At 42.7% G+C, this 144,179-nt stretch overlaps 1 long non-coding RNA gene, 1 other non-coding gene and 1 pseudogene across 2 annotated transcripts; all 3 read left to right on the top strand.

The window, feature by feature from the left end:
• Positions 1–3,010: 3,010 nt before the first annotated feature.
• On the top strand, positions 3,011–3,128 carry LOC128592756 (uncharacterized; annotated as a pseudogene).
• Positions 3,129–24,969: 21,841 nt separating this feature from the next.
• On the top strand, positions 24,970–25,073 carry LOC128593453 (small nucleolar RNA U13). Its single transcript, XR_008382358.1, has one exon. It is a non-coding gene; the product is annotated as a small nucleolar RNA U13 (small nucleolar RNA).
• Positions 25,074–76,215: 51,142 nt separating this feature from the next.
• LOC128588645 (uncharacterized) lies at positions 76,216–129,235 on the top strand. The gene is made up of 4 exons (XR_008380807.1): positions 76,216–76,900; positions 117,695–117,765; positions 127,997–128,070; positions 128,906–129,235. It is a non-coding gene; the product is annotated as an uncharacterized LOC128588645 (long non-coding RNA).
• The last annotated feature ends 14,944 nt before the right edge of the window (positions 129,236–144,179 follow it).

Raw genomic sequence — 144,179 nt, 5'->3', positions numbered from 1 at the left:
TAAAATAGATAAACCTAGAAACTCAGTTTCTTTCTAACCAGGAAAGAAAAAGTAAAATCTCTAATTTCATCAATTAGAAATGGTAACAATGAAATAACAACAGACCCCTCAGAAATTCAAAAAATCCTTACCAAATACTACAAGAAACTCTACTCTCAGAAATATGAAAATCTGAAAGAAATTGACCACTACCTGGAAGTACGCCACCTACCAAGACTTAGCGAGAACAAAGTGGAAATGTTGAATAGGCCTATATCAAGTTCTGAAATAGCATCAACTATACAAAATCTCCCTAAAAAGAAAAGCCCATGACCAGATGGCTTTACGTCAGAATTCTACCAAACCTTTAAAGAAGAACTAGTACCTATATTACTAAACCTCTTCCAAAATATAGAAAAAGAAGGAATATTACCCAACACATTCTACAAAGCAAACATCACCTTGATCCCCAAACCAGGGAAAGACCCAACAAGAAAAGAAAATTATAGACCAATATCACTAATGAATATTGATGCTAAAATACTCAATAAGATCCTAACAAGCAGAATCCAACAACACATCAAAAAAATTATACACCATGACCAAGTGGGATTCATCCCAGGGTCTCAAGGCTGGTTCAATATATGTAAATCTATAAATGTAATTCAGCACATAAACAAACTAAAAACTAAGGACCATATGATTCTTTCAATTGATGCAGAAAAAGCTTTTGATAATATCCAGCATCCCTTCATGATCAGAACACTTAAGAAAATTGGTATAGAAGGGACATTTCTTAAAGTAATAGAGGCCATCAACAGCAAATCAACAGCCAGTAATGCATTGAATGGAGTCAAATTCAAATCATTTCCACTTAGATCAGGAACCAGGCAAGGTTGCCCATTGTCTCCATTGCTCTTTAACATTGTAATGGAAGTTTTAGCCATTGCAATTAGGGAAGAAAAGGCAATCAAGGGTATCCACATAGGGTCAGAAGAGATCAAACTTTCACTCTTCGCAGATGATATGATCGTATATCAGGAAAACACTAGGGATTCCACTACAAAACTTTTAGAAGTGATCAAGGAATATAGCAATGTCTCAGGCTACAAAATCAACACCCATAAATCTGTAGCCTTTATATCTACCAACAATAACCAAGCCGAAAAAACAGTCAAGGACTCTATTCCTTTCACAGTAGTGCCAAAGAAGATGATATATTTAGTAGTGCTAAAGAAGATGATATATTTGGGAGTATACCTAACAAAGGACGTGAAAGATGTCTAAAAGAGAACTATGAAACTTTAAGAAAAGAAATAGCTGAAGATGTTAACAAATGGAAAAACATACCATGCTCATGGCTGAGAAGAATCAACATCGTTTAAATGTCTATACTACCCAAAACAATATATAATTTAATGGAATTCTTATTAAAGCTCTATTGTCATATTTTAAAGATCTTGAAAAAACAATACTTCCTTTTATATGGAATCAGAAAAAACCTCAAATAGCCAAGACATTATTCAGAAATAAAAACAAGCAGGAGGAATCACGCTACCAGACCTGAGACTGTACTATAAATCGATAATGATTGAAATAGCATGGTACTGGCACAAAGACAGAGAGGTAGATGTCTGGAACAGAATAGAGAACCAAGAGACAAATCCAGCTACTTACCGTTATCTGATCTTTGACAAGCCAATTAAAAACATTCAGTGGGGAAAAGATTCCCTATTTAACAAATGGTGCTGGGTGAACTGGCTGGTGACCTGTAGAAGACTGAAACTGGACCTATACCTTTCACTATTAACTAAAATAGACTCTCACTGGTTAAAAGATTTAAACTTAAGACATGAAACTATAAAAATACTTGAAGAAAGTGCAGGGAAAACTCTTGAAGGAATCAGCCTGGGTGAATATTTTATGAGGAGGACTCCCCAGGCAATTGAAGCAGTATCAAAAATACACTACTGGGACCTGATCAAACTAAAAAGCTTCTGCACAGCCAAAAACACAGTAAGTAAAGCAAGCAGACAGCCCTCAGAATGGGAGAAAATATTTGCAGGTTATACCTCCAATAAAGGTCTAATAACCAGAATCCACAGAGAACTCGAACATATTAGCAAGAAAAGAACATGTGATCCCATCTCAGGGTGGGCAAAGGACTTGAAGAGAAACTTCTCTAAAGAAGACAGATGCATGATCTACAAATACATGAAAAAAGCTCATCATCCTTAATCATCAGAGAAATGCAAATCAAAACTACTTTGAGATATCACCTAACCCCAGTAAGAGTAGCCCACATTACAAAATCCCAAGACCAGAGATGTTGGTGTGGATGTGGAGAAAAGGGCATACTTGTACACTGCTGGGGGAATGCACACTAATATGTTCCTTCTGGAAGGATGTTTGGAGAATACTTAGAGACCTAGAAATAGACCTGCCATTCGATCCTATAATTCCTTTACTAGGTTTATACCCAGAAGACCAAAAATCACAATATAACAAAAACAGCTGTACCAGAATGTTTATTGCAGCCCAATTCATAATTGCTAAGTCATGGAAGAAGCCCAAGTGCCCATCAACCCATGAATGGACTAGCAAATTGTGGTACATGTATACCATGGAATATTATGCAGCCTTAAAGAAAGATGGAGACTTTACCTCTTTCATGTTTACATGGATGGAGCTGGAACATATTCTTCTTAGCAAAGTATCTTAGGAATGGAAGAAAAAGTATCCAATGTACTCAGCCCTACTATGAAGTTAAATTATAGCTTTCACATGAAGGCTATAACCCAACTATAGCACAAACTATGAGAAAACGGCCAGGGAAGGGGATGGGAGGGGGGAGGTTAAGGTGGAGGGAGGGTAATTGTTGGGGCCACACCTATGGTGCATCTTAGAATGGGTACAAGCGAAACTTACTTAAGGCAGAATACAAATGTCTACATACAATAACTAAGAAAATGCCATGAAGGCTATGTTGAACAGTTTGATGAGAATATTTCAGATTGTATATGAAGCCAGCACATTGTACCCCTTGATTGCACTAATGTACACAGCTATGATTTAACAATAAAAAAATAATAAAAGCATGGCCCCTGCGCAAGGATAATACGCAAATTCGTGAAGCGTTCCATATTTTTTTGAAAAAAAAAATAAATAAAATAAAATAAATTTATTTAATAAATAAATGTATTGAATTTCATTTTAGTTGTTTAAAAGTCCTTTGAGCAACTCAAAAGTTAGGCTGGTATAAGGTGTAACAATAATATTAAAATCTGTCATTTGCTTTTTATAGTTTGCAAATCACTTTCATGTTACCTTTTTGGTACTTCATAGATAATTTTTAAGGTTGTATTAGGTTTTGGTTTTCTGTATTTTTCAAGGAAAAATACAAAAATATTGTCTTAAGCAAAAAAAAAAAAAAAAAATTCTCTGTCCCATGTAAGTTTAGATAAGTGGTGCAGGGTGGGTAGTTGGCTCCATGGTGTCAGAAATGTAGGCTCTGTATGTAGCCTTGACATACACATAGTGACATCTATGGTCCAGACAGCAGGATGGAGGAACAGTAATGATTAAGAAGACAAATACATATGCTTACTATCTCTTAGGTACAGTTCCAGCTGCTATCAGACCTCTCCAATTAGATCTGATTATCCAGAATTTGGCCACATGGTCACACTGAGCCGAAAGAGAGGCTAAGATTATTCCGGGTTACCACATGCCCATCTAAAATTAGAGGGGGCAAGAATTGACTTCTATAAATGCAGGAGAATGGATATGGGTTCAACGAGAAATCTCTGCCAGAAAAATAAATAGAAAAGGTATCATTATGTTTATGATAAAGGTAGGAAAAAGGTAAGACTATTTTTCTGTTCAAGATGTTTGATTGAGCACATCTTCCTCCTGACACCTCACTAAAAGAGTAGCAAAGAGGGAAAAGAGCATGAACCCATAACAGTGAAGAACATGAAGAAGAGGCTCTATGCATGGATGAGTGATTTTAGCCAATGTCTGGCAGCCAAAAAGTTCATGAGGAATTGTGATGGGGGTTGCACTAAAGGATGAACTCATCCTGCCTGGTAGAAATTGGGAGGGGTTTTTGACCTGAGTTGGCAAGTAAGGTAGAATGTAGAGCTGAGGACTGGAACTGGAAAGAGAGACTGATTTCAGGTCTGTATATGAAACAATTGTCCCCCCCCCCCCACACACAGAATACATGATAACCAGGAAATTGCTACCATTTTTAGAAAGTTCATCCTTCTCTAAAAAATTACACAAATGGTCTGGGGAAAACTTGGTCAGTTGGTATGGCTATTGGTGCTGCAGAAATAGTTCTTATACTTTCTTTTGGAAATCTCTAGAACAAGAGTCAGTTCCCTGCCTACCTCCTCTAGAGCAAGGCCTGCCAGTCAACAAACTCAATCCATGTATCAAGAGCTTCTAATTCCTAACTTTTCATTCTTAAATATCAATAGAAAATAAAAGTTAAAAAAACTAATATCACCCTGAAGAAACAGAAAAAAATTCAAGAATAGAATAGAACTTTAAAAAAAAATCACTCATCCATATCTTCAGAGTAAAGTGACTACGTAATTTATCATCTAACCTGGAACCGCTTTGAGAATGATAGGGGGAAATATTAATAATTATGCCAGGACTACAGACATAAACCATGGCTGTCCCCTACAAAGGCGAGGACAGCTACATGTGTAAGCCATATGATCACTCTGTCTCAGAAAGATTTGAATAGATATTGCTTCTTTAAATGAGAACATGATGATAACAAAAAGAAATGATTATAAGAGGTGATTTTACAGCTGATACTGCAGCAATATAAAGGATCATAAGAGACTACTATGAACAACTATACTCCAACAAATTGAATTACCTAGAAGAAATGGATAAATTCCTAGAAACATATAGCCTGCCAAGACTGAATCATGAAGAAATAGAAAACTCTGAACAGACCGATAACAAATAAGGAGATTGGATTAGTAACACAAAGTCTCCCATCAATAAAAAGCCTGGGACCTGATGGCTTCGCTGCTGAATTCTACCAGACATTTAAAGAAGAACTAATACCAGTCTTTCTTAAACTCTTCCAAAAAATTGAAGAAAAGGGGACACTTCCAAACTCTTTTTATAGAGTTTATAATGCTGGCTCTTTTTATAAGCCAGCATTACCCTGGCACAAAAGCTACACAAGGGCAATACCAGAAAAGAAAGTTACAGGCCAATATCCCCAAGGAACACAGATGCAAAAAATCTTACCAAATCATATTTAACAACACATTAAAAACGTAATTCACCATAGTCAAGTGTGATTTATTCTAAGGAAGCAAGACTGGTTCAATATACACAAATACACAAATCTATAAATGTGATATATTACATTAACAAAATGAAACACGAGAAACATTATCAGCTGAGCATGGGGGCTCACGCCTATAATCCTAGCACTCTGGGAGGCTGAGGCAGGTGGATTGCTTGACCACAGGAGTTTAAGACCAGCCTGAGCAAGAAAAGAACCCTATTTCTACTAAAAAATGAAAAACTAGCTGGGTATTGTGGTGGGCACCTATAGTCCCAGCTACTCGGGAGGCTGAGCCAGGAGGATCACTTGAGCCTAGAACTTTGAGGTTGCTGTGAGCTATAATACCATAGCACTCAACCCTGGGTGACTGAGTGAGACTCTGTCTCAGAAAAAAAAAGAGCATCTCTCAATAGATGTAGAAAAAGCAATTGACAAAATTTGAAATCCATTCATGATAAACATTATCAAAAAATTAGATATAGAAGAAATGTACCTCAACACAATAAAGGCTACATATGAGAAACCCACACCTAACATGATATTAGTGTTAAAAGTTGAAAGCTTTTCTTCTAAGATTAGAAACAAAACAAGAATGCCCATTTTTGCCCTTTCTATTCAACATAGTACTAGAAGTCCTAGCCAGAACAATTAGGCAAGAGAAAGAAATAAGAGGAATTCAAATTAGAAATAAAGAAATTAAATTGTCCTTATATATAATCCTTTATATAGAAAACCCTAAAGACTCCACTAAAAAATTGTTACAACAAATAAACAAATTTAGTAAAGTTGCATGATACAAAATCAATATATAAAAATCAGTAATGTTTTATACACCAACAATGAACTACCCAAAAAAGATATCAAGAAAACAATCCCATTTACAAGGTCTACCAAAAAAAAAAAAACCCCACTAAAATATTTATGGATAAATTTAAGCCAGGAAGTGAAAAATCTGTACACTAAAAAGTAGAAAACATTGATGAAAGAAATTGAAAAAGACACAAACAAGTAAAAAGATATCACACATTCATGGATTAGAATAATTAATATTGTTATAATATCCATATTACCCAAGAGGTCTATAAATTCAACACTATCCCTATTCCAATGACATTTTCACAGAAATAGAAAAACAATCTAAAATTCATATGGAACCACAAAAAGCCTAAAATAGCCAAAGCAATCTCAAGAAAAATATCAAAGCTGGAGGTATCACACTGACTTCAAAATATACTACTAAGTGATAGTCACCAAAACTTCTTGGTACTGGAACAGAAACTGAAACATAGACCAGAAGAACAGAATAGAGACCCTAGAAATAAGTTCACACATTTAGAGTCAATTGATTTTCAACAAAAGCACCAAGAATGTACAATGTGGTAGGGCCAATCTTTCCATTAAATAGTGTTAACTTAATATCTAAATGCAGAAGAATAAATTTAGACCTTTATCTCATACCACACATAAAAATTAATTCAAAATGGATTAAAGACTTAAATGTAAGACCTGAAGCTATGAAACTACTAGAAGAAAACATAGGATAAAATCTCCATGATATTTGTCTTGATAAGCACAGGTAACAAAACTGAAAATGGACAAAATAGGATACATCAAACTAAAAATCTTCTGCACAGTCAAGGAAACAATCGACAGAATGGAAAGACAACCAATGGAATGGGAGAAAATATTTACAAACCATACATCTGAAAAAAGAGTACCATCTAAAATATATAAAAACTCAAACAACTTAATAACAAGAAAACAAATAACTTTATTAAAAAGTGGACAAAAGGGACTTTACTTAACAATTGCAATCAGTGTAACCTGGCTTATTGTACCCTCAACGAATCCCCAACAATTAAAAAAAAAAAAGTGGACAAAAACTTGAATATACATTTCTAAAAAGAAGACATACAAATGGCCAACAGGCACATGGAAATATGCTCAACATCAGTAATCATCAGAGAAATGCAAATTAAAGCCACAACAAGATATCATCTCATACCTATTAGAACAGCTATTATCAAAAGGACAAAAGATATCACATGATCTCACTTATATGTCTAATCTAAAAAAGAAATTGAACTTATAGAAGTGAAGAGTAGAATGGTGATTACCAGGAGATAGGATGGGAGGGGTATTAGGAGAATTGGAAAGATGTTGATCAAAAATTACAAAATTTTAGTTAGATAAGAGGAATAAGTTCAAGAGATCTATTGTACAACTATAGTTAATAATAATACATTGTATTCTTAAAATCTCTAAGAGAATAGATTTTAAATGTTCTTACCACCAGAAAAAAGTATATGTGAGTTAACACATGTTTTAATTAGCTTGATTTAGCCATTCCACAATGTAAATCTATTTCAAAACATCACATTATACTCAGTAAATATATATAATTTTTACTTGTATATGTTAAATATAAGGAAAAAATACTGCTACATGAAAAACACACATATATGTATATATGTATGTTCATATACATTATATTGTCTTATTTCTAATCCCAAAGCAAACGGAAAAGTTTTAACAGAGGAAAGATAACTAGATCACATGGCCAGAGTTTTCATATCTAAAAATGGTGATAATTACCATTTAGGTTTGTTATGAGGAATAAACTAATTCATGTAAATAACCAAGTTAAAAATTGTCCCTGCCATATAGAAATAAATATTAGCTATTATACTTATTACAAATAATAGCAAGACATAGCAGACAAAAAGATATTTCTATAACACATGGGTCACTACAAAAGTTTTGAGACAGACTATGTCCTGGTCCATTTTTTCACTTCCAGGAAATCCATTCAACAGTGTCCCAATCCACCTGTGCAGGTTTCAACTTGCTCGGCTTATTGGAATTGCTGGGAGGGCTTCATTTGTTTCCCTCCATGCAGATTTTACATTTCTTGATTTTTGTGTATCTCAAAACTTTCATAATTATCCACATACATGCACTGCTTTCTCCGATTTCGTTATAATTTTATGAAGACTCACACACTACCTTTTCCTCTACTTTGTTTCTTGGAGGCTGTGTGATATCTGATTTTTACCTCTTCTGTATTTTCTGACTATGTTGTTTATATCCCTCTTTCATTTCAGTTTTGTATTTCTGGTATTTTGGTTTACAGTTGCCTATTGGTGCTAGCTCAGGTGTTATGCTCTCCTAGAGGTAAAAAGAAAAAGTATGCTATCCAACTGGGAAAAAAGTCAAAATAATTATTAATTTTTTCTTATTGACATTAACAGGTTTATCATTTGCCTTAGCATTTATGTCCAAGAAAAGGGCCGTTAAAACCTATTTTAAGCAGAGATAATATTGAAAGCACTTAGCTGGTGCAGCATCACTGACTGAGCAGAGCAGACAGAGCTGCCCCCAATGCGCACTGGCCTTAAATACCAGTAAGCGGCTGCCTTGTTTCCCAGCTGAAGATCAGTCCTGGTTTTAATGAATTTCAGAGGAGAAAAATAATGACTTTTCTTTCTTCTTAGGAGTTTTAGATAGGCTTTTAAAATTGTTTTCCTGGCCAATAAAAACTCCATTGTTAATCATTTCTTCCAAAATAGTCAACAAGAATTAGAGATGGTTAATAATGAGAAGCACTGGTTGCCACTTCTACAATGTTGAGGTAGTCTGCCTCCTGGTATTATTTGTTTTCCTGCCACATTTCCATGGGACTGAGATATAATAGAGGCAGTGGAAATACATATTTCCCAGAGAGAGGCAGAAAAAGGGGAAAGAAATCAGAAACGGAGAAAGAATTTTCAGAAATTTAAAAATATGATTGCAAAAGTTTAGTAAAAATGATATAATATAAAGTTGAGGAAAACCTTCCAGAACATAGAGGAAAAAGAGAATAAGAGGGAAAATATGAAGAAAAGAGGACTAGAAGTTCAATCCTGGCTTTGACTTTTAGGAGTTCAAAACGGAGAACAATGAAAACCAAAGAAAATCTAATCAAGGAAATAATAGAAGAAAAAGCTCTGAACTTCCAAAACATGAGGGTTACCAAATTCCCAGCAAGAAAAAAGACTTCCTCTGCTTAGACACCCTTACCAGGGATTTCAGAACTTCAGGGATCAGGAGATTCTAAGAGGTTCCAAAGAGAAAAAAATAAGTCCCCTCCAAAAGAAAGAGAAACAGACTGGTTTCGGATTTCTAATCCCCAACCACTGGTGACAAAATACAGTGGAATAAAGTCTTTAAAAGTTTTGGAAGCAAATTATCTTAAAGCTAGACTTCTGTATCAAACTAAGTAAACATGTTAGTGTGAGTGTATAATAAAATCTGTTTCAGATATTCTAGAATGAGAGGTTTACTCCTGTTTATCCTTTCTGAGAAGTTACTTGAGTGTATGGAGTTCAGTTAAACAAAAGCAAAATATCAGAAAAAGTAAGATTTTATTGCCAAAAAATAATAAATTCACCCATAGAATTCCTGGGTACCAGTTGTCAGTTGACCTAGCAAACAATTAGTATGAATTAAAACAAAATATCACCATGGAATATATGGGTATGCTTATTACAGCACCATTTGTGATATTAAAGACATGTAATCAACCTATGTGCTTATCAAACACCAATGACTGGATGAGGAAAAGGTGGTATACATGTACATACCATGGGGCATTACTCGGCCATAAAAAAGAATGAAATCATGTCTTTGTCAGCAACTCGGATGGACCTAGAGACTGTTATCCTAAGTGAAGTAACTCAGGAATGGAAAATCAAATACCAGGTGTTCTCACTTTTAAGTGGGAGCTAAACAATGGATACATATGTCCAGTCTGAGTGGAAGAATAGATATCGGAGATTCCAAAAGGTGGGAAGGTGGGAGTGGGAGGAAGGGTGAAAAATTGCCTTCTGCCCAGGCTTCACCACTATGCAATATATTCATGTAACCAAATTGTACTTGTACCCCCTAAATCTACAAACAGAAAAAATAAAATAAAATAAAAACAGAAGTGGGATGGATTCCCAAGGAATAAGCAGAATGAGTAAAAGGTGAATAAGATAATGAAGGTTTAAGTGTCCTCTATCATCAAAGAAAAAAGCAATCAGAAACTCTAGGGGGAAATAAGTTCAAATAGAAATTAAACTAAAATTGGCATTATTTTGAGCAACTGGATGAGTTGAAAAAGAAGACTCAACAGTTTATCCTTAAACAACACGGGTTTAAGCTGGGCAGGCCCATTTACATGTGGATTTTTTTTGTTCAACCAAATTGCATTGAAAAGATAGCATTTGTGGGATTTTAAAGTCCTTTATACTGAGGGCTGACTTTGTGTACACTCGGGTTCCGAATGCCTGATTGTGGGACTTCAGTATATGCAGATTTTAGCATACTCAGAAAGTCCTGAAACCAATCCCCCAGGATAGGGGAGACACGGATGATGGCATTTTTTCTGGATGGTAGGAGCGTTTTGCTCTGAGTGGCACTGGAGTCATAACATTGGAAGTAGAGAGAAGAAATGTAATCATGGCATACTACTCAGCTCTGTAATTAACAGTGTCTACAAAATCATAACTAAACTCTGTTTTCTGGTTTTCCATTTTTAGAATCAACCTATAAACAAGACAGAGAAACTTAACTGTGATTACAGAACAGATAGAATTTGGAGGTAGAAGGGAGTAGACAGGGAGAGGAAAGAGAAGTTACATTCTATCTTCATCTTACAAAATCGTAACATCTTACAGAACATCTTACAGAAGTATCGTTGACTATTGATGGAATGAGAATTGGAGGCCTGGCTACAGTTACAACCCTTAACAGAGAAACTAAAGTAGCTAAAAATTTCAAATTGGGGAGGGAATGGGGACCCAAATTAAAACTTTACCTACCCTGGAAAGAAGTGGGCAGATAATGTCTGTTAGGGTTGTTGATCAAGGCCTAGCAGTGTAAACAAAGCATTTGGGGATAGAGAAGAAACCACAAGAACTAAAAAGGGAGACTGATTAAAGGCTGTCTTCTTCAGGAAGCAGAATAAGGGCGAGGAGGCGTGGGCCAAGGAGACTGCTTCTTTATATCACAAAACTTTTAGATTATTTGATATTTTAACTGGGTACATGAATCATTCTAACAAAATTTGAAGGTAAGTCCTGAAACCCATTTCACAGCCATGTCATGAAAATACCGAAATTGATTACAAAATAAATTACATCTTTGCAATAAAATGAGAGCCAGTAGAGGCTCATACAGATGAGGCGAATTATCCAGGCTCACACTGGTCTGTGTCTGATGAATGGCACAGCTGGGATTTGAACCCATCTTTTCCAACATCGAGGGCAGTGCCTGGCTTGGGGTGAGACCAGGTGGAAAAGAGCGAGAAAGTGCTCTGTGAGCCATGTGGCACACTGCAAGCGCAGAGTGCTATTTTAAACTTTCCCCATTTGCCCATACTCACTGGTTACCTACAAGGACTTAATTTGGAATCCTGTTTGAGACTGATGGGACCTAACCTATGAGAGAGGAATGTGCACTCTGCATGTCTGAAATGTCCTCAGGTATAGCCTTTAAAAGAATACACTGTAAATGCAACAGCATCTCATGTGGAAAGGAATGGTGAAGCCAAACCTTCTGCAGGGTGAATAGTCCTTTTCCAACAGGTGCGCTCAGCTGTAGTGCATCTGGCTGCATGAGGGCTGGCACTGTGTTTTCTGAAGCTTCTGGCCTAGTGAAATGGAGCGTCTGTCCCCAGGCTTCCCTCCTGCCTCCTGCTTGACAACTCAGTTTTACCTTCCTTTGGTTCTTTACCTTCAGACTTAGGCTCCTGGTAATTTTGAGGTTTATTTTTCTGTCTACTCGTCTGGCTTAGTGACTTAGTCCTAACACCTTTCCAGAACTATTCAATCAATAAAAAACCATGATGCCTATTAGGCCACCCCTGGGGCTAGATGACAAAGACTCCATCTCTCTGTCCTTGAGGGGTTTAGGTCTTGAGTGAGGTATTACCAGTGCAGTGAGGGCCTTCCTTTCCTACACATCCAGGTCAGTAATTGAACTGTCCTCACATAGTCAGGGAGCTCACATAGACCAAATCTCCTCTTTCCCTTCTTCTAAATAGGATGGGCAGCTGCAAGTAGAATTTGAATTCTTCATCTGCCCCTAGGTCAGCAGTTCTCAACCTTGGGTTGTGACCCCTTGGGGGGTCTCCTGCATATCAGATATTTACATTACTATTCATAACAGTAGCAAAATTACAGTTACGAAGTAGTAACGAAAATAATTTTATGGTTGGGGTCACCACAACATGAGGAACTGTATTTAAGGGTGGCGCATTAGGAAGGTTGAGAACCACTGCCCTAAGTGGTTTTGCCTATTAAAGGGGATTGCTCCCATCCTGGACCCAGCTTCTTATCCAAATTCATTGCTCCCTGGTTATGCAAGAAGGATTAGAATATTGAAAACTTCTATTTCCAATGGGGGCTTGGCAGACTGCCTTAAAGACTACAATTTGGAAACACAAATCAAATATGTATAGCCATTTACATGGCTATGAGGCCATTATGGAAGAAAGACATGTTTCCTTCTGGATGTAACGTATAATCATCTGGTTGAGCACTGAGAGATAAACTATAGACTGACAATATTTAGGTTCAGGGGTGACAGGGGCAGAGCCAAAGAGGCCCCCACTGCCTCTTCTTCCTGACTATTGTGAGAGCTTGTTACACTTTTTGAATGCTGGATTTTATTTAGATCAGATTGGCCTGGAGGCAAGTCACCTCTGCTAGGTGATGGGAGTGGGACTGAACTCCTGGAGGAGCCCCATCTCTGGTCATCTGTGGATGGGGATGTTGGCTTCTGTAGGGGAGAGGGCTGACCTGGCCTTCTCTAAGTATTGATGTGATTCCTGAGCAAGAAACCACTTTCCTTCAAGATCTCTCCAGAGGAGCCCTGCAAGTTGCCATTAGAGTCAATGAGAGATGGTTCTGGTTAAGTGGTCCCCAGTACCCTTAAAGGCTACAGACTTTGCAGGATGCTGGGTGTCTTATTGTACAAAGCCTCTGCAGATTCTAGGCTGAATAACAAGCTATCTCCCACATATACAAGCTATCATTGTGTACATGTATATAGATGGACTATGATTAATAAAATGCAAATAATGTTAAAGCATGACTCAATTGACAGTAACTCTTTTTTTGTCATGTAGCTTCTCTAAGAACTTTAAAGGTACAGCGATAGGCCTAGTCTCTGCCCCTCTTCCCTATTTAGTCTCCTAGAGATCCCTGCTTTCCTTCAGAGCACTTCATTCAGTTTATGATTGTATTTCTATTTGCATGACCATTTGTTTTATGTCTGCCTCTTCCACTAGACTATAAGCTTCCCGAGGGCAAGGAGTATTCCTGTTCTTCTCACAAATAATGTCCCTAACTACTAGTAGAGTGCCTGGCACATACTAAATGCTCAGTAAGTATTTGTTAAGCAAGTCCATGAGGTGATGGGGTTGGCGAGGGTGTCTGAGAAGTTTTTTTATGGTTAAAATCCTTGAGGGAGCCAAGGAGCTGGTCATTTTATAAATATAACTGAGACCCAGAAGAACCAAGAGACTGACCAAAGAGACATGTTAGTTCATTACAAATATGGAGGCGATCCCAGCCCAGTGGTCTCTCCAGCATCATTGTCAATGTCTAATTGCATTTATTTTTGAGCCTATAATATGTGATACGGTGCTGGGATGGTCCAAAGCTGTCCAAGGACAGGCTCAGCCTCTTTGATGATTACAACCTAAAAGTGTCTGGTGGCTATTTAATGCAGCACCTTTTATGCAGACACTTTCTCTGAATGATTTACTCTAAACTATATACTTAGCTCTTTGGGGGTGTACACGTATAATGATATCAATTGCAAATAACAGGTCACTAAAAAGAAGGGAATTCCTTTTCTGTAGCCCCCTTCCCACTCGTGTGTCTGTTCCCTTCTTACACCTGAAATTGGACGGGGCTATTGATGGAATGCAACCACCAGAGAGAACAGTTCTAGGTGCTGTAGGGGAAAACTTAGAACTTAACAGGTGCAGTATCTGCTTTATAGGCAAAAACAAGTCTACATTGATTTTCCTTTGTAGCTAGGGTTCTTCTCTCCAAAGATCTGTTTTGGGCTTTTGGCAGCTATAGAATTGACCTGCAAATAAATTCAACTACATTCACAGTTCCTAAACCTGACTGACCAGCTTACTCACACAGGTGAGAAGGAAATATTTTCAGACATGGCAAGGATACAAAAGAAAAAGTTACACAAAAAAGGTAAAAATGGCTTGAGAGTGCAAAAATCTAACTCAAATTCTTGCCTTTTGGGGAGCTGCAATCATTCATTTAGGAAGGAAAATCTCAACAGGCATCCTCCAGGGACCCTGCCAGCAGCCTGTGGGGCATCCCCCCTCCCTGTCCCATTACTGATTATCTGCTGCCGTTGCTCTGCAAGGGATATTGAAAGACTCTAAACCAGGGGTGGTGAACCTGAGTCCCTGAAGCCATAGGTGGCCTTCTGGATCCTTGAGTGTGCCCTTTAGACTGAATCCAAATTTTACAGAACAAATGTTTTGAATAAAGGGATTTGTTCAGTGAAGTTTTGAGTTCAGTGAGGGGGCTGCGATTGGGGATCTGGAGGGTCACATGTGGCCTTGAGGTGGCAAGCATAGAGTCTCCTTCTGATGAGCTGGGACTTCTGATTCTGGAAGTCCTAACGGGGACATAAGGTGGTCAAATTTCCACCAAAAACAGTTTTTTTCATGTAAAATTTCATTTTCTTTTGATTATTAACAGCACTATCTAGAGATCTAAAGTGCCCTTCCTCAACTCATTTAGTTTCCTTTTGTTTTGCTTTTTGGTGTACTCAGAGAAAACCTCGGAAATGAGAGTGATATCAGTAACTGGTCTGCTCGCGAGGTGAAGGGTCCTGCAGCCTGCTGGGCTAAGACAGTTCCTCTCTCTGAAAGGCCATTCAGCCTCTCTCCCTCTGTTTCATGCCCAAAGCTGTACTGGGCACTTTACATGTAATAATCCATTTATTCTACCCAACCACCCAGTGAAGTGTTTACCATTCTCTGACTTGCTGATTTAATAATAAACAGGTTCAGAAACCCTAAGTTTCTTGTCCAGCGTCTTACAGCTAACACAGAGTGGAAGCAAGACTTGAAGCCATAATTGTTGACAATTATACAAAGCTAAGGTCTACTTACAGGCAAAAACTCACATCGATAAGAAGCCCTTCTATACACCGTGAGCAAGGTAGTATTGTTATAGATGTTATGAAGAAAGTGGGGCCCGCACTGCTGTTGGAGGAACCCCTGTTTCTTGCCTAAGGGGGAGAAGAGAACAGTACTCATCCAGGCGGAGCCCTGCTTTCATTCCTCTGCAGGAGAAAGCAGCTCCACCACAAACACAAAGTCCACCCTTCAGACCCTTCCGTGGAACTGCGGTATGTTCTGTTTCGTGTTTCCTAAATTATTTGTAACAGGCAGCTGTGCTAGGTCAGGATCTCAGAGGTGCTTCTGGGATTCCAGACAGGGTGGGGGCAGCCACCCTGCTCTCTCTGGCTGGGAATAATACAATTCACAAATGTGGAGCATCTGGAGAATTTGGGAGCTAAAAAGAGGAGCTTCTGGCTGGAAGTAGCTAAGATTCCTGGGCCTTCGTGGTGTCAGAGAACAGTTTCAAGGATGTTTTGCTTTTGCTGTTGAGCTAATAATAAAGCAGCCATCTACTGACTATGCTACAGGCACTGTACAGAGGTCCCTTTGCAGGTATTAAGTCTGCTCATTCCACCAGTTCTAATAGCATTTAATCCTCTCAACAGCTCTGAGAGGTAGGTATCAGCAAGTGCATACTACAGATGAGTCAATGAAGGCTTTAGGTAATAATAACTTGCCCAAGTTTTCACAGCTTGAAGGCCAAGTTGAGGTTCAAACCCAGGCTATTTGTAGCAAACGTTTGTGGTTTTAACAGCAGCAGTATACCGCCTCTAATGAATTTATTCTGAAGCTAATGAATCTATCGGACAGGCTTTTCTCCACCCTATACCCATCCCACCAAATGTTTGGGCAATTAAAATAGTTGAGTTCACCTAAAAGGGAATGGAAAAACAGCACTTGGGCTCGTCCCAGTTACATGAATTAATTCTGTCTTGGGGTTCTGATGGCAGCATAAACCAAAGATCCCAGAAGCCCATGATGAAATTATATTGTTAAAACCCTTGGCAGCTTAGCTATTATTTTATGCAAAATATATGCATGGCTTCTGAGAATTCCTCTCCACCAGCAAACAGAATAAAAAATATATATATTAGTAATGATAGGATTCTCGGCTATCCTGCCAGTATTTACATGACATTATCCATAGGAATGTTGCTTGTTTGAAATCTGGAAGGTAAACAGAGTTTCAAATTTCAGCCCTCTATTGTGGAAAATAATAACCTTGGCGCATGGCCATGCAAATTAAGGAACTCTGAAACCTCGAGCCTCCAATCGCAGCACCCTGGCGCACCAACATTCCGAACACGTCTCTCTCCGCAGAGAGAGCCTGACTCACGCCACGGAATCTTTTCAGAGCCAGCATCAAAGGCCGAGTGAGACTTAGTATTTGGGACTTCTCCTTGCTGCCACAGTCCTAACGTGGGGCGGGGTCAGCGAGGGCAAATAACTAAATAGTTTTCTGCAAAATGCCATAGTTGGAATTCCCTCTCCTGGCTCGGGCTCCTTGTGTCCCCCTTCCCGGCTGCCACACATTTCCCAGCCTTAGAAGTCCTCTGGGCCCAGCGGCCCCACCCCACGCACCTGCTGCGCGGGGCTTCGGCCACAACCGGGGCATAAAAGAACTTTGTTTCCCCGGCAGAGAGGGACAGAGTCTGAGACACACCCTGGCTATCTATAGAAAATCCCTTAGGGGGTTCTGCTGACAAGTCACTCAGATCCCTCCTTGGGCTTTCTTATGTCACAGGAACCCTGGCTGGAATGCTGAGGATTAAATTCCTGGCCCTGCCCTGTCGGCTGGGCGGGAGGGACAGGGAGCGAAGCCCGAAGCTCAGCAGCCATCTGGGCTCTCGGGTGCCCCCTGCTGAAACTTTTCGTCCCTGTGGCCCCCGCCGCCCGCAGCCGCTCAGGGCAGCGCAGCATGGGCCTAGCGGTGGGGACTGCAGGCAACTCTGGGCGTCGCTCCTTACAGCCTCCCAGGCACAGGGATGTGGAGGGCAGAGGGACAACACAGTCTAGATCCGCAGGTCAGCATTAAATTCCAGCTCCCCATGTGAGTTTAAGCAAGTCGCTGTTCCCTCTGGGACTTAGTTTCCTCTTCCAAAGAGCACCTGGTCCATAAAATTGTGAACATACCCGCGAAACGGGGAAGTCAGGCGGCAGAGTCTGCAGAGGTGTGGGCTTTCGGCAGGTGCTGGGGTAGGGAGCAGTTAGAGAACTTCTCGGGGATCACAGAACCACAGCCAGAAAAAAGGCGAGAAGGGAAATACTTCAGGTGTGGGCCTCATTTTTTTGAAAAGGCCAGGAAATTGTCAGGTTTCTGCTTCAACTTTACTACCCTCTATATTCTTCATCCAGAATATGGGATATAGAACAATATTAGCACACCACATCGGTTTGTTGTAGTAGTTTTTTTTTTTTTTTTTTTGGAGGCAGAATCTCACTCTGTCACCCTGGGTAGAGTGTGGAGGCATCATAGCTCACGGCAACCTCAAACTCTTGGGCTCAAGTGATTCTCTTGTCTCAGCCTCCCCAAGAAGCTGGGACTACAGGCACCTGCCACAATGCCCAGCCCAACTATTTTTGGGCACTCTTGGTCAGGCTGGTCTTGAACTCCTGAGCTCAAGCAATCTGCCTGCTTCCACCTCTCAGAGTGCTGGGATTACAGGGGTGAGCCACCCCGCCCGGCCTCACATAGGTTTGTTGTAACAAATACACATAAAGGACATCAAACAGTGCCGGGTTTGTAGTAAGCCACCTATCATTTTATCATCACTATTATTAATATCATTATGTTACAAAAGAGTCACCTATTACTGTTGTTATTTCAAGCCTCAAAACCTTTGTAAACACGCTGCTTGGAGAAGGCTACTATTGTTGGTAACATTTATTACATACCAGTCATATTGCTGATAATTTGAAAAAATCTATCTTATTTCAGAAAAATCCCTGTTCAGCAAGTACTATCATTGCCATCTTCTAGCTGGTGAAGAACCTGAGCGTTTAGTGAATTGCCCATGGCCAAAAAACTGTACGTGACAAGCCAGGTGGGCATTCCCCTTGCATTGTGGGTGCTGCATTCCTTTCTTGTTCTTTCAACTTAACACATGTCCTTGACCGCTTTGGGTGTCATGTGGAGATTAAGGGCAGGTACTAACACCCATAGTCTTATTTTCTTTACTCAGTTGTACAGAGGAAAGGGTTGTGTAAACTGGGACGTTTCTCCCAGAAATGGGAGGAATTTGATCTTTATACATGAAGATAAGCCAAAGGTGGGAATGTAAGGTCACAGTTACCCCGGAGCCCACATCTCCCTGAGATTGCCTTGCTCCTCAGAGGAGAAAGAACGACGGGGATCCAGCACACATTTGATTCTAGCCAGAACCCCAGGGAGGCCCGTGTAGTCCTGGGGAGGCCACTATGAAAAGTTGGAGGTGGAGAACTTGCTACTCTCCTTGGGTCTTTCAATGACATATTTACCGCAAACAATGCATCGATGGGCTTCTACCTTGGCAGAGTAAGCGAAACATGCAAACAAATAATAAATTATGTCTGTGCCACTGTGCCAACAGGGTGTAGAAATAGTAACTATAAAATACTGCCCAGGGGGAGAAAGTGTACTGAGACTGTGATAGAACACCCCAATGTCATTGCCAATAGCACTATTTTAACACTCAAGTAAGCTGGCAGGGTTACTTCCTAAAGGGAGCCCTTGTCTTTTCCCTTTTTTCTTAAACACCCGACTTTTCTTCTACTCTAAATCATATCATTCTTTCTGAAGGGACCTGAAAAGCAAATTCCTCCCATTGGTCTACAGGGGACTCAGGTTGCACAGAATGAAGGTATGTAACACTTTTTTTAGGATGAGTTCATGAACTCATGATTAGCTGGAACGCTTCTGCAAAGAGAATCTTCTCATTGTGTATTTACTAACCTTGGGGCATAGTTCTCATAGAAAAGGCAGGAAAAATACTTTTTTTTTCTTTACCAGTTTTCAAACTAATGAATTGGTCACTTAGTATTCTATAAAAGTGAACACCGGGGCATTTTTTTTTAGTATCATAAATGTGTGTGTATGTGTGTGTGTATACACCTATCGTATATAACAGTATGGTTTAACCAATCGAAGGTGCTTAAAATTTTTGGCCAATGGAAACCTTTTCAAGTTGGCCCACAAGTCTTTTTGCTGTGAGCCAATAATTGATATCTTCCTTGCTTTCTGATATGACAAAATGTTCTAGGCTCACTTCCCAGATTAAAAATTAAACATTTCTCCAAGGATCTGGCTTCTTTTAGTGAGAGACTGTATTTAGAAATCACAATCTATACCCAGGGTATTATCTTTGTATTTCCACTTTTGTGCTGTATGTTTTACAATGTACATAAGGTATTAGTTGTATAGTAGATATATATAATTTATGAATACAAACAAAGACACATATGCTTCCTGAAAGTGGTATCCAAAATAGAAAATCTAGAGACTACTTATTCAGTACCTAGACCTGGGAAATGTACTTGAGTTGTGGTCCTGGACCCTCTTTCTTTCTAGCTGTTTATTCTTGGTCAAGTTCTTTTTTTCTCCCTAAACTTTAATTTCTAAAGTGTAAAACAAAAGTAGTAATGGTGACTTCATGGAATATTGTGATGACCAAATAAGATAGGTACATTTGTGTACACATACGAGGTCTGACAATTAAGTTCATGAACTCATCCTAAAAAAACTGTTACATACCTCATTGCTGAATATCACTCCAGTCACCTTTGAACTACTCTCCTTGGGAAGCTGTACACAGATGCCAATGCCCAGTCCACTCTCCAAAGCAGTTCTAGAACTTTTCCTGGAGTGGCTTTAGTGCTGTCATTGTATTATCCTTGATGTCCTGAATGTCATGAAGATGTTTTCCTTTCCATATTTCCTTCATCTTTGGGTAAAGAAAAAAGTTACTGGGAGCCAGACCAGGTGAATAGGGAGGGTGTTCCAATACAGTTGTTTGCTTACTGGCTAAAAACTCTCTCACAGGAAGTGCCGTGTGAGCTAGTGCATGGATGTGATACAAGAAGCTATTTTTGCACATACTGTTCTCATGTCGAGATTTTTGGTTAAGATTTTCCTAATTGTTTGTGTCAATGTTTACTTGGCCCACTATGCTTCTCACACTCAGCTATCAATTTTAATGCCAATTCAACCAATTTTTGCCGTGTTTTTGTCCATTTTGCACACAGTGGTGAGTTCATGAGCTTAACTGTCAGACTTCCTACCCTGGCCTCACTCACCAAATGTGAGCTGTTGATATATTGATACATATAAGATCAATGTTGATAGCGTCCTGCTCCTAGGTAAGGGTCTGTGTCTTCCTACAAGGAGCTTGCAAATCAGAGGAACAGAGAAACAGCACGCATGGAAAACTCAGGCAGTGTCCATCTTTCCAAGGTCCTAATGAGCAACACGCAGGGTGAGGTTTTTGGAAATTTCGAGGAGAAGACTGTCTGGAACCTGGGGGAATCTACACGTCTTCCTGAGGAAGAAGGGATGTTAGCTGGGCCATGAAGTCTGGCCTGCGGGGTGGGCAGTGGCTGGGCCTGCAGGGAGGTAGCCTGTCCAGGTAACAGAGCAGGCAACAAACTAGCAGTAGGAGGAGGCGCTTCTGGAAGAAACAGTCCCAGAAAGGCAAGACTGGTCTGCAGGGCCCAGCCTCCACTGGGGGGAATGGAAGCAGGACAGAGAGTGGGCCCCTGTCAGCTAGAAGAGAACCAATTTTGTCTCTCAGTAGTAGAAGGAAGATAGACTGCAGGGGGCGCGGGGGTTGGGTGGGGAAGGGAAAAGCCTCTTGGTGGTTGGTTTGTAAAAGCACAAAGCAGCCAAGGCGCTGGAAACCTGCAGCGTGACCTAAAAACACACAGGCTGCCCAGGCGGGTGGCAAGTCTCTCTCCACCAGGAGGGAGATGCTGCAGGAAAATAGAGATTTTTAAAATGACTTTGATGACCCAAGACCTAGGAACTGCCAAGACCAGGTTTCCGGCAGCAGAGCAAACATCAGGGACAAATGAAGCAGTGCTTGCCTCTCAAATCCCTGGCTCTGAGAGTCTGCCTCCCATCAAGCTGGGCTGCATCAGGAGCCCACATTAGCAAGACTTGATTACATGGCAGCCACGGTGGTAAGCACTTAACACACACTCTCCTGCTTAGTGTCCAGGCAGACTGCTCCCATTCAACTAGTGAGGACGCAGAGGGTCTGAGAAGTTGAGCAATTTACTGGAATTAAACGCAGACCGGAGGTGAGATCCACACTCGGGTCTTTCTCTAAAACCCATACCCTTCCCACTCCTACTGACCGCAGTGAGCAGTGTCACTCATCCAGTGCACAGGCCTCAGTCACCCACGGTAGGAGTTGCTATTTACTGCACATTTGGAATCCGTCAGGCATGTTCTGTGTTTTCTATGTGCGCTAACTCCTGTAATCCTCATGTGCCTCGTGAGAGGCTCTTCTATTACTCTCATTTTGGAAACTGAGGCACAGAGAGGTTAAATGACCCATCTCAGGTGGGTTACAGTGCAAGGATTGAAACCCAGGCAGAGCCTGCGTGTTTGACTTTGGCTGCTGTGCTCTGCCTGCCAGCGGGCACCGTGGTGTTCATCCGGGTTCCCTTCGTGATGCAGTGGTGTGTCCACTGGGGAGGCCCCGTGGGGGTGGGAGAGGAAAGCTGGCCCCACTGCAATTCCCTGGGGGCAGAAGGCCAGGAGGTGGTGGGTGGGAAGCTTGTGTGCTAAGAATAAGGTCTGCTTCCTGGCAGTGACACCTCTGATCCTAAGGTGAGGTTAGTTCAGTCCCTTTTGGCACTTGGTTTTGAGATCAGAGAAATCTGAATGTTGGTAGGGATGTATGTGCTGTGGGGGAAGCAACTTGTCCAACTTTGCTGGTGTCTGAAGAATTTTTTTATTTTCAATTAAACACTCTTCTTGGGAGGTTATAGGGAGAACACAAGCAGGTGTTGTTAAGAATGAAAAAAATCCTCTCTGTCCCTCGGGGACTGACTAAGAGCTATGCCTGTTCTACAGAGATTTGCAGTTCAATTTATCTTCCTTAAATGACCACATAGGAAAATGATCACAGCAGCGAAGCGACATTAGAAATGTGAAATGGACAAATAAAACCTTGGGTGAGCACACCAGCTGCCGGACCCATTTGAAAAATGCGAATGTGAGGAGCACACAAACCCAGCTGTGAGAAGCCTTTGGATGGAAGGTGAGGGAACAGATGTCAAGAGGTTAAAAAGGGAAACTGATGCGCACAGGCCCGCAGGTCCTTGCAGGTTTCTTTCTTCATGAGCAAGGCTGAAGCTTCCCTGGGTCATTTCCCTGCAGTGGTTAGAGCTGCTGCTAATATTAATATTAGCCCAGAACCCTAGCATTCTGGAGGTGCCAGGCGGCTGGGAGCCTAACTGCCTCCCTCTGCAAATGAGGAGCCAGAGAGATCAAGCGACCCAAGAGATGCAGTGATAGGGCCTGATGTTTTACGTGTGTTTTCTTGTGGGATATTTATAAAAATCAAACCGGTCATCTGGTAGGAATGTAGTCCAACATCAGTGAACTCTACTATGTTCCAGATACTGGCGAGCCCTCTGCGTACATGATCTCACGTAGTCTTCACAATAACCTGATGAGGTTGGTACTAATATAGCCGGTATTTTCCTAGATGAGGCCATCTGGGTCGGGAGAGATTAAGCAGCCAACCTGAGGTCACACTAGGAAATGATAGAGCCGTGTCTCGAGCGATCTCTTGCTGCAAACTGAGTTCTACTGCCTTCTAACAAGAGGAGGAAGATGGTCAAATAAACCAGGATATACCTTGTGGGAATATTATTTTATAATTATAAAGTATTATAAGTTCTATGCAGAAACACGGTAAATGCTTTTTATCAATACACAGGGTTTAGTGAAAATGCAATACTCGATGTAAAAATATTCAGAAGAAAAATGGAAGTAGAACACTTAAACATTAACAGCTGCTGAGTAGGGTGAAAAGCATTTTCTTTCTGTTTTTTCCCCCATTTGAATTTTCTATAATGTAGAATAGGCCTTTTGAAATGAACAAATGAACATAATCATTTTTTCCTTAAAAAACTAGCACTATACTCATAGAATCGATAAGAAAAAGGCTTACACGAATAGTAATATATTTTTCTTTCTTTGGCAATAAAAATTAATAAGTAATTGATTTGTAGCATGAGATAGAAGAACATTATACAAAGTCCATACATAACACAAATCTCTTTTCACATTTCCTCTGATGCAACAAAAACTCAAGTTCAAAGAACTTAAATTTTGAAGCTACCCTATTTTTATGGCTTGCATAGCCTAGGCTATTAATAAAAGGAGATAACCTTCCTATGTTTACCAGGGTGGTGACTAATCATTCTTTCCTCCGGTCTGTAACTGATTTCCAGTGCACACAGAGGCTCAAGGACACATTGGATTGGAAGATTCTTTACTGCCCACCTGTCCACACATGGGCACTCAGACCTGGAGGGGTGACGTCACTTGCTTAAGGTCTTGTGAGTCTTACTATTTAAATACCAAATATGAATTCTAAGCTCCTCAAGGGCAAGTCCCTTTCATTTTTTGTGCCAATCCCAGAACCTTGTGCAATTTTTTTCTTCTACTAGATGAGTCAAAACTTCAGTGGGGAGATAGGATGAAAAACTCAGGTCAATATATACTGGCAATAGAGAAGTAGCTCATAGCCACTAAGCACTTCCTGGATGCTTTGCAGAACTTTATTAGCACCTGAAATAATCCAGTAGTAGAGGTAAAAGTATTAGGTTTCTTTCTGTGCTGTGGAAATTAAGGCTCAGGAAGGCTGAACCACCTGCCCAAAGTCTAGCAAGTAGCTAAGCCAGGAATTTAACTTGAACTTCAGAGCTGAAGGTTATTGGGACTCATAGCACCAACTCAAGCTCTTGGGAACATTTTTATTCCTGAAACTTGATTTAGGTAAGCAGGGAAACTAGACGGAGTGTCACGTGTCTATAGCTCCTGAAACATGGCCAGATCACTTTGCCACAATTCAGTAAGCCTTAAAATGACCCCCCTCATGAAAGCAACCAATCCGTGTCTCTTTCCCTCCTCTCCACACCCAAGCTTGCCTAGGAGTAAAGTAAGATATATCAGCCTCTGGTCACCCTGACCTTACCTACTTAGCGTGGCCTCCCCTTTTAACAGAAACTGTGTTTGAATGCAAGCACGGCAACTTACTCAGCATTCCTTCAACGTAGCTCAAGTTTTGAGCCTGCACAAGGCATGGGATGAGGATGTGGGTACAAAGTTATTTTCTAATATATAAACAGTGTCTAACCTCAAGGATGTTAAAATCCATTCTTGAGATACTTTCCTAAGGAGAATGTTCTTCAGCTCAATACAGGGAAATACAAAAGATGTAAAGTTTCCACTTTTTTGTGGCTGAATAGTATTCCTAGGTAGATCCTTTTGTAGTTCATAAGCATGATGATTGAGTTTTCATGCACATGTGAGAGATGTGCCTCCCCAAAATCTTGTTATGACGTTAGCACATTACCCGTCTGATGTGAAAAAAAGTCGTATTCCTTGGTACTCATATACTGTAGTTGATGGCTACAGTTGATGGGCTCTTGGGTTATTTCCATGTCTTTGTGATTGTGAATTGAGCTGGGAAGGGTCTCAGTAAAGTCCCACCTAACAGGTACAATTTAGGGTATAGGGCACACCTCCTGGATGAAGGACTCAAATACAACTCAGACTTTTTCTAACAAATGCAAACAATGTAAACCTAATTGTATGTACCTTATAATAATCTGAAATTTAAAAAAAGAATGTTAAAACCCACCAGCTAGCTTTTATTGTGAAGCCAGTCAGATTCAATGGAGGCCTATAGGTGATGCCTTAGAGGCTGCTCTTTAATAGTAAGCACTGCACACTAGTAAAGTTGGCCAGAGGAATTATGCAAACATTTGAGTATCCTAATACTCACCAAGGCAGGCCTGGCACTGCCTGCACTAGATGGTCCAAGATCTAGTTCCTCTGTTAAAATTAAGTGGCCCTAGCTGAATTCAGGGTACCCTATGTTAACCAGTCAATGAGCAGAGCCAGGAAAATTGGTATCAAAGGAAAGAGAAAGGAATGAGCGGATGTAAGGTGAGCGACAGTTGGAAAGCAGATGGATGGAGAATGGGCTTTGCAGCTAGTCAGCTCTGAGTCAGAACCTCGGCTCCACCCATCACTGTCTGTGTGACCTCAGCAAGGCCCATAGCTATTCTCAGGTTCAGTTGCAAAATCACCAAGATGATAGACCAATACCTACCTTGCAGCCTTATTAGATTTGGGCTAATACCTGTAAAATGTCTTGCTCTGTGCCCAGCATCTTGCAATGCCCAATGTGTGGCAACTGTCTTTATTATTTAAAATCACTTGTGTGTCTACTAGCATTTGGCTCATCACAGTTATAAATTATGAGAACCTGAAAAGTGAGAAAAAAATTTTTTTCTTGAAGCAAAGTCAAACATCAGCTTAGCAATATCTGCTGGTCAACAATAGATATCACTGCAGCAGACTTCAGAGAGGGGTGGAAAAGCAAGGGGGTATTATGCAGCTTTTTTTTTTTCTTTCCTTTTTTTTTTTGCAGTTTTTGGCCAGGGCTAGGTTTGAACCCGCCACCTCCGGTATATGGGGCCGGTGCCCTACTGACTGAGCCACAGGTGCCACCCACAGCTTATTTTTTTCAATGAGGATGAGAAGATAAAGATTCAAGTTAAAATGAAGACAGAACTAAAAAGGCTTGTTTTGAAAACAAGGCTAAGCTCCCTTGGAAAGAGAAAATGAAATCACCAACTTGTTTTGTCTCTAAAGACAAACTACAAATCAACATGGATCCCCAGTTGTCACTCAGGTTTGATCACCTAAGAATGCACTAGAGCAAGGGTTAGTAGTTCATGTAAGGCAAGCAGCCATGACAGATAGACCCAAAAGCTCAGAGGCTTAGATAATGGATACTTCCTTCTCTTTCACATAAGGTGCAACAGCTTGGGAAGGGAGGGGTGGGGGAGGAGATCTCTGCTTCATGTAGTCACACAGGGCTCAAGGTGACCACCAAGTCTCTGCTATCTTCAACAAGTGGCTTTTAGTTCTGCCCTGGTTTTGACTTCCAGCCTGCAGATGGGGAAGAGAGAAGGATTGAATGGGAAGTTTTTATGGGCCAGATCTGGAAGGCATACATGTCACTTTTGCCTCCATACTTTTTGGCTAAAAACTAAGTTAAGACTGCAAAGGGCACTAAAAACAAACAAACAAACAAACAAATGATTTCTTTGTACATTGAGGGGGAAATGGAAATGGATGTCCAGAATAGCAATCAGTTCACCATGTGAGGTACCTGCAAACTCCAGGGGTGCCCCCCATATGTCTGGGAGACTAGGTCCTGCTATTCCTTATCTTCAGTCTTACAACTGAACCCAGGTATTTGTGCCCACGTTAATGGCACTCAGACATGAGTAATGAAAAGGAGGAGAAAAAAGATAAGGGGGGAAAGATAATAAGGACTCTAAAAGGGAAGGTATAAAGTGAAATTCACCCCAAAAAGGAAAAATAGCCATCTACTCTCTCTGCTCACAGGAGATGCTGAAGATGAGGCCCCAGTATAAGAAATCAGGGCAGCGTTCACAGGGCTGCATTGGCAGATTTTGCTGTTTCGACAGTGCTAAATTTAAGGCAGACATTGCTTCTTTTGCAAAACAAGAGTATTTGATTGATTGTTGTGGTGTTATGATTCCTGAATGTTGTGACTGAAGCCTACGTCCTCCAGTCATAGCATTTGTAATGATCTCACCTGGTTCTGTGAGGTCTCAGCAACATTGGCCTTCTAGACCAGAGTTTTTCAACCATTTTTAAAATCTCATGGCACGCTTGAACCTGTAGTTAAAACTTCCATAGCACACTCAGATAATGTTGATCAAAAAAAAGAGTGCTCTGAACTTCTTTTGAAAATAATTTAATTAATGATCTTTAAAAATTTTCACAGCACCCCTAAGATCCTCTCATGGCACACCGGTTGAGAGTCACCATTGTAGACCACAGAGGCCTGGCTTCCTTTATCAGCATCTCTGAAACAAGTACCCTACTATTCTTGTCTGTCTACCCATGGGCCACCCATTCTGCTGGGCTCCATGTCTCACCTTCCACACTCTTCACCTTCCTGCAAAACACGGCTTTGAGGCTTATGTCACAAGAAATGCAGTTTACATTTGACACAGTACACACACACACACACACACACACACACTTGGAACAAAAATTCCTTGAAACATTCTTTTTAAAAATGAGAATGGTACCCTGATGATTTCTATTTTATTCTATTCCATTCTGTTAGAAAAACAAATGCTGCTTGGGAGTCACTAAATCATTCAGACAAACCATCTTCATTTGGTTGTAATCTACCGGGCTCCCCGGTGACCAGCCTCCCTTGATAGAACTGTTTTTGTTCTCACTGAAGCCAGGGAACTTGACCTGTGCTCCACTTTGCCTATATTCTCCTAAAACTACTCCCTCAGCTCTTTTCTGCATGACCTCAGCCTCCTGTCCTCCCAGCTGCCCCCATATCCACTATCCCTGTGTTCAGGAGCGTCTCGCCTCTGCCCTGCCCCTGGCTCTCCGTTTTCAAGCTCTTCCTGCCTTTGCTTCCTCCCCAGTCCCCCCCACACCCCAGGACCACCGCTTCCTCATCTGTCTGTCCGGTTACCACTTTATTTTTACTATCCTCCCAATAACTGAGACTGCAGCTCGGCTATCAGCCCGGTGGGTGAGGCCCACAAAGTCCAGACACAAGTGTCTGGGCCAGGCTTATTACTGGGGATGGCGTCTTCATTGACCCACCATTGGCGATTTATTCCTTAGCCCACTGTAAGTCTTCCTGCCCCCAATATCTCTGCATTGTCCCCTGGACTGTGACAATATCGCAGACTCCATGCTGCTCGTTTTCCCCTCTGCAACACCTGAGACTACTGATGTCCTTCCAAAGCTCTCCCTCATTCCTCTGAGGACTCCTTCATCCTAGCTCTCGTCATTTCTCTCTGGCCATTCCTTTTCAAGTTTCTTCATAAATTCCCTCCCCTCTCCCCACCCTCTGACCACTGGTGACCCCAGGCTCCTCGGCTTCTTGTCACACTCCAAGCATCCCAAGGCAAATACACCTGCACCCGTGGTGTCCACACCACCTGTGTGCTGATGGTGCTCACAGAGGTAGCCAAGTCCTCATCGCTTTGTGGGGTTCTCATCCACAGCCTGCAGCACCCCTCCCCGGGTGTCCCAGACACCCTTTCAAACTCAACATGCCCTGTCCAAAGTGGATCTTTCCCCCTACATAGCACCCTCCAGTGCTTTCCCACTGCACTTGGGGGGAAAATCCATAATCATGACTATGGTGTCCCAGGCCCTGGGGTCTGAATGGTCCAGACTGTAGCATCTTCCTCCCTCTCATCCTTGAGAATTTCCTCCTGGCTCGCTCTGCTCAAGCCAAGCTGTCTTCTTTGCTATTTCTCCCACATGTCAAAGTTGCTTTTTTTCCCATGGCTTTTGCCTGATCATTCTTTCTGCCCCAAATGCTATTGCCCCACATCAGAAGGCTAAAACCCTCTTTCCCTCTCTTCATTCAGGTTCTTGTGAAATGGCAGCTGCTCCCAGATGTGCCTCTGAATACCTGAATAAAATAGCCCCCTTCCCCCTCACTCCTTGTCCCCTTACCGAGCCTTATTTTTCTTCAGGGGAGTTATCACCACCCGATGTGAACACATTTATTGTCTATTTACTATTCCTAGAATATGTTTCTTTATTTAGCTGAATTTGCAGCACCTACAACAGGGCTGAGATAGACTCAATAAATAGTGAATGAATCAATAATGAATCTCCCCCGCCCCCAAACTCACCTTCTCCAGGAGTCCCAGTAGGAGATATGCAATTTTCCTACTCACAGCCCAAACCAAAAGCCTGGTCCTTGGCCCTGTCTCCTCCCTCTACTCTCCCCAGATCACCCGTGTCAGCCACCCAGGGAATCTTTCTGAATCCCTCTCCTATTGCATTTGATCTCTCCATCCTCACTGCTGCAGCCTGGCTTCGGGGTCATGGATCTCTCTGAAGTTTGACTAAAGTTATGGACCCAGTTCTCAGGAAATCAATCTCTCTCTCTTTCACCCAGACACACACACACACACACACACACATTTTTCACATAAAGGTTTCTAGATCCTCCAAAGCCCAATGAGGACATCTTCTCCAAGTGCCACTTATCCAATGATAAAAGTCTCTGGCTAGAACCTCTCATTATTTCTCACCTGCTAGCTTTGATGTCCTCTGATAGGTGTCCCTGCACCTGGCCTGACCCCTTCTTGATCTGCTCCCCACAGAGCTGCCTAGGTGAGACTCTAGCAGCGAGGGCTTATTCGTGGCCTTTTCTGTGTGTCACCTTCCAATGGTCCTCCTCCACCTTAAGGATAAACAATTGAGTCCCCTGTGTGGCTGCCACCTCTTGCTTATCCCTCCAGCCCTGATAGTTTAGGTTGGGCCCACATCCCTGCTTGTGGAGTTATTCCAAAAAGCCACCCTCTCAGACCTCTGTGCCTTTGAACACCGTGGTTCCTTGCCCCTGCTGACCCCTCCCTTCCCATCTGCTTGGGTCCCTGCCATTCATCTCCCCCAAGCAACTCAAGAATGATCACAAAAGTCCTCCCTGGTCTCTTGGGGCTGAGTTTGGGCCTTTCCCCAGACCAGCGTGTGTGGTGGTCATCATCTTGTCCACTTCCCCTGCCAGCTGGTGCATCATTGAGGACAAAGGCTTTGTTGGTATCTGTGACACATAGTAGTTGCTCAAGAAAGATATATTGAATGACTGGATGAAACAGTCAGGTGCAAGGAGAGAGAGGTGAGAGCAGGTCATTTTGGATTCATATAAATGGGGCAGGTATAGCCAACACAGCTTCCACAATAGGAAAATCCATATTTACAGGGGAGATAAACCTGACAGTTCTTCCATTTACAAAAAGGATTCACCACCAGGGACCTCTAAATAGCAGGTACTTTAACTGTTCTATGTAAGTATTTGTTTACAGATCATTAATCATTTTACAAAGAGGCCAAAAACTGAAGTGCGGCCAATCACAACCTTTAGAGCAGAATCACAAGGCCCCTGAAGCTGCTCTGCAAGGAATAGGAAGAAGAATTTGACACAAAACTATTCAATTAACACATAACTTTTCAGGAACAAGAGAGAGAGAAAAGGCAGGGAGAACAGAAGAGAGAGAAAAGGGGAACCCCAGTAATAGGAATGACGGTTCTGAGAAGTCTAGCTAAGTGATCAGGGATCTGCCTTTAAACAGGGGCATTTCACTCTGATGCCAGGGGGTGGGGGGGGATCCAAAGTGATCAGAGACCACTTAATTTATAGGGAAGACAGGGATACAGAAAGCTATTGTCTTGGCCACTATTGCGTTCATAACAAGTTGAATGGATTTACTCTGGAACAAACAAAGCTTTAGATCATTTCTCTTGACCATGTGTTGATTTGGCACCTGGGACCCGTCCAGGCCCCATGGTAGGCACTGGAAATGAAATGCTGACCAAGGTCAGTGCAATCCCTTGTGCCCAAGGATCTTGCCTTTTAGAGGAGGAAGCAATCAATCAATTAACTAACTAACATGATTCCCATAGTGACAGTAGTAGTAACACAGTGAGAGGGTGATATGACAGCGAGGGTGGGGACACCAGGAGCATCCATGGGAAGGGACAATAGATGAGGCCTCTCCAGTAGGATATAATCCAGGCTGAGCCTCGTGGGTGAGGAGGAGCCAGCTGTAAGAAGGCCTGGAAAAAGGTATTCCTGGAAAGGGCTATCAGAGTCAAAGGCTCTTTGTTGGGAAAGATCTAAGCATATTCCAGAAACAAAAAGGGGGACATGGTGGCTGTAGTAGAGGGGGTTGGATGAGGTTCAGGGCCAGACTGTGCATGATTTTATAAGGCCTGTGGATGTGGAGCTGTTCTAACTGGAATGGGAATCCACTGAAGGGATGTCATCAGCTGATGGCAAGACAGATTTACTTACCAATAATTATTCTGAGGCCACATGGAGAATAAGGGATAAGGGAGGAAAAACTAATGTGCCAATTAGGTGGCTATTGTAGAATTCCAAACAGGGCACAGTGGGGATTTGAACCAGGATGGTGGTGGAGAGGTTGCAGAGGCATGGACAGATTCCAGATGCAGAGCTGATGTGGGGCTTAGCTCTGTTGAGAATGCTGACAGGAGACTTCTATCTGAGCTCCTTTCCTTCTCCAACATTCTGTGACTGTTACCTAGGCACTGTGGCTCCCAAAAAGAGCTCTCCGATGAAGAGATCTGCTTGGCCTCAAAGCTGGGCAGAGCTATGCTTAGGCCATTCTGTGATCATTGCAGGCCCACAAGTTTGGAGTGAGAACCCTTATAAGCCAATCACTGAGAAACCCAGAAGAAACCAATTCTGTGCATTCTACAGTCTCCACTGCATCTTGCCTCTCTCTTGTCCTTGGCTGTGAGAACACTCTTGGAATCTCCTCTTTCAGAGATGGCATCAGTGGTCCAGCCAGAAAGCAGCAGATCACCTTTGACAACTCTGCTGCAAACTGCTGGAAGTCGGGCAGGTTGTTCACGATTACTGTTGGTTTGGTAGCTCATGGTACTTGCCAGTTGCAGAGGAAGGGAAGGGCTACTGTCTGTTCTTCAAGAGCCTCACAATCAAAGCGAGTCAAAGACCAGATTCTGCCTCACAGACAGCACAAAAGTGGTCACATGAGCAGGTCTGTAGCTCAGTGGAGTCCCAGTTCCCCGTCTTCCAGGCACTCAAATGCTCCCAGTACAAATGTTTCCCTTGAAGGAGATGTGACCATATCCCATTGCGGGATTCAGTTAATCTAGACCAGTGGTTCTCAACTGGAGCAGCTTTTGTGCTCCAGGCAATGTCTGAAGATTTGTTGGTTTTCACACTCGGAATCTAGGGCACAGAAGCCAGGGGTGCTACAGAGCAGCCTGCGTGGCATCCTGTCTGGCTCCAGGGACTGTATGCTCCTCCCCACAGATGGACATAGAATCAACCCCTCTCTCCTTTCCTTTCTACTGCCTGGTTTAGACTTTCAGCATTTCAGACAAAGCCTTCTTCCCACTAGCCTCCCAGCCTTCCGGCTCACTCCCATTTCCTACCCTGTCATCAGACTGATCTTACCAAACCAGAAATGGTATTCTATTTTTCTGAATTCTTCAGCACCTCCACAATGCACTCTAAAATGTAACTCTCTGCTATCCCCCGTTTCTTCTCCCTTGAACATTTTGTTTCAGCCTTTTGCAGATATTTTAATACACCAAGCTCTCCCAGACCTCCGTGCCTTTGCATGTGTTGTTCCTTTACCTGGAAGGCCCTCTTGTCCCTCTTTCATACTTTCCTCCACCCTCCTCGGTGCCCAGATCTTGAACCTCAATTCAAATACTGCCCCTCCCTTTGGCTCCCGTAGACTGACTATGGGACTCCTTGTTAACTCTGCCACCCTCTGCACAAACCTCCACTAAAGCAGTTGCCATAGTTGTCTCTTTGTACTGTATCTACAGTAGAACCTCTGTAAGTTGACCACCCAAGGACTGTAAAAAACTGGCAACAGCGGAGGTGGTCAACCTAAGGAAGCAGGCCTGCCTACTGTGATATGGACATGTGGCGCCATGTCTTATCTATGAAAATTAGGTCAACTTAAGGAGGTGGGTAGTGTAGGGAGTGGTCACCTACGGAGGTTCTACTGTACGTGTCTGCATCCCTCCTGGGTTCTAAACTCCTAATGTCAGCGTTCATTGCTAGCTCATTGGGCCCAGCCTGATTCCTGCTACATAGCAGGCAGCAGCTAAATATTTGTTAGATAAATGACCACTTTCTCTGTTCTGGACTGTCTTTTTTTTTTTGCTTGCTTGTTTGTTTTGCTTTTTTTTTTTTTTCAAACAGATTTTAAAGTCTTTAAATTTTCAGAGGATGTAAAGTGACATAAATGAGAGTTTGGGCTGTGGTTTTCCAATCTCAGTATACCTAAGAATCATCTTGGAAACTTGCTTCAAATACAGATTCCTGGCTGCAAGGGCCTAAGTAATTTTTAAAAATTGATTTTTAACAACTGCAATATAAATCACATATCAAAATTCATGATGTTAAGTGTACAATTCAATGAGTTTTCACGTAATCACAAATTTGTCGAACCATCACCACTGGTTGGACAGTTAACGACTGTTAATTCCTTTCCCCACCTCCCCACCTCCAAGTCCTTGGCAACCACTAAACTACTCTGCTCCCTATGGATTTGTCTATTTTGAATATTTTCAATAAATGGAACATTTCAATAAAATGTCTATTTTAAATATTTTCAATAAATATAATAGGTAATCTTTTGTGACTTATTTCTTTAGGTTAGCATAATGTTTTTAAGGTTCATCCATGCTGTATTATGTATCAGAACCTCATTTTTATTTATGACTGAATAATATTCCACCACATTTTCTTCATCCATTCATCAGGTAATGGACATTAAAGTTGTTAATACTTTGGGGGTATGAATCATGCTGATCTGAACATTTTGTGGTAGTTTTTGTATGAACTTATGCTCCCAGTTCTCCTGGGAATACGTGGATACCCAAGAGAGTAAAAACTGCTAGGTCATCTGGTAACTCGATGTTTAATGTTTTGAGGAACTTCCCAAACTGAAACAATGTACATTCCCCTCAACAATTTTCTCACATACTCACCAACCCTTTTATTGTCTCTCTTTAGTTACACGTGTCCTTCCAGGTGGGACGTGATGCCCCTTTGCAGTTTTGATTTGCATTTCCATAGGCTAGTTATGTTGAGCATCTTTTCATGTGTTTATTGTCAATTCATATTTCTTCTTTGAAGAAAAGCCTATTAAAGTATTTTGCCCATGTTTTAATTGGGTTGTTTGTTTTTTGTTGTTATTGTTGTTGAGTTATAGGAATTCTTTATATGTTCTAGATATTAGTCTTTTACCAGATATATGATTTGCAGTTGTTTTCCCCCATTCGTTAAGTTGTGTTTCCACTCTCTTGAGAGTGTCTTTTGATGCCCGAGAGTATTCAATTTTGATGAAGTCCAGTTTATCTATTTCTCTTTCATTTCTTGAGCACTTGGTATAATACACAAATCTAAGAAATCATTGCCTAATTCAAGGTCACTACGATTTACGTCTGTTTCCTTATAAGCTTTTTATAGTTTTAGTTCTCACATTTAGGTCATTGATCCATTTTAAATTAATTTTTCAATATGGTGTGAGGTAGGGGTACAACCTCACGTGGATACCCTGTTGTTCCAGCACCACTTGTTGAAAAGACTTTCCCTATTAGCCTTGGCTCCCTTGTAGAAAATCAATTGGCCATAAATATAAAGGTTTATTTATTTCAGGACTCCCAGTTCTATTCCATTGATCTGTAAGTCTCTCCTTATACCAATATGACACACTCAGATGGCCAAAGCATTACTCTTAGAAAAATCTTCATCTAAATTATACTTCCTATAAATGGAACCTAATCCAAAACAATAGTTCCCAATCAGACTAAACATCACATCCGAATCATCACAGCTCCTTGAAAAACAGTCCTGACTGCCAGGCCTCATTCTCCCTGTCCCCTCTTCTCCTTTCAGGTTTTTTTTTTTTTTAAATTAAATCATAGCTGTGTACATTAATGCGATCATGGGGCACCATATACTGGTTTTATAGACCATTTGACACATTTTCATCACACTGGTTAACATAGCCTTCCTGGCATTTTCTTAGTTATTGTGTTAAGACATTTATATTCTACATTTAGTAAGTTTCACATGTACCCTTCTAAGATGCACTGCAGGTGTAATCCCACCAATCACCCTCCCTCAGCCCATCCTCCCTCCTCCCTCACCTCCCTCTTCCCCTTCTCCCTATTCTTAGGTTATAACTGGGTTATAGCTTTAATGTGAAAGCCATCAATTAGTTTCATAGTAGAGCTGAGTACATTGGATACTTAATCTTCCATTCTTGAGATACTTTACTAAGAAGAATATGTACCAGCTCCATCCATGTAAACATGAAAGAGGTAAAGTCTCCATCTTACTTTAAGGCTGCATAATATTCCATGGTGTAATATACCACAATTTATTAATCCATTCATGGATCAATGGGCACTTGGGCTTTTTCCATGACTTAGCAATCATAAATTGGGCTGCAATAAACATTCTGGTACAAATATCTTTGTTATGATGTGATTTTTGGTCTTCTGGGTATATGCCTAGTAGAGGAATTATAGGATTGAATGGCAGATCTATTTTTAGATCTCTAAGTGTTCTCCAAACATCTTTCCAAAAGGAATGTATTAATTTGCATTCCCACCAGCAGTGTAGAAGTGTTCCCTTTTCTCCACATCCATGCCAACATCTCTGGTCTTGGGATTCTGTGATATGGGCTAATCTTACTAGAGTTAGATGGTATCTCAAAGTAGTTTTGATTTGCATTTCTCTGATGATTAAGGATGATGAGCATTTTTTCATATGTCTGTAGGCCGCGTGCCTGTCTTCTTCAGAGAAGTTTCTCTTCAAGTCCCTTGCCCAGCCTGGAATGGGATCACTTATTCTTTTCTTGCTTATATGTTTGAGTTCTCAGTGAATTCTGGTTATTAAACCTTTGTCAGAAACATAACCTGCAAATATCTTCTCCCATTCTGAGGGCTGTTTGCTTGCTTTACTTACTGTGTTCTTGGCTGTGCAGAAGCTTTTTAGTTTGATTAGGTCCCAGTAGTGTATTTTTGAAGCTGCTTCAATTGCCCGGGGGGTCCTCCTCATAAAATACTCGCCCAGAATGATTTCTTCAAGGGTTTTACCTGCACTCTCTTCTAGTATTTCTATAGTTTCATGTCTTAAGTTTAAATCTTTAATCCAGTGAGAGTCTAGCTTAGTTAATGGTGAAAGGTGTGGGTCCGGTTTCACTGTTCTACAGGTTACCAGCCAGTTCACCCAGCACATTTGTTAAATAGGGAATCTTTTCCCCACTGAATGTTTTTAATTGGCTTGTCAAAGATCAAATAACGGTAAGTAGCTGGATTCATCTCTTGATTCTCTATTCTGTTCCAGACATCTACTTCTCTGTTTTTGTGCCAGTACCATGCTGTTTTGATCACTATCGATTTATAGTATAGTCTGAGGTCTGGTAGCGTGATTCCTCCTGTTTGTTTTTATTTCTGAGTAATGTCTTGGCTATTCGAGGTTTTTCCTGATTCCATATAAAACGAAATATTATTTTTTCAAGATCTTTAAAGTATGACAGTGGAGCTTTAATAGGGATTGCATTAAAATTGTATATTGCTTTGGGTAGTATGGACATTTTAACAATGTTTATTCTTCCCAGCCATGAGCATGGTATGTTTTTCCATTTGTTAACATTTTCAGCTATTTCTTTTCTTAGAATTTCATAGTTCTCTTTATAGAGATCTTTCACGTCCTTTGTTAAACTCCCAAATATTTCATCTTCTTTGTCACTACTGTGAATGGAATAGAGTCCTTAACTGTTTTTTGAGCTTGACTATTGTTAGTATATATAAAGACTACCGATTTATGAATGTTGATTTTGTAACCTGAGACGCTGCTGTATTCCTTGATCAATTCTGAAAGTTTTGTCGCAGAATCCCTGGTATTTTCCAGATATACAATCATATCATCTGTAAAGAGTGAAAGTTTGATCTCTTCTGACCCTATATGGATACCCTTGATCACCTTTTCTTCCCTAATTGTGGTGGCTAAAAATTCCAATGCAATGTTAAAGAGCAATGAAGACAATTTACAGCCTTGTCTAGTTCCTGATCTGCGTGGAAATGACTTCAGTTTAACTCCATTCAATACGATTATTGGCTGTGGGTTTGCTGTAGATGGCCTATGTCAGTTTAAGAAATGTCTCTTCTATACCAATTTCTTAAGTTTTCTGATCATGAAGGGATGTTGGATATTATCAAAAGCTTTTTCTGCATTAATTGAGAGAATCATATGGTCTTTGTTTTTTAATTTGTTTATGTGCTGGATTACACTTATAGATTTATGGATATTGAACCAGCCTTGAGACCCTGGGATAAAACCGACTTGGTCATAATATATAATTTGTTTGATGTGTTGCTGGATTCTGTTTGTTAGGATATTGTTGAATATTTTTGCATATATATTCATGAGTGATATTGGTCTATAATTTTCTTTTCTTGTTGGGTCTTTTCCTGGTTTGGGGATCAGGGTGATGTTTGCTTCATAGAATGTGTTGAGTAGTCTTCCTTCTTTTTCTACATTTTGGAACAGGTTGAGTAATATAGGTACTAATTTCTCTTTAAAGGTTTGGTAGACTTCTGACATGAAGCCATCTGGTCCCGGGCTTTTCTTCTTGGGGAGGTTTTATATGGTTGATGCTATTTAAGAACTTGATATGGGCTTGTTCAATATTTCCACTTGATTCTGGCTAAGTCTTGGAAGGTGACGTGCTTCCAAGTATTGGTCAATTTCCTTCAGATTTTCATATTTTTGAGAATAAAGTTTCTTGTAATATTCATTAAGAATTTTTTGAATTTCTGACGAGTGTGTGGTTATTTCATCTTTGTCGTTTCTGATTGATGAGATTAGAGATTTTTCTCTTTTTTTCCTGGTTAGGTTACCCAAAGGCTCATCTATTTTATCGACCTTTTCAAAAACCCAACTTTTGATTTATTGATCTGTTGTATAATTCTTTTGTTTTCAATTTCATTTAATTCTGCTCTAATTTGGTTATTTCTTTTCTTCTACTGGGTTTGGCATTGCAATGTTCTTCCTTTTCCAGTTACTTGAGATGTCCCATTAAGTTGTTAACTTCCTCTCTTTCTGTTCTCTTGAGGAAGGCTTGCAGTGGTATAAATTTTCCTCTTAGGACTGCCTTTGCAGTATCTCAGAGGTTCTGATAATTCGTGTCTTCATTGTCATTTTGTTCCAAAAATTTGGCAATTTCCTTCTTAATCTCATCTCTTACCCAGCTACCATTCAGCATAAGGTTATTTAACTTCCATGTTTTTGTATGAATCTGCAGATTCCTGTTGTTACTGAGCTCCACTTTTATTCCATGGTAGTCCGAGAAGATGCAAGGAATAATTTCTATTCCTTTAAATTTACTAAGGTTAGACTTGTGACCTAAGATGTGATCGATTTTGGAATATGTTCCATGGGCTGAAGAGAAGTGTGTGTATTCAGTTTTGTTGGATGAAATGTTATGTAGATGTCTGCTAAATCCAAATGTTGGATAGTTAGGTTTAAATCTAAAATTTCTTTGCTCAGCTTCTTATTGGAGGATCGATCCAACACTGCCAAAGGAGTGTTGAAATTACCAACTATTATGGAGCTGGAGGAAATCAAGTTGCTCATGTCTGTTAGAGTTTCTCTTATAAATTGAGGTGCATTCTGGTTGGGCACATAGATATTAATAATTGAAATCTCATCATATTGAGTATTACCCTTAACAAATATGAAGTGACCATTCTTATCCTTCCTTACTTATGCTGGTTTAAAGCCTATTGCATCTCCAAATAAAATTGCAACACCTGCTTTTTTCTGATTGCCATTTGCCTGAAATATGGATGACCATCCTTTTATCCTGAGTCTATATTTGTCTGTTAAGGTAAGATGTGACTCTTGTATGCAGCAAATATCTGGCCTGTGTTTTTGTATCTAGTCAGCTAACCTGTGCGTCTTTAGAGAACAGTTTAAGCTGTTCACATTAATGGAGAATATTGATAAGTCTGGTAAAATCTTTGGTATCAAGTTTTTTGAAAGTCCAGTGGACATTATTCATCCTTTTGCCACTGTGGAAGTTAGAATTTGATCAAAAGTTTCTGAGTGAGTTTACTTTTGTGGTAGAGGATTGGGCTGGTCATTATGGATGATAGGTCTGAGAATATCCTGAAGAGCTGGTTTGGTTATGGCAAATTTCTTCAACATATGAATGTCATTAAAGTATTTAATTTCTCCATCATAAATGAAACTCAGTTTAGCTGGATACAGGATCTGGGGTTGAAAGTTATTTTGCTTTAGGAGATTAAAAGTCGATGACCACCCTCTTCTGGCTTGAAAAGTTTCAGCAGAGAGATCTGCAATCATTCTAATATTCTTCCCTTTGTAGGTAATGGATTTCTTATGTCTGGCTGTTTTCAGAATTTTCTCCTTCATATTAACTTTAGTGAAATTAATTATGATATGCCTGGGCAATGTCTTATTTGGATTGAGTCATGTTGGGGTTCGGAAACTGTCTGCTATCTGAATTTCAGAATCTCTTGGCATGTCTGGAAAATTCTCTTTCATAATTTCGTGGAGAAGGGCCTCTGTGCCTTGCGAGGCCACTTCATCACTTTTAGGGATTCCAGTAAGGTGGATATTAGCCTTCTTCGAATTATCTTAGAGCTCTCTGAGAGAATGATCTGTTTTTGCTCTCCATTTCTCTTCCTCTTTGAGAGTTTGGGAGCATTCAAAAGCTTTGTCTTCAATGTCAGAAATCCTTTCTTCTGCTTGCTCCACTCTGTTACTGAGGGATTCTACTGTATTTTTCAGATCTCTGAGGGCTGCAAATTCTTGCTTCAGTGCGTCAAAATCTTTGGTGGTTTTGTCTTTAAATTCATTAAATTCTTGAGACAACTTTTGAATTTCTCCTCGAATTTCTAATTCTGACTTTTGAATTGCTGCCCGAATTTCTAATTCCAAATTTCCCTCCATTTTATTAATCTTGTTTGCAATCCAAATTCTGTATTCGATTTCTGACATCTCAACAAGCTGTTTATGAATGGGATCTTCAGTTACATCTGCCATATCTTTCCTTGGGGGGCGGGTTGATCTATTCTGGTTATTCATGTTATCAGAGTTTTTCTGCTGATTTCCCCCACCATGATTGTTTTACACCATTTGATTTTTCCCCTGGAGCTTTGTCGAGGACCTGTACAGTGTTATGGCCTGAGAAACTGGGGACCTGTTTGGTGTGGTGGGGCTAAGTGGTTCTGTCTTGTTTTCAGCTGGTCTCTGTTCGACCCTAGTGAAACAGTTACTCTGGGTTGAAGTCTCAGCTGTGGAGAAATGCCAGCAATTAAGTCACCCCACCCCCCACAGGCAACAATTAGAAAAGGAAAATCAAACCTTCCTACACCACACACCCAGGGCACCACCTGAATAGTCCTCAGGCGATTGGTTCAGTTCAAAAGGTCCACATCAATTGTCTCAGTCAGCACCCATCTCAGGTGGGAGAGTTTAAAAGTTCTCTGGCACCTGGATCGCAGGGATCTGGTGACTACTCTGATATGGCTTGCTCCAGTGCTCCGTGGAGTCAGGAGGACCCACCCAGCAAATAGATCAGTCTGGGAAGGTTGATGCCTCCTTCCCCAGATTGTACCTCTGTCACACCCAGTCACTGATAGTCCCGCAGGGCTTTGACCCAGTTGCCTATAGTGAATAGATACTCCAGGGTTTTGAACCTGCCTGAATCACAAGAAAATCTATTTCTGCTCAGCCAGGCCGCTGTGCTCTGCCTCTATCTAGCAGGGGGAGGTGAGGCCTGAAAACCTCGGGTGCTTGATGGAGGCTAGGGAGTGTTCACTCACTTCCAGCCCCGCCCCTGATTGATGTTACTGACAGAACAGAATGGAACAACTTTGCAGGAATTTGTTTCTGTCCCCCACTAAATCCCCCTGCCGAAGAGAAGCTGTTTTGAGTTTCCAGAGCCTACACCTCAGGCCCTTTCTTTGGTCCTGCAGGTTTGTATTTGGTTACCTGTCAGTTCTAGCTCCTGTCTTCCTTTGTCTATAGGCTGATGATCCCCTGAGGGCTGGGTGCATCTTAGGCTCAGTAAAGCTGTCCTCTGGTCAGCCCTGCCCTGGCAACTTCCCAGCTCTGTGCTTGCATTTCTAGTCCCTGCACTCCACCCAGGCAGGTACCGCCTCAGGCAAACCCTCTACTCACGGGGCCTGCGTTTCCGTCCCAGATCTGTTCCATGGTGGTTGCCACCTGAGTAGATGCCTGGCCTCCTCTGGTTGCCCAGGGAGACAGGGGGTGTGGCTTCAGAATATCTGGGAGTGAGCCCTATTGTTGCTAAAAGACGGCTGCTGCTCTGTGCCTCGGAACACCACTGCTCCGGTGTGGTTCCCTCTCAGCCGACTGTCCTCTCCTCACTCCCGTGTCCCAGAGTCAGCACTGACCAGCTGCAGTTTAGGCCCTGTTTACACCCCTTGAGAAATCACCCAAGAATCTGGACTCCTGGGGACAGGCTTCCAGACCTCAGAGTGAGAGTGGAGGGGAGTGCTGGGAGCTCAGAGTTGCAGGTAGAGAATATATACAGTTTTATACAGTTTTATGCCTGGCAGGAGAATGCTGTGGCACCCTAGTAGGGGTGGTAGGTCCAGTTTTTAGAGAGTCTCTCCCATGGAGTATAGTGGGAGGACTTTTGAACTCTGCTTGTTCGTTTTTGGGGCACTCCGAGCCGTTCTCATGGGGGAGGGGACTCCCATCCGCTTGGTGATGGATTTTGTACCTTTTGTTTGTATCCTTGGGGTCGCAGCTCACCTCAGTGGGGTTAATGTGTGTTCTTCAACCTTCTCTCTTGGTGCAGCTCTAATCCACTAGTTACTTGCTAAATTTCTGTCCTTTAACTCTCCTTCTGGACAGGAGCCTCTGTGGAAAGCTGGCTTCAGTCAGCCATCTTGTCTCTGACCTCCTTTTAGGTTTTGATTCAGTGGGATGACAATGAGGCTTATGAAACTCTGTTTTTAAAAAGCCAGTCTTGCAATCATCCAGAATTGGGAATGTGAAGTCCTCCCCAATATAAGGATATATCATGTTTGGAAAAGAAAAAATATAAGGTGAAATTTTAGCACCCAAACATCATTTTAGAGCATTTTATGTATATCTGGCTATCAGGAATCATCTCATTAATGAAAAAATAAAACAGAACATGAAGATTGATCTGTGAAAAACAGCTGAAGTAGAAGGACCAGTATGGCTTCAAGGTACCTAGACTGAGGACAAGATAGTCCACACTTCAGAGTTTGTACAGATGTGAGACTCACCCAAGACTGGGCACAGTACCCTTCCCGGTGCTCTATCAGTAATGTATCCATTGTCCCACTGGACTCCAAGTCTTTTTGAGCAGTAATAGAATCTTCTCCTCCTTGGGTCCTAATGCCCACCCCTGCACCTGACACTTCACAGGTGTTCAGCAAAATGTCAAATTAAACTAAATATTTTCTATGTTTAGTCAAATGCATAGCAAATGCATGGGTCAAATACCATGTAGCAGGCTTTATGTAAAAATGCCTGGTATGTGATACTTTGAAAACAAAACAGGAGGGAATTAAGCAATGGGATTTCGAAGATCATTTTTAAAAAATATGTGTGATTATTTTGGAAACATGGTTATCATCTCTGTCCCCACACACCTGCCCACCAACTGTGTTCCTCAGGGTCCCAGCAGGAAACAGATGGCTCCCCAGCACTGATGAAGAAACTATTTACAGAGGAGTGGGAAGGATTAAGAGGACAGCAAGGAATGAAGCCTTTAGGACTAGCAATAGTGAGATGCCCAAACCATCCCTAGGCTTGAAGGGACCAAAGGACAGAACAAGGTAGTCAGAACCTCCTGAGAGACAGAACTTCAGGAAAGGGCAGCTTCTGAATACCTATAGCCATAGCTACAGGAAATGGGCAGAAAAGGGCAGAATAGTCCTCTAGTAGGTTGACTGGAGAATAACCAGCATACTCACCCATAAGGAACAGAAAGATGTGGACAGATCCAGTAATAATTCATAGAAAAAAAAGAAATTTTGGATGCTGAGGTACAGCAAATCAATTAAACTTCTTAGTCTGTGGCTTGACTGACTTTTTTCAAATGTTGTGCTTTCATTATTCATTCATCAAACACTTAGGTTCTAGTTTTTTATGTTCTACCAGGGGTCCTCAAACTGCGGCCTGAGGGCCACATGAGGCAGTACAAGCGTATTTGTTTCCGTTTTGTTTTTTTACTTCAAAATAAGATATGTGCAGTGTGCAAAGGAATTTGTTCATAGTTGTTTTTTTAAACTATAGTCCGGTCCTCCAGTGGTCTGAGGGACAGTGAACTGGTCTCCTGTTTAAAAAGTTTGAGGACCCCTGTAAATCTAGACACTGCTTTTGGCACTGGAGATAGAAGGATAGACACCTTTCCTGGCCTTAGGAAGTTCATAGCTGGGAGTGATGCACACGAACAGGTGACTGCAACAGAATATAAAAGTACCATGGTGGATGTTTTAGTTTGCTAGGTCTGCTGCAACAAAGTACCACAAACTGGGTGGTTTAACTAACAAGTAGGTTGTCCCCCAGTTCTGGAGGCTTGAGGTCCAAGATGAAGGTGTTAGCAAGGTTGGTTCCCTCTGAGGGCTGTGAGGGAGGATCTGTCCCAAGCTTCCCCTGATCTGGGGGTTGCTGGACACCTACGACATCCCTTGGCTTGTAGCCGCATCATCCTTGTCCCTGTTCCATCTTCACATGGCATCCTCCCTATGTGTGGGTTCTCGTCCAAATGTCCCCTTTTATAAGGACAGCAGTCATGTTGACGAGGGCCCACTCTACTCCAGCATGACCTCATCATAACTGCATCTGCAATGACCCTATTTCCAAATAAGGCCACATTTGTGAGTTTCTGGGGTTAGGGCTTCCATGAATTAATTTTGGGGATGAAATTCAACATGTAGCAGTGGGGATAGGCTCAGGGTATGAAACGAGCATTTACAAGAAGGTTGTGGGGGAGGAATGAAGAGAGGACAACTCCTCTGGCACTAAGGATGGGTCAGCCAAGTGAAGAGATGGGGGTCAGGAGCAAAGGAGGAGGAGGGCAGGGCACTCTGGACTGAGTGAAAACCAGAGGCCACATGGAGGAGTTGGGGCTGCAGGAGCAGAAAGCACAGGGCTGCAAGGAAGGACCAGCAGCCCTGGCCCCGGAGGATCTTGCATGATCTGCAGAATCCAGACCAGGGAAAATGATGGAAGAGTTTGAAGCAGGGACTTGACAAGCCAGTTTTGCCTTTTAGAGGGGTCACGCTTGCAGCTGGGAAGATTTTAAGATCTGCAAACATCCAGAGGCATTGGGCCAGGCAAGAGGGCATTGGTACGAGAGCGAGGAGAGAAGGGACAAGTTTAAGAGCGATGTTTGGAAGGACAAGGTAATTGAGTGGATGAATGCGGGGAGGGGGGAGGTCACCCCTGCAGGGGACCAGGGCACCAGGTAGAGAGGTGGGGAGTGTGAAGAAGGGGAGGCTTAACAGGGAAATGACCACTGCCCTCTTTGCTGTTTTGGAATTAGTGTACGAGTGGTGCCCACAGGGGAAGCTAGGGGCCAAGAGCTCCTTTACAGAGAGGGCCTGGGAGTTCCTTGCATGTCCCACAAGAGGATGAGCTCCCCTGGGGAGCATGCACAGTGGTGTGTTGGAGCAGAGTCCAGGACAGCACAGCATGCACGTGGCGGGTGAAAAGGGAGGGTGGTGCAGGAGGTCAGTGCAGAGGACGCAGCCTGAGCAAGTCCGGGGTTGGGAAGCCGCAGAGAAGGTGACCGGTATTCTCAAATGCTATCCAGAGTCCTGGTAAGGAAAGGCCTGGAACTTGTCTCTTCAACTTGTTGTCAGGGAAGTTGGTGGTTGCCTCAGTGACAGCAGGTTTAGTAGTGTGGTGGGTGGAACAGAAGTGGAATTGCAAAGAATGGACGTGTGGGAAGCAAGCCATTTGGGAGAGAAGGGGAGAAGGGAAGTGAGTAGAAATGAGAGGGAGCCGTGGGGCATGAAACTTGAGTGTACTTGTAGGCTAAGGGGAGGTGAAAGAGACTTTTTAAAAATGAAACAAGGGATAATGTAAAAAGTGTGCTGATAGGAATCAAGAGATGGGTAAAGGGTGCAGACAGAGGCGAGGATGAGTGTGGATGTGCAGGTGTTTGTAGGAGGAGGAGGAAAGTTGAGGGAGACCTGGCCTTATGACCTTGATGTTGGAGACAAGTTTATGTGTTGAGCAGGAGAGATGAAGGTTTGGGTAGAAGCCTTGGAGAGAGTGTCAGAAGGCTCAGATGAGTGGTCACCTAGCGGCAGAGGAGAGAGAGCACTCTGAGGACAGATAGAGGTGTGATGGGCAGCCCTGAGGCCTGGCAAAGGTCAGGGCCACGAATGTGTGGTAGACTAGCCTGTGCAGGTGCGTCACTTTCCGCAGGAGAGCTCAGCCTCACAGAGGTAGCACACATAAGGGGGATCAGGCTTCCATGCATTGGGCTGGAATTTTACTTAGCGAACATTGATGGGACAGAGGGGTCTCTGAGGAGCCTCTGGGAGAGAGGACAAGAGGAACCTGGGAAAGGGGAGGAGATGGTGAAATCCTGAGAAGAGCACGAGAGGACCTGGGAGAGCTGGGAGAGGGCACAGATCTGGTTTAAAACGGACATACTTATCCAGCTTTGGCTTTTTTTTTTTAATTATTTTTTAATTATTATTTTTAATGTATGATTTCCATTTATGATGGAAAGAAGTATGGAGAGTCCTCAAAGAACTAAAAGTAGACCTTCCGTTTGATCCTGCAATCTCATTGCTAGATATCTGCCTGCTTTGGATTTTACTGAGTATGAGACACAAGTGAGCAGCCAACCTTACCACTAAGGAGTCTATGTGACTTCGCTCAGTGCTTACACAAAAGCACTGTATCTGAGTTTAAGGGGCAAATATATGAGATGCATTTCAGCTGCATTTCCACACAGTGATGTCGCTAGTGCTCATTATGGGGGAGGTAACTGTTCAGAAAATAAAGGAAGAGGCCATTCAATATTTTTTTTCTCTTTATCAGAATCTGGTGGAATATTTCAGCTGTTTGAAGACAGTACCTTACAACCAATAGCTGCATCTTTCCTGAATAATAAAGCCCCACTTTGCAGGGAGAGGCTGTGGATGAAAAGCAGCAAGCAGAGGGGTCCAGAGGAGTTTCCAGCTTTATTTTCCGAGCTTGCTGGGTAGCTGATCAATGGCAAGGAACATCTTGGTTGTCCAGATGCAGTCATTCCACACTGGGCGCATGGAGACTGGAGTTCTGATATGCAAAGAGAGCCTGGGACGCTTGTCAAACCACCAAACGGGATGTTGGCCATGCAGCAAACAGGCCTGCAAGCTGTTGGCAGCTGACTGTCAGGCTGCCAGGGCCGGCTCCAGCCGCATGATGGGCACTGCCCCAAAGGCTCAGTAGCAATCTGTATTCCAACACATGCCCTCCACCGTGCTGCTGACCCTCGGTGGGGCACGCCAAGCGAGGCCCATGCTTAGGGACCAGAGATGCTGTTGTCGCAGCACACACAGGCCCCTTTGTTCAGAAATCCTGCATGCATGAGAGGAAGCAGCTTCCTTTGGTTCTTTCCTCATGACCTGGGAAGAAAGGCCTCGTAGTCTAGCTGCCCAGCTGCCCAGCGTTGGGGTAGGGTGGGGTGTGCCGAAAGCTAACTGGCCGTAGCACGTGCAGAAGCACAACTTGAGGGGGCTTGGCTGGGGCTGTGCAGCCTCACTTGGTGTCCTCCTGCCTGTGCCCAGCAGGCTGGGGGCCCTTGCTAATTAAATGTATTGAGACAGAGACTCTGACAGAGGAGACTCTGTCTGCACCGACACTCTGGTACAATCTTTTTAAATGACAAGGAGCCTGTTGCTTTATGTGTGGAAAGAGCTGAAGAGCAGGCTGGAGTCAGGGTGAGGCACAGGACCAGATGAGCAATTACCGTTTTCATCTGCGGCTGCTCCATCTGCCCTGCAGCCATCTCCTATCAGCTGAAGGACACCCAGCTGCCGATTCTGGGGCATTCTCTTGCCTCCAACTGTACCTCTCCAAACTTGGAAGCTGCATGAGGAAGAGTAGCCACAGGGGAAGAAGTCCTCAGACCAATCTTGACCCTCAGATCATCACCTCCCAGGCCTCAGGCAGCACCAACAAGTGGGCTCTGTTCTCACTGAGGGGAGAACTAGTTTCCCCTTACAATGAAGAGCTATTTCTTTTTATATTAAAAAAAAAAACAACAACACTTTTTTTAATCCTATAGGAATGATTTCCTTATTTGTTGATTCTAGAAAGTTATTGAGAAATTCCAGTGTTTGCTGTATGGCTGATACCCTGTTTGGTGACTCGCAGTACTCCAGCGAGGTGGAGAGTCAGAAGAGTCTCCTGGGGTCCTGGTCCTATGTTCCTTTGGTACCCGAAAGCCAGGTGAAGCTCCAGCAGTGGAGATAGGTGGCAGGGCCAGGCTTGCTGGGTCTCAGGGGTACATCTTTCCCCAGACTGGGACCTGTGTCATTTCTCCCTCCCTTGTGATTTTACTGGGAAGGGAAGTCTTGAGATCCACCCAGGGTGGGAATCCTTGGATGGCACCCAACTCCTAGTACAGCACACAACAGGATTTGGCAGGGTTATAATGGGTAGATGTTTAGTTCTTTTCAGAGGACTGGGAAGAAATGTTTCTTTGTATTTTAGCTCTATCAGCATTGTTTGGGGGTGAAAGGCTCCCACATCTAGGTATTCTTATAAAACAGCTGCTCCCAACAGCTTGGGAGAGGCTCCCCCAAGGAGAGCCACTATGAAGCTTAGACCAAGAGCACCTTCTTCCTGCCCTGTTCCCATCCCTGAAGCCGGCTCCTTTCCAGTTAATCCTAGGAGTGGGTATTTGAGCCAAGGGAATTAGAAAGGTGCATTCCAATTAATCAGGGCCTCGAGCTGTTCTTTCAGACTTCTAAGGACATACATGTTTCTCTAGGGATCTTGCCCACTCCTCCCCTACTCACCTTTTCCTATTGACCTGCCTCCTCCTTGCTTCCCATCTTAACAGTGATTCACTGGGTGTTTATTTCAAGCGCATTGTGTGTGTGACACTCTGTGGGTTACTAGGACATAAGATGGCTGTGACCCATCTCTCTGAGTTTACAAACCACTGGAGTCAGAGAAGTGTAAGTACTTAGCATGGGTCTCGACACAGAGTCCTGCCCAGGGAGTGATGTTGGTAGGGGAAGTTCACACAGGTCAGACTTAACCTTTGCATTTGGGAAGTTTTGCCCAGTGGTTATAATCACACCGCCTTTAATTTACTTTTGTGGTTTATAAAGTGTTTTCCGATACATCATCTTCTTTAATCCCCTCAATAATCCTGTGAGATGAGGGATTTGATCTTCATTTTATAAATGAGGAAACTGAGGCACAAAATAAATGACAATTCAATCCCAGGATTAAATTAACAGAGGGTTTGAACTCAGGATGACTTTGGGTGGCCTTGGCACGTCTTATCCCACAGAGTGGTCTTTCCAGCAGGCAGCACTCTGCCTCCCCCCACCCTGCAGGGGGAAGCAGGGAGGCTACAGTCTCTAAAGAGGTGAGGTGAGAATTCCAAAGCCAGAGTCTGGTTTTCCACCCACTTTCTTGGGTTTCAGCTGCTTCTCTCTTGTTTTTCAGTTTCCAAACTATAAAAAAGAAATAAAAATAGTGATGAGAGCATTCTGTTGCTTCCTTAATGAACCCACATGCTGGTTATTTCCTGAAATTCCTTTAAAGACGCACAAATCCCGTCATTCTGCAGGTATAAATAAAAAGCTTAAGATGCTAATACCTGGAAGCCTTAACACAGAGATATAAATAAGTTCCACTCAAGTTCAAGTGATGATAGAATATTCTATCACCTTTTCTGAGGTAGAAAGCAAAAATATAAATCACCAGTATTATAGAGCCTTTATAATTTCAAAGCAGTTTTACCAAAATCGCTTTAACTGAAGAAGTATATGTACATTTTGAGCATCTAATAATGTCAAGCACTGTGTTGGATGCAAAGGATACAGTGGTGACCAAAACAGACATAGCCCCTTCCTCCGTGGAGCTGAGTGGAGCGAGGAATTAAAAAAGTAGGCAAATAAATAACGTCACGTGTGAGGAGTGCTGTGGAGGGGGTGGGGCAGGGAAAGGCCTTCCCAGTCTAGGGGAGAAAAAGTTATACCTTTCCCTCACCCATTGCAAGGGTCCTGGCTGACACCCTATGATGAAAGACTGATTAACAAGAGGAAAGCATAACAAATTTATTAACTAAGTTCTATGTGCCATGGGAGCCTTTAGAGAGGAAGCACCAAAGACTCAGGAAAAATCCTACTTTTATGCTGGGTCTGATGAAAGAAGTGGATAGTCATGCAGAAACATGATTGGACAAAACAGGGGTATGGTCTAATGGCAATGAGCCAGGGGAAACTCAGCAAGGCCCCTTCAGATCCTTTCCTGGGTCCCTGTGAGACATGCCTTCCCCCACTCCTGGGTGCGCATGGGGCAGGACACCTGTCAACATGAGGACCTTCAGTGCACAAGGGAGAAGGTCAGAGTTCCCAGGTTTTATGGCTCACTTTGGGGAGAGAAACTCTGGTTTCTATGACCTGCCTGGGGGAGAAAAGGAAAAAAGGTCCGAAAGACCTTGCTTCCGAGCCCCTCCTACTTCTTTCTGTTCGAAGAACTCAGGGGGCCAGAGCACCATACTTTGGAACACTGTGTTCTGAGCCTTGACACCAGGCAGTAGGAGCCACATACTCAAAGGCTCCAAGGAGCAGGGAGGGGAGGAGGAGATCAGGGACAAGTAGGTAAGGTCAGCAGGAAGGTCTGGGAAACTGTGAGAATTGAACCCAAACTTAAACAGCAATGGGAAACATTTAAGGGCTTTACAGCAAGAGGGACAACAATATAAATTCCAGCCTGAAAATTAAATCGTAAGCCTTTTTAATTTTGTGAAGGCAAAAAAATGGAAACCTAATAAATATGTGTATATGTAAAAATAAAATAAAAGAAAATAAATTCTATCCTGAAGAATACAAATTTTGTTGCAAAGAGAGAAATGAAAAGGGGGTGGATAAGGATGAGGCCATTGCAGTCATCCATGGAGCAGTGACAGGGGTTGGGACCAAGGCAGAGAAGTGGAGACGAGAGGATAGAAGACTCCAGAGATATTATAAGGTTATAAATAAAACTGATGAGGTTTGGGGATGGATTGTGGGGCTAAGGAAGGCCACCAGAGGAGGAACGGGGTTTGGAATAAAGAGGGTGAATTCCAGTTGGGCCATTTGAGATTTTAGTCTGCATGAACATGGAACTGGCTAGGGTTCATCTAACATTTTTGCTTTTTGGTGGCTAAAATCGCTTTTTATGGCTCATGTGGCTGGGCCGACTGAGCATCCAGCCCATTCTGGTCTAGCCCCTGCTGCTGTTTCCCCTGAACCCACCAAATGCATCACCTGGAGATGGCAGCAGGGAAAGGAATGTTCCGGGGCGCGCAGTGCCCTCCTCTGCATGCTCTTCATTTCCCGGCAGAAGGTTGGAGGGAGAAGCCAGTTTCTGCAATTTGCACATTGGAGATATTCATATTTACTGGATACCACGGAGCTGTTCACTGCTTTTCAGCCTGTTACAAGTGCATTTGCTACATATGGATGTGAGAGCCTGGAGCAGAAGCGGGGGAAAGCCAGCCGCCCTCCGTGTTGCTAAGTTTGCAAGCTCTGCCTGTCAGCCCGGCTGATGGGATGACTGGCTGCTATTGACACAGCTCCAGTTTTCAAAAGGCAAATAAAAGTAAACCACCATGAGCGAAGCAATGCAGATAAAAAACTCTTTTCTCTCTACAGTTCATTTTTTCTAAATCCTTTCATTGATTGTATTGTCTTAAAAGAGAGAGAGAGAACAGAAGTCCTGTGCAGTGGCTGAACTATGTCTGCTGTGATTTCTCTTTTCTGGGCAAGTTTTTAGTCAGTGGGCAGGAAAGATCCTTTTCCAAGCTACACTCAGCCTAGAAAAGATTCGCCAAGCTATTCTCCTTAAATCCCACCTCGCTAGGATTTCTGCTCTTTGGGGCCTGCTTGCTTCTAAAGTGCTTGGAACTCTGCAGAGAGGAGAAAGGAGATTTCCCCTGCGGGGTGTTACAGAGCCACAGGAGTGGGCCTTTAGGGGCAAGGGAGGGACCTCTGTCTCTCCTCCTCCCTGACCTCACGCCTCCACTTCCTCCTTCACATTCTTTACCAATTAACAAATGCGAAGACCACAATGAGAGATGTCCAAAATACCTCTGAGGAAAACGAAAAGAATGGGCCTCGATTTCATAATAAAATAAAGTGTGTGTCTCAGTCCTGGTGTCTGGAGAAGCAGAGACTGTCAAGGAGGCAGGCGGTGAAGGTCAGGGCAGATGAGGCAAGCTGAGGTGAGAAGGGGTTTCACAGGAGGAGGACAGCAAAGAGCTTAGGAGGTATGGTCACTTGACTCAGGGGCTTCTTTGGAGGCTGCAGAAAAAATACACTTCACTCTCAGAATAGCACTCAGGAATGGGTTGTTCTCCTTCCTGTCTCCCACCTCCCATTTGTCAAGTTTCATCCCAAAGGGAGCTACTCCCCCATACTTCCAGATTATGTAATTCAGTCCCTTGTCTGGGAAGCCAGATCCCACACCTTACGTGGTAGTGTTTTATTCAACTCCAAAAGTGGAGGGGCTGGGAGCCCAATCTCTCTCCCACCACAAAACCTCATTGCAGTAATCCTCTACCTATCATCCCGAACAAAGTCTGCCTTACCATCTGTTTTAGTCCACTTTCTGCTTCTATAACAGAATACCTCAGACTCGATAAATTACAAAGGGCAGGAGTTTATCTGGCTCACAGTTCTGGAGGCTGGGGCGTCCAAGAGCATGGCATTTGCATCTGCCGAGCGTCATCCCATGACAGAAGGCATCACATGGCCAGGGAGTGCATGAGACAGAAAGGAAATGGTGGCCCAACTCATCCTTTTACCAAGATCCCACTCCCACAATTACTCCTACAATAGCAGCACTAATCCATTCATGGGGGCAGAGCCCTCATGGCCTGATCACCTCTTAAAGGCTCCATTGCTTAATACTGTTACAGTGGCCATTAAATTTCAACATACGTTTTGAAGGGGACATTCAAACCATAGCACCATCTTTTTCTGAAAACAAAAAAGTGAGAGAGAAAAAATGAAATAGGTGCAGGCATTAACAGAGAAAGAGAGAAGGCGGAGGAAGGAAAGAAGGAGGCGTAGGCTGCTGCAGCTAAGGACATCTGAACAGGAACATAAGGCCCATGTCCTAGCACAAGAATGACATCATTCTCTTTCCATATAGTAAATTTTAGTAGAAGAGGGAGGAAAAGCACAAGGGAGAGCCTTGGGGAGGTGTGGGTAAGTGGAGGTCTGAGAAGCACCGCAAGTGTACCCAGAAGGAAAGGAGCGAAGGCAGAGGGCAGGTTGTGCATGTGCATCTGGTGTCTCAGATCCTAGGGGCCCTGAGGGAGGAAGAGGGTGAGAGTGTAGGGCACAGGACCCCCTTTGCTGGGAAGTATTTTGTGTACAAGTGCTTATGCACAGAAAAAACTGCTTATAAAGCCAATCACCATGACCGGTGATGAGGAATGCTAATCTGAGCCCTAACCTACCTGCTGAGGCCTGCAGAGATGTCAGGATTGTCCCCAGTGACTCACCGTCTCTCCAGCTGGATCTGAGGGTAGACCGCGTGTGCATCCTTGGGCGGGGAAACGGAAGATATAAAACTGAGCACCCCCGTTGTCTGGTACAAGGGCAGGACCAGCCCATCTCCTTGGGAGAGAGGGAATAGGGTCCCTTTGAAAGATGTGCCATGGTCTATACTGCTTTGTCTGACTAGAGGAACAACACCATACTCCTAACATTTCTTTCCCAGGTTTGGTACCTGAGAGAGACTTGTTAGCAAAACGTTCACCTGGGGGGAGAGTTTTGGGGGGTCCCTATGTTGGCACACATTGACCTCTTGGGAGTAAGACCATTGGCTTTCACCTGCCAGCACCCATGAATCTACTGAGGCCATCTAAGAACTCCTGGGCCTCACACAGGACCCTGTGGTTAATTCCGAGGAAGCCAGAGGCATAACAAAATCTTGCCGTTCAGTTACATTGGCCTGTGGTGTTTTGGACCTCTCATGGCTAGTCCTCAGTCGTAACAAACAAGCATTCTACAGTGTACAAAGTGCTTTCACCTTCCCTACCTACCTCCTGCTTTTTAATAACTGTACTGTGAAGTTGCTGATTAACAATCTAGACTAAAGAAGTTTTAAGAGTAGCTCCCAAGGTCGCGTAGCTGATAAAGAGCCAGATCTTTATTCCTGAATTCTCTTCCAAATCAGTGTTAGAAACCTAAAGAGGAGGCTAAAGGAGGAGAGCTGAATTGATGTGATTATTCTAATTTAGAGACATTGTAAATTTTTACATCTGAGGTAGCAACCAAGAGTGTTTCAGTGCAGCCGTGGTCTTCAGACGGCACCTACCCCACGCTATCTTGGGCAACAGCCATGAAATCCACCCTGTCAAGCATTCTCATGCTCGGTTATCACCCTCCCACCTGGACTATTCTGAGCAGGAAATCAGTGGGCATTTCCCAGGCTGCTTCTCTCTCTCCGACCTCCATTCCACCCTGATCTACCACAAGGCAGCAAACAGAGGCTCCCTGGAAATTTTAATAGCATCAATCAGCCTCACAGCTGGGGGCAGAGATAAGGGTGCAGCACTTCCTCCCTTAAAGCTCTTTCCCAGGGTTTGAAAGTGTAATTCTCACTTCTTCAATTCGGGAGCCCTTCACACAAAGACAGGTATGTACAATTATCAGTCCCTCTGTGGAGAGAGGGGAGGAGAAAGCAGTTCTGGCTTCCCACCCAGCCATGTATCTCTTTACCTACGAGAGTCTCTTCCCCTTAGCCTTGACTTCTCTCTGCCCCGGCCCCACACGCCGGTGGGGAAATCTAAATGATTCCTGGGATGCTGGAAGCCCTGCTTGAGGATCTGGGTCATTTCTAAATGTAAGGCAGTGGTGCGACCCTAGAAAAGTGAATGGCCTGCAACTGTTCCCTCTTCCACAGAAGTCCTTTAGACCAACCAGAGGTGCTGCCACTGTCCCCCAAACACCTGTTTTGTCTTTCTTATCCCTTATTTATACAATAACCATTGCCAGATTTTCTATCTCCCTCCATCTCTCAGATTTTACATGCCTGGAGGGAGAAGACCCTGGCTTATTCATTTCATTCATAGCCCAAAGTTCTTGGTAGGCTAAGTGACTCCAAGATGTAAGTAAGGAGGTGATTGGAGGAAATGTATTGAAATACTAACTTTTGGCCCTTGCTGGTGTGTGTCCTTGGGCCCATTACTTAACTCCTTTCTGCCTCTCCGGCTGTGAAATGTGAATAATTCCTATAGGGAAGGGTCATTGTAAGGACTCAGTGCGGTAATGTGTATGAAAGCTGGAGGCTGACTGAGGACTCATGAGTAGATACTCGGTGCCTTTGTACTGTTGCAGGAAGATGAGGCCTAATGGAAAGAAAGAGCACCCAAATGCCATGTTTATAAGGGGAAGGGCTTTATTTCAGCTGGTGGAGCAAACAGCATAGAAGAATTAGAAAGGGCCATGATCCCCAACTGGCTTGATCTTTCCCTTTTTATTTCCAGTCAAAAAGTTCCAACCCACGGGTACCTCTCTCACTGGTCAGTTTGAATCAAGTGGGAGAAGGTGTTCCAGCCCCCACAGAACTACAAGATTTCACAGAAATTTCCAGGTCCTAGGAAGTTAAGTCTACAAATTCCTAAGAGCTGAGTTACCAGGGGAGAGGACCTTGCAGGTGTATCCTTGGGGTGTCCTCAAGTAGACCTCTGTTCTCCCAGACCTCACCCTTTCCTGGTACCCTCTCTCAGCACTGAATTAAAACCAATGAAAACACCACCCTTCACTTGGAAATCTCATTGTCCTATGGCTCTTTCTTGCTCCTCTTATTTCACTTAAAGGTCAAGTAAAAGTATCCCTCCTTTCTATCCCAAGTCACCGCACCAATTATGTTTTCCCTGACTTTTCCCATCTCCCCACCCCTGGACACACCTACACATACACCTGAGGGAGAAAGAAACCAAGAATGATCAGTTCATTCATTCCTGTATTTGTATCCACCTCGCCTCAAACAGGATTCCTGCCAACTCCAAATGTGCCATTACAATAAAATTTGCATTTAGATTAAATTAAAGGTCATTAGGTGAGGACATTGGGGCGTGGGGAAGATGAGCTGTTGTGGGGATAAGAAGCCAGGAGTGAAGCTGAAACTGCCTTTACAAACTGATGAAGGGGTGCAAGGTAAGAACCGGAGTAAGGGCTCCAAAACTCTACAAAGAAGCAGGCTTAGCTAAGTAGCAATAATAGTTAGCCACTGTCCCCTCATTCCTCATTGTCTTGATAAAATGACTGTTCTCTCACTTGCTGCTTTATCCCAGAGTCAGGCATAGTTGTCAGTTATAAGGATTCCCAGCTTTCTCCTTGTAGAACATCACCTGCTTGTAATGCATGGGTAGTTTTTGAGACACCTTCCAGGTCCTGCCTTCCAGTGACTGATCCATCCAGACCAAGGAGCTGACTCAAATGGTCTTAGACCCCCACATCCAAGGAACTGCACTCCAGTGGATTGGTTCACCCACCCAGACAGCAGCCCACTTATGGTTCCTCTCCACAACCAACTAGCAGACCCTGAGTGCTTAATCTTTGGCCCACCAAACTGTCTTTAAAAACTCATCTGCCCAGTTCTCAGGGAGACAGATCTGAGAAATTCCCACATCTCCTCACTTAGCGCCATGCAGAATAAACTCTTTCTCTCCCGTGAACCCTGCTGTCTCAGGCAATGGGCAGATGAAGCTGGCTGGGTGATAGTAAAGCTAGAACACAAAATGCAGGCAGCTAGGAGAGCAGGTCTGAGAAAAGCTGGGCATTGGTAAAGGTCCACGTACTTCCACTCGCTGCCAGAACTGGACTTTGAGAAAGGATTAGAAGAGCGAATCACTGAAAATGACAAGGTGAGCAACCCTGATTCTTCCATGGGCAGAGAAGCATGGGGGCCACTACAGCCTCTGGATGGTCAGGAGGGACTGGGGCCTGGCTGCTTTCCTCACAGGGTCTCCAACAGAAGGTGGGCAGGTGTTTGGCACCCAGGGGGCAGGGAGCAGATATTCCCAGTTTAAACGACCAAACTGAGGTAACTCGGGGCCTTGCTTGGAAAATGCAAGTCCACAACAAATTCAAGCGAGCTCTGAATTAATGACACAGAGTGAGGTAGACATCGCAGTAGCTCAACAAACATTTATCAAGCGACTTTGAGAGTTCATAGACCAAGCAGATGACTAAAGGTGTGTGCCCCTCCACACGCTCACCTACATGCATTATGTAGGTTTCCTTGGAGTCCATGGAATCAGCCAGCTGGAGGGAAACTGTGCACACATAAGGACCCCCGGCTTTCTGGCTGGACCTGTCATAAAGTGGTCACTTGGTGGCGTGGCTGTTGGTAGGACCCCTGGTGCACATCCAGTGATAGGGTCTCTTCTACATTTTCCTCCCTTATGCCTTGACTCACGTTCCCTTTCCGGGCCTTGGATTCTGACCATCCCACCTATGAATTCCTATCCTTATCTCTCTAACTTCCCTTTCTGCTCCCTGTTGATCTAACTGCAAAGATGGTACCATATTTCCACCAGACTGCTCACTTTCGGGGATGCTGCTCTCCGGCCCACCTGAAGCTGCAGCATCAGGAGTTTTATTCCCTTGTTTCTAAGGTGATACTGGAGTTATTTGCAATGTAAGTGTTTACCACCACACACCCACATTCAGGTTGCTTCTTTTCTGTTAAACTATTGATTCTTTCTCTTACTGGCTGACAGGAGGCTTTGATGTGGGGATATATTGTCTCTCGCTAAAGGAGGGAGATATTGGTGGGAGGATTTACAGCTGTTTGAAGAATTCTTCCTCCACCCTGGCAATTGTTCTGGAGGGAGGAGCCTGGTGGTGCATTTTCCAGGCTGGGGGCAGGTTTCCTGAACTCTGTATCTCTCTGAGAAGGAGAGAGAGGAAACTGAAGTGCTTCCAAATAAAGATCTGAGATTTGATCTAAAGGGATTTGTTATTAAACTCCAAGAATTTCCAGATGCAATCCATAGCATCAGCCCAGACCAGGCAAAGGGGCTGCTCCATTTGGGGATGAGGGGACACAGGGAGGTCCCCTTCACCATCTCATTTTCCCTTTAAATTTTTCTGCCATGAGAGACTTCTCCTGTTCTGTTGCAGCAACTCTCAGCAAGTGAATAGTGCGTTCTGGGGACCTTGCCTTTGTTAAGTAGATCTGCAGTGATGCTGTAGAGATTTTAATGTGCAGTGCTGTATTTTAATAGACTATTAAACTACAGCATTACACATTAGCTGGCTATGGCACAATTGCAAAAATATCGAAGATGTGCTCTCGGGAAAGCACTATTTACTTTAATGGGGAGATGCTGAAATAGACTGAAAATCTCTGCAAAGCAAACCAAGAGGTAGGTAGGGGAGGACAGGACCAGGGAGCCGTGATCCTGGCTGAAGCAAAACCCTCTAATCTCATTCCCAGTTTCTGTGTCTGTGACCAACCCAGGACTGGATGACTTGTTACTGTGCTACAGGAAGATTTTACCAACCTGTGAGTTTCAAGGTCACCTCACACTCCTGTCCCATTCTTATACCAGCCTCGAGGTTGGAGCGACTTCGAGGCATGTGGTCATTTGTCTTAGTTTATCAGGGGCTGAAGCTTTCATTTTTATGGTTTGTTCTGCTCTCTGTGGCCAGAATGACATGAGCATAAGGTAGATAGTGTTCTTGTTTGGAAAAGTCATTTTGTTCGGAGATTTTCTCCTCCCAAGTGCCCCCACCTCACCACACGCTCACAAGGAAGCACAGGTGCACCCACACATGGACACTTTGTCTCAGCAATAAATAGGGAACCAGGGATTCCAGAGTTCCTTCCTCCCATCACTGCTGAGAAGTCTGGGATGAGTCCCCTCCCTGGGGAAAAAACCACCCGATTCCTGATCAGCTGTGTGTGATATCAGAGAGTGATTCAGTAGCTTGAGGACCCCATCCGGCCATTATGTAAAGTAAAACTATGGGCAGGTAGTTCTCCATTTGTGTTATTCTGTGGCAAAAATAAAGTCTGAGAACAGCACTATCTGAGCTTTACCCAGATGAGAGCTGTGAACAGCATTTTCCAAAAAAAATCTATCTGAACTCATATGCTTTTTCCCACCGTGCATTCATGCTGTACAGCAACATTTAAAAACCAAATTGCAAGTGCTAAAAAGAGGCCAGTGCCTTCCCTGGATACGCCGCCCCAAACACACGCTTTATGCAAACCCATGCCCACAGAAGGCTGGAGGAGGCAGGGAGAAATGGAGAGACAAGGGAAATAACCCCCAAAATCAGTAGTACAAGACTTCCCCATCTGCCTAAATAGTTTGCTCATTCAGCCTTGGAAGTAATCGCTTTCTTACTCACCCAGTGACATTTTATTCTGGGTGAGCAGATGAGAATGTTAATTTCATTCACGCGCTCTTCCTTGTATTATTATGAGGAGGGGGGAGGGTGTTGCTTTCTTTTTTTTTCAAATGGAGGCCTTGTAAGTAGGGTAGGCAAGCAACCATCCCAGGGTAGGATTTGAGATGGTGCTGGACAAGGCTGTCGGCCTTTCTCCTACAAAGCTCCATCCCTTGAAGGCTTCAAAATACATATACAAGAAGCGAGTGCCACAGACTCATCTTTAAACCTTTAAAAAAATACATTATAAAAATAACATGCATATGATTAAACATGTTTTCTCCCCAACAGCACAAGAATGTTTAACATATAAAGGGAATGTCTTCTTCATCTACCTTATCCCTAATCTAACGCCTCGGAGGTAGTCATTAACGGTTTTCAGTTTTAGTTCTTCTTTTCTTAATTTCAACTCAAGAAGCAGTTGAATGATTCCCTGTGATGAAAGGAGACAGAAGTGTGCTTTTCTTGCCTTGGTTGTCCCTCCACTTCTTAAATTGGCTTAACGTTTTTAGGTAGCAGGTTAGAGGTCAGTTGCAATCTTAGCAACAATTAGTTAAGAGTGAGCTAGAGACTGGGAGCTGGGAGAGGGTGCAGGGGATGACCTCTCAGAGCAGAGGAGAAGGAGCTAGAAACTAATTTTCTTTACTGCATGGATTTGCCAGGTTGGAGTAGCCGATTTTCTCACCTCATTGGCTAAAGGATTTCAGGTATGGGAAAACAGACAGCCTTAGTGGTCAAGATGAGGCCTTAAGAACCTCAGATGTCTTGAATCAGTCTTCATTCATTCAAGAAACATTCATTCACTCCATTCACTTATTCACATAAAAGACACATGTATTCATACTTGTGCCTTGCGTTAGAAGTCCTGGCCCAATTCCTCGCCCTTCCCTCTACCCCTATCTTTTGCATATCTTCCTGCTATGTGTGCAAAGTGAAATTCCCATTCCTGGGCCTGGCCATGTGTCTTTCTCCAGTAAAACAGCACAGGCATGCTGGTCTTGCTTCCTTTTGCTTTCTGCCATCACCATGACAAGGCTGGACCCTAGCCAGTCCTCAATCCTAAAGGAAGCACTGGAAACCCATGGAGTGCAGCTTTTCTTGCTGACTTGCCCCATCTGATGTGCATGAAGCAGCCTAGTGGGGATCATCCTGGCCCAGCCTACATCAGTGAGACCCCACGGACCTGTGAAAAACAAACCTTGATGGTGGTGCTGAAGTTTTGTGGCAATAGTAATTGAGACAATCTTCACAGCTACTAGCCAGAGCACTGAGGAAGGCAGCATTAGAGCACTTTACAGTTTATGTGCATGCACTACCCACTTATCCTCCTAACCCTGGGAGGGGGCCTGTTTTGAAAGGGGGAAACTAAGGCTTAAGGAATCTAAAAAACTTGATAGTGGCAAAAACCTACTATGTTCCAGAGCAAGGACTTCAACCTTGACCCCTGGTTTTCCAGCTGCTAATGCTATGCCCTTTTCACTATTCCATAGAAACCCCAACCTCTATCTTCTGCTGAAGTTGGTACTGCTCTCTGGAATAACAGAGGGACCTGACTCATATGGGAAGGTAGATGGAAATTGTAAACCTGACCCAATGAAGACAGCTCTGTTATCAACAAAAACGAAGAGAAACAACTCTCATTTTTATCCCCTGAAATTGTTCTTCCTTGCAATTAAACCAATCTCTGTTTACAAGTATTTAGCATGATTCTAGAAATTGCATTTTGAAATTATACGAACAGAGAGAGAAGGCAGCCCACACAGTGAGTGATTTCTCGTGGGTAATTGGCTGCTGGTTCTGGCTCCAATGAGGCCTTTTTTTGTTTAGAGCATAATTAGTGATTTCAAAGGAAACTGTTAGAAATGGCCTAGGTCTCCGAAGAAAGGCTTCTCTAGCCCTTCACATCAGGAGATCTACTCAAAAGCATGCTGACAAATTTCCCTTTTTGTTTTTCTCCTTTTCCTAATGACCTCCCAAACTATTTTACAAAGCTTGGAAAGGCTGTAGATACATAGAACTCTTCCAGATTTGGGAGAAATCCCGGGTTCCCATCAGAAAACTCAGGATAGCTTTCTCCTTCCTTTCTTCTTTCTTCCCATTTTTCTTCTTCCTGAGAAAGACACAGAGTATTTGGATTTCAGCAAAGTGTTCATTATTTTCACCATCCATTAGGATTAGATTCAAAAGTTTAAACAAAAGGAAAGCTTATTTCTCTCTCCTGGAAGAAAACTTGGCAGTAGGCAGTCCTGGGCTGCTGTGGTGGTTCTGTGGTCAGCTAAGACCAGGCTCCTTCTATCTGCCATCCTCGGCATCACCTCAAGACCCACGATGGCTGCTGGAGGTTCGGTCATTGCATCTACACGCAAACATCAGGAAGGAGGCAGGGTTAGCTCCTCATGGCTTAGGTCCTTTTAGGGAGATTTGCTTGAAGTTCCACAAAAGAATTCTACTTACAACTCATTGACCAGAAGAGAGTCACATGGTTATCTCTAGCTTCTAGAAAGGCTGGGGTCAGTGCAGCTAAAAATTAGAATTCTGTTCCTAAGGAGGAAGAAAAGAATGAATGTTGATGCAGGAAACTAGTTTTTGCCACAGAAAATAGCAGGGGAAAATTATGGACATGTGAAATAAACGAAATTAAAACTACAGAGATTTAGTTAGTTTTCCAGCATCATCGTAAGAGATTAGGATGTAAAAGAACTTTGTCTTTTACCCTGTTTTGTTCAAACATGTTATTTAGGATTTGAATGAAGACACTGAGAGCTCTCTGACCATCTCTAATGATGGCACAGACCTGGGAAGCTTAGCTACCCCATCAGATAACAAAATCAGGATCCAGAGTTCTGGAAAGCTGGAAGCCTGGTCAAAAAAAAAAGAGAGAGAGAGAAAATTCACAGGAAAAATAAGATAAAATTCAATCTTTAGAGCTTAAAACACAACTGCACTAAGATTTCACTCACATGAGGTACCTAGAGGAGTCATAATCATACAAAGTAGAATGCTGGCTGCCAGGGGCTTGGGGGTGGAGGGAATGGGGAAGTATTATTTAATGGGTATTGAGTTTTGGTTTTGTAGGATGATGAGTTCTGGAAATGGATACAGAAGGTGGTGATGGTTGCACAATGAAATGAATGTACTTAATTTTATGAACTGTACACTTAACATGGTTAAGATGATAAAATTCATGTTGTGTGTATTTTACCATAAGAAAAAAATGAAATAAAAGACATTAACTGCTTAAGTACTGGATGAGAGAGCTGTGGCTTAGGTGCAGATTTAATCTGTGTCAAAAGAGATACATGCCTATCAAAAAGTATATCTGAATCTGGCCTTTGACAGGTAGGAAAACGGAAGCTAATATTTATGGAATACCTGCAACATGCCCCACCTTCTTTTAACAGTGACTCTGGAAAGTGGGTGTTGCTATACCCCTGAATCACAGAGACACCAAGTAATGGCCCTGCTGGTAAGACAGGGCTCTGTTTTCTCCTTTAGCTACAGTTTCTGTTTCCAAAGATAGCCCCCCCCCCTCCCCCCGCGACAGTAAGTGACTAGGGACTGCAAAGCCCTGGTATTCACTGCTGGCCCTGCTGAAATTCCCACTGCAGGGACTGCTCCTCTGGGAGCATAATCTAACTGGCTCAATGTAGTATTTTACTTGCAAGGGGAGTGCTATAGCCAGGTAGTGTTAACAGCAATTAGTTTATCTGATTAAGCAATTAGCAATCTTTGTCACTTAGCTGCGAGCGCCCTCAGGAACCAAAGCATAACAGATAAGATATGAAGGAGAAAAGATGGGGGGAAGCACCCTGGGGAGCAAACACAGAGGCTCTGAGAGAGAACCAGATGCCTGCCCAGCGTAAGGGACAGCAGAAATGGAGGCATGGGGACCAGGACGGCCTCAGCAACATCCTTCTAGACAGATGAGGAAATCAGGGCTCAAGGTCAAACAAGACTTTCTCAACTGGTTGGTTCCAACTGGCCAGTTCGGTAGTTCTCAACTCTGGCTGTGCCTTTGAATAATCTGGGAACTTTAAACAATACCTATGCTGGGCTCCACCTCAGACCAGTTACATCAGAATATTGGGGGAGGGCCCTGAGCATTGGTATTTTTTAAAGTACCCAGGTGATTGTTATGGGCAACAAGGGCTGGGTGGCCTTGTGATGGGTTGCTCAGGCAGGAGGTACAGTCCACCCAGGGATTTTCCTGAGGGGGAAGGGAGCTCTCTTGGCCTGCTTGGGAATGTCATCATTATGAACACGCACTTTCCCTCTGTCCATTTTCATGGCTGTGAGGATGAAAGCACATTCTCATCAAAGGCTGGGAATCCTGAGAGCAGGAACGATCACAAATCCTGGTTCAAGCTGGCCTGGCCTCCCATTGACAACATCTCCCTTCATTCCATGCCCACGTCTGAACCTCCCACCACCCTATGGCCCTAGAATGCAGGCTGCCCTGGAACACTCTTTATTCAAGAGTTGAATAACTCTTTCAAAACCTGAAATAGTTTTCCATGAATTGCTCCCCAACTTCAAGAAGAGGCTTTCTCTGCTTCTTGTACATTGCATGATGATGCAACGAACCCCATGTGCATACTCTTTGCTTCTGTAAACTCTCCCAATTCTCATACTGGTGCCTGAAAGGCTATGCACAACGAGTCACCAGAGAAGTTAACTAAGCATAAGGACTGGCAGGGCTTACGCCCAAAGATGCTAATGCCACAGGTTGGAGGTAGGCTCAGGAATCTGTATTACTGGCATTTGCCCTGGGCCTGCACGATTGGTAGTAAATGTTAAGGAGGCTGCCTTCTTGGTTACCGTAATCTTACGGAATTGTATGTGTGTGCTTTGGGAGAGGGCAGTGGAGAATGCTTGATTGTGCTACTCAGAAATCATACCACCTTCATTCATGTTTCTACTCTAGGAAGAGGAAAATCTCAGGAAATTAATTTTCATTTTATACCCAAAGTAGGAACTAACTTTTTCCACCGAAAGAAACTTAAAATTCCCCTTCCATCTTCGCAGTGTGAAGAATGCTGATTACAGACGGGAAAGAAAAGAGAATACAGACACGGGACAATGCCAGGGAGGGGCAGTGGGCCGCAGCAAGCAGTGTCGGGCAGGCGTTTTAGACAGACTAACCTTTGAAGACAGTGGTTGATAGAGAGTATAAGCTGAAACTAAGGATTTCCTCTAAATAAAGCAAGAACGATATACTCCAACTCAGAGACAATAATAGCAGCACAGGACGTAGAAAAGGGGCAGAGTCTCAAAGAAGAGAACTTATGATCAGAACAGAGACCCTTAGACCTCTTACTACAGATCCTTATGTGTTCCCTGAGGAGGAGAAACTGGAAATTGATGTCAGATCTCTTAAATGTAGTACACATATATTTCTAGAATGTTCTCATTCGAGAATGTGGGCCCAATGATGGTTTTTTTAGTTGTCTTTGGTTAAAATCTCAAGATAACAAAAAGCAAAAGCAAAGACCTTAAGCACTGATAGATATAAATATGCTGATTAAGGTATTTACCTCACTATTACTGTCACGATTTGGTATCTGGGATAAATGGGAGAGCAGCAGTCCCTTTTGGACCGAGTTCCTAACAGGGCTCATTTAGATAGGGCCTGCTACCTGTCAGAGTGGCGCATGAAGCAAATGCTTTACCTGAAAGTGCACTGAACAGCACTTGGCCACTGTTTCGTCCATGTGTTTCTGTTGGAAAGAAACTTCTTGCACTGAAGTTCCTCAGGGGCAGATCACTCTCAACACAGGCTTTTTTCTGGAGCAAGGCATCACCTGGATGATAAGCAGGATTGCATGGACGCCCTCTCTCACCAGCAGCCACCTGTTTATGCCTGTAACTCATGCAACCCTTTTCTGCATCCTCCAGATCTCCTTTATGGGTTATAATTTCCCCCTCTTCACTTGGAATGTTTTCTATGAGAAATTGGAGATTAAACAAATAGCATCCAATTGGGAGAAAGAAAGCCTATTGCTAAGAGTGGATTGACCTGCATACCTTTGGGCTTGGTAGTATATTCTCCTTATTTCTCTAATTATTTCTCTTGAAGGATTATGATCAAGATTAGCTACGTTCAGAGACATAAACTAGCAAACAAGCATTTGGTAGTTGCACACACATACCCAAAGGGAATTCAAGGTGGGAAAGGGCTGCCCAGGAGAGCAGATAATAGATGGCTGCAGGCCACTTCAGATAGGATTTGAATTCCCTGTGGGGGTGTTTAGGTGATGTTACTAAATTCAAGAGCTGAATGTGCCAATCTTTATGCTCCGAGCAGACCCTTTTGTGACCAAAGCCCCGTGGAATGTGATCAAAACCATTTAAAGCTGACATTTCTCAAGCTGAGAGCAGCCCCCCTTCGTGCTCCTGGGAATATGGATTAGATTTGCCCAGGATGTTTTCTATCAGAGAGAGAGATAACCACAGAGGATGTTTGCATCTATGTTGAACTTCCTGGACATATGAAGACTTGAGGTCCCTGAATCTTCCTTCCTCCCTGGTCCTCAGGGAGCCCAACACTCTGAAGTGATCCTCAAACCTTTTCCCTTGATGACAATCTATTGGTTTTCCCAGAAGAGGCCTTGAGGCTACAAGTTCCTCTCTTCCCCTCTCCAGAGCCCTTGTAAGATTTTGCTGCTGAATTTACTGTCTTTCATTATGGGTTGCTGAAGGCAGGCAGATTCTAATCTCCTTGACAGCTGTCTTGCAGCCCTTGGCATCCCTGCCCATACACCCCCCTCCTTCCAGCTCCGAGTGTTCACTGTATGTAAGCCTGAGCTCCCGTCTCTCCAGGTCTGAGCTCGGAGGTGAAGTCAGAGTAGTGACAAGTTGGTGCAGTGAAGAAGGCTTGTCCTGTGGGGAGAGGCAGGATTGCTGCACCCGAGCTGGGGTGGCACTCACCCCCCTTACATTCAAGGCCACAGGAATCAGGAATTTCCTGGGTGAGCAAAGAGGTTAAAGAGGGTCAGCAGCAAAGACTTCATCCTGGGAATATCTGAATTCCTAGGTGAAACTTTACCCAGGGAGACACTCAGGTGTATACATTTGATGTTAGAAATCATTTGAAACATTTGCCTAGGTACGAAATCTATCGGCGCTACAGGGAGGGTGCTTAACCTGAGGAAGATAAACAGGGTTCATGATAGATTCAGGTGGTCTACAAGACCTGTGAAATCACAGTCAAAATTGTCTGTGGGTCCATAACTTTCACCAGAATCTCAAACTTATGTGTATATGGTGCACAAAAAGTTAAGAACCACTTAATCAGTGACTTGCGCTGGCAGCACTTCCACCCAGCCCCCTACAACCAGGAGACTTCAGCCTCAGGACAGTGTCATGGCCGGGAATACTGCTTATCCCAGCCTGGTCCCTTTGACTAGCTTCCTAAGCAAGGCAAGAAACCCAAATAAATAAATAAATAAATAAATAAATAAAACAGTAAAGTCTTTATACAGAAAAAAGACTATAAACAAAAAAGCAAATGCTAGACTAATAAGAATATTTATAATCTTCATGAAAAAATGTTAATATTTTTAATATACAAAGAAAACATTTTTAATATTTGGAAAAGACTGAGTTAGGTTGTATTATATAAAAGATGAAGATATTCCAACAGCTAACATTTAAGAAGACCTACATGCCTCCCTAGTAATCAGATAAATACAATTTCAAACAGAGTCACATTTCCCACCAATTACAAGGGAAGAATGAAGATCAATAATGCTTAATATCTAGTCATAAGCTGCTGAGGGAATATAACCCAGCGTAATCTTTTTACAGAGAAATTGAACAGTTTCTAATAAAATTTTAAATACATATCATTTGTGATCCAGAAAGTTTACTTATGTGTATAGGGATTTATTCTCCAGAAAAGTCATGCAAGTATGTACAATGTTTACTGAGTCAACACAACAGTAAAATTCTGGAAGTACCATAAATATTAATTAATAGTGTAATGATTAGCAATATATTATGGCTGAGCCAAACTGTGGAATACTATGCAGACCTTAGAAAAGAATGTCAATCTGTATGTATTGATACAGAGGAAGACCCATGATATATTAGTGAGTTTTTTAAAAAAGAAATTTATGCCACATATAATCCTATTTTATCTTTATCATAAACTATGAAACAACACATGAGGGTCCATTGGGCATACATTTCCTATTGGCCTAACCAAAGTTCTAAAACAATACATATTTATGTATTAATAGTAGTTTATCCATGACATAGAGAAATCATCATTTTTTTGCTATTTAAAAATTGTTTTAATTATTATGGGTACATAATAGTTGTATATCATTATAGGGTATGTACGATGTTTTGATATAGGCATTCAATGAGTTTTCACTATATTATTAAGTTTTTCAGCTTCTGTATACTATTTTTGTAATTAAATAATAAAACCAGAACTCTCTTTAGGAATCCATCTCAACCCAGTTGCAGTATAGTTTTTATAAAAACCGTCTTCAGGCTGGCGCCTGTGGCTCAAAGGAGTGGGGCACCAGCCCCATATACCAGAGGTGGGGGGTTCAAACCCAGCCCCGGCCAAAAACCGTAAAAAAAAAAAAAAAAAGATAAAAACCATATTGACCCAGTTTTGAGGCACCAGCTAGAGACTGGTCAGTTCCCCTTTTTAAGTAATCAGTTAATGTTCACACACCCAACCACCTCCCATGTGGGGCTTTCACACCCCAGGGTTAAGAAATACCCAACCCTATCTCCCCAGGGCCAAGTACCAGCTGACCTGGGACAGCCCCCGTGCCTCCAGAGGCTGCTGAGATCACTCAAAGTAGCCCATGCTCAGTCTGCCTACCCTGCCTCTCCGCCTTGCCACTGACCCTGCTGCTTGCCCCGGTGGCCCTGCGTGGTGGGCTGTGTTCTTCCCAGGGAGCTGTGAGTATAGCACTCTCTCCCACTTCTCCCCCTTGATCTGCATCTGGCCTCCCCGTACCTCATCCAGGGTAATGCGGCTACCACACCAGGGAAACATTCTCAACTTCACTCTCACAGGCTGCCCCGCCACAGATGCCCAGTGCTCATTGAGGGACCTCCAGGACAGTCCCTTTGTGTCTGCCTTTGCCTGGCACATTCCTTTGGCTTCTGTGATTAGCCTTTGCACAGGTTCCTGTCTCTCCTCCCCCAGTGCCTGCACTTGATGAGCCCTTGGCTCCATTTCCCGGCTTCTGACTTTGCCTCACCTGCCTGGTCCAGCATCTCCATGGAGCAGCCACTGGCTAATGGCCTGCTGCCTGGCCTAGCTCCCACCAAACACAGCCTGGTTTCATGGGCAGCCCTGTAGCAAACAGGACCTCAAAGCCCAGAGATAGAACCCTAATTTCATATTGTCAAACTGGAGTGGGCCAGAGCCAGGGTCAGAAACCAGGCAGACAGGTCATTAGGGGTTTGGAAACAAAGAAGAACCTCAGCTGCCAAGCAAGCTCTTCGGAAGCAGCACCCGCGTGGAGACAGGAGCATGTACATGCTGGAGGCTGAGTCCAGCAGACTGCTGGGAGCTAGGGGAATACGCTGCAGGGCAAAGCAAGGCAGGGGCCGAATAGGGCGAGTTGGAGGTCAGGACCCACCACATCCTTGGAGAAAAGGCTGTAGAGGTCATAAAGGGCAGTGAGTGTCACTTTGAAAGCTGAAGTCTGATCCCGCTGCTGTCAACTGCTAGATGTGCAGCCTCAGGCACTTAAGCTTTGTAAGCTCCAATTTCTTCATCTGCAAAACTGGGCGTAATGAAATCCACCAATCCCACCTCATGGGCAGTTGTAAGACCCCCATACCCCATGTCTTCCCAAACCACAAACCTAGATCTAGTAGGCAGGAAAACAATTGAGAAGTTCCTTGTGGAAGCTTCTTACTAATGTGTCTCTATTCTGGCCCTTCTAAGGCCTTTGGGGGAGAAAACCTCAGGATGTGGTGGTACTTGGCAAGATATGATGGTAGGAATCTAAGGAGAGGTCCCATACTTGCTAGGGCTGGATGCTCTGCCTTCATCTCTCCTCATGTTGCAATTCTAACCTCTATAGACCCTCCAATTCCACTCTCTCTGCACCTCCCCTGTCTCACCTAAGTACCAAATTTACTCTCATCCCTGTTTGGGGCTGCTAAGTTAGAAGCAACGCATCTGCATCCAAAATCTTGAGGCAGGACATGAACTCCCAAAGTTACCTCTGTGCAAGCCCCTCTCATCCACCAGCCTCTCAGAAATCTCAAACAATTTCCATTATTGGCAAACATGGTATTTCCTTGTTGCGTGCCACTTTCCTACAACTGGAATTTGTAGACAAGAAAAATACAGCTGTTACACAGCACTAACTGGGCTTTTATGTAGCTTCGCAGGCAGGAGACTGGCCTGGAATGCCACACACCTCCTTATCACGGCTTGCTTGATAAGGCCTCTATTCATCTCACGTGCATTGTGTACCGTGGAGTTTTCCAGGATATGGTGGAGGGTCGTGTTGCTTGCTCTCAGAACTATGCAAAAAAAAAAAAAAAAAAAAAAACTATTTTTTTTTTTGCTTGAGCAAGGAATTGCAGGCACTCCAGAACCCTGATGACTCAGGCAGAGCCATGCAGTGGGCTTTCCATGAAACACAGAAGGGGTGAACTAACATCAACTATGTTAACCACTCCTCCCTAAAGGGGCAGGAGCTCCCAGCCCCAGCCCAAGTGTGAGAGCCATTCTGAGCAGCAAGGCTTTCCAAGACTCAAAGTGGATCTCAGTTCTTTTAGCTTCGTGGCCCCATTATGTATTGGCTGAGGGAGCTATAATCATTGGTTGCTTATTTTTTTTTTCAAGTAAATAATCAAATTAATGTAGAGTTTGTGAGAACATCAGACCAGTTGCCTGGGAGAGCAAAGCTCTGGGTCAGCCCCTGGCTTGGGAGGAACTGAGGTTGTGTGAGCACTTAGGGATGAGCCTCTCAAGAGAAGAGAGCCAGAGAAGCTATTTATCCACAGGTGGGAGGGGCAAGGCCTCTTTATCCTAGAGCTAGCCCTCAGCTTCCCTGTGGAGGAGGCGTATGTCTGGACTGCCCAACCTCCTCTCTCAGGAGCACCTGAGGGGCTCGAATCACTCTGCTACTTTCAGGCCTTGGGGGCCTCAATGGCTGTTCTGAGTTTGCTCCTAAATTATCGGGCCACCACTGTAGCTGTGGGCATTAAGCAATTGTTCTCATTTCTTCTCTGTAAGTATGCCAGGCATAATGGAAGGAAGAAGAAGGTGAGGATGGTAAGAGAAGGGTGGAGAAAGAATGACCAGACTAGAGTACTCAAGAAGAGGCCCTCCTGGGATGACAGCAGAGCAGGGTGGCCTTGGAAGGGAAGTCTCCCCATCTCGCTCGGGTGACCTGCTGCTTCCACCATTCAGGGGATTAATGTTTCTGTTCCAAAAGTAGACTTGGGGAGGCCAGCTTCTTCCCTGCGGGTTTCTAGTAGTGTCCCTCTCACCGCCACATCTTCCAGAGCTCTGCTGTGGAACTGCAGTGTGTGGAGTTCATCCTATGACATTAACAGCATGTAACACAAGCCCAGCCTCATTATTCACCTCACTTGCCCACATCAGCCCATAGATCAGACCTTCATTGTCCTTACTGGGCCCACTTCTGACTTAGCCTGTCCTCTGCTGCCACCGGCTTAGCCTAAGTCACAATTGTTTTGGATACGAAGGTGAAAGGACCTTTCTGTGAAGAACTCAGACTCCCCTCTCCCCAGGTCCCATGGTTGCCAGCCACTCCTCCACTTTCCCATCCCAATTCTGTAGAGCAGACTGTCATGACAATCATGATGAAGAACAGAATGCTAAAGTTCTGTTTAGAACAGGCAATTTCTCACTGTTTCTTTCTAAGGCTTCAACTGGGATTTACTGAGGCTTTCCATCCAGAACTGCATGGTCCAAAACAGTAGTCATTAGTCGCATGTGTGGCTACTTAAATTTAAATGAATTAAAATTAAATAAAATTAAAATTGCTCAATAGCCACTTGTGTCTGTTGGCCATCCTATTGGATTGTGTTGCTTGCTCTCAGAAATATGCAAAAAATGCTATTAGTATCTTTGTGCCCTCGATGCCAACAATAAAAACAAATAAATATGCAAAAAAGCTATATATATATACTTTTTTTTGGTGGAGATCTGAAACAGTTCCATCACTGCAGAAAGTTCTAATTTAGACTTTCTACCCTAACCCCTCTTCTTCTGGCTCTAGATTCCCTTCCCCACAAATTCCCATTCCTTTTCCATGTACAAAAAGATTCATAATATCTTGTTAAGTAAGCTTCTAAGGTTTGTACTTGGGCAAAGCACGAAAGACCATCTCTAAAGGATTGTAGAATATCAGATGAAGGTGAACAGAGAGGTAACTCCAACTCTTTCATCTGAAGAGAACTGGTTAAACAACCTGCACAGTTAATGAGAAAAGGTTTCCAAGCTGTGTAATGCCAGGATACGGGCAAAGAGATTGGTCCAGGAATGGGGTGCAAGTAAATTAAAGAAGGAGTGGGGATGTGGGAGGTGGAGGGTGACCTCACCAATGAAATGAGAACACTCCAGAAAAATGTCTCAATGTCTGGATTGAAATTATTTTAAGTAAATCCAGTTTTCCTTTTGTTTTCCAGCACAAAATAGTAAAGTTACTGATAACAGTGTGGCAAGAGTTAAACTACATGTGTGTCTATATTTTAACTTGGAAAACAAAATCCAATAACTTTTTCTTCATAAACACTAACAACAATACTCATGTTGAAGACAATACATGGTTCCATTCAAAATGCGAGCACGGATAGCCACATGGTAAACAATCAATAAGTACTTGTCAACTGATGGGAAATAAATCACAAATAAAAATACAAAATTAGGCATCCATGCCTCTGTTGATCATTCTCTCCCCTAACTAATGAGCTGTTTATTTTACTGACAATAACTTCTCCTTAGGAGTTCTTAGTGCAAACTGGTGCTGGTTGGGGCTGGGCATGTGCTCACCAGCCTTAGAGATTAGTTTGCATGTCAAGTGGTGGTGGCTGCAGAGGCAAAGATGGCAGGCACCACGTTTAAATTCCTTTCATTTTGTAGTGCATTCTCAGTCCCATAAATGAGGGATTCCATGATTGGTTGCTCCATAAGTGGGGGAGAGCTTAGCACACTTAGCGCACTTGAGGCCAGGCTTGTGTTTGAGTGTCAAAAAAAGAGGCCCCGTTATTTCCAAGGCTACTACTGAGTAGTACAGGAGCAGGAGATGGCAACAGGGTTACTGTATCAACAACTGATAGGAGAAACAATAAACTCATTTTCAAAGTGAATTTGGTAGAAATGGATGAGAAGATATTGGTTGACTTCCGGCTTTCTAAGGGTGATTGTTTGGAGTTCAAGAGACACTTCCTGAAGATTAAAGGGAAGCTGAGTGATGTGGCGAGCAGTCAGAAGGTCTGGCTTCCTGGCACATGATTAATCGATTGGGAGATTCCTGGTGAATATAGTGCTGCTATGTTGGCATTATTCTTCCTAGAGAAGATTATCTTATTCTGCAAACTGCAAACGATGGTTCCTGAAGAGTTCACTACCCTCTTTATCCAAATACCTTCTAATTCTTTTTGTATGTTCTACATACAAATAATACCTGTATTTTAATTGTAAGTAAAACTTTGGGGACAAGATGGATAGAATTCATTTGATAGTTCGTCTGTTTTCCGTGACTGGATTTGAAACCCATCTGGTGGAAACAGAGTTTCAGGAGACTTTACCAGCTTATATACCAATGTAATATCTCATTTTTTTAAATCCAGAAAGCACATATATCCTCCATGTTGATCTAATTATAAGGATGGATTAGTAAGGGCTTAACTTTGTGACTTTGGGTGATAGATTTATGAGTCTGCCAAGTGAGGCTAACTTCAAAGAATGCATCCCCAAGATTTGTACTTACATTTTCACAAGGGCCTGATCAGTTATACAAACCTGTTTTGAATGTTAATGATTAATTGAAATTGCCAGTCTGTGTTTTTTCCAGTGTAGTTAGTAATATATAAAGTGCTGGTTCATGTTTCAAGTAGAAGTTGAGCATAAACTCTAGTGCTTAACTAACTTTGAGAATTACTGTTGCACATTTTAAATATTTTTCTGTATTTCTACTTTCACAGTCATATTTTAATTCTTTACTATTGAAATAAATTTTATTTTGAAAATGAAAAAAAGAAAAAAGAGGCCCTTCTTGGTCAGGAATTTCAAGCCAGACAGTCTAGTCTGTAAGCAGGAGCTGAGATTATTTACACTGAATGTAACTTGTGCACGAAAATCATGTTGCCGATAATAACTATTATAATGAGCATTTAATGTTTTTGCTTCCAAATACCCATTTCTTCTTCTGACAAAAGTAACCCCACAGATTGCTAGGATGTGTGTGTGTGTGTGTATGTGTGTGGGGGTCATGCTTCTCTTCTTATCCCCATTATTAAAATGAAGACTTAGAAGAGACCCCAAAATCTAATGTTTCAAACAAGATAAAAGGTTGTTTGTCTCTCATATAACAAACCTAGAGGGCTCTGCTCCACAGAGTCATCCAGGGACCTCGGCTGTCTGGGTAGCTCTGCCATCCCCAATACACGGTTCCAACAGTTACCCAGGCTTTGCCATTTCCATCCAGCAAGAAGGAAAGGGAACACAGAAGAGTGCCTCCCCATGTCTTTTGGCCTAGTCTGTCAATGCCTATATATCACCTTGACTCAAACTCCACTGGTGAGAACTTGGATTCATGGCTACACCTAGCTGCAAGGGAGGCTGAGACTTGTAATTTCTAGCCAGGCCCAAGACCTATGTGTTCGAGCCATATTCTAGTCAAGAGATGGATACATGGCCCAAACCAAGGTAAAAGACACTCCCTTAAAATCTGAATCTTAAGCAGAGTAATAGTTAAGACTGAAAAGGGTGGGAGCTGCCTGGCCCCAGTAGCAGCACCCTGGAGAAATGTTCCATGGATTCCTGCCACCCAGATTCCTGAAACTGCTCTGATTCTATCTACTTTCCCCATGGTATTGCTGTAAGTATCATTTTAGCATAAAGTAACGAGAGTTGGTATTTCTTGCTTGCCACAAAGACGAGCTGATATACCTGCTATACTTACCTCTCACTATTTGCTGGCTGTTTGACTAAATAACAAATATTTCTTGTGTTTTACAGGGTGCCAGATGACTTTCTGGGCCCTGGAATATACCTGTGAACACATTAGGGCCCTGCCCTCATGGCATTCCTCCTGGTTTCCAGGCAGCGAGCTCCTGCCTTAGTGCTCTCCTCCCTGATTCTTTGGTGCACACCTGAACTCAGGACTGGCCCAGCTGGTTTCCTAAAAGGGCAAGTGTGCAGCGAAGCAGTTACTAATGCAACACAAGCTTTCCTTGGGCATTCTCGCTTTTATTTTGCCTTTTTTATTTTGTTTTCCATATTTGCAATACGTAAATTAATGTTCAGTGCATCTTGCAAGTGGGTTATGCGGGGCTGCAATTTCACTCTTACTCTGAAGGCTGACAACTTCACCAGTCCTCATAGACATAACTGGGGTGACAAATCGAAATTTGCCTAAGAGCGGGCATCCCTGTACTGCTTCCTGTGAGCCCAAATGAGAACTTCATTTCTCTTGGGGCCGTTATTACCAGGGCACCCTGGACCACAGGCGCTGCTCAGGAACACTTTCCTTCATTAAGGTCTCCTCTCTACCGCACTGTCATGCAAATATCCTGAATCAGGAGGCTAAAAAGTGCTAGAGGGGTGAAGGAAGAGGTCTTAGCTAAATACCAAGTCAGTGTTCAAAGGCATTCCGTGATTAACTGGGAGTTAGAGCAAAGTAACAACAGGCTTTGGCCTATGAGAACTTGCTGACGACAATTATCTTTGAATCTCCTCCAGTCATGTGAGAAACTCCCTCTTGCTAGTTCTGTAAATTCCATGTGGGTTCTCCCCTGCCTCTACATTTCCTGGAGGAGTGGAGATGGGAGGGAAGTAGAGGTGGGGGAATCGGAAGTCATTGTCAGCTGAAAATATTCAAGCTAATTAGAAGAGGACAGCAGTGCAAGTTTCTGGGCTGTGTGGACCTGTGAGGTTAATAATTGCACCCTAACAGGTTCCACCCCTAAAGGTGTGCGGTGGAGAGATGGCATGAATAATGCAGTGAGCAGAGGTCCTGAACCCACGTTTTCACTCATATAAAGGCAAGCTGGGAGCCTCAGGTACCAAGTTTCAAGCCTATGAGGGTTTAATCATGCTCTTTCAGAGCTTTGCTACTAAGTGCTGTGTAGGTGTGAAAACCCTTATTACCATGTAATTTTGTTGGGCGCAGACTTCCAAGTACCTGCTTTACTTTATATTCACATACACAAAAAAGATCAAAATGCATTTTATTTCCTAACAATAGCCAATTTGGCTGTAATTATTGAAAAATACTGAATTTTAAGGCACAGAGCCCAAGCAACTCCCCACACTGCTCCCCTCCATACACGAATATCTTCTTATTTATTGCCTCTCTAGTAATGAACTTTGAGATAAACAACAGAAAAAGTAATTTGTTTTTTGACAATGCTGAACCTTTGAATAGAGAAAATCACACAGTTGAACACAGAGCGCGGTCCTGTGTGGTAAGTGGTATCCATGGCAACCAATAGATTTTATGCTAAGTCTGGCCTTTAAAAACATTTCACGTTTACCACTGAGAAAAAGATGGCCTTGATTTAAAAATGATACAATAAGCACCTCGAATGGGCATGCTTTCTGCTCTGGGCTGCAAACACAATTAAGAGGCATCTCCTCAGCACCGAATCACCTTGATAGTATCCGTGTCATCCCTGACATACATCATGGGCAGCTCGAAAAAGAAAAAGGTTGAACGTTTGTATTCTGCTGCAGGGGCTGAGGCAGTTTGTTTTTTGCTTGTTCTCCTTGTATTTAACACCAGGAGTAAAAAAAAAAAAAAAATAGGAAGTAAAAATAGCACCCTGGCCTCTCCTCTTAGTCTGTGATCATGGTGACAGTGAAAATATTATGGCCTGCTTCTCTTGGGAGAAGCTCCAGTCCCACTGGTTTATTATAACTTCAAATAATGGATGGAGAAATACCTCCCATACCAGTGTCAGGTTGAGCACCCTGAATTAGTTTCTGTTCAGATTCGGAAAGTTGGGTATCAAAAATGGAATGCAGTTGGGCCAAGAGAGGATGTCGCCTTAATGAGAATACTTGAATAAAATGAGGAAGGACAAGCCTCCTTCCTCTTTAAAAAGAAAAAGAGAGATTTGATCCACGGCCTGCATCAAAGGAAGAAAATGAAATTAACGATTTTGACAGGAGTTTATTCTGCTGAGCTGTTTCCGAGTTCTTTGATGGCTTCCTTTCTGACGTGGCATTTCTGTTTCCTTTTGCAAGAAGGTGGTATTTATTCCTCGAAAATGGATTATATAGCCCACACTGAGAGTTAGAGAAACCTTCAAGGTAGCTACTTGCTGCAAGAGTGATTCAGCAACTGACTGGTGTGATGGGCTGAATCGGGCCTCCCACCTCCCAAATTCAGATGTCGAAGCAGCCCTACCCTTCACTTCCTCAGAGCACGACTGTATTTGGAGATAGGGCCTTTCTTTAAAGAGGGGACTAAATTACAGCGAGGGCATTAGGGTGGGCTGTAATCCAATCTCACTGGAGTCCTCAGAGAAAAGGGAACACTTGGACACACAAAGAGACAGCAGGCATGTGTGTGCGCAGAGGAAAGACCTTGAGGACACATTCAGAGGGTGGCAGTCTGCACGCCTAGCAGAGAGAACTCAGAAGAACCAACTGCCGACGTCTTGATCTTGGACTTCCAGCTTCTGTAACTGTGAAAAGGTAAATTTCTAAAGTTTAAGCCCCCTAGTCTCTGCAAGTTTCTTCTGGCAGCCCTGGCAAACTAATAAAACTGGGTGGGAGAGGGACATTCTTTAAAGAAAAGGATGACTTCTCCGAAGGTGTGCCAGTCAGTACAAGGAGAGGGGTCCTGGTGGAAGGGAGGGAGCATTTGGCTTTCCCACCTTCTCTGAACGGTGGTTCTGGGGGAGGGGTGGGCCTCCTCTGATTCACCAGCCAGGTCGATCAGTGGCAAACAGGAAGTTCCTATGAGTCCTCACTGTTGGCTTTGATGAATCAAGGATAATTTCTGATTCACTGACATCTTACAAAGAGAAAATTGACACTTTCTACTGCCAAAATACCTGAGAAGTGACTCTGGACCCAGGAAGGTGGTGACTTCAGAAAGGAATGGGGGGTGGAAAGCGTGCTGTACTTTGCATATCATATTCCTAAGCTTTGCTCCATGCCCCAGCCTCAGGCTCAGGGCTACACATCAGCCACTTGCCCAAAGGCAAGAGCCATTCATCTTGCTGAGATATTTTTCTCCCTTCAGTGCACAGAGACCTCTGGGCTCCCTTTGGCTAAGGAAAGAAAGTTGACTGTTTCACATGCCGAAACATAAATCGCTCTGTCTAGGCCTCGTTAACTTTTACTTATAAACTGTTTTAATGTAGAACTGTCAGGACCCCGCGAAAATAATGGTTGGTGACAGGTTTAGGATTAAAATCTTCTCAGGTAGTTACGATGGTGAGTTAGGTTATAAATTGCTTTTAAGGAGCGGAGGCATGGACTATGAGCTTCGTGCTTAGTCCAAATGGACACCAATGAGGCATCTGGGACAAGTATATGCTAGTAATACATCTTAATTATTTGTCACAAAGTTATCTTAATAAGGGATGTCTTTTATTTTGATTAAAATGACCCTTGGTAATCTCTAAAGGGTCTTTTTTGAAAAATTCCATGGAAAGGGAGAAGTTGAGTTTTCTGGGGTTTAAGATTTTATGTCTCAAGCAAGGAGAACTGAATCAAAAAATATGTATCAACTAATAAAAAGAAATAGCTCAAGTGTCCAGTTATATAGATGGATCAGTGATTCTCAGATGACTTTATTTGCTTTGGTGCCAGGCATCAGTGGGCTCGTAATTTTTCTCAGTGCTTGTCGTATCTCAGGGCCCTCTGGACAGGCATGGCTGTTTATTCATAGGGCAGTAGGGTCTGAGGAAGGGCCAGGACCTGCCGTCACCCCCACAGAGGTGGCAGGTGACACTACGCATGGTGTGTGAAGTATGGATGTTCAGTGAGTTGGCAAAGCAAATGGCAGCCACCTCCAGCCAGGAAAGCAAATGGTTTTCTCACAGGACTAAGAAGGATGGATGTCGGCCAGGTGCATGGAGCTTGGATTGGAATCTGGGCAGGACCTAGGGTGAGCCTTGGGTGGGAGAGGAACAGACATACACCTGTCAGAACTCAGGTTCAGGAGTTCAACCATCCCGTCCCTCCCGACAAGCACTTCTGGTTGCTTGGGAGAACACTTAGTGCTATAGTCACACCTCGCTGGTCAGAGCATCAGAACGTTTTATTCATTCATCCGTTCATTCGGCAAATAGTTCTTGTATACCTATAATGTGCCAAGTCATCCTGGCCCTCAGATACTTCTGGGAACAAAACCCACAAAACTCTATCCCCATGTGGAAATTACATTCTAGGATGGTCAGTTACTCCACATCAAGTCTTATCCATCAGCTGGGACCAAGTCTACTTACACAGTTTGTTCCTTGAGACCAGAGCTGCTGGGGAAGGGCAGCCTCAGGCAGCTGAGTAAGTTCTTGTGAGGAAGAAGCTAGTGGTGTTGGCTGCCTCACTTGGGGTCCCACCCACCCCCTTATGGGTGGAGAAGCCTTTCTGCAGCTTGGAGAAGCTCTACAATTCAGTAACAATTCACTAAGATGTTTCTGACTTTTAAAACATGTAACTATAGTTACAGGGATTTGGAGAACCATCTGTTAGACTTTAATTTGCTTCTTAGGACTGAGAGGATCATAAATCATGTAATAACACATTCAGGAATATTCTTTCCTCCATATTTGCAGCTTTAAATAATCATATGGAGTAGCATCAAAGTACTTTAACATTCTGTTCTTAATGAATTCCTCTCTCACGACTTCTCATTGATGGGCAGGAACAGAATGGCATCTCACTAATATGGTGCACAATGCTACTAATATGGCTCACTATATGCAAATATAAAGTAATTTATATTATACTTTTCTATAGGAATTTTAACAGTGTTTTTCTCTATTAAGTTTATAAGACTATTTTCATGTAGTTCCAAAGGGACATTAGCAGATACTCAGACCCCAAAGTGAAGATCGACAGAGTGAAAATCTAAGGCCCATGGAGAAAATTACACAGGAAAGATTAGACGTTTTGGTCCACTGCCATTAGGAAATGCTCTTATAGTTGTATCTCTAGTAATCAAATCCTCTACTTAGCAAGTATTTGTTGAGTACCTGTATTGTACCAAGCCCAGTTCACCTCCAAGAGTTTCAAATTTTGTGAAAGAGAAACATGTAAACACAGAAATTTCATAAAATATGTTATGCTATAAAGAAGAATATTTCAAGATACTGTGGACACAGAAAAGTGAAAGCCCTTAATTCTGCCAGGCATGTATTTCCCAGGGGAAAGATGTTTGTACTTCCTTGAGGAATGCCCAGAAACTACAAACAGCATGTACAGAAGTCAGAGGAAAAGAAATAGCATGGAACATTCTGGCCACGGCAATCACATGGTCCCGGCTGGAGCTCAGGGTTCATGGGAAAGCATGATGAAAGATGATGCTGAAAATATTGACCAAGGCCAGATCATGGCATGTCTTTTCAACTATACTAAAAGAGTTGGACTTGATTTTAAAGACAGTAAGCACCCTTTGAAGGAAGGTTACTTTCTGCTGATTCATCCACACTTGTTAACTCCATCCTCTCTGAAATTATGGGGTTCCAAGATTGTGCCCTTTGTGCCCTTTGTGCCCTTGACAGGGAGGGAAGCTAGTGCATCCATTGAGGACCAAGTCTTGACTTCAGCTTCAGGGAACCGTGCCTTTAACACCTTCTTTGACTGAGAAACATGGTACAGTAGCACCTCTAGGAAAGGAGGGGCCTTATAAGGTAAAAGGAGTCAAATGAGACATTTGTCCTGAGTTAGAAGCTTGAAACCCAAAGTCTGAGAATGGTAGATCAGGATCTTTCTGACCTCAGTGACCAGAGTTTTATGAATCTGTGGCCTAGACTATGTCTTTTAGGAAAACTCCCCTAAACTATATTGTAGAAACCCTGAAAGACAAAAACTTGGGATGAGGAGAGGGCTGGTATCTCATGGATACACCCTGGGTTTTTAACATTTCTCTCTGACCCTTGACACTTTAAGAAAAAGTCTTATAAAGAATAATGCCAGGAAATATTTTCCATCAGATCTTGCCCAAACTACTTTCAGATATGATGAGATGGCACTCTGCCTTATTTAACAAGCTTAGAAATGAGGAATAAATGAGTCTATATGATTGGAGAATTTTGAAGCTGTTTCTTGAAATGGCACTCATTTGGTTTATAGTCTGGATGGAATGAAATTTAGCAAATCAAACTTGCCTTTCAATGTGGAGAAGATTGGGGTCCATTGACAGAGTCTTTCTACTTGGACTCTCTCTTGTAGTTCTACTTCAAGTATCAATCTGTTGTTCCGGGTGCTGTAAGTTTTCCTTTCATTGATGTTTTCTGCTTCTACCCATGAGGGTATTTTAGCCAACTAATACTTGTGTGGAGAGAAAAGGTGTTGGTGGATTGAAAAGAGCCCTGTCAATTCTCCCTATTCCATTCTGGGCTCTGTCAGTGTCTTGATTTGTAGGGTGGGACAAAGCACTTAACCTTTGTGTCTCTAAAAGCAAATGATAAATTCTGTCCCATTTACACTGCTTATTAACAGATGGGAGTCACACATGATTAACTGCTCTATATCCTTGTTTTTTTGACCTTAAGAAGCCTGCCTCATGAGCGGGTAGCTATGCAGAGATGTGTAGCACGCAGAGCCTCAGAGAAGGTGATCAGCAAAAGCTCAGCAATGGTAATGATCATGATGAAGCTCACTTGACTCATCAGCAAATGCCAGGCTCCTGCAGTGTTGCACAGGTGCTGGGAGAGCCCTGTGTAGTATGAAGTGCTGGAGGACACTATGCAAAGAGGACAAGGAAAGTGTGTCTGCTACATTAGACATCCCTACCATTTTGCCTAGCAAAGCCACTAGTAATAACTACATTGATTCAAAATTGAATGTCAATAAGATCTTTGGTGGATTCCTAGAGATTCAATCAACTAAGTGCTGCTGAACACTTGACTACTAACTCCATTGGGAATTCTTTGACCTGGCAACACTATGATCACTCTCTCTGTGGTTGAGAGAAGCAATGAGTCATGGAGAATTTGGCCCTCCATTTGCTACTTGCTTTATGAATCTCTTTGTCAGGTTGCTCTCAGAGCCTTCCTCAATGCAGTAAAGGATACTTCTTTGTCCCCGGTGCCTGATAACATGAGCTAAAATTCTCCTCTGTATTTGCACATATCTCCGAATCCTTACGAAGATAAGAGAAAGGTTTAGGGCTTTCTGTAAACGAGCATCTCTCCAAAATGTGTTCCACAAATCCTAGTTCCCCAGGGGGTTCGTCAAATTAGAATCCCTTAATTGATTAAGTTTGAGAAATGCTTTCAAAAATTATGCTGAGTGCTGAGGATATGGGGATCAGCAAGACATTCAATGCCTGAACTCTCGTGGATCACACAGCATGAGATAAGGTCAGAAAAAAGATGTACATGACTCATAGCGCTGAGTCATGTACATTATTGTAGAGCATGATGAGGACTTGTCTTTATTCTGAATAGAACTGTCAGTCATTGGAAAGTCTTAAGCAGGACTTATCCAGTTCATAGTGAAATACATAATTAAGTCTTTTGAGAATTAGACATCTGTATGTACCCCAACTTTATGTACCCCAACTCTACTCTAATTTATTTGACTTCAAATAGCTATTAGCACACTAGGAAACACAATTTTGAATTTAAAGGAAGAATTCTTTTACCCATTTTGATCTCCTAAGATACCACTTTTGGCACAGGAATTTCCCTGCCAAATTGTTCCAATTTTGAACCTTGGTCCCTTTCATGCTTGCCCTCATTTCTCTTCTTCATTCATAATTTTGTAGTCTTGTTATTTGAACATATTTATTTCTTCCTTTATGTTAGGGTAGGTGAAGTGCTATAATTAATAGACATAACAATGTAAACTGGTTCAACCATCATTGAAATTTATCTCTTCTTTTTGTTATTTATGATTGATATATAATCACTGTATATATTTATAGAGACAACATGATGTCTGTTTTTTTTTTTTTTTTTTTTTTGAGACAGAGTCACACTTTGTCACCCTTGGTAGAGTGCCGCAGCATCATAGCTCACAGTAACCTCCAACTCCTAGGCTCAAATGATCCTCTTGCCTCAGCCTCCTGAGTAGCTGGGACTACAGGCACCTACCACAATGCCTTGCTAGTTTTTAGAGACGGGGGTCTCACTCTTACTCAGGTTAGTCTTGAACTCCTGAGCTCAAGCATTCCATCTTTATTGGCCTCCCAGAGTGCTATAATTATAGATGTGAGCCACCGTGTCCGGCCTGTGATGTCTTGATACATGTACAAACTGTGTAATCATCAGAAATTTATTTCCTCTTCATGTAATGATGCTGTAGGGCAGGTGGCCAAATCAGTGGGCATCCTTCCTCCACACACTGAGGCACAGGCTGATGGAAGTTTTACAATTTTCAGAATAGTAGAGCCTCTGTAAGTTGACCACCCAAGGGACTATAACAAATTAAATTATAAAAACTATACGAAGGTGATCCACATAAGAAACTAGGCCTACTATAGTGATATGTGCGTATGGTGTGGGTCTGGTTCTATGAAAATTAGGCTAACTTAAGGAGGTGTTCAGTGTAGGGAAGTGGTCACTTATGGAGGTTCTATTGTTTGTGGTTTCCAAGGCTGCTCTGGGACCCATCTTCATTCTACCCAGACAAAAGAAGAGAATGCAGAGAAGTGTATATGTATGCATGTGGAGGGGTGGGTTATGGGCCAAGGCTGGAAGGCCCCTAACAATTTAGCTCACATTTAGAGCTAGAAAGAGTCACATGGCTCCATCTAGATGCAAGGAGATTAGGACACATGGTCCCAGCATGTATAGCTACCTCCCAGTGACATTCTGCACTAGGAAAAGGCCAGCCACTTGAAGTGTGTTGGACAATAGCCCATTTCTGATGCAGACCTATTATACTACCATCTCATTGAAGGGAAAATAAGTTGTAATGCATTCATCTTTGTTAACTTCATAAATACATCGTGGTGCTGGCATAAAATAGGTGTTCGATAAATGTTTGTTGCATTAAGCAGTAGTACATCTAACAAGTAACTATCTCAACGGGAGGATGGAAGGAGGTGAGGAGACCATCAGATAATACAATAAGGTGGCTCTCAGGGAATTTCAGTTCCAAAAAGATGTGCATTTGCCAAGAAAGTGGTCAAATTTAAAGTTTACTTTTTCCTCATTATTTATCTAAAGGAAGCCTTAAGCAAAGGTGGATTTCATGATAGGGATGAGATTTTCAGGGGCTCGTCTGCAAGTGAGAAAAGTTCTTTCTGCATTTCTTCATTGTGTTTTTTGGCCTGGAACTTCTCAAAGCAGGCTGAATGCTGTCAGACATCTTCTGGGTCATAAATCACACAGAAGCATGGTGAGCACTAAATCAATAGAGCTTCTAATTTTTGAAAAAGTAGGAAGGTGCTTATGTAACCCTGCTGAGGAAAGGGTAGGTCATTGGCAGCTTGCCTTGTTTATCCTGAATCAGATTCACGCTTGGAGGCCTCGCTGCTCCCTTTGAGCCCTTTTGCTCAGATGGCATCAGGGAAAATGCTGAAATCTGCAGTCCTTGAACATCCCATTTCCCCCATATTATCTTGTTCTTGCCATAGTTCATTTTGCAATTGGAAGGGACTGAGGAGAGGTGTTTACAATGTTGCACACCATAGCGCTGCTAACATTTTCTCTTCTGTAGGAGTAAGACGAGGTGGGCGCTGGAACAGAAAGAACATTTATCATCTGGGACACCTTCTCTTCCATATGCGATCGTCACACCTTCTCAGAAAAATAAAGCATTTCTGGTGCCTATTTTGTATGATACAGAAGTTTCAAATTCCTAACTCTAAACACCCCCCATGATAAGATCTTAAAGCAAAGAACATCTGAGCAAATGAAGCCTACACTTCAGTTCTCTAAGCTTCTCTCTCGCCTGTTTGTTATCTACACCCCCAAACAGCTGAATGCTCTGGGATTTCTTTATCAGAAAAGTGAGGAGCAAATGTTTCTTTCTTTTCAGCAGAACCAAGGTGGGGAGAGATGCTGGTAGTTTAAAACTCCAGATCCATGCTCCGTTGAACTAGTCTAGCAAATTTCAACAGGGCTAGATATTAAAACTGCCCTTCACGGGCCAGGGAGAGTTAAGTGGGAGAGAGATAAAAAGATATGACATAAATGATCAAAGCAATAAAACTTACTGCTCAATTAGTCAGTCGGAGAGGCAGGAGGTAGAGTGAATTGGTTGTTGAGGAAAAGGGTATATTTGCTCTGCGGGGATCCTATTCATTTCACACTGTCACCCTAACCTTCTTGACTATGCTGCAGAATTCAGGCTGGTTGTTAATTTTATAGGAGGTCCACCTACCCTCCCACCCCTCTCTCCCATTACTTTAAAACATTAGCCAGTTAATCTAAGAATATTCATCATCTTACGCAAATTGTGCCTCTCTGTTCTGATGGCTGTAAGAGCAAACAGCGTTGGTCCTGCTTCCAATGCTTGCTAATGACTGGAGTTTCCCAAGACATCATTATGGGCTACACTGAAGGCAAAAGTCCTTTAAGATCCATTTGGCAATGGCCACAAACCTATATGAATACATGTTTTTACAGGGTTAACATGCAGTACACAAGTTGTGATATTAGGCATTTCTGACAGCTGCTCCTGGCCTGACCCTGGAGGATGTTCTAGGAAATCCAGAACTAGGGCAACATTAGATGTGCCCCAGAAAATTTGGTCTGTCATCAAGAGAGAGAGAGCAATTTATATTTGGATTTGGTTGTGTGATAATAACTGCTTTTGAATTTTTCTAATCCAGTCTAAATTAGCCCTAGTACTTCTAAGGTCTGGCTACCTAATGAGAACAATTATTTCTGGATTTCAATTAAATTGAATTAAAGAAGTATTTTATTCATTTTTATTTGTAATTTTTTCATTATAAAAGTAATATAACCACATTACAGAGAATATGAAAAATATTTTGGAAAAAAAAGACTCCTTTAATTCCCTACCCTAATAAGGCCACAGCATTGATCTTGGTATAACTGAATAATATTTAAGGAGCAGCTATAATGGTAGATGTGGTGTGGGGGAAAAAAAGTGTAAAGTAAGAGTTCACAGGCTGGCTGAGGAGTCACTATATATGTGTGCATATAACTCAAATGACAATGGAGCCGTGTGTAGTACAGTCCCAGTAACTGACATAGGACTTTAGGGGAAGAAATGAGTAAGGGTTAGTGGTCAAGCAGAGCTCCACAAGGTCATAAGAAATTAGTAACACCTTAAAGGTACACAGACATGGTCAAAGGGAGAAGCTGCTGGATCAAAGGGTATGGAGCTAGGGCAGAATGAGGAGATGAATCCAGCATGTTTATAAGGAATAAAGAATTGGAGCTGAGGGATTTATATGGGGAAGTTAGATATCAGATTCCATAGAAAGAATAAGCCCTTGTAGTGTAGCCTGAAAGGTCCTTGTAAAAAGGCACTGTGTCATCTTTTTTTGCCAGCACAGTATCTGCCATGTAGTAGGCACTTAATAAATGGCTGTTTATTACTCATAGATGTATGTCCACTGACCCACACAATGCCTGGAACAAAGGAGATGCTTAATCAATTTTTTTTGACTAAAGAAATCAATGGACGAGTCTGTTCTGATTCTAGAAGGTCTTGGCAAGACTTGCAAGAATCTTCAAATTCAAGGACAATGAGAGATGTAACTATTGAGCTTTTTGAGTTAGGGTTGGGGCAGGGACAGAATGAAACAGAGCAGTCCAGATACGGAATGTGGTAGCAGAGTACAGAAAGGATCGGAGGAGTCTGGCCGGAGGCAAAGCAGTTAGGAATGGTCACAGTAGTGAGGAAAGGCTGGAAGGAAGTAGTGGCAGCAGAAATGGAAGGGAATGGGAAGAGATGGGGAGGAAGAGACCTGAGGAATAGTTGGATATTGGGCAGAGAATAGTCTTGGAAAAGTCAGAGTTGAAGCTAAAGCTCTCTTAAAAGTCTTGAACTTGGAATTCTAGAGGTTTCAGTGAGGAAAACTGGGCAGTCAGAAGGTGGGTGTTTTGGAGAGGAAATGATATATGCCATGTCTAACTATTAGGTTCACAGTGAGATCAAGACACTGGCCTATGACAGTGCAAGTGGGTTGGTTCCAGGGGCACGCTCTAGAGCCAGGGGTGTCCAAGCTGTGGCTGGCATGCCACATGCTGATTTTGTGAGGACCTTTTTTTTTTTTTTACTTATCTGTAGAGTCAGATATCATGAAAATACACACAGACATTTCTTGTTTTAATCACCTTTCATCAGTGTTTGTGTATTTACTGGATGGCCCAAGACAACTTTCTCTCTTCCAATGTAAAGCAGAGAAAAAAGAAAGGTTGGACACCCCTGCAAGTCAATGGTCTTTAAACATTTTTCACCATACATCTCTGTCAGCTAAGTTATGTTTGAGCATACATCCCCTGATTTATTATTATTTAGTGTTAAACTATGTATATTTACTACTATACTAACATGTTAGATGCATTACAAAATATATATGAAAATTGATGTTAAACATAGAGAATTAAGTTAAAAGGACAATATTTTTAAATATTTTGCTAAAGTGATAGCTTCACTTAAATTAGCTAATGCTAATATTCCAAAGAGCAGGAAACTCTAAGGTTGAAGTTTATTATGAACAATAGCAAATATGAATTCTTATGCAAGACATCCTTTTTAATAATTTCAAAATATTTTAGTTAGCGTCTTGGCAGGCGTTATTATAGTATGCTTTCTCTTAATCTTGAGTGTGGCTGATGGAGATCTTGAACCTGGAGTGAAAACATCAGCTCTGCTGTCCTCTTGTTTGCTTGTGTTTGTGTCATTAGTAGAGTGAACATGTGTCCCAGTTGGCTTAGCACACTCTCCACTTACACCTGTTTCTTTGCATAATGATGAATAGTGCCCCCTTTGCCCTCAGAAGTGTCCTCATTTGGATGATAAATTAGAAGATCACTCTAATTATTATAGCTTTATTTCAGGAAATTTTTAAGCCACTTGTCCATCTTGGTGGGTTAGTTTGGTTAAAAACAGATGCCACATAGCCGGGTATTGTGGTGGATGTCTATAGTCCCAGCTGCTAGGGGAGGCTGAGGCAAGAGAATTGCTTGAGCGTAAGAGTTGGACGTTGCTGTGATCTATGATGCCACAGCACTCTACTGTGAGACTCTGTCTCAATTTTTAAAAAGGGTGACAAAGTGAGACTCTGTCTCAATTAAAAAAAAAAACAACAGATGACAAAATCCACTTAGCAGGCCCACGTAAACCCAGTGGGGGGCTGTGCTGCCCCCGTAGGGAAGGCTCACTGCCAGTGCTTCCTCCAGTGGGTGTCCACGCAGCCCTCCAGAGCCACCTGCCACACGTGAACCACACTGTCTGAATTTTGGACTAAATGTTGAATCACTGTTAACAAAAATCAGACTTGCAAATATATATGAATTTCTGTCTTAGTTTTCACTTGAAAAAGAATTCGATGTTCATTAGAACATTGACTTCAGTGACTTGCCTTGCGTACCCGCTGGGGACATTCACCTCACTTTGGGCTCTTGAAGGGTCTGTCTTATTTCTGTTTCTCTCCCCAAAGCTTGGCACTGTTTGGCCATAGGAGGTGTTTGATGTGTTCAAGAAATAGTGAATAAATGATGTACTGGAATGAATAAAGTTCAGATGGAATGCAGAACTGGAAGTGATGAAGAAGAGAAAGCAAAATCTGTTGTACTTTTCTTGAACCCAACACTTTCACTAGTGCTTTCATTTAATCCTCCCTGTCATCCCATGAGTTGTGTTTTTTATTCCGTGTTACATGAAATGGATGGTCAGGAGAATTATAGAACTTGTTCAAGGTCAGAGGCAATTCCAGGTCCACCTGACTTTAAACCCATATTCTTTCCTGGAGTTGGCAGCACAGAGAAAATGTCTGAAGGCTTGAAAATCTTCAAATATCCTCTGTTCTTCAATGCAGAGAATGTACATCCAAAGAAGGCTTCTGGTTGGGCCTTACCTCCAGGGGAGGCCCAGGTAGGAGGGTGCATCCAGAGGGTGAGGGAAACCAGGAAGAGCTGGACGATGATATCCACTCAGGGAGGAGAGGATTTCACCAGGAAGGGAAGGAAGGCTGACACGTTCAGGGCTTGCAAAGGACCAAAGAAAGAAGGGCTATGAGAAAGAGTGACCTCTCAGAGCAGTGGTGTGCAAAGTGGACAAAGTCACCCTGCAGGAGGTAAAGGGAGACTGGTCGTGAGGAAGTGTGCAGAGGAGAAGTACACACGCTCATTTGGAAAGCTTCGCACAGAAAGGAAGCTGGCAACATTTTCTCAGGTCCCAGCACATGTGTGCCGTTGTGCAGGAGGTAGCAGAGACCACCAGTGTTCACAATCAGTCCATACACTCGCCCACATTTCTCTGCCTTCTTTGCAAATAGACTGGGGCCACGTGGTTATTTCTCACCAGAGGACTGCGAGCAGGGGTGATGTGTAGTTTTTGGTGGAGCTAGTAAGAGCTGGTGGGCCTTCTCCAGAACCTTTTTTTCTGACTTGGTAACCCAGAGGTCACATGCTCCAGGTGGCATAGCTTCAAAAGGAAGAGAGCCACCAACCCTTCCCAGGCTGTGGAAGTAAGACATAGGTCTTTGTTGTGTTAAGTCACTGAAATTGCACGATGCTGTCTGATGAAATAGCTAAATGTCAATCATACTGACAGAGGGGAGTGTGAAATGAAAGAGACGTCAGGGGACACCCACCAGGATTCAGGAAAGAATGAGATTTAGAAGGGACAAAGCTCTTGATCTAACTGAGAGGACCAGAGTCAAGGCTGAGACTGAGTAGGTCTTCTTGGCCAGAAGAAGGTGAGAGGGGGCTGCCAAGCTCCCTAGGTGGGGAGTGGTCACCAGAGCAGGGGCTGGAGGGGGGAGCACTAGGTCTACAGCCATTGTATGAGGCCTATGCTAACTAGAGAATCAATGAGGGACTATCAAAGCCCAGCTGAAGGTGGATTCCTCCTCAAGAATGATATAAAGAGCTGGAAAATGTCCAGAGGAGAAGAGCTAAAATGATCAAGGAAATGTAATTTTTGTTTGAGGAGAAGCCGAAATGATTGGAACGCTTCAGCTTGGAAACACAAAGGCTGAGCAAGATATGATCAAAGGGTTTATATTCTGACGGGGCCAGAGGGAGGGGAAGAGACAGTCTGGCTCACTGAAGCCTGCAAAACCATACAAAGGAGCACATCCTGGAACCTGGCAGAGAGAGTCTGAAGATAAATAACTTTCTCCAGCAAGGTCATTATTGGAATAACAGAAATATAACAGAAAACTGACATCTGGAGACTAGATTTCCAAAAATGTGTACAGGCATTATATACAAATAAACAAGGATTTTGCATGGTCAAAGGCCGAGTGAAAAAAGAACATGGTTTTGAGGCACAGAGACCTGGTTTTGAACCCCCTTTACCAGTGGCATCCCATCCTTCAGTCAACAGATTCTTGTTAAACACCTACTATGTGCTAGCACTGAACTACATATTGGGGTTCTAGTAGTTGTCCTTGACTTGGCATTCCTGGAAGCCACATGTCCCAGACAACACAGCTTCAGGATGGAGGAAGACTGCTCAAGACTTACATGGTCCCTGCCTTCATAGAGTTCACAAATTAGAATACATAGATACAAAATAAATGATGACAGAGATAATTATTTGATCATGATTTTGATATTTGCCTCCAAGGGCAATTACAAAATGCTGTGAGGGTTATCAGGAAGGACTAAACTAATCTGAGTGGGTGAAGGAAAGTTTCTTAGAAGGAGTGACATTTAAACTGAAATTTACAAAACCAATAAAAGTTGACAACCAAAGAGGAAGGTGAGGAGAGTTCTAGGCAGAAGGAAAGGCAAGAGTGAAGGTCCAGATGCTGACACATTCCTTACCCTCCCTGAGCCTCAGTTTCACAATCTGTAATAAATGTTGCTGGTGGCCCACTCTAGGCCACTACGCACATCTCATGGCTGCTCTGAAGGTTGGCTGTCAATAGCTTACAGCTGCCTCTTTGGAGATTTTGTCTTCTGCCTTCAGAGACACATCACCTGAAATGTCCAGGAGATAGTCATAATGTTAACCAAGTACATTCACTGATCTGGTTTTCAGAACAATCCCCGGAAGTAGGAAGGAGCTGGTTGATCCATCCAGCCTCATGGTCCGGATGAAGATTGAGGGTGGGAGAGGTGAAGTGACTTGCTTGAGCTTGCCCACTGATGTTGCCAGGACTCAGAGCCGTGACCCAGGTCACCAATACCTTCCACCTTCACACACTCCGTCCACCAATTGGTGCCCTTTAGAGACCCAGCACCGAGCAAGATGGAGGATTTGCCTGACTCCACATGGTGTTTTTATGCTCTCATGAATTTGCTTTCATCTTTGCTAATTCGATCTTGAGGGCAAACATGTTGATCACGTGAATACACACATAGTTTTTCAAAATGGGTGTCTGTGTTTGCTGTTTTTTCCAAATTAAATGATATGCACTGATTTCCTTTTACCGCTGAGCCTTTCCCTTCCTTCATGAAGTGTAAAAAGCAGAAAGTCTTTTTGAATTCAACTAGCATGTAACAATCTAAAGAAGAAAGTAAATGAAATGGTTTGAGTATCATTTCAGTTAGGGAATTAAGGAGATCTTAAAGAGCCACAGTTCTTCAGGCAAATTTGCTAGAAGGCGCTGAATGATTCCAGGGAGTGAGTCCCACCCACCTGTGAGCTTTGAATAACAGGGCAGAGTCACCTGTGAGTAACCTAACTGGTCCTGAAATTCTGTAGGCAGAGTAAAGGATGCCTTGACATTTGTGTAATAGCTTGTGGATTTTTCTTTTCCTGCCCCCAAATGCACAGAAACAGGACTTTCATTTCTTGTTAATTTCCTTCAGCAGCTTATTCTCCATTTAAAGTCACAATCCTCTTTGGAGAAGCAATTGGTTATTGTGTAAAAGATTTTGAAGTTGCATGCTAAGGATTATGACTCTATTTGGTGAGTAAGAAGCAGTGTCAGGAGAACTCCTAAGCACCAAATACCCAGTTTTGATGAAAATGTTCCTAGTGGAGATAAATAAGAGAAGGAACTGTAAAATCTATGAAGTCGTAGGCGAGAGAATTGCTAATGAGCACTTCATCCAAATGTGGCACGTCGTTTTGTCTATTGAGCATTATTGCACTGTATTTCTACCGTGTGTACTGGGACGCTCTGGTTATAAATTGAGCTATACTGGTTTTATGAAACTCTTTGTCCCCATTATTTTTGTCACATCACTCTTGCCATAAATGTCATCCCTGCCCTTCCTACCTCAGAGGACTTCGGTGAAGAACAAATGAAAAAATGTGCTGTGTCCAAAGCCACTATCTTTCTGCAAAAAGATCTTCCCATCAGGTATAGCAACACTTCCCCACCACAAAACAGCAAGTCCACAGCATGGTTTTCTTTTTTTCTCCCGAGTACCAATGTCTTGACATGGTTCTACATGAACACTGTTTTATTTAAACACACAGGCAAACCCGACCAAAATAACGCTCATGAAATATTAACTTCAGGAATCTGACCCAGGATCCAGAGAGGTGGGAAAATTGCAAATTTCATAATGTTGATCACTCAGTGTCTTTCACTACTGTTTAAACCAGGCGTCCTCAAACTTTTTAAACAGGAGGCCAATTCACTGTCCCTCAGACCGTTGGAGGGCCAGACGATAGTTTAAAAAAAAAAAAACCTATGAACAAATTCCTAAGCACACTGCACATATCTTATTTTGAAGTAAAAAACAAAACGGGAGCAAATATAGTTCACACCACTTCATGTGGCCCGCAGGCTGCAGTTTGAGGACGCCTGGTTTAAACTTTCATGGAAACTGTCTATGTGCAACCAGAGTGCATTGGCCTAAAATTCAGAATGTTAACTTTAGCATGACACGACTTCCCTAGAGCTGTGCCCATCTTTGCTCCTGGGAGGTATGAGCATGCTCCTGGGAGGTGTGCTTCATTTGCCTCTCTGAGTTATGCTCTCATTTGGCTCTCTGAGTTAATTCATTCTACAAAGAAGTATGTCCTCTTCCTACATGTCCCCTTTTTCTTATGGCCTACCACAGCTTCCAGCCAAAAGTCATTTTGATTAGCTTCCTTGCTTTGGTTTCGGAATAAACTTTAAGGAAAAGAGCTTCAGCCACACCCTGAAGCCAGGTGACTCCATCAGACCAAAAAAAAAGCCACACAGCTAATGGCATAGGCCAGAAGTCTGTGTCACTCCTGTTTAGGGCCCTTTGCTGCGGAATGCAATCATACTTTCATGAGGGGCACAGGTGCAATATTGTGCTCTTACTGTGCAATTTTATTTGCATGGAAATAAACCTTCCACCATTTTGAGCTCTTATTAGTTCCTACGAATCATTTTTTGAAGTCAGTACTAAGTGCCTATTTATCCAGATGCTCAAATGGATGTATTCTCCTGCAGAGTGACAAGTGACATTCTTAACAGTGACTCCCTTAACAATGACCCAGTACCATGAGATCCTGAAGTGCCTGTAGGGTCATCAAGGATTAAATAATGATCAACATGGGTTTAGGATTAAGTATATGTGATTTTTTATTACAATTCATTGCAAAACTGATAAATCTTGTTGATGTATCAGTAACTCCAGATTAGATAACATATTGGCCAACAATCCTATTATCCCATTGTCAAATAAGAAAAAAAATAACAACGAATATCTTTCAAAGGCAGAAGCTAGGAGAGCCACTTGACTCTTGGGAAGTGGCTTAGATCACAACTGTGATCAGAAACCCTCAAGGAAGCCTACAACTGTACTACCATGAACACACCCAGTCTCCTCTGATCTTGGAAGCTACACAGGATGGGGCTGTTTAGTACTCAACAGGAGGGCTATAGTCCCTCCTGAGCTGCCCAAGATGGGGCTGTTTAGTACTCAGATGGAAGAAACCCCAAGGAGGCCCTTTTTTCCAAGGCTTTATACCCAACCCAGGGGAGTAACCCACATCCCTCCTCTTTAAAGAAGTGCTTTATTTTTCTCCACTGGGTAGCTCTGCCAGCCTGTCCCCATGGGGTGCCCACCATAATGGCCCATTTGTCTGTGGGAAGGTCCTAGTGCCAGCTAGGACCCCTGGGTCTCAGATGACTAGTCTTGGTGAAGTGCATGAGCTTTGGTCTTAACTAGATGGGCTGAGATCCCCTTTTTGCTGCTTACCAGCTGTTTATTTACCGTTGTTGAGTTGCATAACCTCTCTAAACCTCCATGTTTCCATTAGGATATCAAGGGTAATAATGCTCCCAGTAATACCTACTCACAGAGTCTCCCAGGCTTAAATGAGATAATGTGTGCCACCTCTTTGGCACCGTGCCTGGAACATGGGAAGTCCTCAATCAAGATTGACTATTCTTCTCTGGCAACCTTCCACAATCAAATATACACATATACAAGTGCAGGCTTCCTTTAGCCTTACTGATTTAATAACCTAAAATCATCTTCTCACTCGTTATCATAATAGCGATCCTTACTGCAATTACTGTTTGTTCATGACACCTTGGATTATTATAATTATTATTTTATCCTGCTCTCACAAATGTCATTAATAACTACCAACCATTAGTTGTCATTAATAATTTCCAACTTCGTGACATCCTACCCCACTGTTCAGGATAAGTGAGAGTTTCTTTTGTTATCACTAAGAGCTGGCCATAAGCAAAGGATACATCTCCATTCAACAGCAACAATAACGAAAATAACCTGGAATATTCAGGTAAGTTTGCTTTCTGCTCTGAACTAAATGCAATAACTGACTCAATTTAATGTCAGACCTAAAGCATTTAAGAAAAACCATGTTTTGAAGGAAAACATTCAAAACTATGAGGAGTGTATGAAATCATGCATTAGGTAGGAATATGCCGTCTGCTGGTCTACGAGGCGATATTCTAGAAGAAATAATTGAGTTTCTTTGTTAGTTTTGTTTTTTTTTAAGACAGAGTCTCACTCTGCCACCCTAACTAGAGTGCCATGGCGTAATAGCTCTCAGCAACCTTAAGTTCTTGGACTGAAGCAATCCTCTTGCCTCAGTTTTTCTATTTTTCGTAGTGATGAGGTCTTGCTATTGCTCAGGTTAGTCTGGAACTCTGGAGCTCAAGTGATCCACCCACCTAGGCCTCCCAGAGTGCTAGGATTACAGATGTGAGCCACCAGGCCCGGCCAGGTAGTCTTAAAGCCACATGAGCTATCAGCTCGCTTTAGAAAACTCTCCATAATGCACACATGAGTATAGGCATGTGTAAGCTAAATCCCACTAACTTCCATATTTTTTCCAAATTATTTTATTTACTGAGATTTTGCTAAAATTAAATATAATAGGTGGAATAGAAACCAGCCCACAGGGCTTCAGCTTCCAAAGAAGTAAACTGCAATGAAATACGTCTTCACTTGAGTGGAGAAGTCATGGGTTTTTAGAGTGACGAATGAGGTATGAAGAACAGCCAGTGCTCCATCTGGGTTCTAGGCTTTTGATTTCCTTCTCTGACACATCTTTTGTGATGTTCTTTAGCCACCAGAGTGAAGAGACTGACAATCAGGAGTCCTAGAAAGGATGTGGGGGAGGGGGCACCTCCATCTACCTCCCCTTTGCGGGGGGTGTACTAAGTCAGGGTGGCCTTTCCTGTATGTACAAAGGAGGCTAGACCCAACCCTGAAATCATTTCCTGCTCATTCGATTTATATTCTCTTATTTTGTTCCCTTCAACATGAAACTGCAGCCTTAAGGTTAAGGACCAGGTTGTGTTCAGGTTGGCATCTCCAACACTTCACACAGAGCCTGGTGAGCAGATGGCATCCTATAAAGATTCCTGAATATAAAGGGAACTGTACAGAGAAAATGCAAAAGTGGGTGGGAGTCGCATGGAAACCTGTAGGACTGAAGAGGAGAGCCAGCCTGGAGTTCTTTCTGGTCCTATAAAATAGACTCGGTCACCTTGGGTCATCACTACAGTTTCCCACTTTGATTTCTGTATGGTACAGAGGTTTTAGTCGAACCATATGAAATTCCATCTTTGTTGGTCTAAAATGTTCAAATATCTCTAATTTAAGGTTCAACCTAATAGTAGGCAAAGGGGTTAAGATTCCTCATTTCAGATGCAGAGATCCAAGTTTGAATTCTGATCTCTCTGCTAAGCTCCCATTCTTAGTTCTAATAATGATGTGCTGACCGCGGAGCTGCTACTGTGCTGTTCTCCAAGTTTTAGAGCATTCAGACCCCATTTTTATCTGCTTCTATTGTCCTAAAGGGAGGTGATAGGCCCTCTTTTGTCAGTCACTCCCCACCCTCCAGTGTGCTTTCTGTGTGATGTTAGTCATTATATTGTTTGCCACCTTAAGGTAAGATTGAAATAGAAGCTTAACAACAGGCATTCAATTGTTTTTTTCTATTAAAATCAGAAATTTCAATACCCATGGAAGGCATTTTTTGTACAAAGTATTTAATTATTCAAACTAATGGCTTTTATTGTAAGGAGATTTTCAAAAACCGTTATGAAGAGCAAAGGACTGAGGCTTAAAATATTTTCATTTACAGATATGTTCTGCTTTAATGAAACCCAAGATGCAAAAATCTAAACCTAGGTAAATGGGAAGCTTTATCTAGGCTTTTATTGTTTACATGACAAAAGAGGTACTCCCCTTTACAAAAGCAGTTGTTTAACCTTCCTTTAAATGGTGAGATCTGTATGTGCCTTTAGAATTCAAGTCAAATTATCACCAGGTTATTTACACACAGCTGTGTTCGTGTAAAGCAGGGTTCACCTGGGAAGAGTGCGAGGTTTCGCTAGGAATGTCTCTGAACTGCATAATCAGTCAGGGAAGGGGAATTGAGAGAAGAGATTTTGAGTGACATCCTCATAGAAGGTAAGAAAGGTTCAACATTAGACTTTCAGGGCTCGTATCTAATCTCGATGTGAAGGCATCTGTCAAATGCACCATTATATCGCTTTAGCTTAAACTGAGTGGTGTTTAGCGATTAAAGTAATGGAACACGAACCAGGAGTCATGTTTTCTGTTCTGTCTCTCCTAGCTTCCAAGTGGATATTCTTGATCTGTTCAGTCTAAAGCCAGTTTCCCATTTATAAAGCAATTATTTCTATCCTAAGGGATGCAGTAAAACCTTGTTAATGTTTTTGATAGTCTGTGAACTCTTCAGACTAAATAGCTGGCCTTGTTACCCTCCTTAGCTTGTGAACCAATTGCCAGAAAACCCTCTTTACCCACCATTTGTCCTTATGTTTAAAAACAAAGTAAGTGGTTACAAAACCAAATCATTAGTTACGGAATTAAGAAACAAACAAACAAACAAAACCATATCACTCAAACAGCTTTAACAAATAAAAAGTGTAAAATCTGTTAAATGGACAGCAGCAGATCACAAAAGCTGTTACACAGCCTATTTTATTCAAAAGAATTTGTTAAATCCGTATCAGCAGATCAGGGCCAGTTTGTGTAGCTAGTGAGAAGACAGAAATATCCTCATTACATAGAAGTGGGCAAAAAACTGAATAGATCTCACAGACTAAATTGTGAGAGGTCAAAAGTAGAGTTTGGATGATTTTAGACCCATGCTCTTTGAAAGTAAACACTAGTTCTAGAATTGTAGTAGAATCAAATCCTTGGAGATAATCATTAAAAAATATAATTAATTGCTTTACTTGTCTCTTAAGGGAAAGCAAACTACCCTTAAAATAAGACAAGGTAGGAAGAAAAGGAAGAATAGAGGCTAACATGATGATATAAAGCTAAGGCTTAAGTAAATAAGTTTTCTCACTTCTTTTCACCTCCAATGGTAGAGCCATTTCATTTATTCCTACTTTCTCAATACAATATGAAAGCAGTATCCCCTGGAACCTAGAATAGTGCCTGGAACAGAGTAGTTGCTCAACAAATGAGTGAATTGGTTTTTATGGAGGGCTCTGTTCTTTATGTACAGGGTGGGTGTGGCGCAGTGTAAGGCGCTATACCAGCCATGCTTAGCAGAGACCCGGGCACCACCCCTGCACCCCAGCTGGGGTTGGCCATGCCTGGGCTGCAGAATTCTTTTACAGGGTATTGGTGAAAGTGGGATTTTGAGTCCCAGAGAGAATGGATAGAATAGGAGATGAGCACAAGGTGACAGCCAGGCTAGAAACCAACCAGGCTTCATGCTGGGACCCCGGTGTCTGAGGTCAGGATCTGTTGTGGGATCTCACATCAGGTTAAACCTGAAAACTGGAGACCACTGTTCCCAGATGTGGGACAGAGGGCTACATTAAACCTGGGAATTTGGTAATGACATGCAATTAGCATATAGACAGTTGCCTAGGTGGTGAAAGAAATAAGAAAGAAAGGCTTTAAAATCTGTGATCCACTAACAACTCCTAAAGTGCTACTGATTTGCATATCAGAACTGGAATAATTACAAACAGGGTTATTTAAATTAAGGCTTCCTCTAAGCATTCCATTAATACCAATCCTGGAAATAATCTAGAATAGATATTTTGTTTTTCCCTTTAATGAAGAAGGCTTTCTCCCCTCTGTATCATGAAGGAATGAAATAGTCGGTACCCTCAAGCTAGGTAATTTGAGTTTAATGCAGGGACTATTTACAAAGAGTGAATAGGATTTAGGAAACCAAAAGGAACAGTGCAGTATGCCTGACTAGCAATAGTGGGTGGCCGTTGCTGGCTCAGGCAGGAAGGGCAGTGTAGGGAGGGTTGCCTGCAGGAGTATTTGCAAGGAGATGAGGTGGAGAGGAAGCTGAGGGAAAAAGCACCCCTCCCACATTATCCCCTCACTCTTTTTGCTGGCTGAACCCAACCCAAAGCCAGAGGACTCACAGGCCAGCCTACAGGGCAGAGCAGGGTACAGAAGGGCAGAGATCAGATCTGGAGAGGCAAATGGAAGAGAGAACGCACAACCTCACAGGGAATTTAATTCCTAGCAAGAAAACAATACTGCAAAGACTTTGCACAAAGAATACAAATATTCGTTTGGAGGAACTGATGAAATCAGCTCCATGTGACTTTCCAGCATACTTAACACTGGTGGTATATTTCATAATAGCGCCTAATCAGTAGGTGTCTTTGGTTAGACTGAACTTCCCGAGGGCAGGAACTGAGCTTTATTCTTTATCCTTAACCACCAGCACTGTGGCTGCCACATAATATGTGTTCCACAACCAATTTGTTGAGTACTTGTATACATGAATAAATTAACGAATGAAGTATATTCTGGGTATTTAATTTGGTTGTCAAAGGATACTTTATCCAAAAAGAAAAACAATTGCCAGAAAACCGGTATGATCTTTGAACACATGCTTTGAACATTCCTCCCAGAGTATAGCGTTGGCTGTCCCCACAATTCTAAGAGGATTTTGCTAAGCATGAAGGAATATTTCTCTGATGACTGAGAACCTAACCATACTCAGGGCTGTCATTCTAAACTGCAGGTGTGGGCAACAGGGTTTTCAAGGCACTCAAAATTTTTGAACACAAATAAACACATGGGAATTGCCACACCAGGTCAGACTGGTGGTTTATCCTGCCAAGAACTCTCTGCTAGGAATAAATGTTTTACGTTTTTCCTCAAATGTAAATTTTCTGATTAACTTAGTTGGAATTAATTAGGTTCCAATGAGTAAAGATTCCATTTATCCATATAAAACATTTTGCGCAGTGGGTCACTATCATATTTTGAGTTCTCTTCTGGTTCTTTTCGATTTTCCAAAATGATTTAACTTTCAAGATCTCTTGACCTTATTTTTTTCTGTTGCTCTTCCAGTAATTGTTTTATTCCCTTTCATTGGCCTGATAGAGGTTGTAGTGTTATCTTATTTCATCTTTCAAATATTATATGAAATAATTGCAATATTCTCTTAAACTTTCTCTATAATCTAAGCTCTAATAACGATACCACTTGGACTGCTTCTTGATAAACTCCTCCAAACCTCTCAAAATCTTGAAAAAATGAGGAATATAATTAAAGTTATATTAAAATTATAAAAATTATACCACCTTTGCTCTTCTGGGTCCAGGGGTCTGTCACAGGTATGGATGGATCAGAGAACACTGACTTTCATGCCTAAAAAGAGACTGTAATTCAGTTGAAATGGGTTTCCTAAGGTGATTTCCAGGCAACGGCCTTTGGTTGTTCTCTATGGCCCTAGACTTCTTGTCCCTTCAGAGATCTGGCTCTTAACGCTATTATGTTTCCAAAGCAACAAACCATCATGGACACATGGAAACCTCCATGTGTCACCCTTCCAGGACTCTCAGTATTCTCTTCCAGGGTTTCCAAAAGAGAAACCCTCCTCACCTTCCCTGTGCCAGACTCTGAAGTCACTTCTTTTTTCGGTCACTGTAGAAAGACTGATTCCCTGCTGTGTAAAAGAGCCTTGGTGGACCCAGAGATTGAGCTCACCTCCCCTGGGAAGAACTGTCTGCCACAGCTCTTGGAGCCTGTCTCTTGGATCCTGCTCTCCTCTTCTTCCCAGTCCCCTTTCTGCTTTCCCTTCATGCCCAAGTGATTTTCACGGCTTACCTCTGAACTCTCTACAAACCACCACGTGTGGCTTAACTTCAAACTTTCTACAAGTTCTTTAATTCCCTCCTTAGTTTTGTCCTGACTTCTTGAAGTGGCAAATTATACTTCAATAATCATATAACATTTATTCTCAAAATAAAACTTTAATTATACTATATACATATGGATGAGAGACACAGCAAATAAAATTAAAAATCACAAAATAGATAGGCAAGAAAATAAAGATTAAAATGATAAAAATCGTCCCTATTCCCATGATCCTGAGAGAATCATTATTTACACCTTTTCTTCAAAAAACCACATGTACATGTTTTCAGTAAAACTACAGAGGGTTCCAAGAACCATGCACACATTTTAAGATAGGAAAACTGTAATAATACAAGGTATCCAGAAAGTTTATGGGCAACTCACTATGTTAAACTATTTTAAATTGCACCTGAACTTTATGTCCACCCTGTATATACCAATAACAAAAGATGGATACAAGTCACATTTGAACATCTCTCATCATTACAGAAAACAAATGTGACTTGAGTATAGCAATTTTTAAACAGTTTTTCTCCTTTCTCAAAATGCGTATATATCTTTTGGCACCCTCTGCATTTATAACCGTCTTTTTATCTCGGCTGAGTAATACCTTTAAGATACTTTTCTGTGTCATTAAACTTTTACATCATTTGAAATGACTGCATACTATTCCATTTCATAAATGTTCATAGTCTATTCATGAAATACTTTGTTGCTCCCAGTTTTCATTCATTACTGATGCTCTGATGCCACCATTATGCCTCATGTGTGCACAGGCTGACATAAAGAAACAGCTCTAATTGGAATTACTACAGCATGCAAAATACTGAGGATTTCTGTACAAATCAGCCACATGGCTTACTAAGTCCTGGAATCTGATCTGCTGGGAAATTGAGTATTTGAGGTAAGGGGGAAGACAAGGAGAAAATGAGGCTGTTGGGGAAGAACATTATTAATGAAGGAGAACTTAAAGCATTTGGGTAAAGAAATAAGAGCCTGAAAGCTTCCCTTTAGCCAAACAACTGAAGGAATGGGGTCCTATAATGCTTCAGAAATGTTCATCCCCCCCAACTTAACTAGAACACTAACTTTATAGATGGACACCACAGCCCTTCTCTGTGTATCTCTTGGCACCATTTGTCAGTGAACTATTTCTCAAATTACAGACTACATTACTATCATGGTCTTGATAAAAAAGAAAGAGAGAGATGAAAAGAGAGGAAGGATTTAACAAAAAGAAATTCAGAAGTCAACGTTGTTGATTTTACATAGCACTGCAAATTTCACCCCAACGAATCAAAGCTGCAGTGGGGTATACACAACCACCATCCTTGTGACCCTTGAAATTAGGGATGTGACGTGACTGTAGTGACATGTGTGCCTCCTTTGTGACCAGCCCAGTGAGGGTATTGTCCCAGATGATTGAAATATAACCATGGAATAAATATAGGAGGCTGAGATTCTCCTTTCAGAACAGGGAAGGATTTGGGGGCTGTATCCAATGACGCCATTTCAACCACGACTTAAGGAGGGTAATAATTACAAGTATTATCCATTGCCTTGGGTGGCCGCATAGTGTCCTCAGTTCTGGACTTGTATATACTGCTTCCAGCTTGGTTAACCTTGGAACCCAGAGCAAACATATGGCACACCCCCAAAGGAAGGAAGGAAGGAGGGAAGGCAAGAAGGAGACTAAGAATAGAAAAGAGAAGAGACGGGGGAAAGAAAGAGGTACAAGAGGAGAGAAAGTAGAGAATCTGCTTCATTGCCCATCAGTGGCAGGAGAGTAATAATTTCTCATACCTGCTCAGAAGACTTCCTGTGACAAATATTTTGGAATATTGCATTCTCTTCTCTTCCAAAAGAAAAACACTTTCTGTACAGTTTGCATGGCATTGGCCCGTAACACACACACACACAGAGTAATTAAATGGTCTCTCAGGAACAAACAGTGAATGTCAGAGTCCTTGATGGACTGGCCTATGATGAGTCAAACATTAGTGAGTCAAAAATAGAACCCGGGGTGCTGGGGGAACGCACTTCCAGGAAGTTTGATCACTGGTACATTGTGTTGCCTTCAAGGCCTGGTTCTAACACAGCTGAGTGAAGGATCTGTGAGGTCCATTCTTTCTGAGTGGGTTCTGTGACATCAACTTTTCCCCAAATGTAAGCCCTTCTTCTCCACACTGTCACTCAGGCTGGAGAGATGCTACAGCTGATGGTAGGGACTGGCAGGGGCCTGGAAAAGTACAATAATGTTGTAAGTTGCTTTTCGTCTTATTTTTATTTAGGCTAATTTGCATGACTCGTTTATGCCAAATGAGGATATTTTTCCTTCTCCTTGGAATAGCTTCATGTTAAAATATCACTCTTTTCAAAGTGCCCAAATATTACTGTGATGAATAATGAGGCAGATGGAAAATAAGAAGGGTGGAGCAAGTTCAAATGCTTTATACTTGGCAGAATAAATTAGCTTTTCAGATTTCCAGCCTCCCTCTACTTTATTCATCCAAGAGCACCTTCCATTCCATCCTGCGGAGATGCAAGGGCCAGAGTGATGCCTGGATCTTAGCTTCCACGGCAGCCACGTCAAACTCCATCAGCCTCCTACACACAGCTTTTCAAAGGGCAGGTGGCAGCTGTCTGTCCCCAGGCTTAGCATGACACATTGTAAGGAGTGAGCATGCCCAGGGAAAGCTTCCAGGCTGCGGGACTTTGCTACTTGCACAACTCTGCCTGGAGTACCAGCCATTTTACAGACAGAACACTCAAACTCTGGTGCACTGTAGATTCTTAGAAAATGGTAGGTTACAGGGAGTTCCTTTCTGAGCAGACAAAAGCAGGAAGTGACCACCAGCTAAATGTTTGACTAAATCAGGTTCACATCTTTGTGTTGCTAGTAGCACAGTGTGTCTGCCTGACCCTCATGAGGGCAGCTGCCTTACTGACCGATTCCAGGTTGTTCCCCCACCTCCAGTGCGCCTGACTCTCTTTCCTCTACTCAAACCTAAGCCTCCCACCAAGGCCACGTGAAAGGTCAGCAGCTCTTCCAGGTGCCTTGCCCGTGTAGATGTCTCCTTTTTGGACCATCTTACTCTCCACTAAACAATTCAGAGATTAATAATGTAGCAGCAGGAGAGAGATTAAAAAGCCATCTGGTAAGCAGGCTCTGACACAGCTTAAAATACCTACAAAACAAAGAGATGAGAGCTCACAGTAAAAGCACAGACATGAGAGACAGACAAATCTAAGTTCAATTTTGAGACCTGCTACTGGCTGGGTATATACTTTGGGGAGTGGCTGCAAAACTCTTCAAGTATCAGTTCTGGGAATAATAATAGTACCTACCTAGAGACTTTTCGATGTGAGTGGCTCAGAATTCTACAAAGCATAATATGAATAGCATAAACATCGATTATTATAGCCACTGCTCCTGCAGCCAGGATGGACTACCTCTCACCGATGCGGGTAGGAGCACCACTAACATTGTGACTGCCGGAACCAGATTGAAAATGCAGGTCTGGCTGCTGTAATCAGTGAAAACCTGCAAATGAGTGAGAAGATACTGTCCCTGCCCCTCAGTCTGTTGCTGGGCATCCAGAGCTCACAGTGCCAGAGTTCATCCATTCATTCAGTAAATATTTGCTCTATTACCTGGTGGGCGTGTCCTGTGGGAGGTGGATGTACAGGCCGTCCATACACTTAGGGAAAATGAGAAACTGTAGCTAAATGTACCATTATTTACAAAATGTTCATTATAAATTTTTATAAAATATTTACAAAATATTTCTTTAAAATATAATGTCATATAAAATGTGATATGAATTTGTTAATTTTTCCTACATATGGTCACCTTTGGGACACGCCCATAGAGCAATGAACAAAGCTGACAAAAATCCTTGCCCTCGGGGAGCTTACACTCTAATAGAGAAAATAGACATGTAAGTGACATAGATGGTGTAGGGTGTTTAGATATGATGGGGGGAAGCCTCTGCTGAGACAGTGATGTTTGAGTAAAGCTGTGACACCGTCCCTCTTTTTCCCTGTAGCTCTTCCCCTCATAGTTACCCTCTTTTTAAAGACACAGAAACTTAGCAAGCAGAGGGGCCATGGGCAGGCCCAGCACATAGTCAGCAGGGAGAGAAGATGCTCCATCTCCAGGCCAGCCCCGTGGCAAAGAGAAATGGCACCATCCATCCCGTGGAGAGACACAGGTCCTGCTCAGCAGCAGGTGGTGATCAGAAGGTGGCACTGGGTCATCTGTAAAGGGGTTTTAGGTCAGAGAAGGCAGCCTTGCAAAGTGGTTCAGACCACTTTTTGGGGAAAGGGGATCCATCCTTTGGCTGCTTGGGCTCAAGCACAAAAAGGTCCTTGAGTCCCAGGACCAAGAAGGCCCACAACTTGCACTGGGATGACTGAGCCCCTCTAGGCAGGACCCTGCTGGAAACCAGACAGCCCAATGCTGTGGGCCCCCTGCAGCACAAAGGGTGGGAGACTCAGCTAAGACTCAGAGCTAGTTGCCACGGGGCCTTCCTCTCTTCTCTTTCCCTGTCCCAGTGGTGGTCCAGAAAGCATCTGTTAAGAAAAGGTCTCAAGTTGTTTTTACCTATTAGTTTCAACTACAATCTAAGGTGCCTGTATGCATCTTAAAAGAAGAGACCAATTTATAGCTGAATACACAATAATACAGAATAATTTCACTAGGGCTAAGGAATAACAACAACAATAGCTACTGGTCACTGAGTATTGCCACATGCTACTGTCCCAAGAGCTTCCTGGGCATTAACTCTTTAAACGCTCAATGAGATGGCACTTTCATTATCTCCAGATGAGAAAATTGAAGCACAGGGAGGTTAAATAACTCACCTGAGGCCACTCAGCTAGTAAGTGGTAGTTTGGCTTTAAAGGTAATACTGTGGGCTGAATTATGTCCTCTTCTCAAAATTCATATATAGTTCTATCACCAGTACCTCAGAATATGACTATATTTGGAGACAGGGTGTTTAATGAGGTAATTAATTTAGAATGAGGTCGGTGGGCCTAACCCAGCATGACCGGGGGCCTTGCAAGTGGAGAGGAAATTTGGACACAGACAGGTACAAAAGTAAGATATAGGGAGAAGCCACCTACAAGGCAAGGAGAGAGACCTCAGAAGAAATCACCCTGATGACACCTTGATCTTGGACTTCCAACCCCTAGGACTGTAAGAAAATAAATTGCTGTTGTCTTGGCCACTCAGTGTGTGGCATTTTATTATGGCAGTCTTTGCACACTAATGCAGGTACCAAGTGAGTGTTTAAGAAAGGTCTGGAAACTGCTTTCATCATGAGGCCACCCAGTCTGGCCCTGCCACCTCTCCTGTGTTTGTGTGAGGAGGTGGCATCTCTGGGTCCTGGGCTTCTGGCATCCAGCCACCTAAGATGCTGCAGTTCCCTCAGGGCTGAGCATGCCCTCCGGGTGGAAAACTCCATCCTCACCCCATAGGAGCTGTTATTCACTGGCTTACACCTGACACAAATTACAGAACAAGAACTTTTTCATTCATTGATTTGCTGGCTCATCCACCCAAGGATCATTGGTGCCCACTTTGTCTAAGGCACTGCCCCAAGAACTGGGAATATAAAGGTCACCAGAGGCATGTTTCAGTTTCAGGGAAGTGGGCATACCAACAAGCATAAATGTTATTTCAATCAAATAATCCTGAAAATAATGAACAATTACCAAGGTGGTCAGAATTAAAAGGGAGAGCTCTGCAGTGTGAAGGCAGCAGTGAATAGGAGAAGTTGCCTTAGTAAGGGGGTCAGCAAAGCTCGAGCCTCAGGAGATGGAGGGGATGGACTGGAGTTTGCTAAACAGAGAGGAGAGCGAACCAGCAGGGCCTAGTCCTGAGGGAAAGGACTCAACACACACCAGCCCTGCACCTCAGCTGCTTGCAGAACGGAGGAGAGAAGGAGCGAGAAGAGGAAAAGACAGAGGGGAAGCAGGGAACTCAAAGGGAAGGAGACAACTGACATTACTGCCTCCTGGGCCACGTGCTGTGCATCCTCACTGTGCTGGGCTCATGTTTTCAGCCATAACAGAAGTAGCTACACGGCACTGAGAGTAGGGGGGGCCAGGAGAGGCACTTTGTACTATGCCCACAGCGATGCCCCCTTCTGCCTTCCCCCCAGGGACCTCCCTGGCTTCAAGCTACCCCAGGCCCAGGCTCTGTCTAGCCACGTGTTTTCCATGTCCCTATGGCTGGGCAGGGCCCCGCTGAACTGGAGCGAGCCCTCTCTCTGAAGCTCCGCACCACCGCAGCCTCTGAGAAAGCTCCACAGGGCCTCGCAGCCCTGAGCTACTGTAGTCCATGCGTGCCACCGCCTCTGCCTCCTCCCTGCTAGACTCTGAAGGGAGCCCAGGGGGGCAGTGAGGATAACAGAAGGTCGAGAATTGGTGGAATGTGACGGATGTGCTGAAGGATTCAGATTCTCAAGCAAAGTCCAAGATAGCAGCAAGCATTTATAGCTCAAAACCAAGACCTGGAATATAAGCACAGAGATAAACTGGGCTATTTTAAATTGCTGCCCAAGAAGTGCTTTCGTGCTAAATATACACAGACAGAAAAAGAGAAAGATAAAGCTCAGATCAAAAATATTTTAACACACATTTACTTGTTACTTTCAAAAAGCCTCGTAGCACTTAGGTCAAAGGAGTTCCTTTTATTTTCTGCAATTCACCATGGCGCTTAGCCCTATCACTCTCCTGCCTCCTTTACTAAAGAGCACACATAATAGCTAAATGAATTTTGCTAACACAGTATCTCTAAAAGCGTGATTGAGAGCCCTGTCTTTTACCTAGATCAGAATCCATATTAAAGTCCACAAGAGAATTATTTTTAAAATTCAGTGCTGAAGCTTGAAATCTTGTTGGCTTTCTAGTACTAAAAGTTATAGAACTTACTAAGTCTCCCTTTTATTTAATACCTTGGCTACTAGGAAACTCAGGGTCATGGTTAACGTTCAGCTGTTGCAATTGTGTTGGCCCTCATGCCTACCAATTACCATTTCTTTTACTTGGTCCTGAGTTTCTATTTCCTACTTGCTTATAGCTTCCTTGAACAAACTGTGGTTGTAAGTTGCTGTGCAATTCTGCAGAAGAGAACAGCAACAAAAAGCAAACGTGTTCTATTATCTGCTCCTGGACCAAGCTTCTCCAGCTAAGAATTCCTAAATAATCCCTGTCCTTGCTTGTGCCTTTAGCAGCTTTAGCCACTCTGACATGACAGAGATATTACCTATCACCTTTAGTTCCCACAGGAAATAATTTGGGTGCATAGTGTATTACCCATTGCTATATAACATACTACTCCAAAGTTTAGCAGCTTAAAACAATAAACATTTATTATCTCACACAGATTCTGTAAGTCAAGAATCCGGGAACCACTTAGTTGGATGGTTCTGGCTCAGAATCTGTCATGAGATTGTAGCCAGGTTGGGCACATGGCTGCAGTCATCCGAAGGCTTGACTGGGGCTGGAGTGTCTGCTTCCAGGGAGGCTTGCCACATGCCTAGCAAGGGGTCATTGGCTCAGTTCCTTGGAATGTGAGCCTCTCCATATGGCTGCTTGAGCATCTCACAACATGGCAGCTGGCTTGCCCTTGAGAGAGAGCAAGGGCTGAGCCACCATGCCTTTTATGACCTAGTTTAGGGAGTCACACATCATTTCCACCACATTCTATTCATAAGAAGTGAGTCACTCAGTCACAGACCACACTCTAGAGGGGGGGATTAGGATGTACCTTTGGAAGGGAAGAGTATCAAAGAATTTTTGGACATATTTTAAAACCACCATCCAGAGTAGAAAGGAATTTTTCTTTCTTTCCTTCCTTCCTTCCTTCCTTCCTTCCTTCCTTCCTTCCTTCCTTCCTTCCTTCCTTCCTTCCTTCCTTTTCTCTCTCTCTCTCTTTCTGTTTTAGACAGAGTCTTGCTCTGCCACCCTGGGTAGAATGCCATGGCATCATCAGAGCTCACAGCAACCTCAAGTGATGGGCTCAAGCTATGCTCTTGCCTCAGCCTCCTGAGTAGCTAGGACTATAGGCACTCATCATAATGGCTTGGCTAGTTTTTCTATTTTTAGTAGAGATGAAGTCTTGCTCTTGCTCAGGCTACTCTTGAACTCCTGAGCTCAAGCAATTCACCTGTCTCAGCTTCCCAGAGTGCTAGGATCACAGGCATGAGCCACCATGCCTGGCCCAATTTTTGTTTCTTTTAAAGTACATATAGCCAAAGTACAACTAGATAATTAACACACCTTTACTTAGATGCAAAGTAAGATAGAAAAAGGAATGAAAAACAAAATGTTTTTCTCCAATGTCCAAGCTGCCAGAAAGCATCCCAAACTGCATGAAGTTCAAAACACATTATCTTGGTCAGGTCCGGCTGCTGTAACAAAATACCTCAGACTAGGTAACTTGTAAAGAACAGAGATTTATTGCTCACAGTTCTGGAGGCTGGGATGTTCCAGATCAAGGCACCAGCACATCTGGTGTCTGAATAGGGCTGTTCCGCATAGATGGTGCTTTCTTGGTATCCTCACCTGGCATAAGGGACATGCAGGCTCCCTCAGGCTGCTTTGATAAGGGCACTAATTCCTTGGGGGCAGAACCCTTATGACCTAATCACTTCCCAAAGGCCCTACTTTTTAGTAACTATCACTTTGGGGATTGGATTTTAACATACGAGTTTGAGGGGGACACAAATGTTTAGATCATAGCACACGGGCATGTGTGTGAGAGAGAGGCCCTGACTCTGAATGGAGTGGGGATAAGAGAAAGGGTACAAATTTGAAAAGGAAGGAGAGTCTCTAGCCAAGCTCAACAATCACTTGAGATAGGATACAAGACTCCAAACTAAGGTGCCAAGATCCAATGTCTCCTTAAATTACCTCGTTTTTTTGTCAAACCTTCTAGTTAGACTCTAAGTGAGACAGCTGAGATGAACTCCTGGGCAACAGGAACCACAGAAGGGGCTGAGATCATGAAAGTTTACAAGGCACGTCCTGGCCTGATTTCCCATCATTGGCACTCAGCTGTCCTGGGAATGATGGTGGATATCTAAAAGCCAAAAGGGCCATAAGCAGTCTCTGCCCCCATCAGGGCATGCATTTGCTCCTCAGTCCTGTTTGCTTTTTTATTTTCTTCTTTCCTCCCCTCCCTTTCCCCCTGTCCCACGTTCCTTCCTCTGTTTCTACCCCCTCCAGTGCCATCTGTTGTGAAGGGACAAGAACACATTTTAATCCACCCCAGCATGCCCTGTAGGTCATTTTTTGGAGTACTGTGCTGGCCTTTCAAGTGCTTCAATTACCCTGTGAGCTGGACATGCCCCTGGGGATGGGGCCCTCCCTGCTGTCACACAGCACAGGCCCTGAGGGTGAACAGCAGGCTCCTCCTTGACCCTGTAGGTGTCCTGGTGGGGAGGGTGATGGGGGGCGGGGCTACAGTGGGAAAGAGACCTTAACCCAACTCTGCCAAAAGCCCTGGGGCTTTTGTTTTCTTTGGTTCTTTTTTTTCAAGGCCTTCTTTGTTCATGCTAACATGACTGCATCCAGAATGAGTTTTCAAACCTTTGGCATTTGCTTTAAAGGTAAGTCTACTTTGAAGACTCTGGTGAAAATTTCAATCATTTTCCTATTCATAGTCAAGGAGTGAGTGGGAGCTAAAAATATTCGCTTTTTTTCTTCTAAAACCCTGAGCAGAACCTCAGCAAGTACTCCAAGAGACCAGGGCTGGCTCCCTAGGGCAACGCTGACACCTGCATTAGTGTCATCAGCCGGTTCTGAGAGGCCCACAGACCTCCCCAGCGAAGCGTCCTGTGTGTTTCTAAGCCCATTTTTCTAAACACATAACATGAAGTTCCCTAAATACATTACAAATTTAACAGGCAAGACAATTTGGCTACAGAAAAACATCAGAGCAGTCAGAATGTTCGGGGTATTAAAAGCCAAATTAGCTGACAAGTATCATCTCCACTCCGTGTGCAGACTGACATCAAGCAGTTCTCAAAGTTATTAGCGAGGCGTTGTGGCCAGAGAGAGCTCCGTGCTGCTTTCAAGCCCACGTTCATTATTCAGTGGCTTGTTCTGCGTGTGCCCTTGCTGGGCACTCATAATCTCCAGACGTGGACAAAGCAAGTGAATGTGGGATTGGAAAATATTTTACTTGAAAGGCAATCCTAGCATAGACGATGATTTACCATTGATGGCTTCTGTATGAGTCAGAGTCTTTCTAAATGAGGAAAGTCTTCTTTACAAAAAAGAAAAAAGAACCTCTGAAATCTGTCGACTTTTTAAAAACCAGATCTGTCTTTTAGAATTAGGTTTAAATTAAGACGAGATGACTCACTCTGCCAATCCCTCATTAAAATAGAGATACCTTAAGAAAGCCAGACGTTTGGACTTTGAGGTTGGATGCAAACTGTTCTTCCCTTCTGGAGTTCTGCTCTCCCAAAGACAAAAGCATCTGGCAAAATCCTATCATTCCTTGCCCAACAGGGTCAGGTTGCCCCTTGGCAATGTGGGCCCACATTCTGATTGGCAGACTGAGTTAACAGTCCGGAGCCAAGGTAATAACCATTTAGTAGGACCATATCAACGCTAATTATTAAAGTTAATTAACAGGAAACTTAATTAACTTATTAGCCATCCAACAGTGGAGAAACCGCTAAGGGTCACTTAGGGACAGGTCAGTTCTCCGCTGTTTTACTTTAGGTTAAGGACAGAGCAAGAAAATATGTACCTAGTGAAGCAGAACAAAAAGAAAAATTGCTTAAATCAGAGGCACCATGGTAACATTCCCTTCTGAGGGCCACACCACATCTAGAAGACAAGTGATAATAATAACAATTTCTCATAAATTGTATTAGATAATGCTCACCACAAAGATACAGGCAACTGAACCATTATTCCCTTTCTATAAACTTATCTATTCCTTCCACTTAAAATCTTAGTGGAAGAAACTCATCCACATGAAAAACAAGTTGCTTTGTGGATAAATTGCCTAACGGTTTTCGCCAACATAGAAGATGGGATACCTGGGGAAATAAAAGGGGCGATGGTCTAATAGATACTCAGGAAATGGCAATTACCCACTCACTCTTCCTACCTACCCAGGCCCACCCAGGCCTGTCTTTATGATTAGATTCAGTCTTATTTTCTGCACACACAAAATTAGTCTGCTTTAAAACAAACCCACCTGTGGCTTAGTGCCTATTCAACATTGGGTAAATTCATCCAAATCCTTAGAGGTCTTGGCTGGAAGAAGAAGGGTTTGAGAATAAGACTGAGGTAGATGTGACACCTGGCTCTGCCCCTTACAGCTCTGTCACTCAGGTAAGTCGCAGCTTGGAGTGTTGTTATATGAAATAAAGCTAATAAGAGTTCAGTGACTAAAAGTGTCTAGCATTAGGTAGGAGCTCCTTAAATCATATCATCATCTTAAGTGGTCTGTTTAAGTGACAAAAAGCAGGAGTACTATTTATTTATCAATTCCCTTATTTAATACACATTTTTGGAGCACTGCCTACATAGCAGGTCTTGAAGGAGCTCTAAGGGTATTGAGACTCTGGAGGGATCTGGATCCCTCTGGAGCATGGATGGGTTTGCTGGCCCTTCCATTCTGTTCAGAGTCTGAATCCATCACAGTTATCCTCAGGTTACCATAGAATACTGGCTTTTGAATTTTTTGGTCTTTATACTCTTAAAAATTATGAGGACCCTATTTTAGTTTTTTGCTGCAACAAATTTCCACAAACTCAATAGCATAAAATAATGCAAATTTATTACCTTATAATTCTGGAAGTAAGATATCCAAAAAAATCAGTCTCACTGGGTTAAAGCTAAGGTGTCCACACAGCTGGGTTTTTCAGGAGGCTCTAAGGGGATTCTGCATCTTGTCTTTCTAGCTTCTGGAAGCCACCTGCATTCCTTGGCTGGTGATTCCTTCCTCCTGTCACCCCAGACTCTGTTTCTACCATCACACCTTCTACTACTCCCCTTGACCTCCTGGTTCCCTCCTCAAGGCACGAGAACATTGTGATTACTTCATCCCCCTGTGGCTAATCCAGGATAATCTCCCCATCTGAAGATCCTTAACTTGATGACACCTGTAAAGTCCTTCTTGCCACATAAAGCAGAATTCATGGGTCCTGGAAATTTGGTTGTGGACAACTTTAGGGCATCATTATTCAGCCTATCACAGATCCCAGAGTAGCTTTGGTTATGTGGCTTACATTTATTAGGGCCTACCATGTTAAAAATTAAATCTGAGAAATTTAACAATTATTTATTAATTCACATTAAAGTAGCAATAACAAGGGCGGCACCTGTGGCTCAGTCAGTAAGGCGCCGGCCCCATATACCGAGGGTGGCGGGTTCAAACTCGGCCCCAGCTGAACTGCAACCAAAACATAGCCGGGTGTTGTGGTGGGTGCCTGTAGTCCAGCTACTCGGAAGGCTGAGGCAAGAGAATCGCTTAAGCCCAGGAGTTGGAGGTTGCTGTGAGCTGTATGATGCCATGGCACTCTACCAAGGGCCATAAAGTGAAACTCTGTCTCTACAAAAAAAAAAAAAAAAAAAAAAAGTAGCAATAACAAATCTACTAGAAATTAAATAAACTACTTTACAAAAATAATTGTGTTTTCTAAAACAACCAAAAAAGTAGTAAAAGAGGCACTACATCACATATTTTACAAATCTCTTTAATGTCCAGATTAACAGAAGATAGCTGGATTCTCATATACATATGTTAGGGAGTGGGGAGATTGGTTAAAGTATATGAAGAAAATCCAGGCTCACACACAGATAATTTCACATAATTGTGAATATTCTTCTTTGATACTACACCAAAACTCAACAAGTGACAGTTTCCTAAAGGTTAGTTGCAACGTGGAATCTGAAAACATACCCATGAACTTTTTGTACTCTGTATGGTAAAATCTACTGGTCTACTCTGAATGGCTCTTTTATCCATATATGAATTTATGGCATCATTTCACAATAGTGGTCGTGTGGAAAATACTGGCTTACCAGGTTATGCAGATCTTCCCGATATTGACATATTTTATTACCCCCAATTTTAAAATCACACTCATTAATATAAACATTTGATAACAACTTTATCAAAAAAGGTTTTTAAGCATTGGTATGCTGTCAACAAATTTCCCCAAATTCTAACTTTTGCTTGAGAACTCATATGTTACAAATTGGCAGCAAACAGTGTCAATTGCTTTCCTGAAAGTGACAGACTCACCTATTGTATTTCTAAAAAAATATCTGGCAGATATCTAAGTCTAAATAACCATAATTAATGAAGGTATCCATAGAGGTAGTTCTTTTCGGAGGCTCTGTTGGGAGACTGTTCCCTGGTCTTTCAAATAAAATGATGGTCCATTGAGGGAAAGTGGCCAGTTTATCTTGCTATTCCAAACTCCTACCAGTGGAGACAATCATAATTTGGTATGCACCATAAGGATTTTACTACACATTTCCCATCTTGTCACCCAGGATATCAAAAATACATTCTCAAGAGTTGAGAATTAATAAAATTAATGATTTTTATTGCTTCAACAAGAATGTTCTTAAACAGACATGTCTTTGGTTTTATGGTATTTTTATGGTTGTTTGTGCTACTATGGGCTCCTGGCTATGAAGGATAGAATGGCCACTGCTATGGCTTGGTGCCATTACACTGATTGGTGCTAAGGAGTCAGTGGCCTTTTGCACCACCAGGGCAAGTGTCAACACATGAATAAAGGTTAATATCATTTTAATATTATTATGAAAATAGTTTTGAGCTCAACAGACTCCCTAAAAGGCACTGGGGTTTCCCAGAGTTCTAATTGCTACCATGGAAAAACCAATACTTTGATAATTGCTACCATGGAAAAACCAATACCTAAGAGACAGGAAATCAAGTAAGGATGATCTGGAGTTTTTTAATTGTTAGAGACTTCATAGGCAGCTCCCGGTAGCAAACACATTCCTGAAATAGACAAGGTTCAAGTTCTAACTTAAGTCCTTTGGAACTTGTATTTTTCCTTGGAATCATAATTCTGCTATCTAAAAAACAAACAAAAATAAATAAATAAAAATAAAATAAAAAGTGTTTTTTTCCTAGGAGCTCCAGAATTTTATCATGAGACTCAAACTTCAACACCATATGTGAAAATAATTTTTCCTTAACACTTATTAGGTATGATAAATAGGCATTCTCTAGAATTTTATATAAATAAAATCACATCCTATGTCCTTTTGTTTTGACTGGTTTCTTCCACACAACATAATTACTGTGAGATTCATCCATGCTGCAGTGTGTACCAATTGTTCATTCCATTTTATTCCTGAGTAGTATTTCATTGTATGATGTGTGTATAGCACAGGTTTTTATTTTTTTAAATCTATTCTCCTGTTGATGGACCTTTGAATTGTTTCTAGTTTTAGGTGATTAAAAATAAGGCTGCTTTGAATATTTCTGTACAAATTCTTGTATTTGTGTACATATTCTTTCATTTTACATGGGTAAATGTCTAGAAGTAGAATGACTGGATTGTGCAGCAGGTATGTTTTTAGCTTTTTAAGAGATGGCCAAACTGTTCTCCAAAGTATTCATAGTATTTCATTTTCCTACTGACAGTGGGTGAGATTGCAGTGCCTCCATATCCTTTCTAGCACTGGGTATGGTCAGTCTTTTAAATTTTAGCCATTCTGTTAGCTGTATAGTATGTGTTAAAATTATTTGAATGCCAAAAACCTGTATGTAAATATTAGGTTTCATTAATAATATCTCTTTACATTGAATAATGTCAGGCTATTTGGATTTAGCTTGCACACATTTTCCCATCATGGGTTGTTTCAAGGTCTTCGAGCCATTTTGAATCCTTAATGATGACTACAAATTTGGCAACAGCTGCAATGGTTTTTTTTCTTTAAATTAAAAAAGGAATCTATTGACCAGTGAGAATATTCTCTTCCCTTTCATCCTCCCTAAATCCTCGAAACTACTTCATATCTATATTAGATCCAGTCAAATAGATATAGCCTTGGAGGATTTTACAAATTAAAAGGCCGTTCAACTAATTTGTCCCAATAGCACTGCTAGTTGTGGTTGATTTTGTCTTGTCTTTAAGTCAGTAGGCCAGTTCTTATTTTCAGTGCCAAGGCAACTCCAGCAGGAAGATTAGAAACTTGAGTTGACTGGTGGCAAAATATATTCAGAATATTCTTGCAGCTACTTCTTAAATAGGAATAATCTACACAATGCAATTCATCTCACAGGCATTCTGATTTGCATCCCCAGAATCACACGGCATCTCATGCCAGACAGAGGGCCTAGCTAACTCTGATTGCTAAAGAGAGAAAAAATAGATCATTAAATAGGAGGGAAGACCAGAATGATTTCTAAAAATAAACACTTTTTTTAAAAAACAAATGCTTGGTTCCTTGTTTTATCCATCACTGTTAATTTGTCATGTTACTGCCTGTTATTAATAAACCCTTTCTTACAAATGTTAAAACTAGTTACTTTGTAAAACACTTTCAGATGCATTGTCTCAATAAATCCATAAGGAATGCCCATTTTTAGAAATTAACAAAAATCTTGAAGAATGCCCACTTTTAAAGATTAACAAAAGCCAAACAAAACTTGAGTCTCAGAAAATTTAAGTAATTTATCCAATTACTATTAGTTTTTTACTGCTATGCAACAAATTACTACGTAGTGCCATGGTTTGAATGTTCATCCCCTCTGTAACCCACGTTGAATCATAATCCTTAATGTACGTATTAAGAGATCAGGCCCTTAAGAGGTGATTGGGTCATGCTACTCTGTCCTCATGAATGGATTAATGGATTAATGAGTTAATGGATTAATGGGTTATTGTGAAAGTAGTTCTGTTATAAAGACCAGTTTGGCTTTCAGTGCAACGCCCCCTCACCATGTGGTGCCATCTGCCATGTTATGATACAACATGAGGCCCTTGTCAGATGCAGCTGCCTGATATTGAACTTCTCAGGCTCCAAAATCACTATATAAACTTATTTTCTTTATAAATTTCCCAGTCTTAGGTATTTAGTTATAGCAACAGAAAAAAAAAAAAAGATGTGTCAACACTTAGCAACTTAAAACAACACAAATTTTTTATAGCAAAGTTTCTATGAGTCAGGAGTCCAGGCATGAGTTGGCCAAATCCTTTGTTCTGAAATCAAGGTGTTGGCAGGGCTGCATGAGAGGCTAAGGGTCCTCTTTCATTCTCATATGGTTACTGAAAAAAGTCAGTTCCTTGTAGTTGCTGCTTTAGAACTTGAGCTGCAAGTTTACTTGCTGGCTGTCAAGGAGGGTCAGCCTCATTTTTCAAGCCCTTCCTTCAGTTTTAATCACTCTACCCTCTTATAACATGGGGGATTACTTCTTCAAACCCAGAAGCAGAATCTCCCTTCAGTATCAGCCATGATGAACTCCTACATAATGTAAGGCAATGGGAGTAACTCTCCCAGCACCTCTACCATTTAACAAATCAAGGGAGCCACTATTCCATCACAGATGAGTCCCACACACTTGAGGAGAGGGGATTATACAGTGTACATACAAAGGGGACCAGAATCTTAGGGTCCATCTTATATTCCTTCCCTCCACAGATCTGCAGATAGTAAGGTATAAGGATCAGAATGCAGATCTAGGGGATCCAACAGTTTTCTATGAGAGCTTATCCCAGCACTTTGTAAGGCCAAGGCAGTAGGATCACTGGAGGCCAGGAGTCCAGGACCAGTCTGGGCAACATACCAAGAAGACATCATCTTTACCAAAAGCAAACAAACAAACAAGCTAGGTGGGGTGTGCACATTTATAGTCCTAGCTTCTCAGGAGGCTGAAGCAGGAGGATCTTGAACATCGGAGTCTGAGGCTGTAGTGAGGTATGATTGGGCCACTGTACTCTAACCTGGGCAACAGAGTGAGAACAAAAATAAATAAGGAAGGAAGTAAATAATAAAGAAAGGAAAGGAAAGGAAAGGAAAGGAAAGGAAAGGAAAGGAAAGGAAAGGAAAGGAAAGGAAAGGAAAGGAAAGGAAAGGAAAGGAAAGGAAAGGAAAGGAAAGGAAAGGAAAGGAAAGAAAGGAAAAAAGAAATAGGCTGTCAGAGGCTTTGAGCACTCATGCGCCTGTCCTTTATCATATCCATTTCCCTGTAGAGCTCCTCTGCATTGTTAATGAGTCCCCTCCCTGCCCAGAGGACCCAGTTGAAGCATATTTAGCAAGACCTGGACCGAGCAACTCTGCTGTGGTTGGGACCAGTCTGAGGAAGTTCAGGAAGGTATCCTGAGTGCCATAAAACAGCGCCACGGATGGTGACGCTCTCCCTGAGCGGCCAACAATGTTTTTTAAAATTCAGCACACAGGTAAAGACAAGTGGTCTGCTTGTGATTGCCAAGTCCTTTCAGGAAGCTGCTGTCCTGCATTCTTCACTTCATAGCCTTCTGGGTGACTTTATCCAGAACATGGCACCACCCTCCCTTTTCCTCTCTCCAATTCCCAATTGTAGTTTATTCAGATGCTCTTTTTCCATGTCCAACAATTCTGTCACCTTATGCAATGGTCCCATCACCTGGGATCATCCTTCTGTGAAGGTCATCACCAGCTGTGTAATATTGGTTCTGTCTTTCCACAGGTATAAAGCTAAACTATGTTTCCTAGCCTCTTTTGCAATGAGGTGGCTCATGTCTCTTCAATGGAAACAAGGTAATGTGGGCTGCTTCCCACTGTAGCCCATAAAAACTGCCTTGCTCTTCTGCACTCTTTCTGCATACTTTGGCTGGCTGCACAAGGTGAAAGGGTCTTCGGGATGGAAAAGCCACAAATAGAAGAAACATAGGAGGAAAGTTGACCTGCCAACCTGAGACCCCTCTCAGAACAGTTATGTGAGATATACACAATGGTCTGCGGTGTTGAGGGATTGCCTATTAGGCCTCCTTCTTTCTAGCATCATCTACACTAGCACATTCTGGTCTGCTTCCCCAGTCCCTAACCCAATTCTTGCAACAGAGTAAGCAACTAGTCAGATAATGAATAAGTGGACATTTGTCTGTCTGGGAATCTTTTTTTTTTTTTTAAACTAAATCATAGCTGTGTAGATTAATGTGATCATAGGGCACCATACACTGGTTTTATAGACCATCTGACATATTTTCATCACACTGGTTAACATTGCCTTCCTGGCATTTTCTTAGTTATTGTGTTAAGACATTTATGTTCTACATTTACTAAGTTTCACATGTACCCTTGTAAGACGCACCACAGGTGTAATCCCTCCAATCACCCTCCCTCCACCCATCCTCCCCACTCCCTCCCCTCCTTCTTCCTCTTTCCCATATTCTTAGGTTGTAACTGGGTTATAGCCTTCAAATGAAAGCCATAAATTAGTTTCATAGTAGGGCTGAGCACAGTGGATACTTTTTCTTCCATTCTTGAGATACTTTACTAAGAAGACTATGTTCCAGCTCCATCCATGTAAACATGAAAGAGGTAAAGTCTCCATCATTTTTTAAGGCTGCATAATATTCTATGGTGTACATATACCACAATTTATTAATCCATTCGTGGATCGATGGGCACTTGGGCTTTTCCCATAACTTAGCAATTATGAATTGGGCTGCAATAAATATTCTGGTACAAATAATATGTTATAATGTGATTGTTATAATGTGATTTTTGGTCTTCTGGGTATATACCTAGTAGAGGAATTCTAGGATAGAATGGCATATCTATTTTTAGACCTTTAAGCGTTCTCCAAACATCTTTCCAAAAGGAATGTATTAATTTGTATTCCCACCAGCAGTGTGGGAATGTATTCTCACATCCACACCAACATCTCTGGTCTTGGGATTTTGTGATATGGGCTAATCTTACTGGAGTTAGATGATATCTCAAAGTAGTTTTGATTTGCATTTCTCTGATGATTAAAGATGATGAGCATTTTTTCATATGTCTGTAAGCTGTGTGCCTGTCTTCTTCAGAGAATTTTGTCTTCAAGTCCCTTGCCCAGCCTGCGATGGGATCACTTGTTCTTTTCTTGATTATACGTTTGAGTTCTCTGTGGATTCTGGTTATTAAACCTTTGTCGGAGACATAACCTGCAAATATCTTCTCCCATTATGAGGGCTGTTTGCTTGTTTACTTACTGTGTTCTTGGCTGTGCAGAAGCTTTTTAGTTTAATCAGGTCCCAGTAGTGTATTTTTGAAGCTGCTTCAATTGCCCGGGGGGTCCTCCTCATAAAATACTCGCCCACACTGATTTCTTCAAGAGTTTTCCCTGCACGCTTCTAGTATTTTTATAGTTTCATGTATTAAGTTTAAATCTTTAATCCAGTGAGAGTCTGTCTTAGTTAATGGTGAAAGGTGTAGGTCCAGTTTCAGTCTTCTACAGGTTGTCAGCCAGTTCACCCAGCACCATTTGTTAAATAGGGAATCTTTTCCCCACTGAATGTTTTTAATTGGCTTGTCAAAGATTAAATAACAGTAAGTAGCTGGTTCATCTCTTGGTTCTCTATTCTGTTCCATACATCTACCTCTCTGTTTTTGTGCCAGTACAATGCTGTTTTGATCACGAATTATACTATAGTCTGAGGTCTGGAAGTGTGATTCCTCCTGTTTGTTTTTATTTCTGAGTAATGTCTTGGCTATTTGAGGTTTTTTCTGATTTCATATGAAACTAAGTATTATTTTTTCAAGATCTTTAAAGTATGACAGTGGAGATTTAATAGGGATTGCATTAAAATTGTATATTGCTTTGGGTAATATGGACTTTTTTTTTTTTTTTTGTAGAGACAGAGTTTCACTTTATGGCCCTCGGTAGAGTGCCATGGCATCACACCGCTCACAGCAACCTCCAACTCCTGGGCCTAGGCGATTCTCCTGCCTCAGCCTCCCGAGTAGCTGGGAATACAGGTACCTGCCACAACGCCTGGCTATTTTTTTGTTGCAGTTCGGCCGGGGCTAGGTTTGAACCCGCCACCCTTGGTATATGGGGCCAGCACCTTACCCACTGAGCCACCAGTGCCGCCCCGGTAATATGGACATTTTAACAATATTGATTCATCCCAGCCATGAGCATGGTATATTTTTCCATTTGTTAACATTTTCAGCTATTTCTTTTCTTAGAATTTCATTGTTCTCTTTATAGATATCTTTCACGTCCTTTCACGTCCAAATATTTCATCTTCTTTGGCACTACTGTGAATGGAATAGAGTCCTTAACTGTTTTTTCAGCTTGACTATTGTTGGTATATATAAAGGCTACCGATTTATGAATGTTGATTTTGTAACCTGAGATGCTGCTGTATTCCTTGATCACTTCTAAGAATTTTTTAGTAGAATCTCTGGTGTTTTCCAGATATACAATCATATCATCTGTGAAGAGTGAAAGTTTGATCTCTTCTGACCCTATATGGATACCCTTGATTGCCTTTTCTTCCCTAATTGCAATGGCTAAAACTTCCATTACAATGTTAAAGAACAGTGGAGACAATGGGCAATCTTGTCTGGTTCCTGATCTGAGTGGAAATGATTCCAATTTAACTCCATTCAATATGATATTGGCTGTGGGTTTGCTGTAGATAGCCTCTATTAGTTTAAGAAATGTCCCTTCTATACCAATTTTCTTAAGTGTTCTGATCATGAAGGGATGCTGGATATTATCAAAATATTTTTTTGCATCAATTGAGAGAATCATATGGTCCTTGTTTTTTAATTTGCTTATGTGCTGAATTATACTTATAGATTTATGTATATTGAACCAGCCTTGAGACCCTGGGATAAAACTGACTTGGTCATGATGTATAATTTGTTTGATGTGTTGCTGGATTCTGTTTGTTAGGATCTTGTTGAATATTTTTGCATCAGTATTCATTAGTGATATTGGTCTATAATTTTCTTTTCTTGTTGGGTCTTTTCCTGGTTTGGGGATCAGGGTGATGTTTGCTTCATAGAACGTCTTGGGTAGTCTTCCTTCTTTTTCTACATTTTGGAACAGGTTAAGTAATATAGGTACTAGTTCCTCTTTAAAGGTTTGGTAGAATTCTGACATGAAGCCATCTGGTCCTGGGCTTTTCTTTTTAGGGAGATTTTGTATGGTTGATGCTATTTCAGAACTTGATATAGGCCTGTTCAACATTTCCACTTCATTCTGGCTAATGAAGAACATCACCTTGGAAGGTGATGTGCTTCCAAGTATTGGTCAATTTCCTTCAGATTTTCATATTTCTGAGAATAAAGTTTCTTGTAATATTCATTAAGGATTTTTTGAATTTCTGAGGAGTCTGTTGTTATTTCATCTTTGTCATTTCTGATTGATGTAGAGATTTTACTCTTTTTTTCCTGGTTAGGTTAGCCAAAGGTTTATCTATTTGATTGACTTTTTAATAAAACCAACTTTTTGATTTATTGATCTATTGTATAATTCTTTTGTTTTCGATTTTATTTAATTCTGCTCTAATTTTGGTTATTTCTTTTCTTTTACTGGGTTTGGGGTTGGAACGTTCTTCCTTTTCCAGTTGCTTGAGATGTCCCATTAAGTTGTTAACTTCCTCTCTTTCCGTTCTCTTGAGGAAGGCTTGCAGTGCTATAAATTTCCCTCTTAGGACTGCCTTTGCGGTATCCCAGAGGTTCTGGTAATTCATGTCTTCCTTGTCGTTTTGTTCCAAAAATTAAGCAATGTTTTTCTTAATCTCATCTATGACCCAACTATCATTCAGCATAAGGTTATTTAACTTCCATGTTTTTGTATGAGTATATAGATTGCTGTTGTTACTGAGTTCAACTTTTATTCCATGGTGGTCCGAGAAGATGCAAGGAATAATTTCTATTCCTTTAAATTTACTGAGCTTAGACTTGTGACCTAAGATGTGATTGATTTTGAAGTATGTTCCATGGACTGATGAGAAGTATGTGTATTCAGTTTTGTTGGGATGAAATGTTCTGTAGATGTCTGCTAAATCCAAATGTTGGATGGTTAGGTTTAAATCTAAATTTCTTTGCTCAGCTTCTTATTGGAGGATCTATCCAACACTGCCAAAGGAATGTTAAAATCTCTCACTATTATGGAGCTGGAGGAAATCAAGTTGCTCATGTCTGTTACAGTTTCTCTTATAAATTGAGGTGCATTCTGTCTGGGCGCATAGATATTAATAATTGAAATCTCATCATATTGAGTATTACCCTTAACAAATATGAAGTGACCATTCTTATCCTTCCTTACTTTTGTTGGTTTAAAGCCTATTGTATCTGCAAATAGAATTGCAGCACCTGCTTTTTTCTGATTACCATTTGACAAGTGGACAACCCTGAGTCTATATTTATCTTTTAAGGTAAGATGTGACTCTTGTATGCAGCAAATATCTGGCCTGAGTTTTTGTGTCCAGTCAGCCAACCTGTGCCTCTTTAGAGGACAGTTTAAGCCATTCACATTTATGGAGATTAATGAAAGTCTGGTAAAATTTTGGGTATCGAATTTTTCAAAAGTCCATTGGACATTTTTAATCCTTTTGCCACTGTGGAAGTTGGAGTTTGATCAAAAGTTTCTGAGTGAATTTACTTTTGTGGTAGAGGATTGGGCTGGTCATTTTGGAGGATAGGTCTGAGAATATCCTGAAGAGCTGGTTCAGTTATGGTAAATTTCTTCAACATGTGAATGTCATTAAAGTATTAATTTCTCCATCATAAATGAAACTCAGTTTAGCTGGATACAGAATCCGGTGTTGAAAGTTATTTTGTTTTACGAGATTAAAAGTTGATGACCACCCTCTTCTGGCTTGAAAATTTTCAGCAGAGAGATCTGCAGTCATTCTAATGTTCTTCCCTTTATAGGTAATGGTTTTCTTATGTCTGGCTACTTTCAGAATTTTCTCCTGCACGTTAACTTTAGTGAAGTTAACGTGCCTGGGGGATGTCTTATTTTGGTTGAGTCGTGCTGGGCTTCTTTTTTTTTTTTTTTTTTTTTTGGCCGGGGCTGGGTTTGAACCCGCCACCTCTGGCATATGGGACCGGCGCCCTACTCACTGAGCCACAGGTGCCACCGTGCTGGGCTTCTGAAACTGTCTGCTATCTGAATTTCAGAATCTCTTGGCATGTCTGGCAAATTCTCTTTCATAATTTCATGGAGAAGAGACTCTGTGCCTTGAGAAGCCACTTCATCGCTTTCAGGGATTCCAATGAGGCAGATATTAACCTTCTTTGAATTATCCCAGAGCTCTCTGAGAGAATGATCCATTTTTGCTCTCCATTTCTCCTCCTCTTTGAATGTTTGGGAGTGTTCAAAGCTTTGTCTTCAACATCAGAAAGCCTTTCTTCTGCTTGCTTCACTCTGTTACAGAGGGATTCTACTGTATTTTTCAGATCTTTGAGGACTGCAAATTCTTGCTTCAATGTGTCAAAATCTTTGGTGGCTTTGTCTTTAAATTCATTGAGTTCTTGAAACAACTTTTGAGTTTCTCCTCGAATTTCTAATTCCAACTTTTGAATTGCTCCTCCAATTTCTAATTCCAAATTTTCCTTCATTCTATTAATCTTGTTTGCAATCCAAATTCTAAATTTGATTTCTGACATCTCGGCTAGCTGTTTATGAATTGGATCTTCAGTTACATCTGCCATATCTTTCCTTGGGGGATTGATCTACTGTGGTTATTCATGTTACCAGAGTTTTTCTGCTGATTCTGCCACATGATTATTTTACACCATTTGACTTTTCCACTGGAGCTTTTTCCCAGACCCATACAGTGCCACCACCTGAGAAACTGGGGACCTGTTTGGTGTGTGGGGCTAAGTGGCTCTGTCTTGTTTTCAGCTGGTCTCTGTCCAACCCTAGTGAAACAGTTACTCTCGGTTGAAGTCTCAGCTGTGGAGAAATACCAGCAGTTAAGTCACCCCACCCCCCACAGGCAACAATTGGAAAAGGAAAATCTAACCTTCCTACAACCACATACCCAGGGTACCACTTGGATCATCCTCGGGAGATTGGCTCAGTTCTAAAGGTCCAAATCAATTGTCTTAGTCAGCACCTGTCTCAGGTGGAAGAGTTTAAATGGTCTCTGACAACTAGATCACAGGGGTCTTCTGACAACTCAAATATGACTTGCTCCAATGCTCTGTGAGGTCAGGAGGACCCACTCAGCAAATAGATTAATCTGGGAAGGTTGATGCACCTCTGTCACACCCCTCCTTGCACCTCTGTCACACCCAGTCACTGATAACCCCACAGGGCTGTGACCCAGTTGCCTCCAAATAGCAGATACTCCAGGGGTTTGTACCTGCCTGAGTCACAAGGAAACCTATGTCTCCTCAGCCAGGCCACTGCTCTCTGCCTCTATCCGGCAGAAGGAGGTGAGGCCTGACAACCTCAGGGGCTTGATGGAGGCTGGGGGGAGTGTTCACTCAGTTACAGTCCCACCCCTGATTGATGTTACTGACTGAACAGAACAACTTTGAAGAATTTGTTTCTGTCCAGGCTAAATTCCCCTGCAGAAGAGAAGCTGTTTTGAGTTCACAGAACCTGCGCCTCAGGCCCTGTCTTTGCTCCTGCAGGTTTATATTTGGAGCACGGTTAGCTGTCAGATCTAGCCTCCTGCCCTCCTTTTTCTAGGCTGACGATCCCCTGGGGGCCGGGTTCATCTTAGGCTCAGTAAAGCAGTCCTCTGGATCAGCCCCACCCTGGGAGTCAGTTGCGCGTACGTTTTCTAGTCCCCGCGCTCCATCCAGGCCAGTACTGCCTCAGGAAAACCCTTTACTTATGGGGCCTGTGTTTCTGTCCCAGCTCTTCCGCTGGTGCTTGCCACCTGAGAAGATGCCCGGCCTCCTCTGGTTGCCCAGAGAGACAGGAGATGTGACTCCTGAATATCCAGAGTTGAGCCCTATTGTTGCCAAAAACGGCTGCAGCTCTGCACCTTGGGGCACCATCGGTCTGGTGTGGCTCCCTCTCAGCCAACTGTCCTCTCCTCACTCCTGTGCCACAGAATCAGCACTGACCAGCTGCAGTCCAGGCCCTGTCCACACCCCTCGAGAAATCACCCAAGAATCTGCACTCCTGGGGGACAGGCCTCCAGACCTCAGAGTGAGAGTGGAGCGGAGTGCTGGGAGCTCAGAATTGCAGGTAGAGAATATATACAGTTTTACACAGTTTTATGCCTGGCAGGAGAGCACCATGCACCCTAGTACGGGAAGTAGGTCCAGTTTTAGAGGGTCTCTCCCGTGGAGTATAATGGGAGGACTTTTGAACTCTGCTTGTTTGTTTATGGGGTACTGCAAGCCATTCTCATGGGGGAGGGGACTCCCGTCCGCTTGGTGATGGATTTTGTACCTTTTGTTTATATCCTTGGGGTTGCAGCTTGCCTCAGCAGGGTTGATGTGCATTCTTCAACCTTCTCTCTTGGTGAAGCTCTAATCTGCCAGGTTACTTGCTAAATTTCTGTCCTTTAACTCTCTTCTGGACAGGAGCCTCTGTGGAAAGCTGGCTTCAGTCACCCATTTTGTCTCCTCCCCCCTCTGTCTGGGAATCTTATAATCTTCTATATCTTTCTTCTTCCAACTCAATAGGATTTCATTATAGCAAACAATAAGTGCTCTAAAACCTTTAGTGTTAGCATTGAATGTTCTGGGTATTGATCACACATAACCTTGATGCTACATTGAATTTCTAGACCAGTTTCATTATCTGAAAATCATTTTGCTATTTGGGGGCTAGAACTTCTGTGACATGTTCCCGAGAGTTCTGTGACATGTTCCCAAGAACCCTGGTTTCAAAATTTGGACTCTTCTGATTTATAATGGTAATCATTATGCTTTATCAAGTGCCTAAAATAGGTCAGGCTATCTATCTATTATTTCGTCTCATCTCTATCTACACACAGACACACACACACACACACACACACTCTCTCTCTCTCTCTCTTAATCTGAATAAGAAAAGCTCTGTAACACTGGTACTATTATCATTATTCTCAGGATGTAAATAAGAACTGAAACTTAGAAGTTGAGGAACTCATGCAGAGTCAGTGTTGGTGAGAAAGCAGGCTCTCTTTCAGCTCTCCATACAGACTTCCTGTCTACTGCTGTCCCCACTTCAGGGTTTCCCTGCCACCAAGCCATCTGCCCTCTTCACCAGGAGTAACAGAATCACCACTAGCCCATATGGCACCTTTGTAGGAATTAGAACAAGGCATTCCTACCTTAAGATACTTTGATGCTATCTGCCAGAAATTAGTTGCAATAAATATGCAAGTCTTCTGTATCCATACTGCACATGGTGGTGTTTCTTCAGTTGTTCAGTGTTCAACCTATGCAACTGTGTGGAGCTGCCCTGGGAGGAACAGCATATGGTCATGTAAAGTGTGATCCAATATTTAACATGATTGGTCTATACTGCTGAGTCTTGGCACCCAGGAGACTTATTTTCTATAGGAGTTTGGTGTTTTTATGTCTCCTTATTCTGATAAAAAACTGTTTACAGGTGACTGAAGAAGGACAGGGCTGCTCTGGCTTCCATTCCCTGGACTGTGACCTCTGAGTCCTTAGGAGGAGCTACCTAGACCATGTAGTTCATTTTACTCCTCCCAGAAATGCAGTGTCTCTGAGATTCACAAACTCAGGCAAATGCAGAAGGAAGCATGTGCCAGCCCTGTTCAGCCCTCCTGAACCAGGAGCACCACTCCTTAATATTCTCTCTAGATCTTGTGACCACATTGTTCCTTCTTTATTCAGTAAAGTAGAAAGAGGAAGGGAGGAGAAATGGGGTTCATTGGTGTATCTTTAAATGTATCAAACAGATATTTGTTCACCAAGGCAGGGTACTGGGTGGAGCTGAGAAGAGAGGGGAAGAGGCAATGTTAAAAACTATTAGTACAGAATAATGATAGTACAGTAACCAGAGTGCTCCAGAGGTCCAGGGAGGTGTAAGTCACATCTGTGGCTGCTGCTTATAGTAGTAAGCAGCAGTGTTTCTAAATTTTAATGTAGAAAATAAAACTGGATGTGGAATTTTAGGGGGTAGTAGCAGGGGAAGGGGGGGGAGTGGGGAGGTTGGATGAAGGGAGAGTAATTGATGGGACCACATCTACAGTGCATTTTGCAAGTGTACATGTCAAATCTATTAAGTGTAGAGTATAAATGTCTTAACACAATAATTAAGAAAGTGAGGTGTAGGCTATGTTAGCAAGTTTGATGTAAGCATTTCAAATTGTATATAAAATCAGCACATTGTACCCCATAAATGCATTAATGTATACAGCTGTGATTTAATAAAAAATATTAAAAAATGAAAAAAATTGCTCCAGAGCAGAGTGAAATATTAACAGTGACTTTAAGTCATTTGGAAGGAGGCATTTATGCTCTGGTATATGGATGACCACTGTAGTTACTCAGCCTCAATGAACCTCAGTTTTCTCATCTACGTAGTGGGAGTACTTACTTCATAGGATTGTTGGGAAAACTTACCAAGGAAATTAACATAAAGCATTTATCTCAGCACCTCGCATTCAGCAAGCACCAATAAAGGGTAGTAATTGTTAACCCAACAGTACTGTAAAACTAACATTAGACCTAAGAGCAATAAGGCATTTCTCCCGCTATCTTGTGCTATTTAGCAAAGTTTCTGCCAAAGCTTAGCACTTACACCTTGAAAGAAATTTTGCAGGCATGAAAAACTGTAGTGAAGAGTAATTATGTAATCCGTGACATAAATTTATGTGCAAAAATCACTCTGCTTGCCCTATCTGAGCCCTCCAACTCTCCTGGCCTGGATTGTGGCAGTAGTGTTAACAGAATCCAGTTTTCTGAGCCTAAGAGATAAAGAAGAAATAACTAGTCAAGTGAAACTACCATGTGATGGGGGAGTTTAGATAAAGACTTTTATTAAATTGTGTACATGTCTTTGGACCTTGGGGATCCAGCTTCTCCCATTGGCCCACTCCTATTCTTCTGCCATCAGATCTGGACTTAGACACATGGCTGTGCACCCAGAGAAGAAAGAGAACTAGTGAATCTGGATTCAGCCGAGGAAAGGTGAGGCTGGGCTGGGATCTGAGCGCACCCCCTTTCCAGCCTGCTTGCCTCCTCTCTGCTAGGAGCCACTCATCAGTAAAAACAAGAGATACAGACTGGAAAGTTTTGGAGTTGATTTTAAATTCTAACATGATGCAAATGCAGTTATATGAACAGCTATTTGTTCAGGTAGACTAGACCTGAAGGACAGAAAAATGGTAAGATAAAGTGGAAGAGCAAAACATACTCCCTGTAACTGAATAGCAATGAGCTTTACAATGTCCAAGGCTAGTCCAATTTTGTTGTACAGGCTGCATGGTGTGTGACCTAAACTGTTCGTGGTGGTACTGAAAGAATCTGAAATTCCCTCCCTTTTGATGGCTGTCAGCGGCACACTAGTTGTGCGTCTCAGAGGTATCCGTGCCCCCCTTCCATGCCACTCTGATCAGATTGTGAGGTCCAGCCTGAGGCCACATGGGGTCGGAAAACTCAGAGAGACTACTGAGTTGGAGGATTATTCTGAATTTTAGGCAGCACTAGAGACCATTATAATATTTCTGTTCCTTTGAGTCCTATTCTCTTACTAGCAACTTGCCATTTTGGGGCCTGCTGGTCACATGCCATAGAAGGCAGAGGGTGACTGGTTGTCTGTTCTTGGTGAAATAAAGCCCTGGGCTCCAACCAGCTCACTGTCTGCATGTTAACTCCTCCAGATAGCAGAGCCATGCTGGCACCCTGAATTTTTCTCTGTCTAGCAGGTGAAATACAGTCTAAAGTCAGAAACTAAGAGATGTTGGGGCCAAGTAGACACACTGATCCAATATGATAAAGAGATGACTCTCCCTCTGCTTTCCAGAAAACTTGCTTTCCTCAGTCAAGGAGGTGCACAGACTGGTGATGCTGCCTGTCATCTGCCAGGAACAGCTGTGTCCTTAGCCACCAACGGGCAAGATGGCGGCATACCTGCCAGCAACCACCCTGGCTCTTGTGGCTGGACGGCCTTCGAGGGAGAAAGACATTCAGGTCCTCTCCGCTCTTCCGGTCTGTGAAGTGGGGCAACAGAGAAAAAATGTCTCACGGTACCTGAATAATGAAAACATGGTTTCGTGTTCTTTTTACCTAGGGTATTGTGTGCCATTCCATCTTCATGTCATATCATATGGTACCTATGTATGATGATGTGATATGGTTTATTTAAAGGGGAAAACATTATGTAAAGTTTGAATAAACAATTCCAATCATGATGGGGGGGGATTATGTTTGTTTACTTTTCTGTTTTTGTTTATGTTTTGTTTATGTTTTGCTTTTGTCTCTTTCTTTGGTAGTTTGACCTTGAGGTTAATATTAAAAGGATGTTATGAAGAATTCTACAAAATTGTAAAAGACAAGAAAATGAGGGGATACTTTCTGGGTCAGGCTGAGCTCGTGTTGAAAATGAAGTCCATGTGAAGCTGGATAATGGGATAATGAAGCGAAGAGATGCCAGAGTTACAGACCCTCAAGAACGTTTGGGGTGGTGAAAATGAGAGTTGAGCTGCACATGAACCTGGGGATAGAGAGAAGGGTGAGGTTGCTAGGCAACTTCCCAGGGCAGAGGAGAGGAATCCTGAGGGAGGAGATGCCTGGGGAAACACTGCTTCTTGCTATGGGCAGTTCTCTGTGGCCCGAAAAGACCCGAGAGGTGGATCACACCTAACAGTTCTCCCAGAGCTGCTTCCTGCAGCAATAAACAGTCAGGAGGGGTCATGGTCCAGAGACTCAGGACTGTGGCAAACAGTACAAGCAGCAGCTGGGGTGCAAGATAAAATGAAAGTTGTTTATTTCACAACTTGTGCCATGGAGGAAATATTGGCATGGCCAGGTAGTGGTACCAACAGTCATGGTTTAGAAATACACTTATTAAGTGCCAGCAAGGTGCCAGGCATTGCTTACTGGGAGGAGTAAGGTTAAACCGGACATGATCCTTGTCCATGAGACAGCTGGACATCCTTGTCCATGAGTAGCTCCTCGTCTTGAGGAAGAGAAAGGCCCAGAGACGCGTGCACTGCTAGTTAACTGTGGTTATGGGTTAGAACACAGAGCGGGATGGTTGGAGGTTGGGACTGCGGAGCCGGGTTTGAATCTCAGTCTGCTTCATACTGGCTGTGTGCTCTGGGATAATCTGACCTTATGCAAGTTTCTTAATCTCTCGTCTGTAAAACATAAATAAATAATAGTACCTGTATCATCAGATCGCTCTGAGAACCAGCTGAGTTGACGATGGTAAAGTGCAGAGGACAATGTCTGATGAACAGCACGGTTTGTTCAGTGAGTTCTAAACAGGGGCTGAAGCACCAAGGCTGTGAGTGCAGGACTCAATGAGCCACAAGTACCTTTCCAGACACCCACACTCGCGAGGGTGATGCCTCGCTAGGGAACGCGAGTGATGCTGCTTCCCAGCTTCTCTGTCACACAGCCCTTTGATTATCCTACTTCATGGAGGGGGCATCCTGTTGGATGACCCTCTCTGGGTGAATAAGACACGTCTTTCAAACTCAGACACAGCCTGACACAGACCTGGTCTGCAAACCTTTGTTGCTGGTTCACTCGGCTTCTTCCCATCCTCCTTCCCTGCTGCCTGAAAGGCGGAGAGCAGGTGCCCTGTGGCACATTTCCTTCCCTTCCTGAAGGGTCCTGCTCCAGCTCACTCACCTGCACAGAGTCCTTTCCCCTTTTCTCTCCAATCTCCAAACCCCTGAGTACTGCCTCTAGCTTCCCCTAGAAATTTGTCCTGGTGTCTTGGGGTGCACACCCTGGAAGCTCTGCGTTTCCAACCTGTTGGCCAGCTAAGCATGTTGCCTGATTAACAAAAATAAATTTAGATTTGCAAATTTCAGCATATGAGGCGCTTTATTGTCCCAGCTCTATCCTCCTGCAAGGATTTCCATGACACCTGGCCACCAGGACCCAGGGCCAGCCAATTGCTGCAGATAGAGAAAACCCCAGTGTCAGCTGCACAACAGACAGGGCATGGATGGCACAAACACTTCATGGGAGAAAGAGAGAGGAAAATGCCTGACAGGAGAAAGAGTGGCAATAATGAAAACACTCTTCCTCTGTAGCCTGGGCCACCTCCAGGCCCCAATTTACTCCCTGAGCCCCCGGGGTTGTCACTCCAGTGTCCAAAAGACCCACAGCCACACAGACGGGCATTCACTATACCTTTAGGATTTTTCAGGACAAACTTACCAGACTATACCAACTCCCAGTTTTCTTTTCCAAAGGAGCTGTTTCGGTCAATTAAAATAAAGGCTGAGTTTTAGAGTTCTCTCACTTGACTCCATGCCTGATGGCATTTGCCCAGAGATGTGCAGAAATTTAAATGCCTTTAAATCCTCCCTTGGTAAACCATAATTTTTGTGATAAAGTACCATGGCAGTCTCTTTGGGAAGACAGTAAAACATTACAACTGCCCCTGTGCACAGACTCTCTCAGGGCCCTGCACGGTCTGTGGCTGTCTCCATCCTCACCCATCTGTCAGGCTGGCCTGGGGCCCGCTCACAACGTGGTTGGACCCTTGACCTCAGGCTCACATCCAAAGCAACATGGGCTTAGATGGCCAGTCTGAGTAATGCCGGAGGTGCCATCTGTCCTGCAGGAAGACCATCTTCCGTGTCAGTCCTAAAGCATTGGCTCCATATTTTCATCACAGCTGGTAACTGTTATTTGCCAAAAAGAAAGATACCTGAACAGTCAGGAAAGGAAGGCAGGTGATTCAGGGGCAACTTTAAATATCAGCTAGAAGTTTCAAGCCACGGGAGAATCTCCTGGAAAAATATGAACAACACCACAATAGGAATAAATGAAATTAGAAAAATCACTCAAGAATTAGGAATTGCCAAGACACATGGAAAAACCCAGAAAGAGAGTCCTATAAATTATGGAATAAGCTGCGAATGGTTTTGTCAAAATGCAAAACTGAAACAAAGAAACAAAAAGTCATGTCAAAACTACTACAGGGGTCCTTAAAATCTTCCGCATGGATAATGGATAGCACGTATGCAGGCCAACATGTCCCCCATTCCCCATCTCAGAATACACCTATGTTTCTCCTGGAGAAACAGGCAACTGCAGTATTTCAAGCACTATTCAGATGTCATAGAGGGGAAGTGACATGACAGCCCCCAGAAATATACCACTGCTTACTCAACCCCTAAAGTGAAAGGGTTAAAAGACATTTCCCTATTCTGGAGGCCTATGGGCAAAATTGGAAGCAATTGCTGAAAAGCCAGTTTCAAAATAATCCTTAAACTTGTATTCATTAAATGGGTTAATTGGACACTTCCGGGTACAAGTAGGAAGCAACCTGATTCCTTCCTACAGGTGGCCCCTTGGAGTTCCCTGTGGCCTCGGCCTCTGCTTTCTGGGTGACATCGAGGCAGATCTCACAGTTCCTCCAGTCATGTCCAGACACTAATGCAATCTCTTATTCATATTTTAATTTAAGGTTTTTTTTTTAATTTATGTAAATGTGCTTACTTCCCCAGACTTGGATCTGCTTTAGGTTTGGACATTTGTTGGGGTGGGGGTAGGGGGAGAAGGTGCCTAGAGCACTTTGGTGAGGAGGAAGCCCTCTTCCTCTCTAACTTCCCTCCAGCTCACTAGGGCAGGTTCCAGACCTTTAGGCTCCAGCCTATGGCAGAAAGTGTTAGAGGAAAAACTGTGAAAGAGTTATATGGGTGCAGTCCAGTGTCGATGCTCCCTGGGCACAGACTTCACAGCACAGGTGGGAAGAGATGGTAAATCACTTGCCCACAGTTGGAAAATGGCATGGACTCTGGAGTTGATGGCAAGGGATTCCATTCCCTTTGGCTTGAGCAATTTCTCATACGCTGCCTTTATGACACCTCCAGCACCATGCAGCCCCCTTCCTCATCTCCCATGCCCCTGCTGGGCCCAGGGTTCCTCTCAGCCAGGGTCCTTTCAGGTGACCAACAGCTCTGCTCATTGCAATCAAAACCAGCAGTCAGGAAGCACAACATGGAGTGTTCAGCACTGCACTGAGCAGCCTTCTTTCCACTCTGCTGCAGGCTGCCTGGCTGCCTGGCCAGTCTCTAGTTGTTAGACTTCCAGACATCCAGAACATCCAGACCCTGGAGTCTCCAGATTTCCAGGGACTCATGCTGAGCTCCTTGAAAGATATTCTGAAGCCATCGTCCCCTGGCTTCAGATGAGAGAAGCTCCCACCACCTGGACAGCTCCCTCTGAAAAATTCTCTCCCTCTGATTATGGCATCTGATTATGCAAGGTGAGACAAGACAAGAATCGCAAAATGTACTTGACAATCCCTTGGCCTTTCTTCTGTGGGAGATCTGGCATTTACTGTCCTCAGCCTTGGGGTCCTTGGCCAAAACTCAAAAAGAAGAGAAAAACCATATTCAACATGAGAGAGAATAAAAGAAGGAAGGATGGAAGGAAAGAAAAAAGGAAGGGAGGGAAAGGAAAGAGAGAAAGTTAAGAAATGAAAAATGGAAGAGACAAAGGAGAGAGGGGGAAGACTAAGGATTTATGTCACTGAACTAGCTCACGAGACACGAAGCCATCCTATGTATAGCACATAACAGTTTATGAGGCTCTTTGTGGAAGTGTCTCATAGCCATCTTTTAAGAAATATGTTACAAATAAGAAGCCTGAGGTAGGAACTCAGGGTAGCTCCAACTTTCAGAGGTGCCCACAAACAAAAAGGGCAGCTTTCTACCAGAATGCCATTTATTTTGCAATTAACAAACATTTGAAACACTGTCCTTCCTGGGGTCCTAGGATCCTGCTCACCTCTCTGGTTACTCCTTCCCATCTTCTAGGCTGGTTTCCTCTCATTTCTCCAATCTCTGAACATCTCTAAACTCAACCTTAGACCTCTCTGCTTTCCCCCCTCCACTCCTGCTGCCCTGAGTGATCTCAGCCAGACTCATGATCTTAAAAGCACTGCATGTCCTGGTGATTACCAAAGCTACGCTTCCCTTCCAGATTGCTCTGCAGTCAGCTGCCTACTGGATACTCAAATGTTAGGTGTCCAGAGCTGTGATCCTGCTGTTTTGGACTAAAACTACTTTCGCAGTCTTCCTTGTTCAGGAAGTGGCAAGTTTGTTCTTCTAAATGCTCAGAATGGAAGCCTTAGAAAGCATCTCTGGCCCCTCTCTGGCCCCCATGTCCTGTATCTCCAACCCAGGAGGAAACAGTGCTGGTTCTACCTTCAGGGTATCCCCAGAATTCAACCACTCCTCCCACCTCTGCTGCCACACCATGAGCCCAAGTCACTGCTCCCTCTCATCTGGACACCACAGGAGTCTGCTTACTGGTCACCTGTGCCTCCTTGCTTCCACCCTTGCCTCTTAGTCTACTCTCCAACAGCAGCCCCAGCAGGAGACATTTGGACATGGTAGGCAGGCCGTGCCACACCTCCACTGGACCACCAGTCACCTCCCTCACCTCCTCTCCTGCCCTTTCCTTCCCCTCCCACCTCCGCAGCTGCCCTGGCCTCCCTTGTCCCTTGAACATACCAGATGTGCTACCTGACTAGCATGGCTCTTGTTATGCTCTCTGCCTAAAATGCTCATCACCCAGATAACCGCATGACTTCAGGCCTTTGCTTAAATGTCATCCATCTATATTGATGGCCTCCCAGCCTCTGTGTCTGTATCAGACACTTTGTGTGCAGCACCTCAGACCCTCTCCAGAGATCTTGGACACTTATTCTGCGCCAATTGCCATAGAGTATCTAATTTATTGGGGGCTCCCACCAATGACATGTAGGCATAACCCCGCCAACAGGTCCCCTCATGTCCACACCACACGCCTCTGCCTCACACTTCAGGGATGCGCTACCTGTGCCAGGTAGTGGAGGTCACAGGACTTTCTCAGTGTCCACATAGGGGTAACCCACAATTGTGGTGAAGTCAATACCCTAAGGAACACAGGAGCCCACAGGCAAATCCCCCCCTTCCCCTCCATTTGTACAAAGTGTCCTTAGACACAGTGTTTCTTCTAGCCTCACAGAAGCCGGTCCTGGGAGAGGCAGAGATCAGCTGTCCTGAAGGCCAGCGGTGGCCATGGAGAACACACCCTTGTATCGATTCTTCTCTTTTCTGTCTTGTGACACTTGCCCCTTGTTCTTGCTTCCCTGAGATTTTTGTTACCAGGAACAGAAAAGCACATAAGCTTTAGTTTCAAGCACTGTGTTCTTCAAAGCTTACTTTCCTAAATTGTAAATTGTTCCTTCCATCAATACACACACACACACACACACACACGCCACATACATATGCACACACCTGTATGAGCATATCACACAAACACACACATGTGTATGCACACTGCACACACAAGCATACACATACCACACACATACACATACGTGCATGCACACACCACACACATATACATGCATGCGTACACCACACACACATGCATGTACATATACACACACACAACTTCCTATCCCTTTCCCTTCTTCATTTCTCATCTCCATGCTTATCACCATATATTTACCGATTTATTTTATTTGGTGTCTGTCTCTTTACTACAATATAACCTCCACGATTTTTTGTATTTTGTTTACTGTTGCATCCAAAGCATCTAAACTACAGGAAGTGCTCAATAAATATTTGTTGAATGAATGAATAAGTATGAAATGGAGCTTGATCTGAAAAAACTACCAGCAATCAAATTTATATGTTATCACTGACTAACAGTAAGTAACTCCATAAGGATAAACTGGAAGTAGAGTTTGTGTTGTCAGAGGGCCTGCAGGGAGAGTCTGGATGCTCAGGAACATGTCAGTCATTCTGTGTCCCAGTGGGTGAGCAGGTGAGGCAGCTCCACGATGAAGTGAAAAGTTTCATAGATTCACTTATGGTTCGTGGTCTATAAAACTGAATAAATTAGTTCGTTTCATGTGTCTTGGAAAATGTCCGGTGTGTTGCTTTTGCTACTGATATTATCCAAATCTTTCAATCCAAATTATATAATTTGTATTGTTTTACATCTGGGGTAAAGTGTCCTGTGACTGTAGATAACATCTTTGAAATGCTTTAAAAATAATTCCTACCAGGTCTATAGTGTTCTAGTTACATTTTACCCAGAAAATCACCTTTCGTGAGAAGAAAATGCTAAAACCATATCAAATGTTCCATGGATTCAAGTCTGATATAAATAAATTCCGAATAGCAGAATAGGCTTCACACATAGCCTTTGTGGCATTAGAAGGAGTTATCCTGCCTTTCACATCCCCCGCCAAGGCAAACAGAGGTATCTTCCTGATCAGTTTGGAAATCAGCCATATCAACAGGCTTTTACCGCAGTTGAGTAATATTTATTTGAAATAAAACTGCTTATGAAATATCTAAAATTACTTGTCTACTGGAAACAAGGTAAGTCCAGAACAAGAGTATATGGCGAGTGACTTTGAATCTAGAGAGAACCCTTTATTTTATGCTAGGCACAGTATGTACACTAGGAAAGTTTCTAATGAGAGAAATAGTGCATTTCAGATGAAAAAACTGTTATGGGGATGCATCCAGATTTTAGCAAGGCATTTGAGAAAGCTCCTCCTGAAATCTCCTATGGACAATGTGAAGAAATAAGGAAACCTCCTTACAAGACTAGTGTGATAACAGAGAATTTGTATGTACTATGTAATTGCATTATATAGTATTTAATTATCTGATATCATAATTCAATCCTTGGTACAGCACAGCTATTCAGTGATAGTTACCGTTAGTAACTTTCTATTATCCACCAAAAATGAGATGAAGGATTATCATGTGCGAGATGAGGTAAATGCATCCAGTGTCCTCTAGGGGACAGAACTAGGGCTTATCCAATCTTGGGTGAGGGGCTGAGCCAGGAAATAGGATGGGGAGAAAGTTGAGTTGAAACCCCAGGTAGATAGACGGAATGGCGTAAGGCCGGGTGGCTGGCCTGGCAGAAAGCCAAGGTGTAGACATGACTGAAATGTTCTGACACAAGGTCAAGAACTGAGGGAGACACGGCAACAAATATACCCAAGAAGCTCAGCTTTTTCAAACCCTTTTCATTACTGAAGAATTGTCCATCTCTTCACCGAAGGTATCCAAGCCTCCAGCCTGTCCCTAAGAACACCAACCTCTTCTGGCACCTCCTGAGTGCTGACCTGCAATCTGTGTCCTTTTGTTAAGGATTACAGGGAGGCAGAGGGCACTTCTCATGTGTTGCTTTGCATTGCCTATTAAAAGATTCAATAGCCCAATTGGTAATGCCATGTATCCACAGCAAGCTGCAAACTAATTGAGGAATAAGACAAAAGAATACGGCATGTGGAGACCAAAATAACATCTTCATTGCTAATAATTTGCTGTTAGAATAGCAGAATTCCCAGCATAGTCATCTCATTGAGGAAGCATAGGGAAGGCTCTTCCCAGGAGCAGATCCCACCCTTGAAATGAAATTTCACCCTTGAAATGAGCTGAAAAGAGCAGGCTCTTCTTGTGGGAACCTGGCTCCCAAGATAAAGGGAAGGAGGTTGAGGGAGAGGGGTTGGCTCTGCGTTCCCAGTTCCTCTGTTTAGCTTATCAAGAGGTTAGGAGTTGACAGAGTATGGTTTGGGGGTCAATCCAACCTCATGCCTATTTTGGTAAGTCAATTTTTCAGGACCCCAGCCACACCCATTCATTTATGTATTGCCTCCAACTGCTTTGCATGACAACAGAACTGAGCCATTGAAACAGAGATCTACTGGCCCACAAAGGCTCAAGTATTTATCATCAGGCCCTTTGCAGAAAAAGTTTGCCCACAAATTCCTGGCTTAGAATACAAAGCTCCATTCTCTTACCCTAAAAGCAGGAAAACAGTACATAGGTCATTTCTCTTTAAAGCAGTCTTTGATTCTTGCCATCAGACTTTGGTACTCCCTTCCCACTGTTGTTTCATAGTACCTCAAAATCTCCTTCTACTCACTTTCCTCATGCAGATTCTGCAGTTGGGACTGTGTCTTAGTCATTTTCCAGCATAGTCCCTTGGACAAAATCGATACTCAGGAAATGCCTTCTCAGTTAACATCTGTCAGTAATGTATACATGCCCAGCATAAACCCTCAGAAATTAAGGATGACCAAGGGACAAAGGGATAAAATTTGGAGTCCTGAGCCAGTCTAGTTCTGGACTTTGTCCCTATCACAGTGACAGGTAGATTTTCATGTCCTCTCCCCCTATTCCTCAAAGTCTGGCCATGGTGGTGCTGGAGGAGTGCTGGCAGCACTGCCCTCACTGGTGAGCCTGGATCTACACCTCGTGCTCCCTTTCATTTCTTAGGGGGTCCTCAGCCCTCCCTTCAGTGCCAGAAAGTCCGGGCCAAGATATTTTGGCCAGGAAGACACTTTCCTTGGGCTGACGTCCCCATGGGAGCTGAGGAATGGTCCTGCTTGTCTCTCTGCCCTTGTGTTCCCCAGGAGGGCTTCTCGTGGACTTGCATCTGCTCCTGGTTTTCAGAGGTCCTGATCATTTTCACTATAAAATGTTAGGCTCTACTAATCTGTCACATAACAAAAGCAGGTCCTTGAAATTTCTGACCAGGAAACATTCGAGCTGTGCTTTGAACAGGTTCAGCAGCCCTGGGCAGCTCCCTGACCCTTAGCCTCTTCCTCTGTAAGAGAAGGGGGAGATGGTCATAAGCCCCCCCTACCTCTGACAGAAAGGCCTCTGTGGGGTCCCAGGAGCCCGTGGTGCTAGAAATTCCTTTCAATGGGATTAGCATCTGGCTGAGCACAGAGCTGCTTGAGGGGCAGGTTGCTGACCTCACCACCCCTGATATCCTCTGTGTGGAAGATGGACCTCTCATCCTCCCACTGACAACATCTGGCCTAAATCCTCAGCTCTAAGATAAAATGTCTCAAAAAGCTCTGAGTAGCCTGAACTTTTTCAAAGCTCCTTGGAGTTCAGAGGTAAAGTCAATGTTTGCCTTAAAGTAAGAATTCATTAGCTGCTGTTGCCAATCAGAGTTATTTTATCTGAGCAGAAACAGGCCCCTGCAACTCTGCAGGTCTCCAGGTCAACAGCTTAACATGCAGAATCTGCAAACACCCATGGTCCCATCTGCCAGAACTGGCAGGTACACAGAGCTACCCCTTCCAGCTCAGAGGCCTTGCTTCCCATCAGAGACTGGCTGAAAAAGACCTGCCACGTCTTGCCAATGAGACCCAGGTGCCTTCAGACATCAGATAGCACATCTAAGATGGGCTAGGAACTTGAATATCTCTCCTGGGGGGTTATGACACACTCACTGTCCAGCTTGACTTGAAAAGAGTTCCCCCCCCCCCCTTAAGGCACTTTTATTCCCATAGGAATCAGTAAGTAGAAACGTATTTGTAAAGTAATGAGTAAATGATTACTGGGTTTTTCAAATACTCTTTCTGATGTTTCGATTTTTATTTAATTCAATAGTGGCAGTTATACTGACAACCATACTTATTCATGATCCAGAGAAATCTTCTTTTGCTTAATACTGCATTAAGCACTATATGGAAAGTAACACCCCTTTGACAGCTTTCTCCACCATGTTCAGGGCTTAGGCCACCCTGCTCCCACTGGGGCTAACAATGTTTGAGCAAAGATGGTTCTTGATGATGGAATGTCATTTTGGATAGAGAAATGTCTCAGCATAGGCTAGGAGTCTGCCTCCCTTAGATTAATGGGCCTAAAGATGACAAGATCATCTTCTCAGGTTGACTGCTACAGCGCATGTTCTAGGAACAGACTTCATTCTAACTGGGGAAAGGCCACCAGATGAACCCCTTTTAATTAAAAACCTGGAACCTTATTTATTAAGACTTTGACACATACTGACAGTGGAATTTTTCCTACATGGTCCTTTTGGGAGCTACCTAGATGACTCTGACAGAGAAATGACATATAAATAACTTTTAGGATTATTATTATTATTGGGCTAGGTTCTCATCCTGCATAGTTCTCTGGGAATTCCAATGCTCAGACATGCTTGCAATGAATAGTATGCCCTTCACCTTCCTCCAGGTCCACAGGGAGCAAGGTGGTGGAGTGCCATGCAGAGGTTAGGAGATGATATTTTTTGGATGATCCATTAATCAAAGTCAGTTTGAAAGTTGTCTTGTACATGATTTAATCAGTTATAATAAATTATTCCCTTATTTCAGGTAATTCTTTTATTCCCTAAGTTTCCAGGGATGTAAATAGGAGGCAGCCTTTATACCCATCTCAGGAATGGAAAGCAGTTTGATTTGGCCCAGTAGCTGATGAGGTTATAGAACACATGGCACTGACCCAGCCCCAGAGCAAAGAATAGGGGCCCAATACAGAGAAGCCAGAACTCTAACCAGATAGGACATCTTGGGGAGGCAAAGTGAGGGGGAGTAGGCTATGCCCAAAATTTAAGAGAAGAATTTCTATTTAGCAATGCTGGTACCAGATCCTAAGCTGACCATTAATTAATTCAGCCAATATTTGAGTCAGTGCCATGAACCCAGAACCATCTGGGTGCTAAAGAGGACAGAAAGGTCCTTGCTCTCTGAAATCTCAAATTCTAAGGTGAACAGTGGGAAGAAATAGATGATAAATAGGCAAATGAGAAAACATGAAAACACTTAAGATACATTCAGAGAGGTAAAAATGATACAAAGTCAACAGAGCAGTGAATGGTGATAGAAAGTGACAGAGAAGGATAAGTCATAGGAACCCGGACAACACAGGCAGGATGAACAGGGAAGGCTTCTCAAAAGGAAGCCGTATTTGATCTGAGACCCAAAGGACGAGAAGGAGCCTAGGCAGAAGGCACACCAAGAGAAAATAACTCAGGGCAAGAAGAGGCATGGCATGTTCCAGGAGCAGAAAGAAGAGAGGTCTTTGTGCCACCCAGGGAGCAAAAGGAGTGGCAGAGAAGGCAGAGAGACTCAGATCCTTTGGGGAACCCTGGTGAAGTATTTGGACTTCATTCTACAAGCATAGAAGAGGCTACCTTTTTAGTTCTAGAACCTTTTGCGTTTTAGCCAGTCAATGCCTATACAGTTAAAGGTACATTTTCCACACTTTTTTTTGCTTATATGTATGGGCATATGAGTAAGCTCTTGTCAATGCTATATGAGCAGAAGTGATGTGTATAACTTCTAGGCCTTACTCTTAAAATATTTGGGCATGTTCTCTGCTATCTCTTTTCCATATTCTAATGTTTAGAATGTGGATTTGGCAAGAGAACCAGCTTAGACTGCGGAGAATGTAGGGCACAACCTATAGCACAGTGAGCCACAAGACAGAAGGAATCTGGGTCTCTGCATGACAGTATGCAGTTTGGCCACCTGCCAGCCTGAACAAATTGCCTTCTTCTATTTGAGCTATTATATTTGGAGTTTCTTAGTTATATCAGCTCAGCCTAAATCCTAATACAGAATATTTCAAACAGAAAGGTGACATGATCTGATTTACATCTCAAAGAGATCAATACAGCTGCAATGTGAATAAAGCATTAGTGAAGGAGAGATAATATATAGTGATGCAGGAGACCATAGGTCAGCCAGGAGGCCACTGCAGTAATCCAAATTAAAGATACTGATGGCCTAGATCAGGTTGGCCACTGTGCACATAAAAAAAAAAAAAAAAAAAAAAGTGAATAGATTTGGGGTAGATTTTAGAAGCAAAACCAAAAAGATCTGGGGATGGATTGGATACTAGGGAGGTGGCATGAGGAGGGAACAATCAAGATAGCTTCTAGTTTGGGATCTTTTGATGACTTTCCCAGATATTTAGATGGTATCTGAAGATAACAAGAAGTAACCCCATGAAAGAACACTGGGGTGTCACGGAAGCAACCCATGAGATAACTGACTTAGAGATGATCCTTACCACAAAAGTCAGTCCAGTAATCTCCTCTATAGACACAGATTTCATGCCCCACATTTGAGCTGAAAATACTGAAGATACTTTTCGTTGCATGTAACAGAAACCAAGTTGGCCTGGTTTAAGACATAAGAATAATTTATTGGAAGGATAACATAGCTCACAGAACCCAAGTTTAGCCAGAACTTTAAAAAGGACTAGATTTGAGAATTAGAAAGATGAACCAATTAGACAAGAACCAATAAATACTCTTAGCTCTTTATCCACTTTTATCTCTTTTCCTTAGCTATGACAAGGGATGGTGCCTTCATGGCTTCGTGACTTCTAGCAAACAAACTATGCCAATCCAGATACTCTGAGCCTTGTTGTAAACTCTTGGGAGGAATAATTTAACTAGCTTTGCTTGGATCAGGGGTCCAACCAGCCATTGTGTGGAGGACAGAACCAACCTCCATCATCCATGAGAAAAGGGCCAGGCCATAGAGGAAGGGAGCCAGGGAGTTGGGCAGTCACTTCCCAAGGTGCCTTTCTGACATGGTCCGTACTGAATACAAATACCAGCTTCATAAAGACAGCACCACAGGACTCAAATGACCTTTTTGAAGTATTTTCTTCTCATACAGAGTTCAACAGAAGCCATTTTGAGCTGATAAATATCTTTCTTAGTTTTAAAGATATTGTGCACAGAAGATTTCATAGCTTTTTGGAGACCATAAGTAGGGGGCTTAAAATTCTCTCAAACGCTTTCTTCTTGTTCCTTACCCTTGCACTTGCTATGCATGTGAAAAGCTCTTCGTGTTATGTCCTGTTTCTCCTGGTCATTCGTTCTATCTATCTCATCAACCCTCTGTGGTGGCACACCCCCGGGAAAGCTGGGCTGGCATCGATGTGGAATTCTGTAGATGTGATCCTACAGTCTCAGAGATTCGTCTGAAGTAGCCCTGAAACAAATCAGAGGGCTATGAATCTTAGACTTGTTTTTCTCTGGAAGCATCTGTTCTGTAAATCAGTGATCCCATCTTTCTCTTCCCCTTGCCCACTCTCAAACACTCATTCTTTACTCCCATCCAGGGCTCCTTCTCCCCACTTCTCTGAATAAAGTTTAAAATTGAGCTATAAGAATGGATATAGCAGCTATTTATCTGTTAGAGAAAGATTAGCTAAGGATAGTTATGGGCCCCAGGCAAAGATAGGGATGCAGTCTGCCTCTTAAAAGCTTGATTGGGAGGATTTTATTGTTATTATAAAGATGCACTTTCTTTTAAAAGTTTAGAGCTAGATTTTTTTTCTTCTTTCAGTCACAGGAGGTCATGTACTTTTTTTTATTAGACACTTCTTAGTTTTAAGGCTGAGACTTATAACAGTAAGGACTATGGGAACTGGGCCGGACCCCTGAGGAAAGTCCGCCTCCATCTATGGGGTGCAGGGTTCTCAGCAATTGAGTTTCAGTAACACGTGTGGGTCATGGTCCTTCCACCACAGAACAAGCCCGCAGTAAGGGTCGAAATACACTTTTCCAAACAGCAAAATAATGAAAAAAAAATGACCTTTTGATATCCTTTCTACCTTGTGATTCTTTTTACTTTTTTATTATGCAAACTAACGATTATGATCAAATAGATATTATTTATAAAATGTGCTCTAAAAGTATAATCTCATTATTTTTATGAGTTGTAAATTTTTATACCAGTTTCTGCTTATGGTATTCATAGCCAATTATCATCATTCCTACTGTCACTTAACAATAACTATCACAAGCCCCTGCTTTATTTTCTTTTATTGTGGTAAAATATATGTAACATAAAATTTACCAGTTTATTTTTAAACGTATGTATGGTTTAGTGGAATTGAATGCTTTACGTCATTGTGCAACCATCACCACCATCCATGGCCCCAAAGAGATACTCTGTACCCATTAACCACTAACTGCCTTGTTCCACTTCTCTTTGCCCCTGGTAACCTCTATTCTAATTTATGTCTCTGTAAATCTGCCTATACTAGGTACCCCATATAAATGAAGCCTCTGATTTTTGATTCTACTTTCCAAATCAGGCACCATGCCTCTCTGCCCTGTCACACAGAGACTCTGCCCTCCTGGCTTCCACATCCTCACACAGAGGTCAGAGATCACCCATGCTGAGTGTGGTCTTTCAGTAATAAGACCTTACTCTGTGCATGCCACCTTACTTAATTCTTATAAAACCTTGCAAGCCAGATATTACTATCTCCCCCTTTATAGCTGAGGAGAATGATGCT

The sequence above is a fragment of the Nycticebus coucang genome, chromosome 1 (assembly GCF_027406575.1).
Source record: "Nycticebus coucang isolate mNycCou1 chromosome 1, mNycCou1.pri, whole genome shotgun sequence".
NCBI classification, from domain to species: domain Eukaryota; kingdom Metazoa; phylum Chordata; class Mammalia; order Primates; family Lorisidae; genus Nycticebus; species Nycticebus coucang.
Note: the sequence above shows the minus strand (reverse complement) of the source record. Positions and strands in the feature narration are given on the sequence as shown.